Here is a 144,179-nt window from a genome sequence, read left to right as displayed (position 1 = left end):
CTTCTGAATCGCGTTGCCCGGCCACACGCAGCAACAGGCCGGTTCTCCGCTGCTCGCCTCTACACAGCAGTAAGGAGACCGGCCAAGTCACTCGTTTTGTCACAAGGGCTATCAACGCCAGTCACCTCGACGCAGGTCACTGTTGTGTTGCATGGCGCCTACGGAATTTCTGAACATCTTCCTCTGGATTGTTGCGTGACTTCCTTGCACTAGTCTGAAGGGGTACTGGCCAGTCATCAGTGGATACTCGCCCTCAGGCTAAACCTGTCGGTCTTTCGAAATGATCCATTCAGATCTGTGGGAACTGTCACGAGGCTTTTGAACTTGATTCCAGCCCCAATTACTTTCCCCAGCAAAAGAGATAAACTCCGCCTCCGTAGAGGCGGTGGAGACCCCTGTAAACCAAGTACGCTAGGAAAAAGCTACTACACTAGGTATACACAACGTCTGGAAATCCTTGAACGTGACATTGTGAATAACACGAATTTACGCACCTTTGCAACTACTTTGCATTAGTACGTTAAGCAGACGGATGCCACTTTAAAAAAAAAAAAAAAAAAAAAAAAAAAACCTTTTGTCACTGTTAGTAACCCGACATGTAACTGCTGCTTGTGTCCTGTTATCCATCTGTGATAGTCTTGCAGATGTGAGCACTGAAGCCTACAAATTACAAGAAGCTCTGTACTATGCACTGCGAGGTGATATAACATCTTTGTTAATATCACTCCATAAATTTATGACGAGACTGCTGCAGACACAGGAACAGCTGCCAGGTCTGAATTTCTCGCTATGCATGAGTAGCAGTAACTACCTTTGTACTGTCACTCAGAGAGGGGACACAGAGGCACGGACACCGCTCGACTGTGAGTGAAAGTGTAGTTACTACTCTCGTGTAAGGAATGATGGTACAGATGCGCCCAGTTATCAAAAGTGTGACATGTATTATAAATATGCATGTCTGCCTATTTAAGGCAATATGATGGTTACTATATTTAATACATCAAAATGGAAGCGTAAAATGACTTTTTGTTCAGTGCCAGAAAGGTCACCACAGACCGAAACTAGTCGAATATCTCAATAAAGTTCACAGAGCAGGGGTGGGGACATGCCTTCCATTAAACATATTACAGCCCCAAGACCATATAACAAAAATAGGTGATATGTTACACACCTCAGTCTTATGGGAGGCACAAGAAGCTACTAGCGCCTGAGCACACCTGACTCTTCCTAATTACAAGCTAACAAAAGCTTCCAGACGTCATTACCTCCACTTTGTTACAGTGCACCATTTACCGCTTCATCATATGCCTCCCACCCCTCCCTCCTCTTCGGAAAACACCTATATCATCCCTATTTATCAAGGAAAAACACGCCGATAGACATCATCAGGGTTTATGCCTACTACTGTCAAAAAATAAACCCAAATCTGATGATCTGTAGCTTAGCTAAATCCTATGACATGGTTCCTAGGAGCAAAGCTCTGGGTAGCTTTGAAAGATATACATATGGATGACCATCTTTAATACGTTTAAATGTAGAGAGATAATAAAGTACAGATTAAAAGATGGTCAAAATTACCAGATCCTATTAATGTCACGAAAGGGTTGAGACAAGGTTGCAGTATGTCACCCATCTTGTTCAATTTATATTTAGAAGCGGCTCTTCTTAGGTGGAAGAACAGCTGTGGTGGAATGGGAATTATTTTTAACTATGTATAGCTGTTTTCGTTAAGTTTTGCTGATGATCAATTTGTTCTAGCACAAGATGAGCTCGATTCTAAGTTCATGATACGGAATTTATCTCAGGAATATGATAAATGGGGACTGCAAGTGAGTCTGACAAAAACCGAATATCTAGTAGTGAATAGTGACACTAAATTTGAAGTTCACATCAGTGACGGAGCAGTTATGAAACGGGGTAGAAAAATTTAAATATCTAGCGGCATATATTGACAAAAATGGATTGGGTATGTCAGAAATAAAATTCAGAATACAAGAAAGCGCAACGATGATAGAATATATGAATTCTTTTTGCAGGGATAAGAACACTTATTATTGAAATAAGAAAAGAATGGTAGGCTAATGGTTGAATCCGGTCTATGCTATGAGTCAGAACTATGGAGTTTAAATGCTCAGCTGAAAAGAAGAATCATAGCTGTGGAAATGGATTATTTATGATGGAGTGCCAGAGTATAAAGAATCGAAAATAAAATATTACGAAGTGATAGCTCGAATGAAAACAGAATTGATATAAAACCTCTAAAGTGGTATGGACTTCTGTTGAGAATGCCAGATCATCGACGGGCAAAGAAATTTTTTGAAAGGAAATCACCTGGCAGACGTACACGAGGGAGAGCACGACGTTCTTGGAATTACCACTTCAACGGAGTAATGGACCATCGCGGGATACGCAAGGAGGAGACACTGAATAGAGAGGCTTGGCAGAAGATAACAGGAATATAACAAAATGCTGTTATTAATTTATGTCGGTATAATTAATCCTGTAATAATAATAACAAATCGGATGATAGCGTTCCTGTAAGGATTACCATTAATTGTGAGGACGTTGACAGGACAGGCCAAAAATGCCGCTGCCAGTGGCCAAAACGAGTATTCCCATTACTAAGACACTGAACTTCTGTTTGGAATAATGGTGATTTAAATGCCTGGATGGCTACCCAGATTTAGTTTTCCATGTCTTCCCTAAACATCGACATGGTTCCCTTGAAAGAGTACAGTCGACTTCCTTCTTTACTCCTTCCCAATCCAGGCAAGATTTCGTTTTCCATATTTCGTCTCGGCATCGACAGGATGTTAAATTCTAATCTTTCTTTCTCCGGCACATATCGGATATTCCTCTCGAATTCCTTCTTTTTATCAACCTAAACGTTCGAAAATAGTACTCTTGATCCCGCATTTGCTAGCCTCTGTTTAAGTTAATCGCCGCCCATCAAAATTACATCACTCTGACCAAGTGACTCCAGCAAGAGCAAAATTATCCTAAAACAAACAAGAGGCATGGTGTCATAATGAGAATCATATTTTCGACGGACGACGCCGTCACCCTTACTGAGACAAGGGAAGACCCGTAACAATCGCATCGTCACCCCATCCTTATGCGTGCAAACATGCGTCTTAGCTGATACTAACACTACACCCACCAAGGGAAGTGAGAACAAAGCTTGTGGAGGCTGAAGCGTCACAGCAGAGACGTTCCTCATGACAGGAAAGCATCTGTTTTTACAGAGGGCTGACGATTCGGTACGTATGCAACAACATGCTTATCAATACGTTCCAAAACTCAAAGCATAGAAACGGGATTTTTTCGGGACTCATAGCACGGGTTTTATTGGTGATAGGAAGGTAGGATCAGATGTTTTGGATATCCCTCGGAGTAGGTACTATTTATATACCCAACGGAAGTATCATCTTAGTGTCACTATTTTACCGTACAGGGTCGAAGTATATTACAAACTTCTTCCAGTGTAGCAAATGGAAAACATCAACTGTTTCTTTTTTGCATTTCATGTGGTCTATCGTGCGCATTTGGGGGCTTATGGAGGCACAATTAGTCCATACGTGAAAAAAGAACTTTTTATCATTTTTTGTACAAAAACCGAGCCTCGGCTTCGAAGACAGCTACGCACAGCAAATGGCAGACATTTATGTATTCCTAAGATCCCGATCTCGAACACGAAAATTTTCTTGATATCTCTATCCGGTCCCGAGATGCAGAGGTTCGAAGCTACCCAGCTATCCATAATTACCGAGAAACACTTGAAAACATGGTTTTGGGTACCGAAGCCTAGCTACGAATTCCAAGACAGCTACGCACAGCAAACAGCTAAAATTTTTACGATATGTTTCTAAGAGACCGATCTCCAACAACATTGAAAATTTTCTTCATATATCTGTCCATTTCCGAGATATAGAGGTTCAAATTAGCTACTTGTACACGTAAAATATGAATGCAAAAATCGGTATGAGTCGAAAACGTAGTTTATAAACGGAGTAACCCGGAGAAATCCGTATCCATAATCGTTAAGGGTTCTGGGAACCCCATGGTGTAATACTGAAGCACATGCTAAGTTTTTGAGCACATAAAATCCGTTTGAGGTGTAAAATTAGTTTTGTCTTATTTCAATTTCCCGTCAGTAAAGTATCAAAATTTTACTGTACCCACTAAGTTCTTTTCATGTAAGTGACATGCCCTGCAGTGGCTGGGGAAAGAAGGGAACCAATGGAAAAATGCTCTTGCCAGAGCCCAAAAAAGTCGAATATGCTCCTCTCTATTAAAAGACTCTGACTGAAAAGCGGGGTACCAGCTTCCTCATTTTACCTTCCTTAGCACCATTAAAACTTTTTGCAGAAACATTGTCATGCGAACATATTCACCCCTTTTATGCTAAGAGAGATGGCAGCGGGAAAGAGAGTTGACAGTGATTGTGATATAGGAAGACCAAAGGAGACAATCGCAGTCTGAGAGAAAGAGAGGGATACAGTAGCAGTGGTACACAGCTGGCAGTGATAGAACAGTGCTAGGAAAAGAATGAAGGAGACAGTGCCAGTGGGAGACGAATAAAGAGTGGAAGTGGATGAGAGCCAGTGATAATGAGAGAAAATGTTTATGATAATGACAACGAGAAACAGAGAGAGATAGTGACAGTGAGAAGTGACAGCAGCAGTGGGAAGGAATGAATGAGACAGTAAAAGTAAGGAAGAACAAGGAGGAAACAGTGAACGAAGGAGGCTGTGGCTGTGAGGCAAAGAGATGCAAAGGGATAATGACAATGAGTTGGGATGAATCACTGAGTGAGAATGGGCAAGTGAGAATGGGCAAGTGAGAGTGTGTGTGTACGAGAGGCTTACGGTTAAGGGAGCTGTGAGAGTCAGAGGTGAGTTGCTTGTTTAAAAGTGTGCCAAACTATTTGGGAAATTTTTTAAAGCTGGTGAGGAAGGTAGAGTGAGTCAGCTGGCACCCCTCTTACCAGTCAGTCTTTTAAATAAACAGCAACATGTTCGCATTTTTTGTGCTCCGATAGAAGAATTTCTCCGCTGTTCAAAACAGACATACTCCGTTGGCCACAAAAACTACGAAACCAGAAATGACAGTAAATAATAAAATTTTATTTATCTTGTGTAAACAGGAGAGTAAGAGTAATACAGGATTAAATTCGTAGCTGATTTGGGGAGATTATTAGAATACAGAGCTGCCTCTTCTGACAGCAGCTATCGCTCTCACTCTGATCAGCACTGAGTGGCGCTGAGCTCTGATGAGAGATACGGGTACGTTACTGCACTCTGTTTTGAAATGTTGGTTGACAAGTAATAGCGTGGCAGCCTCTCAGTGATCCCTGAAGAGATGTTTTCCTCAGGTAAGAGATATGGAGGTCGTGCTGGTCATGGCAACGGTCCAACACCTGCTGCACCAGTATCGGCCAGGGCAGCACGAAGAGAGCACATGGCATATAAGGTTCGACCAGAACAGAGAAACAAAAGATACTAAGAAATAAGGGTGAAGAAGACCGATGGGTAAATTATTACAAAGGACTGTGGTATGAAACTGAAATTGAACCAATGCCGAGAAGGATTTATATGAAATTCAGTCTGAAGAAACAACATCTCCTTTAACATCACTTAAGAACAGAAAAGCGACAGGGAGAGGTAGTACTAATGCTCAACTGCTAAAACATGGAGGTATAACGCCACATCTCTTGCTACATCTCTTGAACATTCTCAAAGACTGGAGGATTGTTTGAGTGATATCCGTTTTAGAAAAGGTGATAAAAGCGTATGAACTGACTGTAGGAATAAGTTTACTTGTCTCAGTATAGAAGATGTAAGATTTTAAACACAAGAATTAAAAAAAAGAAGTAGTATGTTTGAGAAAGAAAAGTATTTTAGGAAAGGACGCTCCACGACAAATGTAGTTTTTATTTTACAGCAAATACAAAAACGCCGAAAATATAATAAAGAAACACATATTGCTTTTGTTTATTTTAAAAATGCTTTTGACAGTGGTACAGACAGAAGCGTTTGAAGATAATGATGGATCGGTATCATCCAATATGTCTAACAAATGCTATAAAAAGTAAATATCAGGACGCTGCTATTACTCTAAATCTCAACGGAAAAATGATAATGAGATACCAAGTTACAAAGGTGTACAGCAAAGCTACTGCCTCTCCCCAACTTTGTTCAATATTTGCATCCGTAAAATAATGCATATAAGATAAACAGAATTTCAAAAACGTAAGAACCTAGACAGAGGAACTATTTTAAATCATTTGCTATATGCTGATGTTGCAGTGATCCTAGCAGATAAAGAAAATGACCTTCAGAAAGAAATTTACTTTCTGAAACAAATAAGTGCGAAATATGACATGGAGAACTCAACACAAACAGTTAAGACAATGGCCTTCATGGGTAAAGATAACATTAGAACCAAAATCATGATATATCAGAATACTCTAGAACAACTAAACTACTTGGGTTACCTAGGATGTAACCTGATATATCGCTGAAGGAAATCTATAGAATTTAAGCTTATCATATTCAGATGACTATGTGGAACAATTAACAGAAACAGCATAAATAAATCTAGGAAACATACATAAATAAAATTCCATATAACTGTTGCAGTCCACACACTGGTCAATGGAAAGGAGACCTCAGTGATTACCAAAAAGCAATAAAACCATATTCAGGCACAAGAAACTGAGAAGAATTACACTTGCAGAATACAATGCAGGCTGAGTAATTGCTACACTCCAGGATAGTATGTCCGACGGACATTAAAAATTCGTCCAAGTTCTACCTCAGCAGCTCCCAGAAGGGGAGCCATATGTATCAATGACAAATAGACAACCAGCTAAGGGCAAATGCTGAGGGAGTTGCAACAAACAAAATGGCTCTGAGCACTATGGGACGTAATATCTGAGGTCATCAGTCCTCTAGAACTTAGAACTACCTAAACCTAACTAACCTAAGGACATCACACATATCCATGCCCGAGGCATGATTCGAACCTGGGATCGTAGCAGTCGCGCGGTTCAGGTCTGAAGCGCCTAGAACCGCTCGTCCACTGGGGCCGGCTGCGACAAACACGGAAGCAATCGTAGCGAGGGAGAAGGACCAAGTGCCCAATTCTGCGAGCAAAGCATAATGACTGGGTGGAAGCTGAGAGATACCATCATACAAGTGACAAAGCAGAATTCCGTAAGAAAGCTACACCACACCACGCTGTTCTGGTGAATTGCAAGACGAGCGCAAACCGGCCTTCTGCCGCTGACGACAAAGCACTTTAAGCACTAAAACATTTTTGGAAAGTGACTACTGGAATTCATGACATATTCTATGCGTGAGAGGTTTTTTTTTTTTTTTTTTTTTTTTTTTTTTTTTTTTTTTTTTTTTTTTAACAACAGATTCACATCTGTCATGGCTTAAACTGTGTTAACCCTGTAAGTATTCATGTATATTTAGAACGTCTTTGGAAAATAATTTATAACATGTCCTGTACACTACACTTATCTTTTGTACCTTTGAACAGAATCCATGAAGATGGTCTGTGACGGAAACCGCTCGATATTTGGGTTTTAAATAAAGAAGCAGCTGATGGTCAAACATGCATTTTATACATTTAAGTGTTCAGATATCGAGCCAGTGTAAAGACCCTCTGAAACTTGAAGTCGAGGAAGTCCGAAGTCAATAGGAAAGATGACATCGAGGGAAAAACAGAACACATGAATTCATGGTCATCTCCACTGCCGCAGAGTGCATGGGAAGCGCCAACATAAATACACCATCCTTATTAACAAATGTCATTACTGACTGCTGAGTGCTGATTGCTTTCTGCTCAGTGCATGATCTCAGCCCTTGTATCAATTGAAGCTATCCTATGTGAGGAAAGGCTGTGGAAGTCAATCTCCGGTACGCCAAGCTGTTTTCTATGGAATTAGGAGTCCGGATGGAAGGACGCTGTTGCTGTCAGCTGCACTGCCACTTCCGAGGCAACGCTGACGGGGTGCAGAGGCGGCCATCACCCTGCAGGTCTGCTGGAGGCTTAATCTGCGTGATCTGGAAGCTGTCCGTCAACCACCTTTAGCGAGTGGGCTCTCCTGCTGCTCGTCCCGTTACTATGAAAGACACCGATGCTGCTGGTTCCTGTATCCTAAACAGGGGGCTGAGAGGCGACCACTGTGTGCCCGAGAGTACGTCAGGTGGACCTAGGGCGAGACTCGTGAGTGCTTATACTCGACTTCGGCGAGAACCCTTTGGAGACCGATAAGCAGAGCTGAAGGTCCCCGGATTCCGTGTCGACGGCCGCCCGTGACGTAGCAGCCGCTACCCCACACCTCGCTGTTCTGGTGAATTGCAAGACGAGCGCAAACCGGCCTTCTGCCGCTGACGAGGAGCTATTCCATAGGCCAGCTTGTAGCACAGCGCTTTCTATATCTCTGCAGAGTAAATATCTTGTTGACAAAGCTGTTTTCTTGGTGCTCTCGAGCGTAATTAGGACCTCACCAACGCATCTCGTCCGCCTCTCTCTTGACGCTGTAGGAGTCTGGGACTGGACCGCTACAGAATAAAATAATTAGAGGAGAACTCAAAATTTTAATATTATTGACAAAATCCTGGATTGTAGAAAATGTGAAACTAATAGCTGGAAATAATGGTGAGTGATAAGCTTCCCGTAAAGGCTAGAACTTATAAACTGCACGGAAGCAGAAATAGAGGAAGAGAGGGAATTTTGCCTAATACCTAATTAGAAGAAAAAGAAGAAGAACTCAGAAGCTGGTTACTTGTTTTCACATGGAAGAAGGCATCTCTCTACTATTTCATTGGCTCTTGCATAGCATAATTATATACAAGATTGGAAAGATCGACACGCAACTTCAATGCCTGAAACTCAAGTTTTCCCCCAACCTGAACAGGTAGCCTTCAACTGCTACGTGTGACCTATATACCGCTATACTTATATTACCTAGTCACTTACTGAAATAGCCCTCGAGAGCTAACCTGATTCATTTGCTCTTTTTTTTGTTTTTGGTCATCAGTCTACTGACTGGTTTGATGCGGCCCGCCACGAATTCCTTTCCTGTGCCAACCTCTTCATCTCAGAGTATCACTTGCAACCTACGTCCTCAATTATTTGCTTGACGTATTCCAATCTGTCTTCCTCTACAGTTTTTGCCCTCTACAGCTCCCTCTAGTACCATGGAAGTCATTTCCTCATGTCTTAGCAGATGTCCTATCATCCTGTCCCTTCTCCTTATCAGTGTTTCCCACATATTCCTTTCCTGTCCGATTCTGCGTAGAACCTCCTCATTCCTTATCAGTCCACCTAATTTTCAACATTCGTCTATAGCACCACATCTCAAATGCTTCGAATCTCATCTGTTCCGGTTTTCCCACAGTCCATGTTTCACTACCATACAATGCTGTACTCCAGACGTACATCCTCAGAAAGTTCTTCCTCAAATTAAGGCCGGTATTTGATATTAGTAGACTTCTCTTGGCCGGAAATGCCTTTTTTGCCATAGTGAGTCTGCTTTTGATGTCTTCCTTGCTCCGTCCGTCATTGGTTATTTTACTACCTAGGTAGCAGAATTCCTTAACTTCATTGACTTCGTGACCATCAATCCTGATGTTAAGTTTCTTGCTGTTCTCATTTCTACTACTTCTCATTACCTTCGTCTTTCTCCGATTTACTCTCAAACCACACTGTGTACTCATTAGACTGTTCATTCCGTTCAGTAGATCATTTAATTCTTCTTCACTTTCACTCAGGATAGCAATGTCATCAGCGAATTGTATCATTGATATCCTTTCACCTTGTATTTTAATTCCACTCCTGAACATTTCTTTAATTTCCATCATTGCTTCCTCGATGTACAGATTAAAGAGTAGGGGCGAAAAGCTACAGCCTTGTCTTACACTCTTCTTAATACGAGCACTTTGTTCTTGATCGTCCGCTCTTATAATTCCCTCTTGGTTGTTGTACATATTGTATATGAGCCGTCTCTCCCTATAGCTTACCCCTATTTTTTTTCAGTATCTCGAACAGCTTGCACGATTTTATATTGTCGAACGCTTTTTCCAGGTCGACAAATCCTATGAACGTGTCTTGATTTTTCTTTAGCCTTGCTTCCATTATTAGCCGTAACGTCAGAATTGCCTCTCTCGTGCCTTTACTTTTCCTAAAGCCAAACTGATCGTCACCTAGCGCATTCTCAATTTTCTTTTCCATTCTTCTGTATATTATTCTTGTAAGCAGCTTCGATGCATGAGCTGTCAAGCTGATTGTGCGATAATTCTCGCACTTGTCAGCTCTTGCCGTCTTCGGAATTGTGTGGATGATACTTTTCTGAAAGTCAGATGGTATGTCACCAGACTCATATATTCTACACACCAATGTGAATAGTCGTTTTGTTGGCACTTCTCCTAATGATTTTAGAAATTCTGATGGAATGTTATCTATCCCTTCTGCCTGATTTGACCGTAAGTCCTCCAAAGCTCTTTTAAATTCCGATTCTAATACTGGATCCCCTATCTCTTCTAAATCGACTACTGTTTCTTCTTCTGTCACATCAGAGAAATCTTCACCCTCATGGAGGCCTTCAATGTATTCTTTCCACCTATCTGCTCTCTCCTCTGCATTTAACAGTGGAATTCCCGTTGCACTCTTAATGTTACCACCGTTGCTTTTAATGTCACCAAAGGCTGTTTTGACTTTCCTGTATGCTGAGTCTGTCCTTCCGACGATCATATCTTTTCGATGTCTTCATATTTTTCCTGCAGCCATTTCGTCTTAGCTTCCCTGCACTTCCTATTTATTTCATTCCTCAGCGACTTGTATTTCTGTATTCCTGATTTTCCCGGAACATGTTTGTACTTCCTCCTTTCATCAATCAACTGAAGTATTTCTTCTGTTACCCATGGTTTCTTCGCAGCTACCTTCTTTGTACCTATGTTTTCCTTCACAACTTCTGTGATGGCCCTTTGTAGAGATGTCCATTCCTCTTCAACTGTGTTGCCTACTGCGCTATTCCTTATTGCTGTATCTATAGCGCTAGAGAACTTCAAACGTATCTCGTCATTCCTCAGAACTTCCGTATCCCACTTCTTAGCGTACTGATTCTTCCTGACTAATGTCTTGAACTTCAGCCTACTCTTCATCACTACTATATTGTGATCTGAGTCTATATCTGCTCCTGGGTACGCCTTACAATCCAGTATCTGATTTCGGAATCTCTGTCTGACCATGATGTAATCTAATTGAAATCTTCCCGTATCTCTCGGCCTTTTCCAAGTATACCTCCTCCTCTTGTGATTCTTGAACAGGGTATTCGCTACTACTAGCTGAAACTTGTTACAGAACTCAATTAGTCTTTCTCCTCTTTCATTCCTTGTCCCAAGCCCATATTCTCCTGTAACCTTTTCTTCTACTCCTTACCCTACAACTGCATTCCAGCCGCCCATGACTATTAGATTTTCGTCCCCCTTTACATACTGCATTACCCTTTCAATATCCTCATACACTTTCTCTATCTGTTCATCTTCAGCTTGCGACGTCTGCATGTATACCTGAACTATCGTTGTCGGTGTTGGTCTGCTGTCGATTCTGATTAGAACAACCCGGTCACTGAACTGTTCACAGTAACACACCCTCTACCTTCCTATTCATAACGAATCCTACACCTGTTATACCATTTTCTGCTGCTGTTGATTTTACCCGATACTCATCTGACCAGAAATCCTTGTCTTCCTTCCACTTCACTTCACTGACCCCTACTATATCTAGATTGAGCCTTTGCATTTCCCTTTTCAGATTTTCTAGTTTCCCTGCCACGTTCAAGCTTCTGACATTCCACGCCCCGACGTAATCCTTTCGTTGATTATTCAATCTTTTTCTCATTGTAACCTCCCCCTTGGCAGTCCCCTCCCGGAGATCCGAATGGGGGACTATTCCGGAATCTTTTGCCAATGGAGAGATCATCATGACACTTCTTCAACTACAGGTCACATGTGGATACACGTTACGTGTCTTTAATGCAGTGGTTTCCATTGCCTTCTGCATCCTCATGTCGTTGATCATTGCTGATTCTTCCGCCTTTAGGGGCAATTTCCCACCCCTGAACCTCTATCCGCTCCTCCGCCCTCTTTGACAAGGCCGTTGGCACAATGAGGCTGACTTCTTATGCCGGAAGTCTTCGACCGTCAATGCTGATTATTCATTAAAAATTAGGCAGTGCCTGGGATCGAACCCGGGACCGAAGACGTTTTAGATTATGAATCTAAGACGCTACCCCTTTTTTTCTGCTTTTTTTTACTTTTATTTCATTTTATTTTTATACAAATGTATAAAAGGAAGGCCGTTCCTCTTCGGCTACATAAACAGAATAATAGGAAGTCGTCCCTTACGACAAAGGATGCTCCATACTATAGCCCGCTGCGAATTTTTCGATGACTGTCTTCTCGTTGCTGTGTTGTTTCCGCTGTTTGTTCAAATCTCATAAAAAAATGGAACTAGGAAGAGGTGCTATGGTTATCATCTCATGTCATCGATAATCCAGCTGCGAGGCGGATTATGGAATGCGCTCCAAAGGAAATTAGAAAAATATTGCCTATATTTAGGGTTCTTGACGATCGCACAATGTCGTTCGTTGAGGTAATACCAAAAATCGGGTAGTGTCTTTTCGCCATTACCAAAGAGGTAGTGAACAGCGTGGCCGCTGATCCACGTCACAGAGTTCGTTTTTGCTCTTGGGAAATAAATCTTATCGGGGAAAAGAAGTGATCGGGTAGTTATCCTGTCAGGAGTCGTGCGTGTGAGAAAAGCCAATATCTGACGCACCAAATACCATACGTCCTTTGCCGACCCGCATTCGAAACGATGTTCATCTGTGTCAATCACTTGGCATGTGGCACACAAGGGGGAATCAGCGAGGTGGATGTGATGTAGGCGGGACTGGCACAACTGTTTCCCATTAACAGTTACGTACCATGCAGATTGCACCTCAGTATCAAGGGTGGTGGCATTCACTGCCTGCCACACAGCGCGCCACTTTGTATTGGGGTGTTTGCTTTCAATCACATTCGGCGTCATGTTCATTTGCATGGCAGCATATATCGCCCTCGTCATCATCAAGCGTGTGGGTAGTAGTGCAGTGCGGATGTAGCTTAATTCAAGGAAGAACTGGCTAATGTAGAAGAAAGGTGCTGGGATGTCCGATATCATCACAGGGGGTGCGACTGAGATTGGTCGTAAGGCCTCCAGTAAGAGACTTGTGAGGCACGTCGGACTTCGTCGCCACAGTTGCAGGTGACAGCTGACGAACAGGGCCTTTGCTCTGTTCTGGACATGACAAAGGCCTAAACCCCTCTGCTCCTCGGGAGGGTTAGGGACTCGTAACGAATCTTAAATAACATTCCCGTATTAACAAAGGATCCCAAAACCGCCAACATGCGGTGAGCCACGGTAGGTGGTATGGGGAGTATCTGTGCAAAATGGGGGATACGTGACGCCAAATAGACGTTAGCATATCGTGTCCGTTGCAGAAGGTCTAGATGCCTCAAATGGTGGTCACTTATTCCTGCTCTCATCTGATTCAATAAACGCCTGTAGTTAAGGGCTGTTGAACGTTTCATGTCAGATGTGAAATCAATGCCAAGACAGCGGATTGTGTCACTGATTCGTAGCGGTGCGACGTTCTCGCCGGGTAGGCCTCTGCCTATAGACAGAACGTGTGATTTGTGGTGATTGAGATGGCTCCCAGATGCCGCGCCGTAGGTCGCCACCCACGCCAGTGCTGCACGAACATCGTCATTATTGCGCAGAAGGAGTACCACATCATCTGCATAGGCAGTGCAGAAGAAAGTGTGTCCACCAAGGGACATCCCGGTCAGGCGTTGTCGGAGGCCGCAGAGGAGTGGTTCCAAGACGAGGGCGTACAATATCGCCGAAAGAGGGCAGCCTTGTCGCACCGATCGCTGGATCTGTATCGGCGGCGTAAGACGGCCATTATATAACACCTTGGACGTCGCGCCGTGTAGGAGACGCATCAGAACATTAACTATGACGTCCGGATACCCCATGTGTCGCAATACCTCCATCAAAAATGTGTGGTCGACTCTGTCAAAGGCCTGGCTAAAGTCGAGTGAGGCCCAAACTCCTGGCAGTTGGCGAGCTTTGGCTAGCGCGATCATATCTCTATATCGGCACAATGCAGTGCGAATATTATGGTCACCACCTAACGATGCCTGGTCCTGCGACACAACACATCGTACTGATCGCTTTAGGCGTGCCGCCAGAAGCCGGGTGAAAATCTTCAAGTCACTGTTGAGTAAGGTCAAGGGCCGATAGTCACTGATCCTGGATCCGCCTCGTGGTTTGTGTATGGGCACTATCAGTCCTTCTAGGAAAGCCCCAGGTATCTGCGTCGTGGGAGACATAAGATCGCGGAAAATATCAGTCCACGCTGGTGCCAGCAATTGTTGGTACGTCCGGTAAAATTCCAGAGGAAGGCCATCAGGTCCCGGGGACGTATGAGCAGCCCCAGCCTGTATTGGTTCAATGATTTCCTCTTCCGTTACATCAGCAGTCAAATCCGCCGCCGCTGCCGGAGAGATCGAGCCATAAGTGAGTTGAGGGACTTCGGCGATCACCTCTGGGGGATGTCAATGTTCCGAGTACAGCATAGTGTAGTGAGCATGAAGGGCGTTTCCTATGTCGCGCTGGGTATCAAGGCGTCGTCCGTCTTCCGTCGTGATAGCTTGGATCAGTGTCCTGCGTCGGCGCCGTCGTTCTGCAATGACGTGGTACATAGACGGTTCCTCCTGTGCCACTCTGTCTTGAGTGCGCGCTCTGACGATCGCACCCTCAAGGTGGCAACGTGTTAATCTGATGATCTGTGCCTTGGCACGGTTCACCGTCACCTGCCGTGCAGGTGAGTACTGCAGTGTTGCACATTCCCTTAAGATGCTTTAGTAAAAGTCCATGGTATGTCTCTTCCATGCTGCAACATCTCGGCCGTAGCCTATCAAGGTCTTCCGGAGGGCTGGTTTGGCGCAGAGTAACCACCACGACAGTGTAGACCGGTAGGTGCCACGCCGGCGGCTACAAGAGTCCCACGTGTTCTCTATAAGGCGGCGGCATTCCTGAGAAGCTAGGTGAACGACGTTCAACTTCCAAGGACCACGGCTGTGCCATATCTTCTGGCGGCCGAGGGTAATAGCGCAGATGTAGGCGTCGTGGTCAGAAAAAGCTGTGGGCCAAACTTCGGCAGCTCTTGTCCCCACAGCTATGGAGCGCGAGATATAAATCCGGTCGATGCGGCTGGAGGATTGGCTGGTGTAGTGAGTAAATCCGGGCCGATCGCCACAAACATGTTCCCACGAGTCCACCAATTGAAGATTATTTATAATTGTCGTAAGTTCTGCGCATGGAGAATGATGTGGTAACTGATCCTTAGGTGCTTGGCTACAGTTGAAGTCCCCTCCCATTATCAAGGCGTCCTGACGGCCCATAAAGAGGGGCGTGATTGTATGAGCGAAAAAGGTGGATCGTTCGCGACGCCGACCAGATCCTGACGGTGCATAGATGTTAATAAGTTTGACTCCTTGGATAGTAAGAGCCATGCCTCTGGCGTCAGGGAGATACTCGACGTCTTCTGCGGATATACCGTCGCGGAGGAGGATCGCCACACCACTGCCATTGGCAGACGCATGTGAGACCCAAGTCTGGTAGCCATAGGGTCCCTTGAAGTCGGCGACATACACCTCTTGAAGGAGCGCAATGTCGATGTCTGGTGCGTTGAGTAGATCCTGTAGCAGCGCTAGTTTATGTCGGGCACGTATGTTGTTGATGTTAATCGTCGCTAGACGGTATGTTTGGTCAGCCAGGTCGGCAACTGGGTTGTGTAGGAGGCCAGGTGTGGGCGGCAGGGGCGGCCTCACAGAGGCTGACGATACAGCCGTAGTCACTGTTGTTGGCTGATGCTGGGTGCAGCCGAGGGAGCATCTCTGCCTTCGGCATCCTCCTGGTGCTGTGGCTCATCCTCGATATCATCCGCCCAAGAATCAGATGCAGCAATTGGTAACTGTTGATTAGTGCTGTCAGTAGAGCGCTTGCGCGTATGTTCAGTAGCAGAAGTGATGTTGTCAGACCGAGGCTCAGAAATTGTATCCGCCGTAGCATCGTGATGGGAAGGTTGAGTTGCGGTGGTAGAGTCCTGAGCGTCGTCCGACGCCGGATATTCGTCTGGGTCGCACATCCGAAGCAGGCAATCATCGGACGGCGTATGGCGCCGTTTCTTGCGTTTTCGAGGGGACCGTTGTTTCCGGACATGTTGTTCTGTGTCAGAGTGCGGGCGACAATCATCTGATGCGGTCTCCATTGGTAGGAAGGCAGAGGTCGGGACAATTTTAGTTTCTACTTCCCTCTTCTCTTTAGGCTCGTCTTGGTGGCACAATTGATCACCGTCTTGAGGCAAGTCTGCCGAAGGCGTCGTAGAGGGGGATATTCCGTCCACCACACGGTCATCGACCACTGACTGCAATATGGTGCTTCGATCCTGGGCAGGAACAGCTGTTGCGGTTGCAGCCGCTGCATACGTGATGGGGAGTGAAGTAGGCGTCGCCGGGGATGGAACTTCACCGACCGGTGTCTGAGTCAGTCGGCGTTGAATGCATGCCGATCGGACATGTCCTTCCTGGCCACAGCCGGCGCAAGTACGGGGTTGTCCGTCGTACATGACAATGGCTCTGCAGCCGCCAATTACAAGATAGGATGGCACATGCTTCGTCAGTTCAATTTTAATTTGTCTCACTCCATTTAAGACGGGGTACGTCTCAAACGTTTGCCATTTTTCAGCCAAGTGGCTTAGCACGTTGCCGTACGGTTTGAAAGCTGTCATCACAACATCTGGCGGGACTTCGAATGGCAGCTCGAAGACCCTCAGAGTGCGAAGGCCTAATCCAGCGTGGTCGATCGTGACAGTTCCTATGTGACCATCAGAATGCTTAAATTTAAGTCCATGAGCGTGTCGGCACACAACATCAGTGCACGCCTTTTCATTGATCATTTTTATGTAGACGACACTTTGTGTTATAGAAAAGTGGATCCCAATGATGTCTTGAGGTGCAATATGCAGTTCTTCTCGGATGAAACGTTCAACGTCAAGTGCTCGAGGTCTTGCGTAGTCCGCTTGAAATGTGATCTTAATTGTGGACTTGCGATACGAGTGCGCCATGGCACTACCGAGACACGGACGCGTGACACTCGCCGCAGCGGGAGGTAAACAGTAAACACTGGCGCGCGCGGTGCGCCAACAGGGGGACGCAGGCACGACGACCTCGCGCCACCGCTGCTAACAGCGGACTGCCCCTAGACCATGGGCATTTGCTCTTACATCACTACAAAGTCAATGAAACTCTCAAACAGTCTGTTCACCGCTAGACAGAAGCTTACATTCTTGGCAACCTTAGAAACCAGGAAGAAAGAATTTGTTTTTGAAAAATGATCACGAACATAAACATCTTGAAATTAGATAGTTGTTTAGCGAAAACTTCAAACATGACACTGGTGGTAACTGTTCCCATTCGCTCTCCTTCGCCAATTTTGCGGCAATGGACAGTAAGAACAAAAGTCTTGTGTAAACGACAAAATCGAACAGACCAAGGTGAGAAATGCAACTGTTACGAAACAAAAAGTCGTCAAGGAAACTTTGAACAACGTTATCACGCCTGAAAGAAAAATCCAAAACGTAGTCAAAGTTGAAACATTCACAAGGAAACTGATAAACTGATCAGAGATACAAGACATCTGCAGCCGATGTACCTTGTTATCTTTCAGGTAATGACTATAATAAAAACCTGATTTTTTAAGAACGTATAAATCCCACAGAAATAGCTCCGGAAGAAAGAGATACTAAAAAATAAAACATGGCAAGAGGCAAAGATGTTGCACATAACGTAACAGAAACTATCTCAAGGGGTTCACAGAATGCCCCTGAGCAATGGAAGAACACACATTTTCATACATGCACTTACGAGTCCGTTCTCTTTGGTAAGCCCATAAAATATGCGAATTTTTACGATTTTTTGAGTAAAATAATGAAGACATTAACATAAATCTTATTGAACTCCATTATTGATCGATATTTAGACAAATTTCTCTGATTTTTAAAAATAAATTCCTACATCATTAAGCCCTCCATCCGAGCAGTTAAGATTCCTCTGTGCTAAATGTGGTGTGACCATAGCGCAAGTTGTGCAGTCAGCAGATCTTCTCTGAAATCAAAAGACAAATGATTTTCTTAATATATAAGATATTGCGCACAGAGTAATATCACAGTTCTTTGAAATTTGACTAAATAATAAAATAGCGGGCATTTGAAACCAATACGTACTTTTACTGTGCGTTTTTGGTGACTTTTTGCAATAATTGATGAATAAATTAAAATAAATATTAGCCTACTGCTCTTTGGTGGGATGCCCGAGGAGTAAATCAGACAAATTTCAGAAACATATATTTATTAGTACAACCGCAGTCCATTCTACCAGCTTGAAACACAACGTACACACATCAAAAAATGTTTTGCCTCACCTCAGTTCCAAGAGTTCCGGAACCTGTACAGAAAATTGGAATAGAGGCCAACATAAATATCATTTCCGCCCTTTTTATTGCTCATGAAAACCACACATTACATGTTGCACCCCCACACATCGAGACCTTCAGAGGTGGTGGTCCAGACTGCTGTACACATCGGTACCTATAATACCCAGTAGCACGTCCTCTTGCTTTGATGCATGTATTCGTTGTGGCATACTGTCCAGAACTAGATCACGGCACTGTTGGTCCAGATTGTCCCAATCCTCAACGGCGATTCGTCGTAGATCCCTCAGAGTAGTTGGTGGTTCACGTCGTCCATAAACAATCCTTTTCAATCTATCCAAGGCATGGTCGATAGGGTTCATGTCTGGAGAACATGTCACTCTAGTCGAACGATGTCGTTATCCTGAAGGAAGTTATTCACAAGATGTGCACGTTGGGGTCGGGAATTGTCGTCCATGGAGACGAATACCTCGCCAATATGCTGCCGACAATGTTGCACTATCGGTCGGAGGATGGCATTCACGTTTCGTGCAGGCGTTACGGCTCCTTCCATGACCACCAGCGGCGTACATCGACCCCACATAATGCCACCCCAAAACAGCTGGGAGACCTCCACCTAGATGCACTCACTGGACAGTGTGTCTGAGGCGTTCAGCCTGACCGTGTTGCCTCCAACACGTTTCCGACGATTGTCTAGTTGAAGGCATATGCGACACTCATCGGTGAAGAGAACGTAAGGGCAATCCTGAGAGGTCCATTTGGCATGTTGTTGGGCACATCTGTACCGCGTTGCATCTTGTCGTGGTTGCAAAGATGGACCTCGCCATGGACGTCGGGGGTAAAGTTGCGCATCATGCAGACTATTGCGCGCAATTTGAGTCGTAACACGACGTACTGTGGCTGCACGAAAATCATTATTCAATATGGTGGCGTTGCTGTCAGGGTTTCTCCGAGTCATAATCCGTAAGTAGCGGTCATCCACTGCAGTAGTAGCCCTTGGGTGACTTGAGCGGGTCATGTCATTGACAGTTCCTGTCTCTCTGCATCTCCCCCAAGTCCGAACAACATCGCTTTGGTTCACTCCGAGACACCTGGACACTTCCGTTGTTGAGAACCCTTTCTCTTGCAAGGTAACAATGCCGACCAGATAGAACGGCGGTATTGACCGTCTAGGCATTGCTGAACTACAGACAACACGAGCCGGCTACCTCCATCCTGGTGGAATGACTGGAACTGATCGGCTGTCGGACACCCTCCGTCTAATAGGCGGTGTTCATGCACGGTTGTGTACATCTTTGGGCAGATTTAGTGACATCTCTGAACAGTCAAAGGGACTGCGTCTGTGATACAGTATTCACGGTCAACTTCTATCTTCAGGAGCTCTGGGAACCAAGATGATGCAAAACTTTTTTGTTGTGTGTATTCCAAGCTGACGGAATAGATTGTGAACAATTATGAAGGATATCTTTCTGAAATTTGGCTGAATTACTTCTGTGACATGTACGCAAGGAGTAATGCAATCTCAGGCTGACGGAATGGATTGCCGGCTCACTAATAAATATATCCTTCTGAAATTTGACTGAGTCACTCCTTGTGCTTGTCCGCGAGGAATAATAGGCTATTTTTTATTTTAATTTTTCATTATTTATTGCAAAGAACGTGACGAAAGACACACGACAGAACTACATCTTTAATTCAAACTTCCGTCATTTTATTATTTTCTCAAATTTCTAAACACTGCGCTATTACTTTCTGCGCAGTATCCTATAAACGAAGAAAATTGTATGTGTTTTGATTTGAGGTATGATTTGCAGATTTCAGGACATGGGTACACCTCATTTTGGTCAGAGCAGCTATAACTCCTAGGATGGGGGCGCTTTCTGATGACCGAATTTATTTTAAAAAATCAGAAAATGCTGTCCAAGAATCGAGAAATCATGTGTAAAAGGATTTTCACTGATTTTTCATTACTTTTCCAAAAAAAATCGTAAAAACCTTTTTTGTTATTGGCTGACAGAGGGGAATGGATCGTTAAACTTGCTCCTGTAGTTCAACGCTGTTAGAGCAGGTGTGGCGTGCACCACAAGTCAAAGATACGTAAGAAAAGAGGAAGCAGTCCGTGTGAAACGTGGTGAACAGGGTCACGGAAAAACATAGTGTAAAGAAAACGAAAAAAAACTAAGCTACATCTCGTCTAAACTCCAAAGAAGCATGAGCAACAAGGGATCTGTTTAGCACTGAGTGTGCAGCATACAGACACTTCTGTGACACACAGATTCCATGTACTGACTACAAATGCATATGTAAAACTGAAACAGAAGAAAATGTTGCTGACACTGAAACTACAAGAGGAACGATGCAGACGCGCTATTACTACCAAAACGAAAGCGAAAATCACTAACCACTAACGTGCATGATTGTCATCGTGAATCTATATCAGTCGGGAGCTGAACTTTCTTCTAGGATATGCAGTCATGACAGAAACCATGCTCTTCGTGACTATCCCCGAAGCAGGACAGAGCAGCTGCCAGGGCAGCAGTGCTCAGGAATGATAGGCTCCTAAACTGAACCTATGCTTCGAGGCCAACCAGAGTTCATTTTGTTATAACTAGTCTGATAAAATAACATTTTACAGTAAGTTCTGAATGAAAGGCTATAAAACAGCAGTTATTTAATTTTCAGATGTTTTATTATACAATCTATGATTTAATGAACTCCGAAACTGTCACATTGGAACATTGGTCAGAGACTAACAGCAGCCATACTAGGTAATTACTGGCCCCTGCCGTTAACACCACGGGCGGCTGCATTTGGAGTTGTGCCGTAGACGGGAAGGGTGGACTGCTTATGAATGCGTCGCATTGTAATATTTTAGTGACGTGACTTTTTACAGTTGTCAGGAAGTTGAAGAACTGCATTTCAGCAATTATCTGTACGAAATGAAACTTCCTGGCGGATTAAAACAATGTGCCCTATAGGATCTCGAACTCGGGTACTTTGCCTTCCTCTGGACAGTGCTTTGTCAAATGTGCTACCCACGCACGACTCACGACCCTTCCCGACAGCTTTACTTCCGCCAGTACGTCATCCCCCACTTTCCAAACATCACATAAGCTCTTCCTCGGAACTTGCAAGACTGGCCCTCCGTAAGAAAGATTATTGCGGAGACATGGTTGAGCAACAGCCTGGGGGATGTTCCCAGAATGAGATTTTCGCTCTGCAGTGGAATGTGCCGCTGATATGAAATTTTCTGGCAAGTTTAAATCGTGTGCCAGACCTAGACTCGAACTTGGGGCATTTGCCTTCAGCTGGTAAGATCTCTACCCACTGGGCTACCCAAGACCCACCCATGACTCAAGTCGAGTCTCAGTCCGGCACACGGTTTGAATCTTCCTCGAAGTTTCATTTCAGCGTACACTCCAATGCGGAGTGAAAATTCATTCTAGCTGTACGAATTATTTGTTATTCTGTAGCTGTTTTGGTCCTGCAACCATAATGAGGCGCCATTTTCCAGCGGGGCGATGCTCGTCCACACGTGGTACGTGTCTCTATGAAATTGCGTGACGTTCAGGTACTACGAGGCCAGCAAGATCGCCAGATCTGACACCAATAGAACATTTACGGGACCCAGCTCGAACGTCAATCAGTCCCATCACCACCCACCAAGGAGTGAATACGCGGATTTATGGCACTCTTCCCAACTGAATCAGTTCATGCATCTAGGTCAGAGGGAATGCAACCTCCGTACTGATACGTCGGCTCATACCTCTTGGTTATCTTTCAGTTTGACTCGATTTTGTGATCACTGCAATAACGTCTCGTACCATCTGACCCCGTGAACTTTCATTTCGTTTCCCCCTCCCCTTCAGGTTGCTTCACTTAATTTGTCAGGTGGTGTACATTACGACAGCGCTCTCAATCTTAAGAAAACAATCTTTTACGTTTTATGAGTTCACGTCTGCATAAAGTAAGATTTGGAAAAGAATGGACTATCTTGAAATCTAACACATTTGAAGTTGCCATCCTTTTAATCTCTACGACTTTCGTAAACTGAAGTACTGGCCGCCGCTTAGGATTTGTCGTGACGGTGCTTGGGGTTTTAGAGGGGCATACTGATATAATTCATGTCGTCTGACATGACAATTTTTGTGGCGCGAATCTCTTTGTGTGGCATCTCACTAGCTCCAACCTTGATATTCTGGGTGTAAATAAGGACCTGATAGACACCACCGACTAGAAAGATAACGCTTCAATGAGGTATCGTCAATACAGTAAGCGGATACATCAAACAAGAATTGTTTCCTGCGTTGACAGGCTGACAGGGCGCGGTCGATATTAAAGGTTGACCCATAATGATTCGTCTGTGGCTGCGGGAGACATCCACGGAGGTGAAGTAGCAACAATGCCAAATAACAACGAGTATTTACAGGATAATAATAGCGACTGAGCTCAACAGATCATGACGATGTATAATGCATGGAGGCTCATACACGCTGAATTAAGTAATAGTTTTTATTGATCAGAAGATGGCTCGCCAATGGGCTGAAACTAATCAACAAATGTATTTTTACGGTCTTGACTTAGGTCTTTTACCCACACGTTTTAACAGAACAGATCGTCTGTCACCACAACTTCAAATAACAACGGAAGGTAATTTATATTTTTTTGAGTCATCAGTCTTCTGACTGCTTTGATGCGGCCCGTCACGAATTCCTGTACTGTGCCAACCTCTTCATCTCAGAGTAGTACTTGCAACCTACGTCCTCAACTATCTGCGGGACGTATTCTAATCTCTGTCTTCCTCTATAGCTTTTGCCCTCTACAGCTTCCTCTAGTACCATGTAAGTCATTCACTCATGTGTTAACAGATATTCAATCATCCTGTCCCTTCTCCTTGTCAGTGTTTTCCACATATCCTTTCCTTTCCGCTTCTGCGCAGAATCTCCTCATCCCTTACCTTATCGGTCCACCTAATTTTCAACATTCGTCTGTAGCACCACATCTCAAATGCTTCGATTCTCCTTCTGTTCCGGTTTTCCAACAGTACAATACTGTGCTCCAAACGTACATTCTTAGAAATTTCTTCCTCAAATCAAGGCCTATGTTTGATAATAGTAGACTTCTCTTCGCTAGGAATTCCATGTTTGCCAGTGCTAGTCTGGTTTTGATATCCTTCTTTCTCCGTCCGTCATTGATTATTTTTCTGCCTAGGTAGCAGAATTCCTTAACTTCATCTACTTCATGACCATCAATCCTGATGTTAAGTTTGGTGCTGTTCTCATTTCTTACACTTGTCGTTGCTTTCATCTTTCTTCGATTTACTCTCAGCCCATATTCTGCACTCATTAGATTGTTCGCTCCATTCAGCAGATGCTGTAATTCTTCTTCACTTTCCTTACAATCCCGCATGACTTATCGGAAGCTAATTCCAGTCGTGTAAACCTACGTTATATGTTTCCAGTAGTGTGTAAGGTAGGACATGAGGTAATGACTGAAATAGAGCAATGAGGGCCCGTCGCAAGTGGTGCTTGGATAGCTCAGTCGGTTGGGCAGTTCCTCGCCAAAGGAGAAAGTCCCACGTTTGACTCCCCGTCCGGCACACAGGTTTATCTGACAGGAAGTTTCAAGAACTGTTTCACTGGATGGCGCTTCAGTCAAGTTTACTGCTGTCAATATAAGAGAAAGTGGTTATCAATAATACAAGTGTAACAGGTTTTACGACAGGCGAAATCAAATCCACCGATCTATAGTAACCTACCCGCGCATCAGTCATCATCAGAATCTAAATCACCAGCAGAATTCAAAAAATCTAAAAGCAGACTCTTAAAACTGCACTCACCTTCAAGCAACAGCAGACGATACGCGTCGCCGGCCGCGGTGGTCTCGCGGTTCTAGGCGCGCAGTCCGGAACCGTGCGACTGCTGCGGTCGCAGGTTCGAATCCTGCCTCGGGCATGGATGTGTGTGATGTCCTTAGGTTAGTTAGGTTTAAGTAGTTCTAGGTTCTAGGGGACTTATGACCACAGCAGTTGAGTCCCATAGTCCTCAGAGCCAACGATACGCATCACTTGCGGCGCTGAAAACTGAACACACGTAATAGCACCACCTGTTATCTGTAATACGGTACAACACAGTAGCTTTGAAAATCAATCTGTGTTTTACAAACACTAAAGTAAAGATGTTACCAAAACTGCTAAGTGACTCGTGAATAATTTAAGACCCAGCCTGCTATCCTACTGCGAAATAGGTCTTCTGCAGACGAAAACATGATTTCAAAGATCTGAGAGCCCGGCGATGTACCTAGAAAAGCATACATACAGTGGCCAGAAGGTCTCAGCGTTGACAAATCGGGCAAGAACCTTGTGCAAGCTCAAGGAAAAGCGCACTTTGATCACACCCAGAGCACTTATCGGTGCTAGTTATTCAGCAGGCATCGATTATTAAGCTGCTTCAACACACAGCACCGAGAAGCACCTTGGTGAATTCGAAGCTCGTGAAGTTTGCAAACGAGGTAGTGGGAAGTCGCGTACTCACAGTTGTCACATATCCAAGATATACGACTTGCCTCCTTTCCTCCAAATGTCAGTGCCATGACTAGCAGCTGAAATACAAAAGCAGCGGAATCCACAATAAATCACGACTTCAGGGTCAAGAAAATGTGCATAGCTAACAGAGGAAAAAATATCTTGGTGAGCACCCCATGTATTCTTTTCACGCAGTATGGAACGATACGCAAATCTACGAGTAATTTGGGTAGCTGTCAGTAGCAAGAATGAAAAAGAAGGACAATCTGCAAAATACATTAACAGAATGAGTGGCGAAGTAAGCAACGTAAAAGAATTGGCAAAGCAGACCTACAAGGAACTTCTTTTTTTTGTAGTCATTGTCTTCTGGTTTTCCCACAGTCCATGATACACTAACAAACCATGCCGCGCTCCAAACGTACATTCTCAGAAATTCCTTTTTCGTGTTAAGGCCTATGTTTGCCGCAAAGCACACTTTTTTTGGCTAGATGTACCCTCTGAAATGTTGCTAGTCTATTTTCCGTGTCCTCCTTGTTTGCTACCAAGGTAGCAGCATTCCTTAAATTCTTCTGCTTCGTGATCACCAGTTTTGCTGTTAAGTTTCTCGCTACTCTCATTTCTGTTATCTCTCATTACATTCGTCGGTTCACTGTCAATCCATATTCTTCAGGCAGTAGACTGTTCAATCAATTCAGCAAATCCTGTAAGTCTTCTTTACCTTTACAGAGGATAGCAATGTCATCAGCGAATCTTATCATTGGTATCCATTCCCCCTCTTGTTTCTTGTACATGCTGTACGTTACCATCTTTTCCTATGGATTACTCCTATTCTTATTAGAATTTCAAACATCTTGCACGATTTTATAATACTGAAAGCTACTTCCCAGTCGACAAATCCCATGAATGTGCTTCTTTCTCGTCTTTCTTCCATTATTAAGTGCAACATCATGACAGCCTCCCTGATACGATTTCTTAAACAAAACCTGATCGTCATCTAATGGATACTCAGTTATCTTTTCCATTCCTTTGCACATTATTTTTGTCAGCAACTTTGATGCTTGAACTGTTAAGCTGGTTACAAGACAGTTGTGCACTTGTCGGCGCTTGCTGTCTTCGGAATTATGCGTATGATGTTTTTCTGAATGTCTGATGGTTCGTCGCCAGTCTCATGCTATCTACAAACCAACTTGAATAGTCGTTTGGTTGCCACTCCCCAATGATTTTAGAAATTCTAATGGTATGTTCTCTATCCTTTCTGCCTTACTTGATCTCAAGTCTTCCATAGCTACACTCCTGGAAATTGAAATAAGAACACCGTGAATTCATTGTCCCAGGAAGGGGAAACTTTATTGACACATTCCGGGGTCCGATACATCACATTATCACACTGACAGAACCACAGGCACATAGACACAGGCAACAGAGCATGCACAATGTCGGCACTAGTACAGTGTATATCCACATTTCGCAGCAATGCTGTCTGCTATTCTCCCATGGAGACGATCGTAGAGATGCTGGATGTAGTCCTGTGGAACGGCTTGCCATGCCATTTCCACCTGGCGCCTCAGTTGGACCAGCGTTCGTGCTGGACGTGCAGACCGCGTGAGACGACGCTTCATCCAGTCCCAAACATGCTCAATGGGGGACAGATTCGGAGATCTTGCTGGCCAGGGTAGTTGACTTACACCTTCTAGAGCACGTTGGGTGGCACGGGATACATGCGGACGTGCATTGTCCTGTTGGAACAGCAAGTTCCCTTGACGGTCTAGGAATGGTAGAACGATGGGTTCGATGACGGTTTCGATGTACCGTGCACTACTCAGTGTCCCCTCGACGATCACCAGAGGTGTACGGCCAGTGTAGGAGATCGCTCCCCACACCATAATGCCGGGTGTTGGCCCTGTGTGCCTCGGTCGTATGCAGTCCTGATTGTGGCGCTCACGTGCACGGCGCCAAACACGCATACGACCATCATTGGCACCAAGGCAGAAGCGACTCTCATCGCTGAAGACGACACGTCTCCATTCGTCCCCATTTGCTGGGAAGTGGCGGTGCGGTCCCCTACGGCACTGCGTAGGATCCTACGGTCTTGGCGTGCATCCGTGCGTCGCTGCGGTCCGGTCCCAGGTCGACGGGCACGTGCACCTTCCGCCGACCACTGGCGACAACATCGATGTATTGTGGAGACCTCACACCCCACGTGTTGAGCAATTCGGCGGTACGTCCACCCGGCCTCCCGCATGCCCACTATACGCCCTCGCTCAAAGTCCGTCAACTGCACATACGGTTCACGTCCACGCTGTCGCGGCATGCTACCAGTGTTAAAGACTGCGACGGAGCTCCGTATGCCACGGCAAACTGGCTGACACTGACGGCGGCGGTGCACAAATGCTGCGCAGCTAGCGCCATTCGACGGCCAACACCGCGGTTCCTGGTGTGTCCGCCGTGCCGTGCGTGTGATCATTGCTTGTACAGCCCTCTTGCAGTGTCCGAAGCAAGTATGGTGGATCTGACACACCAGTGTCAATGTGTTCTTTTTTCCATTTCCAGGAGTGTATTATAAATTCTGACTCTAATACGGGTTTCCCTACCTCTTCCATATCGACTAAAATGAACTTAAATTATATGTTACAGCCATTATGATCAGTTGGCGATTTCAGATTGTATACTTGAAGAAATATTTTAGAGTCAAGATGGCATTTATATATTTATTTTGAGCTCATAACCGGTCAAATCGTCATCTTCGGATCTCATATTTTTCAAAATTGTGCCATATATTTTGACAAAGTTGAAAATATTTAAGAACTACTTAAGTGTCAAGACATCATTTAAATATTTATTTTGAATTAATGACCGATTTCCACAACACTTTGCTGCCGTGAGATCCGAAGATGACAGCAAATTATTGTTGAGATCGGTCACCAATTCAAAATCATTGTGTAAATGCGATCTCGGTTCTGAAGTACTTCTTCAAATACTTCAACTAAAATTTCTTCTTTTGCCACGCCACCAGCCAATTCCCCCGTCACCTCTCCCTCTCAGAGGCCAGCAATGTACTCTTTGCGCCAATTCGCACTCTTCTCTGCGCTTACCGGTGGGACTCCCATGGCACTCCTAATGTTGCCACCCGACTTTTTCATTCCAACAGAAGTTGTTCTAACTTTTCGATACACTGAACCAGTCCATCCGACGAACATTCCTTTTTCGATTTCTTCACATTTTCCTTGTAGTCATTTCTCCTTGGCTTCCGTGAACCTCCTATTTATTTCAGTACTAAGTTATTTATACTGCTGTATTCCTGTCTTTCCCTGAACAGTATTATACTTCCTACTTTCGTCGATCTGTTGCCCAATGTTTATTCGCAGATGCCTTCCCTTACACCTATGTTTGTGTGGCACTCTTTTCAGAAACGTTCTCTCCTTATTAACTGAAATATAACGTGAAGAATAGAAAAAGTGACATGAGATTTCTCCATTCGCAAAAGATTCCAGATTAGTCCTTCGGTCTTCTACTCCTACACCTAAAACCGCATTCCAACCCTACTTAATTATTAAATTTCATCTCCCTTTACATACTGAATTACCAGTTGAATACCTTCACACTTCCTCCATCTCCTCACCTGGTGCTTATCACGTTGGCGTGTACACCTCAACTATTCTTGTCGGCGTTGGCTTGCTGTTGAATCTAATGAGAGCGGCGCTATCACTGAACTGTTCGCAGTAACTCACTCTTAGTCTTACGTTCTTATTCATAACGAATCCTACTTCTGTTACATCATTTTCTGTTGCTCCTGATATCACATTATAGTCGTCTGACCAGAAATTCTTCTATGTACTTCACTTCACTGATTCCACTATGTCAAGACTTAGCCTTTGTATTAACTTCTTCAGATTTTCTAGCCTCCCTACCGCGTTCAAACTTTTGACATTCCACTCCCAGACTCGTAGAATGTTGTCCTTTCGTTGGTTATTGAATCTCTTTCTCATGGTCACTTCCCCTTTGGCAGTGCCTCCCCGAAGATCCGAATGGGGGAATAGTTCGGAATCTTTTGCCAATGGAGATCATCATGACAGTTTTTCATTACGGGCTACATGTCGTTTTGATATTCCGTACGTGTCTTTAACGTAGTGGTTTCCATTGCCTTCTGCATCCTCAAGCCGATGGTCATTGTTGACTCTTACGTCTTTCGATGCAGTTTCCCACACCATGGTGAACAACAGAATGCCGTGAATCTCTGTTCGCTCTTCCGTCCTCTCTGACAACGCTGTTGGCAGAATGAGAGCGACTTCTTATATCGAAAGTCTTCGGCCACTGCGGGGCTTGTTATCAGAAGAAGATGCTGACTAGCGAAGCAAAACGTGAGTGGGAGTACCAAATAACTATGGCGTCATTACATCACGCCCAGTCACATCCATTGAATCAATTGTCATTTAAGAATATGAATTCTTTTCAAAGATGAGCAGATGTTCTATTTCATGGAAGGTGTAAAAAGATAGATCATTAGAGGTGAAAATCCCCCCATGCACCATGGACCTTGCCGTTGTTGGGGAGGCTTGCGTGCCTCAGCGATACATATAGCCGTACCGTAGATGCAACCACAACGTAGGGGTATCAAATGAGAGACCAGACAAACGTGTGGTTCCTGAAGAGGCACAGCAGCCTTTTCAGTAGTTGCAGGGACAACAGTCTGGATGATTGACTGATCTGGCCTTGTAACACTAACCAAAACGGCCTTGCTGTGCTGGTTCTCCGAACGTCCGAAAGCAAGTGGAAACTACAGCCGCAATTTTTTTCGGAGGGCATGCAGCCTTACTGTATGGTTAAATGATGATGGCGTCCTCTTGGGTAAAATAGTCCGGAGGTAAAATAGTTCCCCATTCGGATCTCCGGGCGGGGATTACTCAGGAGGACGTTGTTATCTGGAGAAAGAAAACTGACGTCCTACGGGTCGGAGCGTGGAATGTCAGATCCCTTAATCGGGCAGGTAGATCATAAAATTTAAAAAGGGAAATGGATAGGTTAAAGTTAGATATAGTGGGAATTAGTAAAGTTCAGTGGCAGGAGGAAAAAGACTTCTGGTCAGGTGACTACAGGGTTATCAACGCAAAATCAAATAGTGGTAATGCAGGAGTAGGTTTAATAATGAATAAAAAATTGGAGTGCAGGTAAGCTACTACAAACAGCATAGTAAACGCATTATTATGGCCAAGATAAATACGAAGCCCACGCCTACCACAATAGTACAAGTTTATATGCCGACTGGCACCGCAGATGACGAACAGATTGATGAAATGTATGATGAGATAAAAGAAATTATTCAGATAGTGAAGGAAGACGAAAATTTAATAGTCATGGGTGACTGGAATTCCGTAGTAGGAAAAGGAAGAGAAGGAAACGTAGTAGGTGAATATGGAATGGGGGTAAGGAATGAAAAATGAAGCCGCCTGGTAGAATTTTGCACAGAGCACAACTTAATCATAGCTAACACTTGGTTCAAGAATCATACAAGAAGGTTGTATACATGGAAGAAGCTTGGAGATACTGACAGGTTTCAGATATATTATACAATGGTAAGACAGAGATTTAGGACCAGGATTTAAATTGAAAGTCATTTCCAGGGGCAGATGTGGATTCAGACCACAATCAATTGGTTACGAACTGTAGATTAAAACTGAAGAAACTGCAAAAAGATGGGAATTTAAGGAGATGGGACCTGGACAAACTGACTAAACCAGAGGTTGTAAAGAGTTTCAGAGAGAGCATAAGGAAACAATTGACAGGAATGGGGGCAAGAAATACAGTGGGAGAAGAATGAGTAGCTTTGAGGGATGAAGTAGTGAAGGCAGCAGAGGATCAAGTAGGTAAAAAACGAGGGCTAGTAGAAATCCTTAGATGACAGAAGAAATATTGAATTTAATTGATGAAAGGAGGAAATATAAAAATGCATTAAATGAAGCAGGCAAAAAGTAATAATAACGTCTCGAAAATGAGATCGAAAGGAAGTGCAAAATGGCTAAGCAGGGATGGCTAGAGGACAAATGTAAGGATGTAGAGGCTTATATCACTAGGGGTAAGATAGATACTGCCTACAGGAAAATTAAAGAGATCTTTGGAGCAAACAGAACCACTTGTATTAATATCAAGAGCTCAGATGGAAACCAAGTCTAAGCTAAGAAGGGAAACCACAAAGGTGGAAGGAGTACATAGAGGATCCATACAAGGGCGATGTACTTGAGGACAATATTATGGAAATGGAAGAGGATGTAGATGAAGACGAAATGGGAGATAAGATACTGCGTGAAGAGTTTGAGAGATCACTGAAAGAGCTAAGTCGAAACAAGGTCCCGGGAGTAGACAACATTGCATTAGAACTACTGACAGCCTTGTAGAGCCAGCCCTGACGAAACTCTACCATCTGGTGAGCAAGATGTATGAGACTGGCAAAATACCAATAGACTTCAAGAAGAATATAATAATTCCAATCCCAAAGAAAGCAGGTGTTGATAGATCTATCAGTTTAACAAGTCAAGGCTGCAAAATAGTAACGCGGACTCTTTACAGACGAATGGAAAAACTGGTAGAAGCCGACCTCGGGAAGATCAATTTGAATTCCGTAGAAATATCGGAACACGTGAGGCAACACTGACCCTACGACTTATCTTAAAAGATAGGTCAAGAAAAGGCAAACCTACGTTTCTAGCATTTGTAGACTTAGAGAAAGCTTTTGACAATGTTGACTGGAATACTCTCTTTCAAATTCTAATGGTGGCAGGGGTAAAACACAGGGAGCGAAAGGCTATTTACAATTTGTACAGAAACCAGATGGCAGTTATAAGAGTCAAGGGGCATGAAAGGGAAGCAGTGGTTGAGAAGGGAGTGAGACAGGGTTGCAGCCTATCCCCGATGTTATTCAACCCGTATATTGAGCAAGCAGTAAAGGAAACAAAAGAAAAATTCCGATTAGATATTAAAATCTATGGAGATGAAATATAAACTTTGAGAATTGCCGATGACATTGTAATTCTGTCAAAGACAGCAAAGGACTTGAAAGAGCAGTTGAACGGAATGGACAGTGTCTTGAAAGGAGGATATAAGATGAACAACAACAAAAGCAAAAAGAGGATAATGGAATGCAGTCGAATTAATGCTAAGGGAATTAGATTAGGAAATGAGCGCTTAAAGTAGTGAATGAGTTTTGCTATTTGCGGAGCAAAACAACTGATGACGGTCGGAGTAGAGAGAATATAAAATGTAGACTGGCAATGACAAGGAAAGCGTTTCTGAAGAAGAGAAATTTGTTAACATCGAGTATAGATTTAAGTGTCAGGAAGTCGTTTCTGAAAGTATTTGTATGGAGTGTAGCCATGTATGGAAGCGAAAAATGGACGATAAATAGTTTGGAAAAGAAGATAATAGAAGCTTTCGAAATGTGGTGCTACAGAAGAATGCTGAAGATTAGATGGATAGATCACATAACTAATGAGGAGGTATTGAATAGAATTGAGGTGAAGAGGAATTTGTAGCACAACTTGTCTAGAACAAGGGATCGGTTGGTAGGACATGTTCTGAGGTATCAAGGGATCACCACTTTAGTATTGGAGGGCAGCGTGGAGGATAAAAAATCGTAGAGGGAGACCAAGTGATGAATACACTACGCAGTTACAGAAGGATGTAGGTTGCAGTAGGTGCTGGGAGACGAAGAAGCTTGCAGATGAAAGAATAGCATGGAGAGCTGCATCAAACCAGACTCCAGACTGAAGACCACAACAACAACAACCATCTTAGTACTCGGCATTACCTGTGTATGTATTTATTCAATCTTCTGTTACTGCATCTCCTCCATCCCCCTCTCTATGTCCATCTCCTCCCTTCTCTCTTAGTCTGCTTCCTCCAATCCCCACTCTGTCATTCCAATCTCCCCCTCTCTCTGTCCATATTCTCTTCACCCTCTCCCTGTCCATCTCCTGCTCCTCCTCACTTTGTCCACCTTCTGCTGCGTCCCTCTCTCTGTCCCTCTTCTTCTGCCCATTCTCTCTGTCGATCTCCTGCTCCTCGTCTCTTTGACCATCTTCTGCCGCCCCCCTCTCTCTGTCCTTCTTCTTCTGCCCATTCTCCCTGTCCATCTCCTCATCTTCCCTTTCTCTGTCCATTTCTCCCTCACCCTCTCTGTCCATCGTGTCCTCCGACTAGCCATGTCTGTTTTATCTTTCCTCTTCTCTGTCTATCCACCTCCTCTTCCCCTTCTCAATCCACCTAATCAACTCCACACCAATACGAAATTGCTGTTTGTAACCTAATAGTATTTTTTCCATGTATTAAGAATATGTGTGCGAAGTTTGACTGAAGTCAAACCTGAGTTTTAAAGGGAGATTTTTACCCAAGTTTTCTTCCGTGTACGCACTTGCACATATGTTTCAGATGTATTTTAAGTATTTCACTCATATTTGTAGACATATTTCACCCACATCTCAAGCGCCCTGCAGTTTCGTTCCACGCAGCACAATGTTTATCACATAATATTTCTTGAACTACGCATCGTACAATGACATAATTTTGCAGGTACATCCAGTGGTATGTTTGGATACTGTGTTCGTAATAGAGCCAGTAGTAAACGAATAATAAATTAAAACGTCGTGTATGACACGGTTGTTTTCCAAGCATCTCAGTGTTTATGACATTATATCTCCTCAACTATGTGCCGTATAATCACACATTTTTGCAGATGCACTGAATGCTACATGTGAAAACCGTCATACATTCTTGATGTTACATTCAATGCTATATTTGTATAACGTCTGTAAAGTGTGTTGTGAATAAAGTTAGTAGTAAAGAAGTGATAAATTAAACCTTCACGCTTGATGTGGTAGTTTTGCTTTTTGAACAGCAAAAACGTAGTAAACTTTTTTCCTTCCGTGATTTTGTGCGTGTGTGGGGGGAGGGGGAAGCTGACAACAAGAAAAAGTCTCTTAAAGTTTTGAAATTTAGTGTGAAGTTTGTTGTAAGTCACCGAGTAGTCTCATTCTCAATTACTCGATGAATATAGTCTGCCTATTTGCTCGTCAAGACCTGCAATACTTTTTTGCTTCCAGCCCCCATCCCTATGAGAGGAAAGATGTCCTAACCACCAGAGTAGTTCTTTCCGAACTGTAAGTTATTCGTATGTGTACCAAGTTTGTTTGAAATCGATCCTGGAGATGTGACCTGGATAAACTGACTAAACCAGAGGTTGTACAGAGATTCAAGGAGAGCATAAGGGAACAATTGACAGGAATGGGGGAAAGAAATACAGTAGAAGAAGAACGGGTAGCCTTGAGGGATGAAGTAGTGGTGGCATCAGAGGATCAAATAGGTAAAAAGACGAGGGCTGGTAGAAATCTTTGGGTAACAAAAGAAATATTGAATTAATTGATGAAAGGAGAAAATATAAAATGCAGTAAATGCAGCAGACAAAAAGTCAGACAAATGTCTCAAAAATGAGATCTATAGGAAGTGCAAAATGGCTAAGCAGGGATGGCTAGAGGACAAATGTAAAGATGTAGAGGCTTATCTCACTAGGGGTAAGATAGATACTGCCTACAGGAAAATTAAAGAGATCTTTGGAGAAAACAGAACCACTTGTATGAATACCAAGAACTCAGATGGAAACCAAGTTCTAAGCAAAGAAAGGAAAGCAGAAAGGTGGAAGGAGTATATAGAGGCTCTATAGAAGGGCGATGTACTTGAGGAAAATATTATGGAAATGGAAGAGGATGTAGATGAAGATGAAATGGGAGACATGATAGTGAAGAGTTTGACAGAGCGCTGAAAGACCTGAGCAGAAACAAGGCCCCGGGAGTAGACAACATTGCATTAGAACTACTGACAGCCTTGGGAGAGCCAGTTCTGACAAAACTCTACCATCTGGTGAGCAAGATGTATGAGACAGACAAAATGTCCCCAGACTTCAAGAAGAATATAATAATTCCAATCCCAAAGAAAGCAGGTGTTGACAGATGTGAAAATTACCGAACTATCAGTTTAATAAGTCACGGCTGCAAAATATTAACGTGAATTCCTTACAGATTTACAGATGAATGGAAAAACTTGTAGAAGCTGACCTTGGGGAAAATCAGTTTGAATTCCGTAGAAGTGTTGGGACACGTGAGGCAATACTGACCCTACAACTTATCTTAGAAGAAAGATTAAGGAAAGGCAAACATACGTTTCTAGCATTTGTAGACTTAGAGAAAACTTTTGACAATGTTCACAGGAATACTCTCTTTCAAATTCTGAAGGCGGCAGGGGTTAAATACAGGGACCGAAAGGCTATTTACAATTTGTATAGAAACCAGATGGCAGTTATAAGAGTCGAGGGACATGAAAGGGAAGCAGTGGTTGGGAAGGGAGTGAGACAAGGTTGTAGCCTCTCCCCGATGTTATTCAATCTGTATATTGAGCAAGCACTGAAGAAAACAAAAGAAAAATTCGGAGTAGGTGTTAAAATTCATGGAGAAGAAATAAAAACTTTGAGGTTCGCCGATGACGTTGTAATTCTGTCAGCAAAGGACTTGTAAGTGCAGTTGAACGTAATGGGAAGTGTTTTGAAAGGATGATATGAGATGATAAATCAACTAAAGTAAAACGAGGATAATGGAATTTAGTCGAATAAGTCGGGTGTTCCTGAAGCAATTAGATTAGGAAATGAGACACTTAAAGTAGTAAGGGAGTTTTGCTATTTGGGGAGCAAAATAACTGATGATGGTCGAAGTAGGGAGGATACAAAATGTAGACTGCCAATGGTAAGGAAAACGTTTCTAAAGAAGAGAAATTTCTTAACATCGAGCCATAATGGAAGTGTAACATGGACGAAAAATAGTTTAGATAAGAAGAGAATAAAAGATTTCGAAATGTAGTGCTACAGAAGAATGCTGAAGATTAGATGGGTAGATCACATAACTAATCAGGAGGTATTGAATAGAATTAGGGAGAAGAGAAATTTGTGGCACACCTTGACTAGAAGAAGGGATCGGTTGGTAGGACATGTTCTGAGGCATCAAGGGATCACCAATTTGGTATTGGAGGGCTGCGTGGAGGGTAAAAATCGTAGAGTGAGACCAAGAGATGACTACACTAAGCAGATTCAGAAGGATGTAGGTTGCAGTAGGTATTGGGAGATGAAGAAGCTTGCACAGGATAGAGTAGCATGGAGAGTTGCATCAAACCGGTCTCAGGACTGAAGACCGAAACAATAACACCAGAGTTTAAAAAAGGTAGCAGATAGTGGATTGGATCAAGTAGATGTATTTGTATAGGAGGAAAATAAACTAGAATGCTGACGCATAGCGACGACAAGTGCCAACATAACTGCAGCAGACTCTACACTCGCACCTGTTATACAGACTAAGCAGACGCCACAACTTGCAGATTACTGTTAGTTCAATAAGTTTTTCACTGTCAAATACTGACCCAACGAAAACACTAATTCTGTGATTGCTAAATGAAAGTTAGGCAAAGTCAGCTGAAATAGTTTAAAAATATGTGGGACAAAATATTAAAAAAAAAAACAATTTCACATATTCTGAAAAAGGTTCGAAGACAATCCCAAGATTTTCGAAATTTCAGTAGACTTAACATTGTCACCTCACATCGCATGTCTATGGGTTCCCTAGCTACTCTGCTCAGACGTGTCCAGCAAGCAAGTTTCATTATAGAGACGATTTAAGAAGTAAGATAAACAAGTTATAGAAATATTGTGAGTAATGTCAACTTTGAGTCCACTGCAAACTTAAAAGTCTGGAGATTATCTTTAATTTATTCTTTTATATTGATTGTGAATCTCGTTAAGAAATCTTGAATAGTGTCTAATGTACACGGACTGGACAAAAATATACAGAAATAGAAGCACAAAGATAAATTCAGAGTCGTCAGATTGCGCTGGTGTATTTGACTACGAAAACAACCTGTTCAGTAAGTTTCAAGTATCTGTAGTGGTCAGGAGAGTGTTCTGTGTGGTTCCAAGTGCATTATGTGGGAGCTCAGTGAATTTGAAAGTGAGCAAATTGTTCATGGTCGTATAATAAGTGCTTTCGTAACCACGGTAGCCGAGTGGTCATACGTTTGAACAAATACCTTATCGAGGACTTATACCACGCACAGAGAAAGGGGGAAACCACTGTCCGCTAAGTCACAAATGGTTCAAATAGCTCTGAGCACTATGGGACTTAACTTCTAAGGTCATCAGTTCACTAGAACTTAGAACTAATTAAACTTCACTAACCTAAGGACATCACACATATCCATACCCGAGGCAGGATTCGAACCTGCGACCGTAGCGGTCGCACGGTTCCAGACTGTAGCTCCTAGAACCGCTCGGCCACTCGGGCGGCCGCTACGTCCCACCGCGGTCGGAAATGTAAGTTGAGTGCTTGTGATGGACGGCTATTGAAGAATATTGTAACAAAAAATAAGAGGACGAGAGATGAAAAATGAGCTGCAGAACTATATGTCGCACTCGTGAAGCCAATCAGCATCAACACGAAGCCATCTCCATAAGTAGGGATTTGCAAAGCGAACTGGTATTCCAAAACCGCCCATCAGTGACGTAAACGCCCCTTACAGGAAAGCGTGGCGCCGAAGTCATAAAACCTAGACTACTGAGCAGTGGGAAAGAGCCATTCGGTCGAGTGACTGTAATTTCACAGTGTTTCCAATTTCTTGACGAGTTCACGACCCAAGAGTGAAACAGTGATAATTCGGGCAGCCATGTCGTGGTATTTCATGAGCCCCATGGTTACTCAGCAACTTCGTGTTAGTGGCAACGGTTATGTGACTATTTGGGCTGACCAGATCCGTCCGATGACACAGTGTCTGTTCCCCAGTGGAGAAGCTGTGCTACAAGGCGGCAGAGCCCCTGTTCACACACCTCATATCGTCCAGGACTGGTTTTCTGAGCACAAGGATGATTCTTACATCTCCATTGGCCGCCACTGTCACCATGTTTCTGTATTACTGGGTCTTTGTGGTCTGCTTTGGAGAGGAGGGTGTGTGATCGCGATCCACATCACCGTTACCTGAACTTGACACTATTTTGCATGAAAAATGGTACGAGATTCCCGTGGACATCATGAAGACCTTATCAATTCCGAGAGGACTGGAAGCTGTATTGAATGTCAACGGGTTTCCTATACTATATTAAGCAGGGTAATGTGCTGCATTTCTGATATTTCCGTATTTTTGTCCACCTCCTGTATAATTGGAAATGTAACAATCAGTACGGTACTGTGTGGTTGCTGTTGCAAACCCATACTTGTTGACGAGAAACGCTACGTTTACTCTCGTCACTCAATCAATTTTGCATCTCTGTATGTTACTATCCCCAGTACTTACAGCTAAGAAACTGAAAATACGGCGGTTAAGTACTATTTGTGGTATCTCAGTGTTACACCTGCTAATATAAATAAGATTTTGTTAGGAAAGAGCAGTCAAGAACACGTCTTGCAAGACAAGATGAGACGATTAGTTGAAAAGATATAGTACGTAATGAATGGCATAAGAAACTGAAGGGGTTGAGGGGACGGAAAACCGAAGGTAACAAATAAAATTCGTCCATATTAATGAAATTTTGCAAGTACGTGATAAGTAAATGGAACCGGCGCCACTGCTGGACTCGTTATCAGGAACTACGAGCTGTCGCCGGCCTTGACCGCGTGGGCGTCGGGACGCGGCGAGTCGCCTCCGCGCCCTTCACGCCGTCTGCTCCTGCGCGCTCCAGCTGTAGCCAAGACCAACGTTTTGGTCAACGTGAGCACGACGCCTCCATATTAGCGCACCTACTCATTCGCTATCTCCTCAAAAGTATCCGGACACCCCTATGTAACGTGGAATTGTCCACTGGATGTCACGGGAGGAGAATCCATCAACATGGAATTGTTGTCATTACAGAGACAGTGACAGCAGAATACATCTGTAATGAGACCGCAGCGACTTCGAACATGTGCTAGCTCTGGATTTCATCTGAATAACAAATACTTAAGCACTAAAGCTGCCCATGTGGGCGGTGACTGTTCGTGACAGGGATGATACTACAGTGAAGAGCCAAATAAACTGGTACACCTGCCTAATATCGAGTAGGACCTTGCGAGGACGCAGAAGTGCCGCAACACGACGTAACATAGACTCGACTAATGTCTCGAAGTAGTGCTGGAGAGAGAATTGACACAATGAAACCTGCAAGGCTGTCCATAAATCCGAAAGATTACGAGGCGCTGGAGATCTCTTCTGAGTAGCACGTTACAAGGCATCCCAGATATGTTCAATAATGTTCGTGCCTGGGGAGTTTGGTGGCTAGCGGAAGTGTTTGAACTCAGAACTTTGTTTCTGGATCCACTATGTAGCAGTTCTGGACGTAAGGGGTGTCGCATTGTCCTACTGGAATTGCCGAAGCCCGTCGGAATGCACAGTGTACATGAATGGATGCAGGTGATCAGACAGTATGCTTACGTACGTGTCACTTGTCAGAGTCGTATCTAGATGTAATAGGGCCCCATATCACTCCAGCTGCGCACTCTCCACACCATTACAGAGCGTCCACCAGCTTGAACTGTCCCCTGTTAACATGCAGGGTCCATGGGTTCATGAGATTGTCTCCATACCCGTACACGTCCATCCGCTCAATACAATCTGAAACGAGTTTCGTCCGACCAGGCAACAGTCCAATGTCGGTGTTAACGCGCCGGGGTGAGGAGTATAACTGTGTCGTGCAGTCATCAAGGGTACACGAGTGGTCCTTCGGCTCCGAAAGCCCATATCGATTATGTTTTTCGTTGAATGGTTCACATGCTGTCACTTGTTGATGGTTTAACATTGAAATCTGCAGCAGTTTTCGGGAGGGTTGCACTGCTGTCACATTGAACGATTCTCTTCTGTCGCCGTTGTCCACATCCCTGCAGGTTCCTTTTTTGGAAGCAGCGATGTTGGAGATCTGATGTTTTACCGGGTTCCTGATATTCACCGTAAACTAGTGAAATGATCGTACGGGAAAATCCCCACTTCATCGCTACCTCGGAGTTGCTGTGTCCCATCACTCGTGCGCTGACTCTAACACCACGATCAAACTCACTTAAATCTTGTTAACCTCCCATTGTAGAAACAGTAACCGTTCTAAAAACCACGCCAGATACTTATTGTCTTATGTAAGCGTTGCCGACCGTAGCGCCGTATTCTGCCTGTTTACATATCTCTGTATTTGAATCCGCATAGCTACACGAGTTTCTTAGGCGCTTCACTGTAGAATACACGGTACGGGTCACGCGCAGACGTCCTGTGGTGAGGCCCACGAGAAAAAACAGGCCGTCACAGCACGTGACACTGCAGGTCTTACGAGTGCCAACAGCCGTCTCCGTAGAAGTGAGGGGGGGAGGGGGGGGGGGGGGAAGCGAAGGGAATAACTATTTCAGACGACTTTACTAATTCTTGTTTTAGTGCCGACTAGTGTGGCGTCACAAATTCCTTTGCAGGACCTGTACACACTGTTAAGTAAAACATTATGACCACCCGCTTAATAGTTTGTTTGTCCGTCTTTGGAACGAAACGCGTCACTCATTCTGCGTAGCAGGTATCTGACAGCTTTTTGGTAGGTTTGTGAAGGCATGTGGCATTAGATGTCTACCCACAGGTCATGTAATTCACGTAAATAACATGCCGCCGTTTTGCGTACGTGGTGATGGTGCCCGATAGCGAAGGATTTACATCAAGTGAATTTGCTCGCCGAGACATCAACGTGAGTTGACTATAGCGCTCCTCAAACCACTGTAACACGGTTCTGGCTCCGAGACACGGCGAATTATGCTGTTGAAAGATGTCATCGTCTGGGAAGACATCAACCATGAAGGGATACAGGCGGTTCGCAGCTGTCAGCGTGTCTTTGATTACTACACAGGTCCCACGGAAGCGCAGGAGAATGTCTCCCATAGAATAATACTTCTCCCAACAACCTGTGTCCGTGGCGCGCTGCACGTTTCGAGCCGCCGTTCATATCGATGACGGCGTTTGTGGAGAGGGCAATAATGTGATTCATCCGAAGAGCCGACACGGTTCCATTGATCAATGGTCGAATCCCGAGGGCCCCATGCCCACTGCAATCGTAATTGGCAATGTCGTTAGATCAACATGTGATCACGTGTGGATGGACTGCGGCGGAGCTCTATGTTCAACAACGTACGACGAACAGTGTGTTCCCAAACACTTCTGCCTGCATCAGCACTGTGCTCTTTTGGCAGAGATACCACAAACAGCGATCTAACCCACTTTACAGAGAAGACAGGCTTCCGAAGCCCACTTCTGTGAAGAATCGCGGACATCCAACCATTTAGCATCTATTGGTAATTTCACTGCCCTTCTACCTCTTTCTGTAGATGCTCACAACACACAACAGTAGCACGTACACATTCGACCGTCTTCGCCGTTTTCGAAATACCCGTTCACAGGTTTTGCGTAATAATAATCCGTCCTGTGTCAAAGTAGCTTACCTGAGTGGATTTCCCGTTTTGCAACTATGGTGATCCCTCCTCCGTGTCTGCTCCACGTACATACTTTTGTTACCGCGTCACGTGCTCGCAAAGCCACGAGCAGGCATTCAAGCCCGCGGTGGTCGCTGGTCATAATGTTCGGGCTGACCAGTGTACCTCGTTGGCCCCGGGGTGCGAGCTCTTGACGTCACCGTGAACCCTCTCGCCACGCCGCTCTGCACTGAAGCTTTTAGGCACACGGCACACGACGCAAGCCTGTTTAACTTACTCGCAGATATGAATGTAACCGCGATTTTCGCCATATTTCAGTGTATTATTATTATTATTATTATTATTATGAAACCTTTTATTAGTTAAGAATTTTTTTTCTACTGTCGGTGAAATGCTAGGACCTTAACCTCTTCAACCTTCTCGGTGGGCACAGCTTTTTTTCTGAGGGAAGAGGCTCAAACAGGCTTAGACCACACAGATATGTAGTGCGGAGAAATCTCCTACATCGCCATTTTAAACTCTTTAACTTTATTAAAAGGTTCTCTTTTTCAGTTCTGGAAAGTTATGTGAAAAGATCTTTCATTTTTTTCAGTTTCTTTGTCCACTCTCGACCCTCTTACTACCTTAGCACTGTTTTTCTGGTTGATAGCCTTCATTCTGATGAAAGTGGCTGTTCTCACGATACTTCTGATTTATAATGTCGTTTAACCTAACTCTAGTTTTACGGTCAGCGAAATTGCCGTGGGTTTGTTTAAATTTTCTTTACATGTTTAAAGCGATTTTCATAAAAATTTCAGTTGGCTTCATTGGCTCTTGTTACTGTTTGAAGCCAGTTGTTTCCTGAAACATTTTCGTGACCAGTTACTTTACCTTATATATGGTGTAGTGATTTATTCGGCAACAACAGCGTGGAAAGAGGGAAATTAATTTTTGTGATGGTTTCCGCTTCCGAAAAACACAACAACTGTTGGGTAGTTCCCTAGGTGTTCATAACGCCTTTTTTGTTTTCTTTTCTTAAATATACATTTCCAAGGCAGAGCAGGCCTACGTACAATTTTTGTTATACACTGGTGTCCAAAATTAAAGCAACAAACCATTATTTACTCGTCCTGTGCCTAATTCCCGATATATACAAAACTTTCAACAGATGTCAGTACTATCGTGTTCTACACGGAACACGGCATTCTCGACAACGGACAACCAGGCCAACGATGACGTCAGGGTATCTGTCAAACGAGATAGTGTTTGCCCGGTAGGACCACGTCGACAATCGCTGTGTACACAGTCACAGACACTGTAGAATGGTAGAGAGAAGACGTCTACCAGGCTCTTTGAGGTAAAGGGTCATGGAGTGAATGGAAGCAGGACAGACACAAACTGATGTATCTCGATGGCTTAATGTGAATCGTTCTGTTAGTTTTTCGGATGTGGCGACAGTTTATATAGATCGAAACTGTACCCCGAAGACAGGGGCGGGACCGACATCGTGTAACATCAGAAAGAGGGAACCGTTACTTGGTACGACAGTACCGCCTTAGTACTGCACGGAAGCTGGCATCTGACCTCGCAACATCCACTGTACCTCTACTAGCGAGGCAAACGGTGTACAGAAGGCTTCGACAGAGTGGCCTTTTTTCTCGGAGACCTGCTGTATGTGTGTCTCTGTCGCGTCTTCACAGAAGGGAACGTCCAGGGTGGAGCCGTCAACATGCCACCTGCACGGTCGAACAGTGGGCCAATGTTCTTTTCGCAGATGAGTCCAGATTTGGTCTGGATGGTGATTCTCAACGGATCAGCAAGGGGCTGGAACATGCAACACGATTTCGGGACCCAACCATTGTGGAAAGAGACTGATATCGAGATGATCGCTAATGGTGTGGGCGGGATTATGTTGACCACTCCAACACGTTTTCATGAAATTGTCCGGTTAAATAGGCAAGGTTTAACTGCTTTTAGGTACCGTGACGAGATCTTGGGGCCTCATGTGTGGCTGTTGCGAGGTGCTGTGGGCTCAGACTCCGTATTGCCGGATGATAATAATCGACCTCGTAGAGCACACGAGGTTGATGTTTTCTTGGAAGATATTGCACGCATGGCGTGGCCTACTCGCACTCTCGATTCGGATCCCATAGAGCACGTCTGGGATGCACTGACACTGGATACGTTACGGCAGCATCCACCAACCACTCTTCAGGACTCGCGAGCACCGCTGCAGGAAGAATGGCCGTTATTGTCTTAACCGAGATTGATGATATTATTCACAGCAGGCCCCGTCGTTTGTCAGACCTGCATTGCTGTCCAAACAGTTATCGGAATGTGCGTGTAAATCCGTTAAGTTGGAGAAGAACATTTTGGTATACCGTTATGCGTGTGGCAGTTGTTTATGTTCTGTATTCCTTGTATTTGTTCTACTTTACTGTCACCTGATTATACTGTTTTATAGAAAAATAAACGAAACCTTGCAAAATATCGGTTTATTGCTTTAATTTTGGACACCAGTGTGTTTTACCAACAAAACTACTTCTGAACACCTACAATAGTCGTTACGTAATAACCTTTTATTTGCACATAGTCTTTCAATTATATCAGACTTTGTCTCAAGAAATTACAATATGCGGTGAAATAAGTTAAATATCTATTAATTGATCAAAACCACTACATTTCAATATTTTCTCGTCTCACTTTAAACCTGTCCGAATACTGCCGATCCAGAAGGAGAGATGATACTTCAGAAAAATGAATGTGACAATCCTTAGTTTTCTCACGGAATAAACCTTTACTTTCAGAGGCGTACATTGCATATTATCATTTACTTACGAAAATTACTCTGGTAAGCAACGAAAAAAATTTTTTTATCGGTAATCATCACTCATCTGACGTATAGAATTCGAGGTGTTTACGTTTGACGCTATAAGCAACAAATCCCGTAATCGTCTCTAACTGCTCAACATTTTCCTTCAACATCACATTTTACCCCTCATATTTGGTGAAATTCTCTAAAATCTCTGCCAGCTCTGAATCAATCTCTTCAATTTCCTTGCTGTCGCATTCACTTTCCTGCAGACAAGTGTCTTACTTCTCAAAAGATGATGGGCTTACAGTAGTATCTCGAGTTACCGCTAGTCTAGTAGCACTTAAAGTATCAAACTATTTCTTGTATGTACTACCTGATAGGATTTCAGTCGCTTTGGGGCTCAAAATCAGTGACTTCAGTGTTTGGGAGACGGTGGTGGGCAAAGGATGGTCATGGAAGCTCCTAAGTCCTCTGGCCGAGGAAAAGTAGCTCTCAAGAATATCTTGAATCCATCTTGAAATCAAGACGTACTTGTCTGCTATAGTTGGTATAGTTGGAGATAGTGCAGCAGACCATTATTTTTCAGTTAAAAATTTACTCTAAATAGTCCCTCAGTACACTGATAATTATGATGTAACTCTGTGTTCAATCGCTAGTCACTAATGTAAATTCACTCTGCTGTAAACAACGTTGTTTTCGTTCGTAAACGCAATTACAGCACGTTATGGCATCGACTGGCTACTGAGTGCTCGTTGGGTTCACTCTGACGTCAGTGACGCGGCTTGCTACTGCGATCTATTCTAGTATCTGTCGTCGGTTATGTGATCGTGTAGTGGAAATTCGAAGGAACAGTCATAGCCAAGCCAATATCAGGTGTACGAAGAGAGACTGTAGAGCACTGTGGAGATGACTTAGAAAACGGCTTGAAATCAGCGGAAGGAATCACTCGTGAGTTCGAAAGTGCTGCAAGCAGTCTAGCAGTCACAATGTCTTTGCATAAGGAGTTAAAAATAATGTGGTACCGTGGTCGAGCAGCTCCTCATATGCCACACATTTCTGTAGTCAGTGCTATGTGACACTTGATGTGTAAAGAGTCACGCCACAGGACATTGGACGAGGTGACACAATTAATTAGGAGTGATTAAACACCCTGTGGCAGTCCATTAGAAGGTTTTGGGTTTGGCGGATGCCTGTAAAACGTTACCTCCCATCATGTGTGGTGTCAGCAGTGAAGTACAGAGTATGGCGGTGTTTTCATGGTTAGAGTGTGGTCCGGTTATTGAGTTTATAAAAATACTCCCAAATTCGAAATCATTCTGTTATGCACACAGTAGGGGAACAGTTTGAGACAATGATTGTTTGTACAAGCATGACAGTTCCTCCTTTCACAATGGGGCAACTATGAGACTAGTTTGTTCACAATAATATTACTGAAATGGACTGGCCTATCCAGACTACCGACCTGCCCAAGGAACACTTTTGAGATGAGTTACACCGTCGGATTCGCTCCTGGCCCCAGCTTCCAGTATCACAACCTTCTTTGGTTTTGAATCCTGAGGAAAAATGAGCTATCTTTCTTCCACAAACATTCAAGCATAATACTGAAAGTGTCCGCAGTAGACTTCAAACAACAGCACAGGGGAAGAGTGGACACATTCCATTCTAATATCCACTAATAGGTGTCCACATACTTTTGATCAGATAGCGTACATTCGTATCAATGTCCTTTCCTGCTTTCCTCAATCTGTTCATGTTTGCATCTCTACTGTGAGGATAAAGTGAAAAATTTGCTGTCTGCATTTTCAGGTCAGAAAAGCACATATCAATGACTGGGTCCTATGACTTTACTGAGTCGATTGCATCTTTGAAGTGAGATTCCGGGAAGCCTGCAATTTCTCCACCTGCCGTGGCGTGACCTCTTCATGTCTTCATTGACTCCAAAGCTTTTCCGGCTAAAACTTTCTTTGCAAGAGGGGACGGATCTAAGTGTGTCTATAATATGGTGAACATGGTGGCTTTATCACATTTCGTCACTTAAATCCTCTTATTCCCATAACCAAATAATTTTTCTGGTCAGGTATATTGTTCTGATGAAAGACGACGACTTCTTATCGAGAACTATTACTTTTGTGGCATACTGCTCCACCGAATTAGTGCAAGAGACTTACGTAGCATTCACCAGTTGTTCCTATACCCTCTGTAAAGTAATCAAAAAGAAATATCAGTTTTCCAACGTAAGCCAAGGTTTGAGCCCCGACGATTAACGTTACGACTCGGTCGCATGCCTTTGACTGATGTTACGGAAGAAGTTTACCAAAGTTTTGGAACTCACTACATCACAGAATTAAAACGCGGTAAGAGATGAGTGGAAAATAATTAATCGTATGGATCTGAAATTTCATGCACTAGAAGGAATCAAAAGCTTTGGCGTAAATGAAGGCGACTGAATGAATGTTTGCATTAACTGTTGAATTATTCTCTTAGCCAGGTACCAGAAAACGTGGTCTTCCATTGCCTTTATCGACCTATCGATGTCATATGTGCTACTGCGTCCTATAGATCCCTTTGATAATATTTTCTTTTTTAGCATGGTGCAGCAGAATCAGCAACTGTAAAATGTAGTTATATTATATTTCAGCCTCCAGTTGCATAAGCAAAGAAACTTTACCTAGGTTTCAACTGTAATAATGCAGCTTCCCCAGAAATGTCACAATATAAAATTAAATTAAAACATGCCAGATATTGGCCTTGTCAAACTTAAAATGTTAGTATTACAGTACATAGTCATAAGACTGCGTCACTTCTTCTAATGTTTTGCCGATACGTCACATCGAGTTACGACTCAGCTCCAGCGGCCTACCTGTTTGGCCTCTTTGTGTGACATATCAGCGAAACATTAGTAGAAGTGACGCAGTTTTATGGCTTTGTATTGTAGTACTAACATTTTAAGTTTGACAAAGCCAATACCTGGGATGTTTTTACTTAATTTCATATTGTGACGTTTCTGGAGAAGGCTACATTATTACAGCCGAAACCTAGGTAAAGTTTCTATGCTTATGCAACTGGAGGCTGAAATTTAATATAATTACCTTTGATAACAGTTTGTGTAGTGCGTTATTATCTCAATATCAAAAGTTGTTCGTTATCATTTATGGCAAATATAGGGTAATGGAAATGGATACCTAAAAGTCATTTATCACTGTATTCAAGTTACTGAAAGACGATAGAGAGCATTCACTACAGACATTTGCTGTTAACCATTTCCTCAGTCCCTAACATTTACCACTAGGGTTCACTCCTAGGAGATGGTTGACTTCAGCCTTCTGTTGGACACTTTCATTTCTTCAGAAGCGTAAGGAATGACAGAATTATAAATGCTGACAGTAGAAAAGTACTTTCTATGGACAACGTGCAAGGCAAGTTGTAAGGAAAAAAGATTGAAAGAAACCCTAAAGATCCAAAAAGATTTACACTCAAGCTGAAAACATTTAAAACAAAAGGAAAAAGACTGGAAGGTCAAGGTAAACTTAAGGCCCATAATAGCCAATACTTTAAATATCATAGAAGTGAAAAAGAAGAAGAAGAAGAAGAAGAAGAAGAAAGGAAGAGGAAGTGGAGGCTCAAATGTCTGAGCAGTATGGGGCTTAACTTCTGAGGTCATCAGTCTCCTAGACTTAGAACTACTTAAAACTAACTAACCGAAGGACATCACACACATCCATGCCCGAGGCAGGATTCGAACCTGCGGCAGTCGCGGTCTCGCGGTTCCAGACTGAAGCGCCTAGAACCGCCTGGCCACACCGGCCGGCGGAAATGAAGGATATTATGTACGTCAAATGATTTATTTTTTCAACAGGAAAGAAAACCGTTGTACACAATAGAAAATAGCAGAAGGGCACACGAGAAAAAATCTTTCCGAAATCAAATGGTTGATATATCTATCAAAACTAAGAAAGAATGAGTTTTGAAATCAAACACGACTATACTTATAGCAAAAAAATTCACTTTATTGATAAATGTACAACAACATACTTAGCAATATACTGACTACTCTTACACTACTGTCGCTTGCCATTACTCAAAGCAAAAAAACCTATGTACACGTTGTTTATGAAATGATGATATCTGACAAGTGCGATACGCTGCTCCACTACATAGTTCGATTCTGTCGTGCAACACAAATGGAACACGGTGTGGTGTTGACTAGGGTGGCAGCAGCTGCTCCATTGGGAACTTGCTGAAGATCTTGTTGGAGAACTTCTTGAACAGCTCACTGATGGTCTCCTCGAGCACGGGCTTTATCTCTGTCGCCACGTTGCGCCAATTTTCATTCAGGAACTGATTCATGGCGTCACCTGTGAACCACACAAACAAGTCAAATCACAATAAAAGCAAAGAGATACTTCTGATGCTCCAGATGCTAACAAGGTAACTAACAATGGTTCTATTTTGCCTTAAACCAATTCTCAAGAGATTCTCTCCCAATAGTGACCCCTCCTACCCAATAACTTAGCTTCTTTCAGTCATAGCAAAGTCTCGCTTCTCCGGTCTTAAGGTCACTTTATATTTTGGGGCACAAAATTTTAATTTAGAATTAGAATTGCTCAGGTATTTTGTACGATATATGAGAAAGACGATGAACACGTCAGTTTAAATGTTACAGCGACGAGAAAAACTTAACTACGAAAGTAAATTTCGCGTGGTCTCTTACTATCAACTTAGTCCATACATAGAAAGAACTACTACAGTATCGTACAGTAAGTAACAGAAATATGCAATCAGACCAACAGAAATGAGGCTTTTATTCAAAGGCAGTCATTACGGTGAAGTAACTGTGATTTATGATGGTGCTCTGGCCATTACAAAAGGCTGAACATGGTTCTTAATACGGTGTTTGATCACCGGGACGGCAATGCACAGGCTATAGCCTGCTCCCATGCTGGCCACAGGGTTGGTAAAGGGTTCTTGGGGTAAGGCGCTCCATACCTCCACCAGCGCTGTTGACAGCTGCTGGATGATCATTGGTGCAGATGGAAGTTTTGCAATACGTCTTCGAAACGCATCCAAGACGTGCACGCTGGGATTTAAGACGGAGGAACGGTAGGCTACTCAGTTCACCGAATGTCCTCTCATTCCATGATCAACTAAAACATTGACTTATAGATTTTATAAATCTTTCTTGGCTGACCGCATATGTGTCAGAGGAATGAAATGAAACTTTGGTATGGCCTGTTTTTTCAAAAAAGGCGATAAATCACAATGCGCAAAACCAAATTAACGAGAAATGAATCTGCTAAATTCCTGTTACAAACAGTATGCTAAAATTATAAGCAAAATAATAATAATAATAATAATAATAATGGGAGCACTATGTCAGAGGCATAATATGGTTTTTGAAAAGTAGATCATGTTCTGATTGTCTTTCCACATTGGCAAAAGTAACTGAGACAAGAAAAAAAATAATTTAGATTTCCGACTTATTATGTTTTATTGCTTATGAAAAGGCATTAGACAAGGTAAGCTGAAAATGCCCTGGGAATCAATCATTATACAATAATAATAAAATAAGTAATGGAATAGAACCTGCCGATTTCAGTGGCACAGTTAGACAAAGCTGGCCATGTGCCCTAACCTTTTCAATGTTTGTATTGACGATATCACTCATTAATTATATTAACTGGAAAATTAATAGGTGATTATTTTAATTTCATGACAACGCTCTTTGCTGTTGAAATGCTTATAATAAGTGACTCTAAAGAAAAGTTTGAAATTGCAGTACGTAAGATCACTCAAACTGCCGATAAATGCGGAATGTGAATATCGACTCATAAAACAATACTAAGGGTATTTCAAGGATTGGAAATCATAAGATTCAAAATTGTTATAGATGAACAAATAATTGAACAATTAAGAGCTTGAATACTTCACATTGTTTTGACACTTAACAGATAGTTATGTTACGTTAACCGGGGACCTCAAAACGACGGAGAGGCTCCGTCCCCGCCTCGGCCGCAGTGGTCCACAACCCCACGACGACTACCGCAGTCCACCCAGGATTATTGTGCGGTTCGGCCTCCGGTAGCCCCGCAGGGAACGTCTCACACCAGACGAGTGTAACCCCTATGTTTGTGTGGTAGAGTAATGGTGGTGTTAGCGTACGAGGAGAACTTGTTTGCTTAGCAATCGCTGACATAGTGTAGGTGAGGCGGAATAAGGGGAACCAGCCAGCATTTGCCGAGGCAGATGGAAAACCGCCTAAAAACCATCCAGAGACTGGCTGGCTCACCGGACCTCGACACAAATCCGCCGGGTGGATTCGTGCCGGGGACCGGCGCTCCTTCCCGCCCGGAATAACAGATAGTAGTTGACTTTTTATCAATAATAATCCCTTTAACGATAGTAACAGAGTTCTTCCTTACAATGTTTTGTCGCTCTAAATCTATAATTAACTATGTCTACTGCTTTCGGTTAGTGCTTATGAAGTCACCGTCGTGAATGAATCTTGTCTTATTGGCAGACCCAAATCAACCTCCGTCACTCTTAGGTCAATCAAATCGTTTTGATGAGACTCACTAGCCTCCATTTGGACCGCGACACAGGTCTAACTTGCCTCTGTTCATGCAGTGGCAGTTTGAGCCCTCAGGTATACATCTGTGCCCAAAAAATTTGCCGGCGATTGAATCAGACGTAATACGTTGCCTGGCGTTTTCACTCAATCCTCTAATGGTTTCAGTCTGGTTCCTCTAATATGTGGAGGTTAAAGTAATAAAAAAGAAGGAAGATTGCAACCTCAATACTGGCAACGAGTTTCTTTTTAAATAGACAACTATCACTAGCCAAATCGTCCAATAAGGCAAAAACTTCTTCCATTATCTATTAACTCTAACATCTAACACACAGCTGCTCCCGCAAAGTACGACACGCTTATAGACGAATAATTTGGGTCGTGTATGACTGCCAAGGTCGCCAAATTCACTCTGTAGAGCCCCATCTTCAGTTCCCCCATTCCGCAAGTCGAGACAGGCCACGAAAATTGAACATCTTCCCAGTATTTATAGCATGGTTAAAGTTTTTCTCAATAACATTCTTATTGGAGCTACACCCTCTTGTGATAATTACTCTATTTTACTTTTGCATTTTCTTTGTAGCGATCTGGGAAGGCCGGCCGGGGTGGCCGAGCGGTTCTAGGCGCTACAGTCTGGAACCGCGCGACTGCTACGGTCACAGGTTCGAATCTTGCCTCGGGCAGCGACTCGCCACTCAAGCAGTACGTATTGTAAGGTTTTTGTATGTTTTCTGACATTGAAAATATTTCACCTTTACTGTATAGGGACAAAGATGTATGAGCGCGCTGCACGAGTAGTCGATAAGACCCTTGACTCCGTGTTTAATTTAACTAGTATCGTCTGTGGTCGAAATTCGAGCAGTCGTGTTTATAAAGAAATGAAATTCTTTTTTTAAATATAAGTAATCTCTATCAGGAAATAATAAGAAAGGACGATAAGGAAATAACAGAGAATGAAATATACAAATGTGGAAAGTGATTGCTGTATTCTATTATTTAACGGTATGAAACCTCAGTATTGAAAATATTTTATATAATTATTCTTTCATCATTCGCTAAATGAATAGGGGATCATGGAGGAATTTTATAAGAGGGGCTATGCACCAAACTGAACGCTGAAAGGCATAATCAGTCTTAAATGATGATGATGATCGTTCGCTAAATGTCCTTGACACGCTATGTTCAAAAATATAAACTTTCAAATCATCGGGAGATCTAACATTATTTGTTGCAACATGTAACTAACCCCGTGTGTTAGTTGGTTGTCTCCTAACATTTTCGAATTTTTCTCCTTGTCACTTATTAATGGAAATACACTGAAGAGCCAAAGAAACTGGTAGACCTGCCTAATAGCGTGTGGAGCCCCCGCGAGTCCGCAGAAGTGCTGCAACACGACGTGGCGTGGCATGGCATGGCTAGGACTCGACTAATGTGTGAAGTAGCGCTAGAGGGCGCTGGCACCATGAATCCTGCAGAGCTGTCCACAAGTCCGTAAGCTTACGAGGGGTAGAGAACTCTTCTGGACTGCACGTTGCAGGGCATTCCAGATATGCTCATTAATGATCCTGTTTGGGGAGGTTGGTGGCCAGCGGAAGTGTTTAAACTCAGAAGAGTGTTCCTGGAGCTACTCTGTAGCAATTCTGGACGTGCGGGATGTCGCATTGTCCATATCACTCCAACTGCACATGACCTTCACCATTGCAGAGCTTCCACCAGCTTGAAAAGGCCCCTGCTGGTATGCAGGGTCCATGGATTCATGAGGTTATCTCCATACCCGTACCCCTCCATTTGACGTCCTAATTTTAAACGAGACTCGTCCGACCAGTAAACATGTTTCCATTCATCAACAGTCCAATGTTGGTGTTGACGGGCCCAGGCGAGACGTAAAGATTTATATCGTGCAGTCAACAAGGGTATACGAGTGGGCCTTCGGCTCCGAAAGCCCATATCGATGATGTCTCGTTGAATGGTTCACACGCGTTGATGGCCCAGAATTTAAATCTGCAGCAATTTGCGGATGGGTTGCACTTCCGTCACGTTTAACGATTCTCTTCAGTCGTCGTTGGTCCCGTTCTTGCAGGATTTTTTTTCCGGCCGCAGCGATGTTGGAGATCTGATGTTTTACCGGATTTCTGATATTCACGGTACACTCGTGAAATGGTCGTACGGAAAAATCCCCACTTCATCGCTACCTCGGAGATGCTGTGTCCCATCGCTCGTGCGCCGACTCTAACACCGCATCCAAACTAACTTAAATCTTGATATCCTGCCATTGTAGGAGCAGTAATCGATGTAAAAACTACGCCAGACACTTGTGTTATAGAGGCTTTGCTGACCGCAGAACCTCATTCTGCCTGTTCACATATCTCTGTATTTGAATACGCTGAATATTTGTCTCTCCGGTGTAAAAAATCCAGTAACAATTGGAAATTGTGTTCTTTGACACTGAAAAGGTAAAGTAGTACCTAAATAAGTCATATGTACACCTAGAAGCAAAACTCGCTTATTTAAACTTGGCAGTCAAAAGCATTATTATATAAAAATTTGACACGCATTCTGTTTCCATTAACTAATCCTTATTATGTTCCTAATTATAAGAACAATGTAGTTAATTTTAAATTGTAATTTGCGTGGTGGTAAATTGCTTACAAACAGGGAAATAAACGCTACTGTATTGTAATTAATTTCATACTGATCATCACAACTTATTTTATTTTCGATGTTCACGCATTGGGGATTTTAATGCGTGATAGAGAAGGCGTTATCAGAGTTAAGAACATTAAAGCATCTACTTCCTGTTACCAGCCTTAACTACTACATACACGTATGTTTTTTTTTATTTATTTCTGCTCATGCCTGGCAAAGTACATTTGAAATTATCTATGTTTCATTGTAATACTAATATTAAAAATCAGTACTTCAGTTTCCTTGTTCACGTATTAATATTATGATCTGCGGAGCCCTTGGTCGCCAGTCATTTCGGAAGAGCTAGGGCGTTCTTATTAAAGGTAGGGGGAGGGGGTGGGAGCAGATGAGTTTTAGACAAGGAGATTGTTATTCTGGGAAAAATTATATGGAATACTTTATCATGAAGACGAAAACTTGTTTGTAAAAATGTTTTCTTGACTATGTGGATGGAGAAGATTTTTGGAGGAATATTTCAAGGCACCTAGGTCAGAAATGTTAATTGAAGAAAATCTTTGTCCCTTATATAACTAATAGTATTCATAATTAGTGTTAATTTGATCTATGTTTTCATTATAGGTATAACAAATAACTCAATTGTCTTAAATGGTTCAAATGGCTCTGAGCACTATGGGACTCAACTGCTGTGATCATCAGACCCCTAGAACTTAGAACTACTTAAACCTAACTAACCTAAGGACATCACACACATCCATGCCCGAGGCAGGATTCGAACCTGCGACCGTAGCAGTTGCACGGTTCCGGACTACGCGCCTAGAACCGCGAGACCACCGCGGCCGGCAACTGTCTTAAATGCCGCAGTTTTTGTAATGAGAGAATTTCGCAATTTTTAGAGTATTCTTATATTTTACAATCTTTTTTGACAATAATCAGACTTCTATTTTTCAAGAACTCTTTCCTTTATGTCAAACCACCCTCCGTAATTCTTACAAAGGAAACTCCCCAGCGCATCGTCTTCAAATGGCTCGTTGAAATGGCTCTGAGCACTATGGGACTCAACTTCTGAGGTCATTAGTCCCCTAGAACTTAGAACTAGTTAAACCTAACTAACCTAATGACGTCGCACACATCCATGCCCGAGGCAGGATTCGAACCTGCGACCGTAGCGGTCTCGCGGTTCCAGACTGCAGCGCCTAGAACCGCACGGCCACTTCGGCCGGCCATCGTCTTCAGATTTAGTGGTAAAATGTCCCGTGGATAGCCCGCCAAAAACTGACACAAATCGAGCATGAAAGCAGGATGAAAGTTTACTGAACTGTGATAAAAGAAGAAAGATAGAAACAGTGAACGGTCCAAGCTCAACATGTGCAACATCGAGCGACTCACAAGAACCATGGCATCGTGATTGTATGATCCGTGTTCAAATCTTTCTCGTGTTCAATTTTTTCTCCACAAAAATTATGAGCTGTCCCTCCGGTCGTCAGCATAGATGGTCTCCTCCTGTAATTTTGGCAATTGTCGTGCTATACATTGGTTACAGAATATCACTCATATAGTAAGAATATATTACGGTAGCAAGTAAATGTGGCGAAGAGTGAAAGTAGGCGAAATGCCTCATAGAGCTCTCACAGAAATGAAAACAACAAATAAACGAGAGTGATCCACGTTTTAGTGTAGGAATTCAAGAATCAAAACTTCCAAAACGGAACATAAGAGGCATAACATGTAGCAGTTGTGTAGAACAAACAGGAGATACATAGGTTCAGAGCCCTTCGTTACACGTCGCTGTCGCAAACAGGCATTACACCAAGATACAGGCACAATTCTGAATACAGCGAACAGACATGTCAATGACCGGACAGATGGTTAATAATTTTTTGGAAGAAAGAAATGGGTTGTGCATGAGCGAGATTTGAATTCTTTTTCTTTTTTTTCATTGTTGATCGTTGTGTTTGGTCGTTGCGGACACCACATGACATCCATTCAGGTTTGTTGTTGATCCTTTCATTCAGATTTTTATTACAAAGGCCAACCAGCTCTCTGACCGAACAGGCTAAGCTACCGTGCCGGCAACTCGGACCTTTCCCATTGCACTCCATGACCACGACGCCACGTCAGTTCACTATTTCTCGATGAGCACATCACAATATTTGAGCGTGTACTTTTTATGTTTTGTTTCCTTTTTCCACAGTTTAATACACCTTATTCCTGTTTTCATGCTTGGTCTGTGTTCTGTTTTTTCGGCCTTCTTATCACTGAATCTAACGCTTGCGGAGGGGGGCGATAGGGAGTTTCCCTTGTTAGTAAAGTTTTAATATTTTGTCGTGTACATTGTACCTTACGCCATACGTAGCTACAGATTGTTTCTGAACAAAAAAAAAAGAGAAGTTTCTTAGTCAGATTATTTTTCGTTAAACAACAGACACAAAATAGCAAGCTGAACATGAGGTAAGTTACTTTTCTTTCAGGGCAGATCTCACTTTGCATTCTTCTGAGCAAACAGTACGTAGTCAGGGCTACCAGCTGTTGCGCTAAGTAAGCAGATTCGTTTACAGTGAACAGTAATCTTAAAACAGTTGTTTTATCCCTAGTTGAGCACTATTTTATTTCGTGGGTCTGACAAATCAGACATTGCACTTCGTATTATGCAGCTTTAATAACCTATTTTAGTATTCAGTTCCAGTTAAACAGTTTTCACTACGTACACAATTAGTTTCTTAGGGGTTTAATTAGATTCATTTGCATTATTTGAAACTCAGCATTTCATTGGGATTTATGTTTTGCTTCACGACACTGTGCACAAGCACAAAACATTATCAACCAACAGTCGGTATTGCTCAGCAGTGGAATACTACACTACTGGCCATTAAAATTGCTACATCACGAAGGTGACGTGCTACAGACGCGAAATTTAACCGACAGGAAGAAGATGTTGTGATATGCAAATGACTAGATTTTCAGAGCATTCATACAAGGGTGGCACCGGTGGCGACACCTACAACATGCTGACATGAGGAAAGTTTCCAACTGATTTCTCATACACAAACAGCAGTTAACCGGCGTTGCCTGGTGAAAAGTCGTTGTGATAGCTCGTGTAAGGAGGAGAAATGCGTACCATCACGTTTGCGACTTTGATAAAAGTTACAATTGTAGCCTATCGCGATTGCGGTTTATCGTATCGCGACATTGCTGCTCGCGTTGGTCGAGAGCCAATGCCTGTTAGCAGAATATGGAATCTGTGGGTTGAGGAGGGTAATACGGACCGCCGTGCTGCATTCCAACGGCCTCGTATCACTAGCAGTAGAGATGACATGCATCTTATCCGCATGGCTGTAATGGATCGTGCAGCAACGTCTCGATCTCTGAGTCAACACATGCGGACGTTTGCAAGACAACAACCATCTGCACGAACAGTTCGACGATGTTTGCAGCAGCATGGACTATCAGATCGGAGACCATGACTTCGGTTACCTCTGACGCTGCATCACAGACAGGAGCGCCTGCGATGGTGTACTCAGCGACGAACCTGTGTGCACGAATGGCAAAACGTCATTTTTTCGGATGAATCCAGGTTCCGTTTACAGCAAAATGATAGTCGCATCGTGTTTCCCGACATCGCGGTGAACGCACATTGGAAGCGTGTATTCGTCATCGCCATATTGGCGTATCACCCAGCATGATGGTATGGGGTGCCATTGGTTACACGTCTCTGTTACCTCTTGTTCGCATTGACGGCACTTTGAACAGTGCACGTTACATTTCAGATGTGTTACGACCCATGGCTCTATCCATCATTCGATCCCTGCGAAAGCCTACATATCAGCAGGATAATGCACGAGCGCATGTAGTAGGTCCCGTACGGGCCTTTCTGGATACAGAAAATGTTCGACTGCTGCCCTGGCCAGCACATTCTCCACATCTCTCACCAACTGAAAACGTCTGGTCAATGGTGGCCGAGCAACTGGTTGGTCACAATACGCCTGGGTTCGATTCCCGGCTGGGTCGGAGATTTTCTCCGCTCAGGGAGTGGGTGTTGTGTTGTCCTTATTTCATCCCCATCGACACGCAAGTTGCCGAAGTGGTGTCAACTCTAAAGACTTGCACCTGACGGGAGGCCCTAGCCACACGGCATTTCCATTTCCATTTTGAGTCAACAAGACTGTACGCGCCGCAAGTCGCTTGTGAGGCAATGCAGCGCACTTTCAGGGACTCATTACAAATTACCCGCTGCTGTAACGAAATTTTGAGAGATTACAGTCTTCTTAAATGACGGAAAAAGATTTCAGTGGAGCTCATCCAAATGGAAATAAGCGGTTGGCTCTTTTTCGGAAAAATAACTGGCAGTCAGTAACGAGGAATGAGGCACAGTGTTCGTCGCTAAGTCGTATTTCGTGAGTAAAAATCTTTACAGTTGTGAGAAATGTTCAATTATCCTGCGTTCGCTGCTTTTGCAGGAGCTCCGGAATTCGTTCCGGGAGATAGCGGACGGATGCAAATCATCTGATGAGTGGGGGGAGTGGCAGAGAGCGGTTGTTTGTTTATCGCTGCCGGTGCTGGCGGCGGTTTACATGTCGTCTACCCTGCAGGCAGTGACGCCGTGAGGGTTACCCGCTACATGGCATAATTCCCCGGTCCGGTTTCTTAGTACTTCGTGTATTCGTGTCTACAACAGCATTCGCAAGCCCCTATGGCAGCAGTAATCGTGGCTCACCGTCTTTCAGTATTCGGGAATTTAAGTTTGTTAAAGTTCTTTGGCAAATCTGTACTTGTGCACCCTCTCTTTATGAATCATATACTGATGTCCAAAAGTTAAATATAATGGCCAAAATACAAAAAGGGGGAAGAGAAAAAATATTGTAACTATCTAGCAATATTTCGCCGCAAACAGCAATAAAACTGTCTCTCTACGAAAGAACTGCAATTAGCTTCCAATAAGCATATGATTCAAAGCTAACAAATGTAAGATCATTCAATCTGTAATTTCTCATTGGTGCTTCCTCTTGTTTCGAACAGTGCGATTAGAACATAAAGCAGGGAAATACTATGACGCCCGTAGTCTCAGAAGTGATGGTTCTGAGACAAGTGCAGGACGCCTAAGAGTGATCACGAAAGGACCGATATCTGGCTTTCAATGCACCTCTAAGTCAAATCTACCGATGTCTGCAAGGTAACTGCCTACATATGTTGTCACAGGAGTGGCATTTTCTCGACAAATCCCATATCGAAGGATCAGGGTAACTGGTTTGTCTCAGGGTAGGGTATGTAACATTCTCTGGCAGCACTCATCCAAAGTTAAAGTTAAAGGAACATTTCGATGTATAATGCTCACTGTAACAAACAATTTATATGTATTTCTGTTAATTGAATTACAAAAGGACACTTAATTTCGTGAGGAAAAGTATAATTACGAATTTTGCTATTATAAATGATTATTCAAAGAGTGTGAAATACTATCTCTGGCGGAGGATGTGAAAACCGCCACAGAAGAAACGATATGTAATGCGAAATGACAAAGACTGTAGAAGAATTAGTTAAGATATATATAGGCAATATATTGTAATAGAATCGCTTGTCTTCTGCAAGGACAGAATGGGAGAGGAACCCGTGACGTTACATTAGACTCTTACGTAGTCTTCATTTGCCATAAGTCGATGATCGACGCCATTTGTAGCTGAAATTGTGAAAGGTTTGTAAAGATTTCAATTGTTTCTGTCAAAATATATTTATCTAGTAAAATCTGTTTGTAACAATTACTGCAAAGTTCGCACCGGACATTAACCATTTTATTTAAGAAATTTCAACATTTTATTGGATATCGTACAGGGTTATAAACACAAAATCAAATAGGGGTAATGCAGGAGTAGGTTTAATAATGAATAGGAAAATAGGAATGCGGGTAAGCTACTACAAACAGCATAGTGAACGCATTATTGTGGCCAAGATAGATACGAAGCCTACACCTACTACAGTAGTACAAGTTTATATGCCAACTAGCTCTGCAGATGATGAAAAAATTGAAGAAAAGTACGATGAAATAAAAGAAATTGTTCAGATAGTGAAGGGAGACGAAAATTTAATAGTAATGGGTGACTGGAATTCGAGTGTAGGAAAAGGGAGAGAAGGAAACATAGTAGGTGAATATGGATTGGGGCTAAGAAATGAAAGAGGAAGCCGCCTAGTAGAATTTTGCACGGAGCACAACTTAATCATAGCTAACACTTGGTTTAAGAATCATGAAAGAAGATTGTATACGTGGAAGAACCCTGGAGATACTAAAAGGTATCAAATAGATTATATAATGGTAAGACAGAGATTTAGGAACCAGGTTTTAAGTTGTAAGACATTTCCAGGGGCAGATGTGGACTCGGACCACAATCTATTGGTTATGACCTGTAGATTAAAACTGAAGAAACTGCAAAAATGTGGGAAACTAAGGAGATGGGACCTGGATAAACTGAAAGAACCAGAGGTTGTACAGAGTTTCAGGGAGAGCATAAGGGGACAATTGACAGGAATAGGGGAAAGAAATACAGTAGAAGAAGAATGGGTAGCTCTGAGGGATGAAGTAGTGATGGCAGCAGAGGATAAAGTAGGTAAAAAGACGAGGGCTGCTAGAAATCCTTGGGTAACAGAAGAAATATTGAATTTAATTGATGAAAGGAGAAAATATAAAAATGCAGTAAATGAAGCAGGCAAAAAGGAATACAGACGTCTCAAAAATGAGATCGACAGGAAGTGCAAAATGGCTAAACAGGGATGGCTAGAGGACAAATGTAAGGATGTAGAAGCTTATCTCACTAGGGGTAAGATAGATACTGCCTACAGGAAAATTAAAGAGACCTTTGGAGAGAAGAGAATCACGTGTATGAATATCAAGAGCTCAGATGGCAACCCAGTTCTAAGCAAAGAAGGGAAGGCAGAAAGGTGGAAGGTGTATATAGAAGGTTTATACAAGGGTGATGTACTTGAGGACAATATTATGGAAATGGAAGAGGATGTAGATGAAGACGAAATGGGAGATACGATACTGCGTGAAGAGTTTGACAGAGCACTGAAAGACCTGAGTCGAAACAAGGCCCCCGGAGTAGACAACATTCCATTAGAACTACTGATGGCCTTGGGAGAGCCAGTCATGACAAAACTCTACCAGCTGGTGAGCAAGATGTATGAGACAGGCGAAATACCCTCAGACTTCAAGAAGAATATAATAATTCCAATCCCAAAGAAAGCAGGTGTTGACAGATGTGAAAATTACCGAACTATCAGTTTAATAAGTCACAGCTGCAAAATACTAACGCGAATTCTTTACAGACGAATGGAAAAATTGGTAGATGCGGACCTCGGGGAGGATCAGTTTGGATTCCGTCGAAATGTTGGAACACGTGAGGCAATACTGACCTTACGACTTATCTTAGAAGAAAGATTAAGAAAAGGCAAACCTACGTTTCTAGCATTTGTAGACTTAGAGAAAGCTTTTGACAATGTTGACTGGAATACTCTTTTTCAAATTCTAAAGGTGGCAGGGGTAAAATACAGGGAGCGAAAGGCTATTTACAATTTGTACAGAAACCAGATGGCAGTCATAAAAGTCGAGGGGCATGAAAGGGAAGCAGTGGTTGGGAAAGGAGTGAGACAGGGTTGTAGCCTCTCCCCGATGTTATTCAATCTGTATATTGAGCAAGCAGTAAAGGAAACAAAAGAAAAATTTGGAGTAGGTATTAAAATTCATGGAGACGAAGTAAAAACTTTGAGGTTCGCCGATGACATTGTAATTCTGTCAGAGACGGCAAAGGACTTGGAAGAGCAGTTGAACGGAATTGACAGTGTCTTGAAAGGAGGATATAAGAGGAACATCAACAAAAGCAAAACGAGGATAATGGAATGTAGTCAAATTAAATCGTGTGATGCTGAGGGAATTAGGTTAGGAAATGAGACACTTAAAGTAGTAAAGGAGTTTTGCTATTTAGGAAGTAAAATAACTGATGATGTTCGAAGTAGAGAGGATATAAAATGTAGACTGGCAATGGCAAGGAAAGCGTTTCTGAAGAAGAGAAATTTGTTAACATCGAATATAGATTTATGTATCAGGAAGTCGTTTCTGAAAGTATTTGTTTGGAGTGTAGCCATGTATGGAAGTGAAACATGGACGATTACTAGTTTGGACAAGAAGAGAATAGAAGCTTTCGAAATGTGGTGCTACAGAAGAATACTGAAGATAAGGTGGATAGATCACGTAACTAATGAGGAGGTATTGAATAGGATTGGGGAGAAGAGAAGTTTGTGGCACAACTTGACTAGAAGAAGGGATCGGTTGGTAGGACATGTTTTGAGGCATCAAAGGATCACAAATTTAGCGTTGGAGGGCAGCGTGGAGGGTAAAAATCGTAGAGGGAGACCGAGAGATGAGTACACTAAGCAGATTCAAAAGGATGTAGATTGCAGTAGGTACTGGGAGATGAAGCAGCTTGCACAGGATAGAGTAGCATGGAGAGCTGCATCAAACCAGTCTCAGGACTGAAGACAACAACAACAACATTGGATATCGCTGGCGGTGCGGAGCTGTGCGGCGAGCAAGCAGTCTGCAGCAGCGGCAGATTTAAATATACGATCGCAATAACGACCACATCCTAAAAAGGGTACAGGTAGAGGTGAACGAAAATAATAATCTGTTTCTTTTCACAGCATTCCAGGAGCAGAATAAAAGTAGACAATAGATTTTATCTTGTGCATTCACAGGTGGATACAAGCCGCCGCTTTTGTAAATTTTCATTAAAAAAAAAGTGATAAATTCTGAACATATCGTAAAGTGCATCTAAAAGTGGATAATTTTTCAGGATAGCTTAGCAATATAAAAATATAAAAACATTTTCATATAGTACAGACAGTGTTATGCTTCAAAGCTAGTCGGGGTATATCCAGTTAAACAAAAATCCACTGCAACGTGAAAATGTTTGCTAACTTCGATGGACAATAATATTTTCATTCTTGCACAAATAGCTATAGTACTTGAATAAAAGTAAAACTTGAATCATTACTTTGAAACATTCAAATAAATTCATTTTTATTAATCTGCAACAGAATATTTCATAGGTAAAATAATAATCACAGATGAAAAATTTATTGCGACCTTTCATTTCTCATGTCCAATCATGTATATGTTAAGTTCAATCTCAACATTTTCCCAGTCAAATTAAACGCAAAAATCAAAGAAAGTCTCAAACCAGACAGTCAACTCCCGAATAAATAAAACAGACAGAATCGCATTAAAGGTACTGTTTATGCTGTTCATAGAAGCACAGAGACAGTTCTGCTGATATGAAGCTGGTGCCTTATACTATAGCATTAAACGAATGGAGAAATGAGCTCTTCACAAATGATTCCCGTCTCACTATTCAGAATGGATCTCATGGCTCATTCATGTGGAGGAAAATTGCAACAGTCGAAGGATAACATGGAAACAGGCCAGTTTAGTGATGGTTGTGCGACCTTGCGTTGCGAAACATCAGGGTCGACGAGCGCACGCAGCGTCAAAGCATTGGATATCGGGGGAATGCTGTTGGCGCTCATGGATTCGGCGAAAAATCGCTCCTGTTCTGTGTGTGAATTTCCAAAGGTTCAACTTGACAGTCTGCATCGAGCTTTTCTAGGAGAATGTATCGACCAACGAGGTCTCTGGATATGAATTTTGTAGAACATTCGTTGCGCAACACAACCACACTTTCTCGAAACCCTGTAATTGTCTCTGATTGTGACGCTGAATTTTTAAATTGGTCTCAGAGGAGCCTTCAACCTTCCACCATAATGCCTCAAATACTGGAAGTCGACCCATGAGAAAAAAACTCCAGAGCTCAGGAGCTCTTGTGACATGTAACCTGGATTAATAATGTACATTGGCACTAAATTTCACACCATTCTGCCCCAACGCCACTGTGGACGTGCCACACGATGAGAATGTCGTCAGTTCACTCTTATGGACATTTCAATCCTTCTTTTGACGGCTCTGCAATGGACGTCAGAGCGCTACAGCCCCCTCGCCCTCTCCTCATGTAAATCAGATGGTTTTCTTATGGATGGCCGAGGAAGACATTTCAGACACACCGGAAACGCGTCAGGCGGTGACATAAATGGCATCAATGGAACCAGCCCTTTCCGCGGGGCTTTGCTTCCCACACATTTCGCGGTCGAAAACGACAATTCGCGGAGCACTGAGCAGCAGGATACCGTTCTTGATAATATATGACCTTATTGACATGCCGGACATTTCAACCATTCTCTAAGGACACTGTGGGACTGCATCTCCTTTGAACGTGATAGTATCTCTTTGGATTGCAGCGCGAAGGCAATTTTTGCCCTCGTGTACAGGTTGGAACCGATAGGGACCGTTCAAAACCAGTTGACGAAATTTGAACGAGATCCTAAGAAGAAAAGAGTGCTTGTGGTGCTATTGAAGTTCTGCGATCTCTTACCTGTGTGTACCGTGAGTTTTCAGATTCATCGAATTTATCAGTGCAAAAACAGAGTTCTACTGGCGTGACAGTACTAGAAATATCAAAATATCGAACAGCTGGATTCGCAAGTTACTGAAACCATCTGTTTCCGTCCCCTAATTGACTCATACGATGGTTACTACACGGTTACGATCACAGACGTTTTCTAGACTGTTCTGGCAATAGTGCCGCTTGTATAGCTGATGTTTAGACTATATGAGCCATAAACGGCCAAGGTGATGGTGATAAGTTTAGTTACACCTGAAGTTTATTCCATCGAGAGATCGTTGTATGGTGAACTGTTTAAATTACGGAGCTCAGCGAAGGAAACGATAGGGCGAGGAGGCGCGGTGGTTTAGAGAAAGGACTAGTTTTCGGGCTGTGTGGTATTCAGGCAGCCTCCCAGACATGCACATTTAAGTTTTCCTCGGTTTCTCCAAATCATTTGTGGAGAATTTTGATATGGTTCCTTTGAAAAAGGCACCTTTGAATTCCTCGCCCATCGCTGACTGCGAGGTCATCTATGGTACCTCGTAGACGATGGGACTTTACCTATCCTTTTTGTTCCTTACAGGAAATAAATTAAGCTTCTCGCTCCTGAAGTTGTAATCTTCCGCCAGAAATCATTAGCAGGACATGTCGTAACAAGGGAGACACTCTCACCCGCATAACTAAGTACAGGCATGACTCAGTCATAGTGTATTTCCTCCTACTTCTCGCTTGTCATTCTTTACGTAATTTGCTACGCTCCCTTTTTGTTTGTAGCTAACACGAGCATTAAGCAAATGACTCACACCCAGGAACTTTTTTTTCCCTATAGGTTTCATACGCGGCAACGTTACTATGTAGGAGGCCAAGTCACCAGAAAAAGAGAGCCTTCGGTGAGACTCTTCACAAACAAATTGAGTAACAGACGACTCGCGACAATTTAAGTGCTAGTTACAATCTTGAAAGTGTATTTGTCATCGTTAAAAACTGTAATATTAATGCAATCCTTTCTTTGCACGCTTAATGTTCACTAGTGTGCTGTTTAACAAAACAAACTTTGTTTGCGACTCCCATCTGCAATAATTTTAGCTGTGTGTGCACGCGGCAGTAATGCTTTAACTTACAAAATTTCACATAACAACTAAAGTACGGACTATTGTCATCTACTTCATGTTCAGTTAATGTTAAAATAATAAAATTACTAACTTCAGACTCAATTTCTTGAATGCTTCAGTGAGTGGAATTTTTATCTTTTAATAGTTCACACAGGATCTGTATAGGAAGCGTAAAATGATTTTATTATTCAAACAGCACACTAAAGCTTAACAACGTATGTTCTAATAATGATATGTCTGCTATACGTTAAGAATTTTTATGTCATAAGAAATGACCTGAACACATGACTGTTACGTTACTATTTGACTACCAGAGGTTGTATCGGGAGTAGAGAGGCAGCCAGGGAGGGAGAGAGAGCAAGAGAGAGAGAGAGAGAGAGAGAGAGAGAGAGAGAGAGAGAGAGAGAGAGTCTGCTGAGAGGTTGTCGAATGGTAGGTTATGGCGAACGTGATGAATAGAGCATGAATTTTATTTGAGATGCTCCCTCGTGTGACCTAGGATGTAGGATGACGTTTGAGACGATTTCATAAAGTGACGTCACATCCGTACCAGATAGGGTTGATAGAAGAGATAGAGAAGATCCAACGGACAGCAGCGTGCTTCGTTACAGGATCATTTAGTAATCACGAAAGCGTTACGGAGATGATAGATGAACTCCAGTGGAAGACTCTGCAGAAGAGGCCATCAGTAGCTCGGTACGGGCTTTTGTTGACGTTTCGAGAACATACCTTCACCGAAGAGTCAAGCAGTATATTGCTCCCTCCTACGTATATCTCGCGAAGAGACCATGAGGACAAAATCAGAGAGATTAGAGCCCACACAGAAGCATATCGACAATCCTTTCCACGAACAATACGAGACTGGAATAGAAGGGAGAACCGATAGAGGCACTCAGGGTACCCTCCGCCACACACCGTCAGGTAGCTTGCGCAGTATGGATGTAGATGTAGTAGATTTAGATATTTGCTGGAAGCGCTAGTCGTGTAATTATTGCTGTGTAAAGATTCCATTTTGTTCAACAATATCTACGTTTTGTATCCAAGGCAAATTATCGGCCATGTGTTCAGAATTGTGATTATTCTTCACCCTCACCCATTCTAGTTGAAAAAATCTTGTAAGAAAAGTAAAGAGTAAGTTTCGTAACTTGTGTAACGCTTGTCTGAATCAGTTTTCATTTCCCATAATAACGCCAAAGGAAGAACACAGTCTTCAAGTTAATGTGATCAATTTCTGTGATGTTAAAGAATCGTAATACCTTTTTAATGTAAAACAAGCTTTCCGTTAGTTGGCAAATATTTCACTAAGTTTACCCTCACTGTCTGAATGCGAACGTACGAATACTGTACTGTCACGTCTTGCACTATGTCGTGGACAGCTAGTTGCATTTTTGGAAATGTAACAAAATTCTCATTTGGCAAAGCAGTTTAAGGTAAATAAGGCAATTTGCCGCGCAGTGATTTATTTCAGGAATTTGTCGTTTAGCAATTAATATTATGCTTTTAAGCAGACGGAGTAGAGCTTATTTGCCTTTTAAACACGTGAGAAATAATCGTTAGGTCTAAACGAACATTATGAAATGAAATTAGGGAAGCATGTTCATTTGTAAAATTTTGATGTAATCCAGTACACGCATTTTTCAACAGGGCATAGTTAGCCATTTTGTTGTGACTGATGGGGAAGCCATTATGTGTACTGCTAAGAGCTATTCCTTATATTTCATTTCATTCACAAATAGTCTGATTCAGCTTAGAGTAATTGGTACCACACAAATCAAAAGTAATTAGCACAGTCAATGTCTGCAGCCAAATGGAGGGTAGCAAAGGCTATGATATACCAGTGGGCAACGCTGTAATAGGAATTATAACACTTGCTTTCACATAGTTAACAGTATACTGAGACACTGTATACTTGCAGAGCCACAAAATTAAAGTTCATACTACCGCTAAAGTGCGCAAACCATAGAGTAATGGAAACATTCATAGAGGAATTTTCTTCATGTGGCGCACCACAGCCGTACATTTCTTAAACGCAATTTTGAAGTTTTCCACCTTGGCTGTTCTTCACAAGTAGTCATCATTATACCAAACACAACTGGCCAGTTTCTGCCTTACAGGCCATTTTCAACAACGATGTATTGTACAGTTATTATCCTGTTAATAAACGGGAATAGCGCCGATCTGAAAGCGGCCACAAAAAGTGCAGACGTCGGAATTAAAACTAGAAAGCTTGCTTTGTGCAGTAATAGTCTTGTTTATAACTAATATCACGTTATAGCGCACCACATGCGCTCGCTTTCGCTGTCGAGCACCGACTGTCACTTCAGAGCAGGAGTGAAACGCGGGAAACAGTGTACAGAAGTGACAGTACGCGTTCAACAACGAAGCGAGCGCATGTAATGTCCTATGAAATGAAATGTCGTGTGACGAGGGACTCCCGTCGGGTACACCGTCCTATAATGGGCTATTAGTTATAAACATGACTATTACTGCACACAGTAAGCTTTCTAGTTTTAATTCCGACGTTTTTACGTTATGTTCTGGCTTTCAGACCGGCTCCATCGCCGTTTATTAACAGGATAATAATTGTACAACGCTCCTCTGTCAATCCCTGATTTGTCCCATCCTTTGCTATGCAAATGTTGCACGGATATCCGCCCCTCCAGAGTTCTGTAAGTCCTAAGTCCTCGAACACCATGCATTCCGCTCCGCTCTCTGTGTCCGTTCACTCTTCCCCACAATGATCCTTCGCCAACTTATCAAATTCCCGCCTCTTCTCACTCACCCTGAACATCACCGACCAATTTAAACTATCCGAAAACTGGACTCAAACAATCATATCGTTTGCCCTTTACTTTGCGATCCTCACATGCTGCCGAGCCTTTACCAACACATTTCACTAACCCTACACCTATGCACCTCCACCTACACTCCCAAAGAAACTTCAGACGTCTCCCTCTCTCGGATCATGAACTCTGCCCCGTTATTTATGTGGAACGTATATAGTAAAGACAGATTAGAGGCCACAGGAGGGGAAGTGTTCATTGCAGTTGACAGAAGTACTGTCTGTATTGAGGTCGAAGTCGAGTGTGGCAGTGAAGTCATCTGGGCGCTTGTAACAGGTGTAGGTGAAATCAAGATAGTTGTTCGACTTTTTCACCGGCCACCCGATTCTGCTGTGACAGTTCTATAGTCATTCACAGAATGTCTATGATCAATGGCGCGTATATACCCAGAACATGCAATGCCAGCTGGAGGCGACTTTAACCTGCCGAATATAGACTGATATGTCTATGGATTCATTGCGGAGGGGGGGGGGGGGGAGGGGGTACAGACAGTCATGAGAAACCAGGCCTTATCGACAATGTCTTGATAGAAAAGGGAATTAGCGATCATAATGTCATAATAGCAACTATGATTACGGAAGTTGATAAATCAGCCAAGAACGCTAGGAGAGCGTTTCTGCTAGATGGAGCAGATAATCAGTTATTAACATCTCACTTAGACAGTGAATTGGCATCACTTAGTTCCAGTTGTCCGCCCCCGGTAGCTGAATGGTCCTCTGGGGCCGGGTTCGATTTCCGGCTGGGTCGGGGAATTATTTTCTCCCAGGGACTGGGTGTTGTGCTGTCATCATCATCCTCCTCTTGGACTGCAGGTCGCCGAAGTGGCGTCAAATTGAAAGACCGGCACCCGGCGAACGGCCTGCCCGACGGGGACCCCAGCCATACGACTAGACAAACTTAGTTCTAGTAAGATGGATGTAGAGGAATTACTGGCAGAGTTCAAGGAGGCTGTAAATCATGGTCTGGAGAGTTAAGTGCCTAGTAAGTGGATAAAGGAGGGGATAGTCCCACCAAAGGAAACGCATAAATGACTACAAGCGAAGATTAGTAGAGATTCGTGCGTCTGTGAAAAGATCTATGCGTGATGCATTCAACAACTGCCACCGTCACACCTTAGCAAAAAATCTGGCAGGGAACCCGAGAAAATTCTGGTCCTACGTAAAACCGCTAAGTAGGTCTAAAGCTTCCATACAGTGACGAGCCTAGTTTGATGGCTGAAGATAGCACAGAGAAAGCCCAAGTTTTAAATTTCTCGTTCAAGAAATCGCCCACACAGGAGAATCGTACAAACATACAGTCATTTGACCATCGGACAGACTGTCGTAAGGACGACATAGTAATAAGCAAACCTTGCGCAGAGAAACAACTGAAAGATTTGAAAACAAATAGATCACAAGACCCGGATGGAATACCAGTATGATTTTACGAACAATACTCCTCTACAGCATTGACTCCTTACCCAGCTTGCATTTATCATGAATCTCTCGCCCAGCACAAAGTCCCAAGCGACTGGCAAAAAGCGCAGGTGACTCCAGTACATAAGAAGGGTAAAATAACGGACAAGCAAAATTACAGACCAATATCGCTTACTTCGGTTTGTTGCAGAATCCTTGAACATATTCGCAGTCCGAACATAAACTTTCTTGATACTGAGAACCTCATGTGCACGAATCAGCATGGTTTCAGATAGCATCGTCCGTGCAAAACTCAGATTGTCCCTTTCTCACATGTTGTGCTGAGGACTATTAATGAAGAGCAACAGGGATATTCAATATTTCTAGATTTCCAGAAAGCACTTGACACGGTGCCCCATCGCAGGCTGTTAACGAAGGTACGAGCATTTGGAATAAGTTCACAGATATGTGAGTGGCTGGAAAACTTCTTAAATAATAGAATCCAGTACGTTATCCTCGACGGCGAGTGTTCGTAAGAGACAAGGGTATCGTCTGGAGTGCTCCAGGGAACTGTGATAGGACCACTATTGTTCTCTACCCACATAAATGGTTTGGTGGACTAGGTGGGCAGCAATCTGCGGTTGTTTGCTGACGATGCCGTGGTGTAGGTAAGATGTCGAAGTTGAGTGACTATAGGGAGATACGAGGCGACTAAGACAAAATTTCCAGTAGGCAGCTAGCCCTAAATGTCAAAAAAATTTAAGTTAATGCAGTTTAGTAGAAAGATCAAACCTGTAATGTTCGGATACAGTATTAAGAGTCCTGCTGGACACAGTCAAGTCGTTTACATATCTGGGCGTAACGCTGAAAAGCGATATGACGTGGAACGAGCATATGAGAAGTGGTAGGGAAGGCGAGTGTCGACTTCGGTTTATTGGGAGAATTTTAGGGGAGAGTGGACCACCTGTAAACGAGACCGCATGTAGGACGCTGGTGCGGTCTGTTCTTGAATACTGCTCGAGTGTTTGGAATCCGTACCAGGTCGGATCGACGGAAGACATCGAAACTATTCAGAGCAGGCAGCTAGATTTGTCACCAGTAGGTTCGAACAACGTGTGAGTGTTACAGAGATGCTACGGGAATTCAAATGGGAATCCCTGCAGGGGAGACGACGTTGTTTTCAAAAACGCTATTGGGAAAATTTAGAGAGCCGACATTTGAAGCTTACTGCCGAAAGATTCTATCGCCGCCGGTATACACTGCACATAATGACCACGAAGATAAGATACTAGAAATTAGGGGTCATACGGAGACACGTAGTCATTTTTGCCAGGAAAGGAGAAGTATTGGTACATGGTACCCTCCGCCACGCAGCGTACGGTGGATTGTAAAGTATGTATGTAGATCTAGATCTTGCCAGATATAAATCCGCCCCACCCATTCCTACCATTCCAGCTCACCGAGGCTTCCTCTCATTTCTCTTCTCACATTTTCTTACCCTCCTTTTTCCCCAGCTGCCTTTCTTTCCCCGCGCCTCCTTATCCCAACAACTATTAGAGTCTAACTCGCCCCTGTCCTCACTAACTCGCCCCTGTCCTCACTAACTCGCCCCTGTCCTCACTAACTCGCCCCTGTCCTCACTAACTCGCCCCTGTCCTCACTAACTCGCCCCTGTCCTCACTAACTCGCCCCTGTCCTCACTAACTCGCCCCTGTCCTCACTAACTCGCCCCTGTCCTCACTAACTCGCCCCTGTCCTCACTAACTCGCCCCTGTCCTCACTAACTCGCCCCTGTCCTCACTAACTCGCCCCTGTCCTCACTAACTCGCCCCTGTCCTCACTAACTCGCCCCTGTCCTCACTAACTCGCCCCTGTCCTCACTAACTCGCCCCTGTCCTCACTAACTCGCCCCTGTACTCACTAACTCGCCCCTGTCCTCACTAACTCGCCCCTGTCCTCACTAACTCGCCCCTGTCCTCACTAACTCGCCCCTGTCCTCACTAACTCGCCCCTGTCCTCACTAACTCGCCCCTGTCCTCACTAACTCGCCCCTGTCCTCACTAACTCGCCCCTGTCCTCACTAACTCGCCCCTGTCCTCACTAACTCGCCCCTGTCCTCACTAACTCGCCCCTGTCCTCACTAACTCGCCCCTGTCCTCACTAACTCGCCCCTGTCCTCACTAACTCGCCCCTGTCCTCACTAACTCGCCCCTGTCCTCACTAACTCGCCCCTGTCCTCACTAACTCGCCCCTGTACTCACTAACTCGCCCCTGTCCTCACTAACTCGCCCCTGTCCTCACTAACTCGCCCCTGTCCTCACTAACTCGCCCCTGTCCTCACTAACTCGCCCCTGTCCTCACTAACTCGCCCCTGTCCTCACTAACTCGCCCCTGTCCTCACTAACTCGCCCCTGTCCTCACTAACTCGCCCCTGTCCTCACTAACTCGCCCCTGTCCTCACTAACTCGCCCCTGTCCTCACTAACTCGCCCCTGTCCTCACTAACTCGCCCCTGTCCTCACTAACTCGCCCCTGTCCTCACTAACTCGCCCCTGTCCTCACTAACTCGCCCCTGTCCTCACTAACTCGCCCCTGTCCTCACTAACTCGCCCCTGTCCTCACTAACTCGCCCCTGTCCTCACTAACTCGCCCCTGTCCTCACTAACTCGCCCCTGTCCTCACTAACTCGCCCCTGTCCTCACTAACTCGCCCCTGTCCTCACTAACTCGCCCCTGTACTCACTAACTCGCCCCTGTACTCACTAACTCGCCCCTGTACTCACTAACTCGCCCCTGTACTCACTAACTCGCCCCTGTACTCACTAACTCGCCCCTGTACTCACTAACTCGCCCCTGTACTCACTAACTCGCCCCTGTACTCACTAACTCGCCCCTGTACTCACTAACTCGCCCCTGTACTCACTAACTCGCCCCTGTACTCACTAACTCGCCCCTGTACTCACTAACTCGCCCCTGTACTCACTAACTCGCCCCTGTACTCACTAACTCGCCCCTGTACTCACTAACTCGCCCCTGTACTCACTAACTCGCCCCTGTACTCACTAACTCCCCCCTGTACTCACTAACTCGCCCCTGTACTCACTAACTCGCCCCTGTACTCACTAACTCGCCCCTGTACTCACTAACTCGCCCCTGTACTCACTAACTCGCCCCTGTACTCACTAACTAGCCCCTGTACTCACTAACTAGCCCCTGTACTCCATCTGTTCTTCTGTACCAACAACCACTCCTACCCCATCGCTACCATGCACCAGTCATCTGTACCACCACATTTTTACCTTCATCACTGGCCAACATGTCACCCTTCAACAACAGCCACCCTGTCGCAGGACAGGTCTTACCGGTTCTTAGTGAAAGAAAGGCGCTTCTTTAAATATCAGTGTTTCAGCATCAGGTTATAAATATTTTTAAATGTGCGCTGATTGTGTTTCGTTTTACCTTTCATTTTTAAGTATTTTTAAGTATCAGAGGTCATTTGTCTGGAATGTCTAAAAACTTCGATTTTGTTTTTCCCCTCAAAACAGTTTTAAGTTCAATGTAAATGCCTCCCTGCTTGTTTCTCGTTCCTTTTTCAACTAATTAAATTTTTTCTGTCAATTGGAGGGTTGCCTTTACCGCTAACTGCAGCCCCTCCCCTCCCCCACCTCCTCACCGCCTGTATAGGACGTGGGGGGATGAAATAAAAGTAAAGAAAAAATGTACAACATATATACGCCTACTGCGCTTAAAAGAGGCCTGTAGGCAAGTAGTGCAAGATATAATAAATTAGCAACTTCTGAAAACACATGCGAGATCCGTAACGTCAAAATGTCGTTTAGTTCGTAAGAGGTTTTGTCACGCATAATTTACGAGTTTCAACATACAACATTCAATTTTAGCTTAATTGAAAACATAAAATTTGCACTAAATAAATTTAGCGCGGTAAACAAGAATGAAATGTGTAATTGCTTTAATTGGACTGGCAACCGTTATCAAACATAGCACATTTACATATGAAATTTACGAAGCCGAGTTTAACTCGTCCCTGCCTCTATTATACATAACGGCACTGCAGTTTTGAGAAGGAAGTACTCTATTGTAGCATTGAACAGGAACACAGTATACATACCCTTATTAAAGTGCTTCAGAAACGGCAGTACCAAATTGTGTTAAGTTCCTCGGTATTTTGATTGACTATCAGAACAGGGTTACTTCATTAAAACTTGTTACTTAAACAGAACATTTTTTTTTGTATTCGAATTTTGAAAGTTATTGCTTTGACATTGTGTGCTTTATTATGAAGCAAGGTGTTTTTCCCGTTAGTACCGTACCGTTCAGTTACGTTTTAAAATTAACTTCACATCGTAAGTGCTTGTTCTGTTGAATGGTGCGTGATTTCGAACAGCTAATATTCCGCAACTATAATTCTGCATCTCAGAGATACATATTTAAACAACGAACTCCTAGGCCGTTGCAAGGTAGTTGTGCTGTGTGGACTCACCCAGCTCCTTGTCGCCGCCGAACAGGTTGTTGAGCTTGACCTTTGCGTGGCCGATGCTGAAGGTGGTGCTGAAGGTCTTGACGTGCAGGTAGGTGGCGCCGTCGCGCTGCACCCTCTCCCCTTGCATCGTGCAGGTCGCGTCCACGTCAGCTGCAACGGGGGAAAGTCACTCAGAATGTCGCCGAGTAATAATGCACCCTGTGTGCAGTGCTTCGTAGTGCTATAAAATACATAAACTTTGCCGCTCCCATATTTGTACAGTTAACAAGTTTTTTCGATCGGAAACCCCTTTCTCGCACCTTCCTCGTGTCTTCCCTGTGATGGAGATAAGCCTAAATCTGCATTCTCAGTGCAGTTCACTAGCGCGCGGTGTGCTCGGCAGTGCTGCTTGTTCACACTGTCTGACAACATACACTGCCGGACAAAAAAAGTGAAGCACTCCGAAGATATGGGCGGACGTCAGTAAAACTCCGTACACGTACACACCATTGGGGCTACTTAATTGGTTAGAGTTGCAGTTCTCTGTGACAAGTGTAACGTTTGCCCGAGTGCGTTAATGTCGAATGGTATGGTCTGTAAGCGTCAGATGTTGAGTGATCACTGAAGAACACGGAGGTGCCACGTACTCGTTTGAGACAATATTATCAGCACCTTACAGAGTTAGGAAGTGACCTTACTGTGCCTGTCTTTTTTGTCCAGCAGGTCGAATCGTGTAATATGCATATGTTGACTTTCATGGGTACCTGCGGACAGCGCATTCGTAATCAAAATTCCGGTACAGACAGGTTCGGCCGGGTTTTGTAACTCCTTGACAACTGCGCCTGCCACCCGAGAACCAGCTTCCTGAAACATTCTCTGTAGTTCTGCACCATTTGTCGGAGACTAGCAGCAGTTGGACTAAGGAACTGCCGATCCATACCTAGGCTGCCGCTAGCATCACAGCACTAACGGCTCCATTTGGAGTGCTGCCGTGACTAGAAAGCGTGGTCGCCTGCCTGATGAATGCAGTCTCACTGTGTTGAGCAAAGAATCGCGCTTCTGCATTGCCACGGATGACCATCATTGGCGAGAATTTCGGGCCCCTAGGGAGAGGTTCTTTTCATCTAGTCGTTTGGAGAGGCACAGGTGTTGCTCCTGACGTCGTGGGCTGGGAAGCCATCATGTGTAACTTTAGGCCATCGCCAATAGTGGCTGAGGGAACTCTGAAGGTACGACGGCACATCGCTCATCCTGCGTCCTCGTGTGTTACCTCTTATGCCACAAACGTGGTGCTATTTTTCAACGGGACAATGTTAGTTCATGCAAGGCACGTGTGTATATGAATTGTCTGTGTGATTCTGAGGTATTCCCAAACTTGTCCCCGATATAACATATGTGAGACCAGCGCGGACGTCAATTCTGTCGCACTGACAGTATCCCGGATATCAAAGTCGGGATACAATAGCTGTGCGCCAGTCTGCCTCAGGAGAGCATAAAACCGAATCAGTACATACATCCACGCTAGAGTGAGTGACTTGTCATACTGACATAAGGACTTACACTGCCAAGTTTGTAAATTCTACTCATTTTTGTAATCATTGAAATAACACATACCCTCCCAACCTGTGAAGTTTCAATCCGTCTCTTCCTCCTCTTCTGGGTGTTTCAGGCAGAAGAGGAGGAAGAAACGAAGATGCAATGCCTGGAACACCGATAAATGGAGGAAGAAAAGAAATGAAGTTCGTTTCTGTATTTAGGTGGTCAGCGCCAATGGCTCCCCTGTGGAGTACGTGGCTTCGATTCCCGGAATAGGCAACCATTTTCCTTGGTGAGAAGACTGCGGAGTGCACACAGCATCGCGATGCCAATTGAGGAGCTACTTGATTGAGAAGTAGCAGCTCGAGATCCGGGAAGTCGGAAAAACGACAGGGAGAGTGGTGTGGTGACCACCTGCCTCTTCATTCCGCTTCCTCAAGACGCCGCACGGCAGCGGATGGCACAGCGACCGGGCGACACCTCTTGGACTTTCAAGGCCTGGACGAGGAGCTCGTAGTTTACCTCTAAGAGTCATTTCAGTTTATAGAGTGTGACCATTGTCACTTTACAGTTTTAAAGGTAACTGCCAGTATGTACGAAGTAATTCAAACACTCAAATGCTATCGTAAGAAAATATTGAAGATTTGTTTGCCGTTGGAAGTGTTTACAACGCACTTGTGTGATTCAGTGCACCGTCGAAGGATTTCTCCTACCTGAAACTAGGATTCATTCAGACTATCTGCTTGTCATCCCCCAGGCTGCTACTAGCTTGTTGCCACTAACACCAGCTGCTGACCACTTAGTGCAGATAATGCCTCTTTGATATCCCAACGAGAGAGCGATAACTAAATGTTGCTTTTTTTGAGACAACTGAGAAGATCGTCTCAACGAATGAATAGCAGTCAGTTCTACACGATCAATTTCGCTTCAAGGTGTCAGTCAAAAACAACTGTAGAACGCTTCCCCCTAATCCCGGTCTCCTCGACGCCGTGGTCCACGAAGAAGATCGGCAAGGAAAAACGTGGAATGGAATCTCGATCACTGGTGTCGGGTTCCCTACACCGAAAATTACAGGATTTTCCTGACGTCTGATGATCGTCATAGAAGGATGTGTAGGCATTCAGGTATCATTGCGCGTCTCCGGAATGCAGCCCCATGATGTGGGTTTGTTACGTGATATCGGGCAGTTTGAGGTCTGTGTAGCATCCAGAAAGGATCCTCCATCTTATCGTCAGGGCCTTTGGAAACCTCCTAACACGACGAGTGACCTCATAGGGGGCACTGTCTGAAGAGTGGACAGGCTTGGACAACATCGTCTCAACCATCTTCTGGACAGCCTGTGAAAGGGGATCTAATCATGATACTATCCACGCAGTATAGTAACCCAGCACCAGGTTTTGATTTCACAGATGCCGAAGACGTGCATTTTCGAATAGATTGACTTTATTTTGGTTTTTGTTTTTGTTTCAAAATAAAGTTATTTCATTCGTCGTTTTGTTCCTAATTTGACGTAATGAACGAATGTTTCATCGCCTGTGACGATGTTTGACAAAACATTGTACGATCAGCCTCGAGCGTGCAAGGAATTTCGCGCAGATGGGCCTTTACGCTCTTTATGGTCTTCCATTAGGCGGCGATTAAACCAGCGGACACACACCGCTGCGTACCCCAACTGGTGGACTAATGTGTCACCACTACCAACAGAGACTTCCACTTGCGCAGCGAAGTGTTTGTGATCCGTTGATCACCTTTAATGACAGTGTCCGTACTTTTCTTCTTGAATCTAAGCCAACATACGCCCACAGATAAGCAGGTAGTGCAACACTATTCTTTACCAATTATTATTGATTTTTCCGTCTTATTCTTACTACAGTTAAAGAGCACTTTTCACCTGACGCGTTCCGCTTTTATTATAAAGCATCTTCTGTTGTCATTCTGGAAATGTGGTACCGTATAAGTAAAAGTCTACACTTCGATATTTACAGTATTTCTTTATAAAATTTCCACGCAAGTTACTTACGGCCTTTCTGCCTCTTGTTACATGTTTTGGAATCTACACTCTTTCTTTCATTGTTAGCGGAATTTGAAATTTTTTAAAAAAAGAAAAAATGTGGTTAGACGTTCAATTTCTGCAATTTTCGGCCATTTATAACAAATAGTGAAAAATCACTTTCAGTAAAATTAAGACGGAAAAAGCAATAATACTAGAATAAAACAGCTGCTGCGGCAGATACCCGTGCAAACAAACATTGTATTTCAGAAGCTGATATAAAATACTAGCCGAGGTTTCGACCCTTTCTCAGCAGTCTTCTATCGGGTTTTTGCACTAAATGTTATTCAATTTGATACCCTCCCCGAAAATTTTCGCACTTGTGTCTATAATATACAGAACTGTACCACTAACATTCCAACTAAATCACGTTTCCCTACAGTTCCAGTGGTGGGTTATCAATCATCTATCATTTCATTTCTTCAAGGGAAATTTTATCACGTTGCGATTTCCTTGACTTGGAAGATTCTCTTTTGCGACTGAATAAAAAACGCTCAAAGATTAGTCAGACTCCTCGCATAGGAGTAAAACGTGACTGGAACGAATATCCACAAAGAGATAATGCGAAGTTATTTTCTACATCTACATCCACAACTACACTTCGCAAGGCACCTTATGATGTGCGGCAGGAGATATTTTGCGTGCTACTGACACGTCTCCCTTTTCCTGTTCCAGCTGCGAATGGTCGAAGGGAAAAAACGGTCGCTCGTAAGCCTTCGTGTGAGCTCGAATATTTCCAGTTTGGCTTCATGGTTCTCCCGCGTTGGAGAGGTAACATACTGGCTGACTCCTCCTTGAACATACGCTCTCGGAACTTTATAATAACAGTAAAACACACCGAGACCCAGAACGCCTCTCATGCACCGTTTGCCACTAGAGTTGACTGTATCTCCATGACGTTTTCGCTCCTGCTAAATAAAGCTGCGCCAAAAACACGGTGCTCTTCCCTGTCTCCTCTATCAATCCTATTTGGTACGGATATCAGACGAGTAAGATTCAGACACTGATCGAACTTCCTTAATTGATGAAGTAAAATTCCTGAGGATTCTGTCAATGAATTCTGGGTATCACTCATCACTCTAAGACCCCTACCATACTGGACTACTACAAGAGACAGAAGGTTGCGTGTTTCGTCACAGGATTGTTTAGGCGGCGCAAGAACGTTGCGGAGATGCTCAACAAACTCCATTGGCAGACGCTACAACAGAGGCGTTGTGCACCACGGAAAGGTTTACTATTGGTATCCCGAGAGAATCCGCTCCGGGAAGATTAGGACAACGTCTTACTTCCTCCCACACACATCTCTTGAGATAACCACAACGAGAAAATTCGAGAAATTTGAGCTAATGACGAAGTATACCGACAATCAATCTTCCTACGCGCCATTCGCGAATGGAACAGGTGAGGAGGGGTGAGACAGTGGTACCAGCAGTACCCGATGCCACACACTGTCATATGGCTTGCGGAGTATTGATATAGAGGTAGATGAATCTTATCCTGGCATATACCTGACCTACTATCAGTTTTATGTGGTCGCTCCACTTTAAATCGCTTACTCTTAGATATTGTATGGATGTCACATTGGAGTAATTGTTCTCCAGTCGTGTAATCATACTTTAGTGCGTCTGTGTGTCTGTGCGTCTGTGTGTGTGCAGTACGCTACATTTGTTTACACTGAGAGTCAACTGCCACTCCTTCCACCAAACGTCGATTCTCTGCAGGTCTTCCTGCATTTCGCTACAATTTTCTAGCGTTGAGACTTGTCGGTATATAACATCATCCACTAAAAGCCTCATGCGACTTCCTACCTTATCCGCTAGGTCGTTTACTTTTATATCGTTTAAAAGTAGAACTATAGCGCTCCCATGGAGTATCTCTTATTTTTAAGCCTGTAGATTTCCCTCCGTTGACAACAAAATACTGTATTCTCTTTGCTATAGAATCAATTCAGTCACACAGATGTTCTGATATTCCGTACGTTAGGATTTTGTTCATTAGCCGGCAGTGCGAAACAGAATTGAACCGCTTCCGGAAGTCAAAAACACGGCATCAACGACGACGCTGGCATCTACTGCTTTCTGAGTCTCGCATACGAACAATGTTTCACACAATCGTTCTTTTTGGCGCCCACGTTGATTCCTACAGGAGACGCTTCTTGAAAACGGCAATGAGCTGAGGTTTTTTCCAATAATTAGGAACGCTTTGCTCCTCCAGCGACCTGCGGTACACTGCTGCTAAAAGAGAAGAATGTTCCTTCCCATACACTATGTAGAATACTTTGCCTTTTTTCTGTGTTGAGCTGTTTCTGTTGTTTTTCTAACTCGTGGTCATTCTTCGTGATTTGACGCCGGTGCGACCATGTAAAGCGGAAACCACAGCGCTGTCTTCCTCAGTGAAACCGTTTTGGAAAAAGGTGTTCAGTATTTCGGCCCTCTGTCTGCCATCTTTCGTTTCGATGAAAGTATGGTCACACAATGTGTGAATAAGTTGGTTTGATCCGTTTACTGATTTAACATAACTTCAGAACTTCTTAGAACTTCTTGTCAAGTCATTAGACGGAATTTTACTTTCGAATTCGCTCCCTTTACGCAAATATTGACTTCGTTCAGTTTTTGTTTGTCGCTGACATTTGCTGCGTTTAAATCTGCAGTGAATCTCTAATTTCGTAGCAGCATTGTAACACGGCTGTCGAACCACTCTTGGTCTAGCCATTCGCTTACAGCTTTGCTAGGTAAATACTTGTCTATAGCACAACACTCTCGAATTTTGTCCATTGGTGCTTAATATTCTCAGCGCTGGAGATGAAATTTACATATTCACCACTCAGGTAATCTGAAATCTATTTTTCTTTGCAGTTGGTAAGTAGAGATCTCTTCCTACCTTTCTTTACATTCTTGTTTACAACCCTGTTAAGAGATGTTGTAATGGCTTTTTGATCTTAAATGTCTTGTTCTATAATAACGGAGTCAAAGAGTTTGGCCTATTAATGACTACGAGTCGCGAGTCAGTTCTCTACTTTGCTTCTCAGGATAATTTTCGAATTTTTAGAATAAATCATTTAGAACAGTTGCACGTGATTACCTCTCCCTCTCACTCATCTTAGTCTCTTGACTCTCTTAATCTATAGCTAGTAAATTTGAAACGTACGCCTGATTAGTTTTCGTTATTACTCTGTTTTAGGTTTAAACATACATTGGAAAATTTCTAGTTTGTTCTTCTAAATTTCATTAATTTCTGTTACCTTTAGATCAAACATCGTTTATAAACCAAATAGTAATTAATGCCGATGAAAAAACGAAATTCTCTACATTCAGAAGGCCTTTAATGTCAAATAAACGTCAGAAAAAGTGACGGTTGAGCATTGTTTTATCCTCTGTTGGGATAGCGTGATTTCGTTTAACACATGCTAACAAATCAATAACTTGCTACTGCAGCAGAACGTCTCTTAAGCTTCACAATCCTGCAATCCGCATTCCATAATACGTAGCAGAATAACGAAGAGGAGAGTTGCATAACAAGAGATATTGGTAAAATAAACAGATTATATTTTCATAGTACAAGAGCTACAACGTTCAGAATATTTCTTTGTTAACTACCGCTCAGTTTGAGTCGACAGGACAGTATGCACTGCAAGACGTTTGTGAGATAACGGGACATTATTGCATTAACTCGTTACAGTCTTCCATCTGCTTTGACGAAATTATCAGAAATTATAGTTTTCTTAAATGACAGGGAAAAGATTAAGTGGAGATCATACAAATGTAAATAAGCGGTTGGCAGTCGGTAAAGATGAACGAGACAAATTTCGCCACTAAATTATATTTCGTGATTGCAATGCTTTACACTTGTTAGCGGTGTTCATGTATACATCTTCGCTGCTTTTGTACGAGCTCTAAATTTCATTCCAGAAGACAGCGGACAAACACATATCCCATGGTGAGTTAGGAGTGAGCCAGGGAGCACGTTTTTGTTCATTGCTGCTGGCCCTGGCGGATGTTCAAGTGACGTCTACCTCTCAGGCAGCGATGTCATCAGAGTTGCCTGCCACATGGCGCAACGTCCCCGTAGTTGCAAAAAGTGTTACAGAACTACGTTCCATTTATCTATACGTATGCGTTATTGCTCAGGCTGCTGAGGATGCTTAGAAACATAAATGACGTGAAAGACGCATGAATAAAATTTAATATAAATGTACCCAGTCCTTAAGAAGTGTAAAAACAAGCAAAGAAAATTACGCTAATGGCCATTAAAATTGCTACACCAAGGAGATGGCATGCTACAGACGCGAAATTTAACAGACAGGAAGAAGATGCTGCAATATGCAAATGATTAGCTTTTCAGAGCATTCACACAAGGTTGGCGCCGTTGACGACACGTGCAACGTGCTGACATGAGGAAAGTTTCCAACCGATTTCTCATACAAACGGCAGTTGACCGGCGTTGCCTGGTGAAACGTTGTGACGCCTCGTGTAAGGTGGTAAGGTGGAGAAATGCGTATCACGTTTCCGACTTTGATAAAGGTCGATTTGTAGCCTATCGCGATTGCAGTTTATCGTATCGCGATATTGCTACTCGCGTTGGTTGAGAGCCAATGATTGTTAGCAGAATATGGCATCAGTGGGTTCAGGAGGGTAATACGGAACCCCGTTCTGGATCCCATCGGCCTCGTATCACTAGCTGTCGAGATAACAGGCAGCGTATCCGCATGGCAGTAACGGATCGTGCAGCCACGTCTCGATCCCTGAGTCAACAGGTGGGGACGTTTACAAGTCAACAACCATCTGCACGAACAGTTCGACGACGTTTGCAGCAGCATGGCCCATCAGCTCGGAGACCATGGCTGCGGTTACCCTTGACGCTGTGTCACAGACAGGAGCGCCTGCGATGGTATACCCAACGACGAACCGGGGTGCACGAATGGCAAAACATTTTTCTTGATGAATCCAGGTTCTGTTTATAGCATCACGATGGTCGCATCCATGTTTGGCGACATCGCGGTGCACGCACATTGGAAGCGTGTATTTGTCATCGCCATATTGGCTCATCACCCGGCGTGACGGTATGGGGTGCCATGAATAGTGGACGTTAGATTTCATATGTGTAACGACCCGTGGCTCTACCCTTCATTCGATCCCTGCGAGACCCTACATTTCAGCAGGATAATGCACGACCGCATGTTGCAGGTCCTGTACGGGCCTTTCTGGATACAGAAAATGTTCGACTGCTGCCCTGGCCACCACATTCTCCAGATCTCTCACCAATTGAAAACGTCTGGTCAATGTTGGGCGAGCAACTGGCTCATCACAATACGCCAGTCACTACTCTTGATGAACAGTGGTATCGTGTTGAAGCTGCATGGGCAGTTGTACCTGTACACGCCATCCTAGCTCTGTTTGACTCAATGCCCAGGTGTATCAAGGCCGTTATTGCGGTAAGAGGTGGTTGTTGTTGGTGCTGATTTCTCAGGATCTTTGCATCCAACTTGCGTGAAAATGTAATCACATGTCAGTTCTAGTATAATATATTAGTCCAATGAATACCCATTTATCTTCTGCATTTCTTCTTGGTGTAGCAATTTTAATGGCCAGTAGAGTGTAATTGAGTTCAGCGATGGAAGCAAGGAAGGAAACAGACCACGGTTTAATGTCTTCATAGGAAGGTCATTTAAGACGGAGTAAAAGATGTGATGTACAGGGATAGCCAACTTAGTAGGATGGTTCTTTTCAATTATGCCCTTCTGACATCGTCTGAGCTGATTGGGGAAGCAATAAAAAAACTGTATCTGGATGGTCGCACGGTGATCTAAACTCTGCTCTTTCTGAATACAAGGTAAAGTGCTTAAATCATTGAGCCACTTCACACGATCCTGTCCTTAGAATTTCTCTCGTTACTCTTACGTCTTTTCCTATAAACAAGCTACACACCATTGATTACATTTTGCCTTTCTAAAGACGAATATTTTGGACTTGTCTTCTGCACAATCATTTGTTGTTTGCAAATACTGTAGATTGTGCACGTTATTCCCACACACACCAGGAATCGGAAGTTATGTGATTTTTGAGTTCTTCGTCACAAAGTATACTATGAATACTTACAGAGTACATATAGTGACGATCTTTGGTTATTTGGGCCGTAAGAGAGTGGCTCCTTACAGATATGTGAACTGACTTCATTTCTCCGATAAACAATAATCGGAAACGGAGGATACTCTGAATCCGAAACATTTATTGTCGTAGTAAAGCGCCAAATTTAAATGTTGGCTCGTCAGCTTGGCGAAGCTCTATTCGCGAGATTCAGTTCGCCGATGCAAGCGCAGAAAGTCCAGGTTGTTACATTGCAACATATTTCAGCAGAAATTTTAATGCATCCCTTCTTGTCAGACCAAGTTAGTCAAATATATAGATCTTACACTCACAGAGGTAAACATAAAATTTTAAAAAGTAAGAGAATGTTTGCTGATGAGATGACCAGTATGTACGTAATGAATTAATTCATAGGAATGTCCTCAGTAACCAAAAAATAAATAAAAATTGGCCATGCCGCTTCATATACAGTAGTCTGCGGACTTAACGTTAAATGAAATTGCGTGAGTGGAGAAGCTACGCAGTGCTTAAATGCCAAGGAAAGGTCGTGGCAGGAAGCTGGACGCTTCATTAGTAGGCAAGACAAACTAGCTTGAGGAAGAACAGATACTGTGTTACTTAACATCAGAGTATACTAGTTCTGAAAGTCACTGGACTGACATGTTACTAGGAGAGATGGGTAGAATAATAAAAACGTTTCTGAAATCTTCGATCACTTACGAGGAAAAATGAAACTTAAAGTCAACGATTAGGTCACTGCAGACAAAGTACAAGCTCAAGTTTGGAAGGAAACATAAGCATATCGGTCGTGCTCTTTCGAAGGAATCAACACAGCATTTACCTTAAACAATTTAGGAAAATCATGGAAAACTTAAATGTGCATGGCCGTACTGGGATTCGAGCCACTGCCCTCTCGAATGCGAGTCCAGTGTGCTTCATTGCTCGGTACTTTCACGTACTAGCTCTACACCTCCGTCCTGGCTTCAACTTGAAGTGCCAACTTCATGATCCCAGATAGTTCAATGCCAGGCTTGTGTCTCTTGGAGCTTTAGTTTCCACTTGCATAGCCTACGCACGCGAACAAGATTCTTCAATCTGACCATGTGCTCACATCCAGGCAAGTAGAAATTAGTTATTATATCGATCATCAGGTCTCTATCACAGAGACTGGAGGTTGAAGGAATAACAAACTTAGACTTCCGCGGCGAGCTTCAGTTTAATTTAAATCCCTCTAGATGTCCTGCCACATCATATTATAAAATAAGTGATTCTATGGCGTTTTGAAGGCCGCTGCAACACGGCTGGTACTTTAACCGTTTAAGGCATTACCAGACTGTGGGGGCAATGCACCCAGTAGGCTTTTAATGAAGTTGAATGAACTGTCCCTGCAGCTTTTCCAAGAGGCAGAAAGTGCAACTGTCGGAGGGGTGAGTGTACTTACTGAAGTTTCCCTCGCAGTGCCCCTTGCCGGTGATGGGCATCAGCAGGATGCGGCCGTCGATCTTGTAGTCGCTGGTCATCTCGAGCCTCGGCAGGCGCAGCTTGAACCTCGCCCGGTCCTTGTTCAGGTCCACCCTGCAACGACAAGGTGCTGACGGTCAGGCTCCGTCCGCCAGCGGTAAAGAAGTGTACCTCTACATCTACATTTATACTCCGCAAGCCTCCCAATGGTGTGTGGCGGAGGGCACTTTACGTGCCACTGTCATTACCTCCCTTTCCATGTTCCAGTCGCGTATGGTTCGCGATAAGAACGACTGCCAGAAAGCCTCCGTGTGCGCTCGAATCTCTCTAATTTTACATTCGTGATCTTCTCTGAAGGTATAAGTAGGGGGAAGCAATATATTCGATACCTCATCCAGAAACGCACCCTCTCGAAACCTGGACAGCAGGCTACACAGCGATGCAGAGCGCCTCTCTTGCAATCTGCCACTTGAGTTTGTTAAACATCTCCGTGACGCTATCACGCTTACCAAATAACCCTATGACGAAACACGCCGCTCTTCTTTGGATCTTCTCTACCTACTCTGTGAACGCGACCTGGTACGGATCCCACACTGATGAGTAATACTCAAGTATAGGTCGAATAAGTGATTTGTAAGCTACCTGCTTTGTTGATGGACTACATTTTCTAAGGACTCTCCTAACGAATCTCAACCTGGCACCCGCCTTACAAACAATTTTATATGATTATTCCACTTCAAATCGTTCCGTACCCATACTCACAGATATTTTACAGAAGTAACTGCTACCAGTGTTTGTTCCGCTATCATATAATCATACAATAAAGGATCCTCCTTTCTATGTATAAGCAATATATTACATTTCTCTATGTTAAGTGTCAGTTGCCACTTCCTGCACCAAGTTCCTATCCGGTGCAGATCTTCCTGCATTTCGCTGCAATTCTCTAATGCTGCATCTTCTCTGTTTACTACAGCATCATCCGCGAAAAGCCGCTCGGAACTTCCGACACTACCTACTACGTCATTTATATATATTGTGAAAAGCAATGGTCCCATAAACAACCCCTGTGGCACGCCAGAGGTTACTTTAACGTCTGCAGACGTGTCTCCATTGAGAACAACATGCTGTTTGCTACAAACTCTTCAATCCAGCCACACAGCTGGTTTGACATTCCATAGGCTCTTACTTTGTTTACCAGGCGACAGTGCGTAACTGTATCGAACGCCTTCCGGAAGTCAAGGAAAATGGCATCTACCTGGAAGCCTGTATCTAATATTTTCTAGGTCTCATGAACAGATAAAGCGAGTTGGGTCTCACACAGTCGCTGTTTCCGGAATCCATGTTGATTCCTACAGAGTAGATTCTGGGTTTCCAGAAATGACTTGATACGCGAGCAAAAAACATGTTCTAAATTCTATAACAGATCGACGTCAGAGATATAGGTCTGTAGTTTTTCACATCTGCTCGACGACCCTTTTTGAAGACTGGGACTAACTGTGCTCTTTTACAATGATTTGGAACCTTCCGTTCCTCTAGAGACTTGCGGTACACGGCTGTTAGAAGGGGGGCAAGTTCTTTGGCGTAGTCCATGTAGAATCCAATTGGTATCCCGTCAGGTCCAGTGGACTATCCTCTGTTGAGTGATTTCAGTTGCTTTTCTGTTCCTTAGGCACTTATTTCGATGTCAGCCATTTTTTCGTTCGTACGAGAATTTAGAGAAGGAACTGCAGTGCGGTCTTCCTCTGTGACACAGCTTTGGAAAAAGGTGTTTAGTATTTCAGCTTTACGCATGTCATCCTCTGTTTTTCATTGCCATTATCATCCCAGAGTGTACAGCGAAAGAGTGTTTCCTACGCTACAGCCGTCTGTGTAGAGCCTGCTAACGTCACCTTTTATATGTGTATGTAGAGAACTGCAAGACGAGGTATTAACTCTCAGTTTCTGGCTAATGTATACCCGCCAATTAATTACTTTATTTCCGGATTACAATTTCACACTTTTCTGAAGCTGCTACGGCCCTGGTAATGTTTGGTGTTTTGATCAAAGTAAAAAGACCCTTAACTCTCTTAAATAAGTGAAGAAGAACTGGGACTACTGGACACACATAGAAATGATCTAGGAGGTTAATATTCACATTAAATCTACAGCTGTGCTACGTAATCCTCTTTGATGTATGTGTGACGGAGGGTACTTCAGATCCCACTGTCGCCCCTTCCATTCGAGAACGTTACGTTGCATGAACGACTGACGGTAAGCGTTCGTGTAACTACTTCATGCAAATAAAAATGGAGATCCTTCCCCAGGTTACGTAATGCATTTTGTTGTAAAATTAAATTATAAAAAAAAAACGAGCACAACTCCACCCTCGACAAGATTCGTAAGCTTCAATCGGAATCTCACCGTAAGGTGGGATGTGTGTAAAATTGGTCAAAAACGCTGATCGGTAGCATGATGAAAATATTGTCTCCAATTCTCAGAATTTCATTCTGCTAGAATGATGTAGAAGCCACCCTGTTTCCACCAACGTGCAGTACCACGCCCCTCTTTTCTACACGACTCTGTTCTTGTTTGCGATGTTTTATTATTCCCTGCCATCAGAGAAGACATACGTAAAGTATAGAAGGCTGTCAGCCTATTTACGAGGTGATTAATTACGACTTATTGAAGAGATGCGCCTCAGGTGGAACACAAAGCCCGAAAGAAACCTTTAAAAAATCATTTAGAAGAGAAGCCCACAAACAAAATTTTGCTCATCTACTGGTTCTAAAATTTCCTCATATGATCTTTGATGTTCAGTGATAGTAGGATATAAGAATGAGGACCACTATGAGACTAGTTCAAACGTTCAAATATGTGTGAAATCTCATGGGACTTAACTGCTAAGGTCATCAGGCCCTAAGCTTACACGCTACTTAACCTAAATTATCCTAAGGACAAACACACACACCCATGCCCGAGGGAGGACTCGAACCTCTGCCGACAGCAGTCGCACAGTCCATGACTGCAGCGCCCCGAGACCGCTCGGCTAATCCCGAGCGGCTATGAGACTAGTATTTGATAAAGATTTCCCCCACTGAAAAGCTATTGAAGAAGTTTGATGACGTGCGTATTTGCTAGTTCTGACGGTCGATGAAATATATTGCCAAAATGGCACGACAGAAGAAAAGAGCTACATAAGTCCAAAAAGACCATATGTGTGGTTATGACCGACATTAAGGAACTTTTTTCACTTGAATAAAACCACCGCTGTATCTGTGTAGGTACTTTATTTCAAAATCACGACCGGTTTCGTAACGTTAGTTACATCATCAAATCAAGTCAATTACAACACGATGCCACGCCGCGCGTCGGATCCACTAGAACATGGTTCCGACTACTGGCCTCCTATATACATTAATTTATCATGGGGTGCGACATGATTTGTAGATTGGAATAAAATTCTAGAAATTGGGCGAAAGGTTTAATATCAAACGCACTCCTGCATCACATTACAATTGACTTCACCTGATCTCACAAAGGCTAGGAAATCGGTCGTGTTATCGAAATAAACAGATGCAGCGGTAATTGTATTCAAAATGAAGCTTTTAGCTGTGGATTCCGGTTGAATAATCTTTTGTGTACTTGTTTCTGGCACGATACTAACAATAATCTTTTTCCTCTATTTCTCGCAACATTCGTTTTTCAATGTGTAAGGAACATTTTCTATTGAACCATTGCAGAGGTGAAATTTCCTTCTGACTTTCTGCATAATGTAATACAAATTCTGTGGTACAAAATTTTTCAAAGTCCATTACTGTCAAATTTATTTAAATTTTTTTTAGAAATAATAATTGCTTAGTATCATACATATAAATTTAAAAAAATGTTGCGAGTGTTCCAAGACTGATTTTTTAAACTGGAACATAGATTTGTTTATCTATTACTAAGACTACTTACAAGTGAAGTAAACTTTGAGAAAATGTTCCTTATCTGATAGTACGTGTTCTTGAATCCAGTAACGTCCTGTTCAAATTATTTCACAAAATAAATCGAAAAAATCCGGATTATTGCCAATACCATAATGAAAACATGTACAAAATTTGGTTCATTTACTTCTCAAAAAGGAAAAGTTACACTAGCTTATACGTACCAGAGTATTTTCTTATACTCAAGAAGTTATGGGTATTACACATACTTGGAAAACCTTATAGCTTACCATGCTTTGTTCATGATGAACTGGCTACAGCTCTAAAATCAAAGCCTGTATGAGAGCTGTTCGGAAGCTAAGGTCCGGTTGGGTGCGAAATGGAAACAGTGAAAATCCGATGAAGCTTTGCAGAGATGTGTTGGGCGGTGTCTCTAGTCGATCGCGTCACGCCACACTTTCCCGCTCTCCTGAGAGCACTGTGGGCACGTAAAGCTGCCTAGATAAGTAGTGCCTCCCGCCAATTTTGAGGGCCTGATGAGAAATTTCTCCTGATGTCATGTAGTCCACGCCACGCATCGTAACTGTCATGTGTTTCCTTCTTCATGATAGTTTTATGCCGCTCTCTCCAGAGGCAATGAAGATGCTCCTGGGGCGTTTTCGATAGGAAGCGTTTGATAAACCATTATACAGCCGGTAATTGGCTCCTCCTGAGTTTCATCTCTGCTCACATGATTTGCCAGCTATGAAGAAAATATTTTGCCACAGACAACGAGCTGTTGCAAATACAACATTTTTAATTTTCATAGTGGTTTCCATTTCGCGACCTATCGGATCTTACTTTCCGAATAGCCCTCCCTGTAGTTATTTCTTTACATCAGCATTTCGTCATACTACCACACAGTCGTCTACATATTACAAGGTTTCTTAAAAACTAATACACTACAAGATATTCTATTCATACTTTACTACAGTTTTGTTTAAATAAATGTCACTTTACCGCCAAAGTAAAGCTAATAGTCTATACACACTCTTAACGCTCATGGGAAACAAACAGTCGACAGCAGTACGTAGCTGATGGCCATGTTTCACAAAAAGGATCAGTAGATCTTTTTGGTGATTGCCCTAAAGCCAGCAGAAAAGTACATAATTTAAATCTCCATTAATGTAGAATAACATTCACATCAAGGAATCTCAGTTAAACAAATTCGACGTAAATGACTAAGAAAAGTACCGCAGCTGAATCTCATTCTTATTGGCGAATTTTTTTTGTTTTCTGTTTCCTTTACGTTTTCGAGGAATATCTGCCTGTACACTCCCAATTTTAGATTGCTACCACCCACTTTCCCGCTCGTGAAGGTCTAATTTTTTAACAAAACTTTTAATTTCTATTAGTCTATAGCTTTTGTGACAGGATCATTGGCTCTTTTTCTAAGCTGATCATATTTTCATTGAACATTTTTCTCATGTGGGGCTCTTACAACAAATTCTGCCTGCTAGACAATTATCTTGTTTTCTTCCACTTCTTAACTGATACGCAGAAGTACATAAGGTGCTGTATCATGTTGCATAATTAAAGCATACTCTATCTAAACTTGTTCTGTGAGAGTGTTCCAGAATAAATATCTGTTCTGCGAATGGAATTTTTTTTTACTGAGAAGACAGACACGTCTCTTTGAGGAACAAAAATTGTGGGTGGTGCACAGTGTTTCGGCAGAAAATAACACAACCTACATTGTTTGTCTGCTGGGATTTTGCACCATAAGTATAAAATTCAAAGAAGTTTTGGTACTCCTCATGAATGACATTTCGCATTTGTAGTATCGTATCGGCTACTGCCCTGTTCATGTGGCATGTAGATACTGTTAGGCTAAATATCAGCGTCGAGATCAGCTAGTGGTTAGTCGCACTTGGTGGAGCCATTCAAATGACTTATGGGAATGCAGTCAGGTAACGTCATCGACAACCGTCAAACGGTAATATTTCGTTTTGGTTTTGCTTTGTTGTGTGGTGGCGATTGTTCCTTTTGGTGTATGTTGTCTTTCGGCAAACACTGTCTTGTTTCAGGTTTGACGTAGCCTTCTCCACCGATGGTTTAAGTTGCCAACCACATCGATCTCTCGTTTCATTTGTTACCTTGAAAAAGATGGGGTGTTCATCTGCCGAAATATCGGCATCTGACAGACGTTCATTGTGGGATATAATTTAAAATAGGCCCACATAAAGATAAAAAGCACATTTGACGATGCGCATCGCACTTAGAACACAATGGAGTCACAAGTATAACATGAAAGTATGCCACAGTATTAAAATCAGCACCAAACCGACAGAACTTCAAAAACACTGCACTAGGAGTAGCACACACAACAAAGATTGAAACTGTGAGAAAGGAAATGGGAGGCAACTTCTCAGGGAGAGGAGGCCTGAGAGGAGGGAAGAGAAAAGGAGGGGTTCCCTAGAGAGGTTGGGGGCACAGGAGGGAAGAAAAACCGCTTAGGGGAAGCCCTGGAGAGGGGTGATGGGTGGAGGTGGAGTTAGAGATGGTGGGATGGGGGGGGGGGGGGGGGGGTAGATGGGTAGATATCAGTGTGAAGCTCATCATCTGGGAGGGGTAGGTGACGGATGAAGAAGATAGGAGATATGAGACACCGGGCACCGGGGGTGGGGTTAGAGATCAAGTCTGCAGACGATGTACAGGGTTCGGATGTATTTGGGAAAAGGAAGTGGATGAGGTCATACAGGGTCCTCCTTTTATTGTTATTTTAAACCTTTACATAAGGTATGCTGGCAGCAGCCTATCCACACCACTCTTCGGCCACAGAAAAAACATACAAGAAACATTAAGGGATAAAAACAGATGTACATGGAGGATAAAAACAGAAGACAAACAATTGAAAAAGAAATGAAGTCGTTCACAGAAGGCACTCGTGGCACAGGGAAGCTCAGCTCAGAGCACAAACGTAGACAGATGGTTCATCATGTGAACGTGGGAGCACTGACGAAGAAACACCATTGCACTAAGACAGAGAGAAACACTAACACAATGATGGTGATCTTCAGCCCACTACAAACACACTGTTGCACGAAAAAAAGGGGGGCCTGCCACAGGGAAATACAGGTGGGTAGCGGGGAGGGGGGAAGGATGCCAGCTGGAGAGGAGGGAGAGGGGAGAGGGCATGGGGGGTGGAAGCCTGCGGAGGATGGAGGAGAGGGAGAGAGGAGGGAGGAAGTGAGGAGGAAGAGAAAGGAAAAAGGGTGCCCTGGAGGAAAAATACAGGGGGAGGAAGGGGAGGATTAAATCTGGTAGGAGGGGTAGATGGAGAGGACAAGGGCATCATCCGGGAGGGGAAGTTGGCGGAAGCCACCTTGGGCAAGGGTATGGAGTGTCGTAAGATGGAGAGTGGGTGGGATGCAGGTGTACAAGTGCAGTAATGGACAGCGGTGGGAAAGGATGGGAGAGACAAGTGGGTGAGGGGGATCAAGTTTACGGGAGGTGTAAAGGATCCATATCCATTCAAGGAAGAGGAGTAGGTGTGGGAAAGGAATTAAGTCACAGAGGATCTGAATGGGGGATGGGAGGCGGATGCTATAGTTGAGGCGGAGTTTTGGCATTCCAGGATTTGAAGGAACTTGAAGGTAGGAGGGGCAGAGATCCAGGCAGGATGTGCATTACAGTGGATGGGACAGATGAGGGATTTATAGGTGTGGAGGATTGTGGAGGGGTCCAGACCCCATGTGCGGCCAAATGGAGCTTCAGGACGTGGAGTCAGGAGCATGCCTTGGATTGGATTGTCTGAAGATGGGGGGTGTAGGAGAGGCGACAGTCAAGGGTGACGCCAAGGTACTTTAGGGCGGGGGTGACGTTGATACGACAGCTGTAGACAGTGAGATAAAAATCTAGGAGACAGATGGAAGGGGTGGTTTTGCCAACAATGATCGCCTGGGTTTTGGAAGGATTGATCTTGAGCAGCCACTGGTTACACCAAGTGGTGAACCACAGGAAGCTCAAGTTTCACAGGTAATAAATCGTTTACCAATCATGACAGTGATGAAAACACGAATGCATAGCTGTCTTATAGAACACTAGGACACGTTTTATTAAATGACAAATCGAAAAGAAATAATTTTCTAGTTCAATTAAATTACACCGAAGGATAAAAAATAGTACACGTGGAAATACGACGTCGATTTCGATATGATTACAGCATATGCCACCTGAGGGATAGTAGATGTACTGGTAATGGCTTCAACATCGTCTCCCAACTGATAGCGTAGTAGCATAGGTACCAAAGCGCCATCTCTGTCAATACTTCAAAAGGGAATGCTCACAGCCAGTAGGTTCAGTGTGCTACAAACGTGTGAAGCAAGCAGGCATCCGCGCTATGGTGATGCATTCGTGCTTGCTGAGCCAACTGAGCGGACCTGAAAAGAGACAAATTGTGGCCTTCCTAGTGGCGAGACGGTCCTTTAGGAGAATTGCCACACAAGTTGGAGGGCTGCGTGAGTTTTGCAACGACGCTGGTATCAGTGGTCACGTGATCATTCTCATACCTGTAGACGACCTCTGCAGACACACCCCAGTACCGCCTTAATGGGAGGCCAGCAGTGGCAGATCATGTAGCTGCGGCAGCATAGATACGAGGGCTTGTGAGCCCAGACGTGCCAACATGAACTGTTAGCAGTGGGACTATTGGCGACACACCTCTAGCCCGCCTGCCACTCACGTCACAGCATCGACGTGCACGGGTCAACTGGTGCCATTACAGGATCACTTGGAAGACGGCCTTCAGTGATAAAGCAGATTCTGCCCGTACGCCAGTGATGGTCTTTTGCGAGTACGACGTAGACCTGGAGAGCACTGTCTAGCAGAGTGCATTTGTCCGAGACACACTGCCCCCGTCCCAGGCCCTTTGGCCTGGGGTGCGATAATCTACAAGTCTCGTTCATGGAGGCGACAGCGCCCAGCGCTCGGTGCTTGCAGGAAGTTGTTAGACCCGCTAGGTTTGCCGTTCTTGTAACGGGAAGATTTATGTTATTTCAATAGGACAGTGCTTGCCCCCACACAGTCCGAGAAACTCAATGTGCTCTGCAAGATATGCAGCAACTTCCCTGGCTAGCAGATTTGCTTCCAGTCGAGCACATGTGGGTTATGATGGGTGGGGAAATGACTCCTCAGCCGACAATTCTTGTAGAACTACGTGAAAAGATCGAGCAGGCGTGGTATGACGTATCCCACGACAGTATTCGCCATCTGCACAGTCGACTGGATGCCACTCAGCGTCTTCACTGCCACCTGTCCAGGCTACACCACGTATTAATACGAGTGTTGCAGCACGGGTTGACACCTACTACCCGAGAGTCGCTTGCGCTATTTATCTGCAAATGTAATAATTTCATGTACTCCATATTCACTGTTACAGCAACAAATCTTGAGTGAATTGGAAGCCTCTAATAGTGCGTAATATTCGGTCCGAGCACGCGGCTCACAGCCCGAACCACACGCCACTGTTAAGTACTAATGAAGGACTGGGTCCCTTGCTTCGATTGCACGTAATTCATTAAGGTCAATCCAACCCATTTATCTCAAATAACATAAATGAAGTTACATTTAAATCTGTCTGACATTAAACAGGAATAAAAATACAATTTCAGTATCAGCTGATTTAGTGCGTGAAGCGCGAGTTAAGCCAATAACCAGATAAAGTAAACAATTCACCGTAATTCAAAAGAAAGAAAAACAAAATTGAATCAATACACCCCACTGACAAATATACAAAATGTCTTACAATACTACTCAAAAAAATACACTGAAGTGGGGAACAGTCATTCATCCGACAGAACACTTCAAAATGAGTTGAATAACACATCTGCGTGCCCCAGAAAACTGCAAGACATTAAATATACTTCATTTGACGAATAATAAATACTCATTAACATTACGCCACTCCTGTTTGAATGGCAGTTTCCCAAAGAAACATGCGCTTATTCTGAAAGAACAATTTTTTATATGTTTAAATTACAGCATTAAGGAATTGCAAAAGATCTTTCCCATTTCTAGGCGGAGGCTGGGCCAGAAACATAGAATGCCACAAAAACACAGTTGCTGTGAAATCTTACAGGACACCCGGAAGCAGTTACAGGCAAGGTGGTCGGCACCCACAAATAACACAGGCTAAGAGTCAGGCTGGGAGCACATCCTACGAGAACTTGTTCACCACTATACTCACCACAAACTGTAGACATTCCGGCCGAACATCCGCTTGCGGTGGCTGCCAGAAGGACGCCGTGCTTCTCACACAGGCACCTCAATTTGTACAAACATCTAGGCCAACACCAACTCCGGACTCCCCTCTCATTGCGAGGCTTGGTACAATCTATATGAAATGCCTTCCAGACAACCAGTAACCGCCACAGGAGTTTCACGATTAGCTGACAGCCCCAGGGCAACAGACTTAACACATATGCTTACGCCCGAACCACAACTCCGCCAGTCTCACCGGCCGCCCCAAACCGACTGCCTCTCGCCGTCCCGCGTGCCTCAGCCGAAAACGCAAAGATGCTCATGCCCGCGGACGCGTCAAAGATAACAAGCCGATCGCTGATCGACCAGCGATGTAGCTTCCTTTTTTTTACCGGCAATGTACAAACAACTTGTTAACACATTAGGTGTTTCTCATAGCTGATCATCGCTGCAGATCGTTCTGACACGAAAAAAGAGGGAACGAAGATTAGGGTCAGGTCGACATGGAGTTTGCAAGTAGTAGGTACTCACTTGACGCTCTTGAGATTGAAGGAGGCGGGCCCGCGCACGCGGATGCCGCTGTAGGTGGAGCGCACGCTCACGGGCCCGCGGCCCTGGTTGATCACCAGCTGCTCGATCTGCAGCGGCTCGCACGCAGGGATGTTCAGCTCCGGGATGCCTGCAACACGTGACGTCACACTCTCACCTGCAGTCCCTTCACTGCACGTCGGCGTTGGCAAAGGGGAAGAGGAGGAGGAGGAGAAGGAGATTAGGTCAATAGAGCACAAGCTCAGAGCAGAGAAGGATGGGGAAGGAAATCGGCTGTTCCCTTTCAAAGGAACCATCCCGGCATTTGCCTGAAGCAATTTAGAGAAATCATGGAAAACCTAAATTAGGATGGCCAAATGCAGCTTTCAACCGTCGTCCTTCCGAATGCGAGTCCAGTGTGCTAACCACTGCGCCACCTCGCTCGGTGCGATGTCAAAGAAGCAAGTCATACTGACCCAGGCACCCAGTATTGCTCGTGGCTTTATAATATCCGAAACGTTGCTACCTCACAGTATTACATTACTCAAGACGCTTCAGTTAATAATAATCTCAGGATCTTTTTATAAAAAAAAGGAGAAACTGAATTTTTAATTGTTTTTACTGGAATACACTCTTTGGAATTTTGAATCTTAGAGGAACAACTATGTAAAGGGACAAGGCTCAGTAGAATTTGTAAGGGATCCGTGGTCCCACGAACATAGATGCTAGTATCCGACGCCCAGGTCGATAGCAGACGGGAATCGATTGTCGATCGCTGCAGGAGGCAGTGAGACTAGTGTCGAGTAAAGAGTAGTACTGAAGAATGTTCAAATGGTTCAAATGGCTCTGAGCACTATGGGACTCAACTGCTGTGGTCATCAGTCCCCTAGAACGTAGAACTACTTAAACCTAACTAACCTAAGGACATCACACACATCCATGCCCGAGGCAGGAGTCGAACCTGCGACCGTATCAGTCGCACGGTTCCGGGCTGCGCGCCTAGAACCGCGAGACCACCGCGGCCGGCACTGCAGAACGTCGAGTGAGTAGTGGTACTGGGGAGACGGGCAAGAATGTTGGTGAAGTGAGCTGTAAACGGTGAAATTCACCGGGGTATGACAAATGAGCGCGTCCCCCTGATCGTCGTTGGGTGGACCCTCATCGATACCGATTCGCGAGTGGTATGAAAACAAAAGTGACAAGTGCCGAATTACGTGATTCGCGTCAACCGCGTCGGCCAGCAGCAACCATGGATTGCTGTGAGGATTGTTGTGCATGTTAACCATCATCATTGCGTGTGGCATAGTACTTAATATATATATATATATATATATATATATATATATATATATATATATATATATATATATATCAGTTTGTACATCGCAACCTTTATGGTCTTTAATAATAGATAAACTTTCAATCATTAACTATTCCGTCTCGGAAGAGCCGCACTCGGTTGAAATACCCTCGAAACCACAGCAGGAAAACCGATAGCCTTTATCCATTAAGCACACGGTCATATAATTATAATAATTAACTGTTTGGCGGCTTCGGTAAATTACACAAAATCCAATAAAGGACATAACGGGGGTGTTTCAAATTCCTTCGATAACGCCTATTCAGTTTATACTGTAGTCTCCTTTTGAAGGCTTTTATTTATTTGCCAAGATCGCTATGTTAACAAATTAGTGGACTGTTTCGGGAATATAAATTGTCATCTTCCCAGGTTATAGGCTTCAAGCACTATGAAAACACAGTATGGTAAATACAAAAAGTGAATGACAAAAAATTACGTAACCATAAAACAAGGCAATGGTAGCTACCTCACACAATGATTTAAACCACTGCCACAAGAAGAACGTACCATGTGCTGTAAGACAATAAATGCCATAAAATGTTGTTCATACCGACGGTTGCAATCCAAAGTCAAAATACAATAATGAATGCATCTAATATGTAAAATTAAATAAAACATATCATAAGAAACTTGAGACATTACGGTAACATGCCAGATGTTTAACCGTAATGTCGGTACAACTTAGAATTTGTAGGGTATGGACAGAACAGATACATGCTGCAGATTATCGTTACATGGTTTAAGGCCATGTTGGCTATTACAGAGTTATTGACGACTATACCTAGAACACAAGAGAAACGCTAAGTGCTGAGAGGTACTACCAGATGACAGTCTGCTCTTTATGACGTCAATTAGAAATAATGTAATAGGTCCCACGTTTGGGTAACGTTAGAATTAACAAAAGGTAATTTAACATCAAAAGTACTGTGCAACAAGTAATCATAACGGCAAAATTACAAAACTTCTGGGTAAAGGGCCAAAACGTACTGCAAAGAGATACAGCCAACGACATTCGAATAATTCATTGTTAAAAAGTTGCGTAGTGATTATTTAGTACAGTACATTCAATGTAGACGAACTACGTCACACAAGATATACAACAGAGTTTCCTCAAAAAGAAAGCTACGCAGTCATCATTTACAGAGAATCCAAATAAGGTTTGACATTATTGATAAATTTCACTGCAAGCGAACGATGACAAAAGTTAACTATTTTACAAAAGGAAACTGTAAAACAAGCCACCATGCAATATAGGATAGCAATATAAAATAAATTTCATACATGAAAGGCTTTTAAAAAACATGCATCAGTGTCAAAATAAATATAAAATATATATTTATTTATGAAACTTACATCTTTACATCAATGTGCTATCACTGTATGAGTAAAACTGTAATTGGTCTACAACCATTAGACAATTCCTGAAAACATATAGTATTACTAGCTATATGAGAGAAGTTACACTTCTGCAGCGATACTTTATTTTCACGTACTGCATAATTTGGCATTATAAGCAAAACATTTTTTTATTCGATATTCATGGCGTTATCTGTCACGTACTCTTGGGTTTTTCAGTTACATATTTAGCACTTATCACTCATATATTACAGGTATTGTGTTACTGCTATCCTCATAAAACCTGCGACATATGCACAGCGAGAATATTTTATTAATACTACGGTACATCCTGTGGCTTGCTAACGATTTGATGAATTCGGAGTGATGCTCTGTAGGTCGAGGTCTACATCCTAAAACAAATCCCAAAAGAATACAAACGATAAAGATGAAAATCCATGAAAAATGGTGAGCATTGATTTCATACTTAAATAAGCAACCGTACGTCGTTACCATACCTGAAACAGTGTAGACTTAAACTAAGTAACTAAAGTGCACAACACACTGTATATGCAGCCTATGGTATCATCAGCTCGGTTCACAATCTATTGGTTAGCGAGAATCGCCCATATATGTTGTGATAATGATGGTAGTGGAACTATGGTTTTAATAACCTTGACTCAGTGTATTGTTACAATGTAGCTCAAGGTCTAGGTCAAAACACTCATGCTGCAACGTTTGTCAACGGTGAGACAACAATATGTGGCATTTAACTGATTTGTTCATGTCACACGAATTCTAACTTGTACATACATTATGGTTGCACATCGGGCATGTTACTGTAATGCCTCGACTTTCGTATAGTATGTTACACTCATTTTTAATTATCAGACGCATTCATTTTTGTGTTTTAACTTTGGACATCTATCAATGAATCCAGTGAAACGGGAAAAAACAAAAAAGGACATTGTAGAAATGCCTCTGTGAAACTTTTATGAAGCAGGTGGAAGCAACGGATTCGGTGGTTGCAGTATCCCATACTACCAATGCAGTTAGTTATGATCTACCAATATAACATCATCGAGTGAGTTTACTTTTACAATGATCCTTATCGCAGTATGTGATTGCCTACGAAAAACACAAGGAGAGAGGTAAAGAACACATTGTCTCCTTCCAATTTTGAAACGGTGTTGAGATCCCTTAACGGTTTTTGTAATACGGTAGTTTTCAGTGGGTGCTAGTTTAATCTGAAACCTAAGTGGTAAGATCAGCTATGGTGACTGATCACTGAAGGAACTTATTATTATTATTCCCAGTGGGGGCAGTGCGTCCTCCAGTATTACAGTGCCCCGATTCACAAGGCTGGAAGTATCTGTAAACGGTTCCGTGACTTGATGCAATAAAAATCTTCTTCCACAGTTGTCGATTTTCAAGAGTTGGCAACACTGCGCCGACGCGGACTCTTCGAGTATTTGCTGCACTAAATAATTATAAAAGGCGTTGTTATTAAGCTATTTTTAAACGTCTACATGTATTATAAATATAATATAAGTGTTGTTGAATTAGTGGAAGTTTTAGTGAAGTATAAAATAAGATTAAACGGTGTAAGAAGCGTATTTTTCTTTTCGCGCCTGTAGCACGAATTCTAGGCCTAATTTCACACGCGCGAATTGTAAGTAAGCAGCGAATTAAACTTATAGGTAAACGTTTCCAGTTGGCATAAATATATTATAAGTGTTGTTACATTAGTGGAAGTGTTGTTGAAGTGTTAAATAAGATTAAACGGGGTAAGAAGTTTATTTTCCTTCTCGCGCCTATAGCACAGACTTTAGGCTTAATTTCAAGCGCGCGTATCGTAAGTAGACAGTGACTTAAACTTATATGTAATCACCTGTGTTTTTTATTCATTACGTTTTCAACTTATTTATATCTGCCTGAATAGTTTCTAGGGTGCTTTATTTACGTATTAGCCAGTACTTAAATCAGTTTATACGATTTCTGTTTTTGCCATGAGTGAGAAGTGTGTGACATGCCGTAGGATCGTTAGTTCCGGGGTATGGTGTGATGGATGTTGTAGTTTCTTTCATTGGGGCGAATGTAGCGGCGTGGGAAATGGGGACATAAATGAGGCTCACCAGTGGTATTGTAGAATCTGCAATAGAGAGAGGAAAATACTGGAACAGGAAGGAAAAATTGCAGCTCTTCAAGCTGACCTAGAAAAGGCAAGGGAGGATCTGGACAGGTTAAAGAGGGAGAAGGGTGAACAGAGGTGGGAAGTGGCAACAGGTAATAGGGGGAACAGGCAAACGAGAGCATCAGACAGCTTTGTGATAAATCTTGAAAATAGATTTGACCTGTTGCCTCAGTCAGAATCGGATGAGCCTCATGTAGCTGAAGCTGTAGAAAGGGCACAACAAGCTTTCAAGGGCTTGAAAAAGGTAGGGAAATTTGTGAAGAGAAAGGAAGTTCTGTTGTTAGGTAGTTCCCATGGTAGAGGTGTTGGCCAACTACTGCTGGAAAATCTAGGTCCAGAGTACCAGGTCACAAACTTTTTCAAGCCTAGTGCAGATCTGGGTCAGATATCAGAGGATATAGGTTCTCTATGCAAGGATTTCACGAAGGAGGATGCCGTGGTTATAGTGGGTGGTCCGGGAAACAGCATTGACAGAGACTCTGAATATTCCATACAGAGTGACCTGGTGAAGATAGCATCAGCAACGAAGCAAACGAGTGTGGGATTTGTGTCTGTGTTGGGACGCCGTGATCGGCCTCATTTGAACTCTTCTATAGGGAGGGTGAACTTGGAGTTGGAGTGGCTGCTTAGGACGGACATAGGGTCCCATATTGGTTTGATTCCTGTGAATGCTATTGATAGGAGGGACTACACTAGGCATGGCCTTCACCTCAATAGGAAAGGGAAGGAAAAACTGTCTGCCTTGATTGCAGAAAACTTAAGGGGGGACACTGTCACAAGTGGTAAAATACTAGTGGTCACAGGTGTCAGAGGGATGCCTTTTTTAGGATAGGAAAGGGGGATAGAAAATGAGTTTTAAGAGAGATTGGCAGACACACTCAGTTTGAGAAAATAGACGAACAGGAATCAGATTTTAGCATACAGCCTCCATTTAAACAATGTTTAACAGAAAGTAATCAGAAACTGCCAGTTCTTCTTCACCAAAGCAGTTATAATCGCATTAGTATGCAGTATTAGTTATCTTTATTACACCAGAATATTCCGGGACTCAGAAATAAAGTTGATGAACTACTCATTTGTATCGATGAAATGAATTCATCTAACGAAATTAACATAATCTGCCTCTCTGAACATCAAGTGAACACTGGTATAGATATGTTAGACATTTCAGGATTTAAGCTAGCTTCCTACTTCTGCAGAGTAGATATGGAGGGAGGAGGAGTTGCCACATTTATTAAAAACTGCCATAAATTCAAGAACATTGACATTAATAAATTCTGTTGAGAGCAGCATCTAGAAGCATGTGCAACAGAAGTAGAGTTCCATAACAGATTCTATATAATAGTAACTATTTACCGAGTACCTGCAGGAAATTATAATCTATTCATAAATCATCTAGAAGCTCTTATGGGTTATTTAACAGTAAGAAACAAAGAAATTTTGATTGCTGGTGACTTTAATACAGATTTTCTAATTCAGTCTTCCAGTAAACATTTACTGCAGTTAGTAACGTTGTCTTTCAGTCTAACTCACACTCTAAACTTTACAACTAGGATCACTAAATCCTCAAGGACAGCCATTGATAACATTTTTATAGACAAATCAAAGGAACAAAATCATATCATAAAGCCTGTAATAAATGGACTATCAGATCATGACATGCAGCTCCTTGTTTTAGATGTAAATTCTAAGCAGATTATCAAGACTGCTAAATCTGAGTACAGGAGAGTATTCAATCAACCAAAAATTGAGTGTTTTAGAAAACTGCTCAAAGATATGAACTGGAAAGATGTTTATAGTGCTCATGACATGAATGAAAAATATAACACATTCATGAACAATGTCAGACCCATGTTTGAAAACTGTTTTCCTCTAAAAGTTACTCAAATTAAACAGAAGTCTATAATAAAACCATGGATCACCCAAAGAATAAAGATTTCCTGTAAGACAAAAAGGAAAATGTATCTGTCGACCAAGAATAGCTCCAATGCTGATGATTTAGCTAAATACAAGGAATACTGTAAAATACTAAAAAAAAGTAATTCAAGCATCTAAACAAATACACTACGAGAAGAAGATAGTAATGTCAGGGAACAAAATAAAAACAATATGGGATATAGTGAAAGAGGAGACTGGTAGAAGCAGAAAGGAACAGGAGCAAATAGCACTAAGGGTAGATGACACATTAGTAACCGATGGGCATAGTGTGGCAAATCTATTAAACAAGTACTTTATATCAGTTACTGATAGAATGCGATTGTCAGCATCAGTAAATAATGCCCTTGAATATCTGAAGCTAGCCTTTACAAATAGCTTCAGGTACATGCATATGTCACTCACATCACCAAAAGAAATAACTTCCATAATAAAATCATTAAAAACAAAGCTTTCTAGTGGTTATAATGAAATATCAACAAAGTTAATGTAGGCATGTTCTTGTGAGTTTAGTACAATTCTAAGTTACTTGTGTAACCAGTCAATTATAACTGGGACATTTCCTGACTGGCTGAAATATGCAGACGTTAAGCCTCTATTCAAGAAAGGGGATAAAGAGATGCCATCAAACTACAGACCGATTTCACTTTTGTCAGCATTCTCAAAAAAATTAGAAAAAGTAATCTACAGGCAGCTTCTCAACCATCTGACCACAAATAACATATTATCAAGAAGACAGTTTGGATTTCTGAAGGGTTCTGATATCGAAAAGGCTATTTACACCTACAGTGAAAAAATACTTAATTCATTAAATAACAAGTTACAAGCAGCAGGTACTTTCTGTGATTTGTCAAAGGCATTCGATTGTGTAAACCACAACATCCTTTTAAATAAATTAGAATTCTATGGTGTCACGGGCAGTGCTGCAAAATAGTTCAAGTCATACCTCGCTAACAGGAAACAAAAGGTGTCAGTGCAAGGGACTAGTGATTTAAGTCATCAGTCAACATCAGAATGGGAAGAAATTACATGTGGTGTTACATGATCCATCTTAGGGCCATTGCTTTTTCTTGTGTACATTAATTATCTCTCATAAGTTACACTGCCAGAAGCACAGTTCGTTTTGTTTGCAGATGACACAAGTATTGCAATAAATAGTATGTCGAATGTAGCTCTAGAAAGATCTGCTAATGATATTTTCATAGATATTAATAAATGGTTTAAAGCCAACTCACTGACATTAAACTTCGAAAAGACTCACTACATGCAATTCAGAACCTGTAAGAGCTTTCCACCCAGCATATGCATAAAGTACGAAGAAGAGCAGATAAAAGAAGTTGACAGTCTTAAATTCCTGGGATTACAACTTGACAATAAATTCAGTTGGGAGGAGCACACCACAGAACTGCAGAAACGCCTTAACGAATGTGTTTTTGCAATTCGATTGTTATCAGACATTGGCGACATAAAAGTGAAAAAGCTTGCATACTTTGCCTACTTTCATTCCATAATGTCATATGGTATAATATTTTGGGGTAACTCTTCAAGTCAAACAAAAGTTTTCAGAGACCAAAAGCGTGTAATACGTATTATTTGTGGAGTAAACTCACAGACGTATTGTAGAAACCTCTTCAAAGAACTGGGTATACTAACTACTGCCTCTCAGTATATTTACTCCTTAATGAAATTTGTCCTAAATAATATATCTCTTTTTCCAACAAACAGCTCAGTTCATACATACAATACCAGGAACAAAAATGATCTGCACAAGGACTTAAAAGCACTTACTTTAGTTCAAAAAGGGGTCCACTACCCAGGAACACTCAACTTTAATAATTTGCCAGCAAACATAAAAAATTTAGTTACAAATAGAGATCAGTTTAAAAGGAGCCTGAAAGACTTACTAGTGGCCAACTCCTTCTACTCCATTGACGAATTTTTTAATAGAAACATATGATGTGTTGTATATATTTATACTATTAGTATTGTTATTTCAGCTTTAAAAAAAATAGGTGACGTGTTCCACATCCACGAGGATCTCCTCAACACAGATCTATGGAACGAAAAACTAATCTAATCTAATCATTGCTATCGGACCATTCTGTAATATTTTGGGAAAACAATTAAACCGAAATTTCTGTGTGATATCTTAACCATGATGATTGTTTCGACCTTAGCAATTTTTTAAAATGTCGAGGAGTATCAGTCATTAGTAGAAGTCCCATTTCACTTGTTACTATTCTTTCTTGTTTTTAATAAATTCTACACATTTTAATAAGATAATACATTCCCGATAATCGTAGCTTGGGAAGAAAACTTTTACTCGTACTTAAACGTTGGCGAATAATTTCTAAAGAGGTGAAATTGGTTGGTCTCTAACACGTACGACGTCTTTCACTGGAGCTATTACTCGAACTAAGCAGTTTAGAGGATTTAAAAGGAAGCTGTCCGTAAATGTGCTACACTAAAATTAAATGGTAAATGTTGTGTAGGAAAATCAGGTGACAGCGTCATATCCACGTCTGATACAATGTTATCTTACTACAGTCCACCCTGGTAGCTGAGTGGTCAGCGCGACGGAATGTCATATCTAACGGCCCGGATTCGATTCCCGGCTAGGTCGGAGACTTTCTCCGCTCAGGAACTGGTTGTTGTGTTGTCCTTATCATCATCATTTCAGCCCATCATCCCCATCGGCACGCAAGTCGTCGAAGTGGCGTCAACTCGAAAGACTTGCACCACGCGAACGGTCTACCCGACAAGTAGCCCTAGCCACACCGCATTTCCATCTTACTACAGAAGAACATAAGATGTCGGTATTGTTATGGCAACAAAGAAAAGAATGATTTTAATGCTAAATATAGGTTGTGCATGTTCGTAGAGAGCGATGTTTCATTGGTGGACAGGAAAATCTTCTGCAGCCAAGATCAGTTGGCATTTTATTTTGTTTAACAATGACCGGCTTAACAGAATCTTGCTGTAGTCATCGCATCTTCAGATAATTCTTTTTAACAGGCATACATGCCACCATTACAATGAGAACACTTTCCGCTCACAGGAAACGACATCACGTTCGCTTGTCAAACACATAACTGTACGAATGCGTAAAACAAAGAGGAAAATGTTGATAGGCTACATAGGCTGAGAAAAAACTATTATATCCACTTTGTGAAAATATGTGTACAGAATTGTAAGGGTAACGTAGGGCAACCAGATTGTAATATTCTGTTTTCATTACTAAGCATCACAATGATTTCTGTTCACTGTTATTCATGGCTCAAATGGTTCAAATGGCTCTGAGCACTATGGGACTTAATATATATGGTTATCAGTCCCCTAGAACTTAGAACTACTTAAACCTAACTAATCTAAGGACATCACACAACACCCAGTCATCACGAGGCAGAGAAAATCCCTGACCCCGCCGGGAATCGCACCCGGGAACTCGGGCGCGAGAAGCGAGAACGCTACCGCGTGACCACGAGCTTCGGACTGTTATTCATCCGAACCGCTTACTAGATCGATTACTTTTCATACAAAATGTCCCATAAGGAAGGAAAGGTAGTGTTTAACGTCCCATAGAGTCACAGGAGACAGAGCGTCAGATTAAGGAGGAAGAGGAGTAGGGAAGTAGGGAAAGAAAATTAGTGAAGACAGGTAGTTCAGTATCTTATCCATGATAGACATACATTACACGTGTTGACAGTATTTTGTGAAAATTGATAGAACCCGTTTAGCAGTTTTTAATGGAAACTGGGAATGTTATCCAGCCCCCTTATATGTCATTCCCGTGAAGCGTGCATTAGTACATACAAGCAGTCATTCTACACATAGCCTGTCTGTGAATGGGACGAAAGGAAACAGTACGCCGCAAGAAGTACTCCCTAGCACTTTCCAATCGTTTGCAGAATATAGTTTCAGGTGTGAAAGTACTTTACCCTGACGTTTGACTGAAGTGATTTAAGAAAACCACGGAAACCCTCAGCCAAGTTAGTCGGACGGAAATACTAACTCGGTTCCGCCTTTACCAAAAAGAATGCTCTCTCTGTAAATGAATCCCGTAAAAGTGTAACGGAAATTTATCAGACAGCTGACGTGCGTTGCTGGCCGCATAGTCTTCCCTCTAGATGAGCGCCGCTTTCGTATTCTACTAACTGTCGCTTGGTATAGAAAGCGAAGTAACTACGGGCCCTATATAGAAAAGTGATGATTGTGTAACGACTTAAATGGATCATTCGCAACGTGTTGACAATCAGACAGCACTCACGCATGCACACGTGTGACCGAAACAGGAGTGCAGTTTAAGCTGTGGTCGGAAGTTCGACGTTACGAAATACCGTCGCGAGCAGTCTGCGTTGTCGTAAGCGCCATTGTCCGCTGCGGGCCCTGACTGCCGACGAAGCAGACGCGTCCGTGGTCAGCGCATTGCGGCACCTCCGCCCCGGTTCCCAAAGCTGCCGAGCCCGTATCCCGCGCATACTGGACTGAACAGCCGAGGCTCGGATGCGGGTGCATTCACCTACGCTATGCTCGAGGCATTCTTCGCCTTCTTCGTTCTGACGTAAGCTGTCCAATGGCACAGTACGTTCATCTTTTAATGACATTGATTTCGCAACATAAATAATACATTAATATATCACGGAGTAGACGACATTCCACGGAAACTGTTGACATCCTTGTAAGGGCCAGCCATGGGAAAGCTATTTCATCTGGTGGCAAGATGTATGGGACAGGCGAAATACCCTCAGATTTCAAGAAGCATATAACAGTTCCAGAACAAAGCGTGGGCTTATAGGTGTGAATATTACCGAACTATCAATTTAGTAAGTGATGTTTTGCTAATTATTAACATTAATTCTTTAGACAAGCATGGGAAAACTGGTAGAAGCCGACATCGGAAGAGATAAGTGTGCAAATACACTTCTCCGGTTTGCCGCCGAATCGTATTGTGTAACTCGCACAATATTTCATCGATGTAACTGCTCGACATCAGTATATGTCGAGAAAGCATGAAAAGTCACATCAGATAAATACGGATTCCGGAGAAATGTACGAACACGTGAGGCAATACTGACTCTCCGACTTCTCCAAGAAGATAGGTTAAGGAAAGGCACAACCTACCTTTATAGCATTTGTAGACTTCGAGAAAGCTTTCGACACTGTTGACTGGAGGTTCGAGTCCTCCCTCGGGCATGGATGTGTGTGTCTGTCCTTAGAATAATTTAGGTTAAGTAGTGTGTAAGCTTAGGGACTGATGACCTTAGCAGTTAAGTCCCATAGGATTTCACACACATTTGAACTTTTGAACATTTGACTGGAAAATTCTGAGGGTAGCAGCGTAAAACACAGGAAACTGAAGGCTATTTACAATGTGTTCAGAAACAAGATGGCCGTTATAAGAGTCGAAGGGCGTGAAAGGGAAGCAGTGGTTAAGAACGCATTGGGACATGGTTCTAGCTTATCCCCGATGTTATTGAATCTGTACATTTGTAAACTATATTTTGATATTTGCTTGCCATGGATGTGCACCTCAGAGAGAGAGCAAGTTACGTTACTGTTTACTGTTAAACAATCTTTGATCTTGTCATGGCACAGTCTTCGTCTTTGAGCAGTTTGATACATTCTTTGTTGAAGTGTGGTAGGTGATGGACGTATTTAGTAATGCTGCGTGGACTTGTGATTGTATCTGTTAGACGAAGAAAGGACAGCAAGAATGAGTAAGATGTGTACTTTGAAAGGTCAAAGGAATATGGATTTTGAATAATGTTGTTATTTTTGAAGACTTCAGCACTACGCACAACTTTTTTTGGAATGATTATCGTAAACTAGTTAAGGTGCGCAGAGCTGAGAAAAAGTCCACCCACTTCCCTGAGTCATTGCCTAACATATTAATTTATTAAGCTGTTTGATTTTTTAAAAATTCTCTGTTAACTTTCAACCCTTTTTTTAAATCATTGTTTGCTATATTAAGCATGGTATTGTTCAGACCCATGTTATGTGTGAAAGTCACGTGATGTTTCACTCTGTCTTTTGAATATATATTTCTTTCTAAAATCTTTGTCTTGGAATATCATTTCATAGGAATAGCCACTCTCCACGTCCATTTCAGTTTGACTGCAACAATGTTGTCAAGGCGCGAGGTAAGTGGAAACTTTGATAAGGGCAGATAACTGTTTTACTTCCGTTGCGCATTTAATACAAAGTCAAGCTGCTTTCAGATCAGTTACAGTTCAGTTCATATTAGGTTCTGTAAAGTTGGGCTTAATTACTTATTGGAACTAATACACGAGAGCAACTTACACATTGAGCAAGCAGTGAATAAAACCCAAGAAAAGTTTGTGTTTGAAAATTAATGTCCAGAAAGAAGAAATAAAAACTTTGCGGTCTGCCGACGACATCGTAATTCTGTCAGATATAGCAAAGCACGTACCAGAGCAGCTGAACGGAATGGACAGTGTCTTGAAAGGAGGATATAAGACGAACATATACAAAAACAAAACAGGGATTATGTAATCTAGTCGAATTAAATCAAGTGATACTGAGGGAATTAGATTAGAAAATGAAACAAAGTTGTAGATGAGTTTTGCTGTCTGAGCAACAAAATAAATGATGATGGCTGAAGTAGAGAGGATATAAAATGTAAACTGGCAATGCCAAGGAAAGCGTTTCTGAAGAAGGGAAATTTGTTAACATGAAACAAAGGTTTGTCAGGAGGTCGTTTCTGCAAGTAATAGTGTGGATGTAGTCATGTATGGAAATGAAATATGGACGATGAACAGTTTAGACAAGAAGAGAATAGAAATATGACGCTACAGAAGAATGCTGAAGATTAGATGGGCAGATCACATAACTAATGAGGAGGTACTAAACAGAACTGGGAAGAAAAGAAATTTGTGGCACAACCTGACTAGAAGAAGCGACCGGTTGATAGGACACATTCTGAGACATCAAGGAATCACCAATCACTGGAGGCAAGTGTGGGGCATAAAAAACAGAGAGAGAGACCAAGAGATAAATCCAGTAAGCAGTTTCAGGAGGACGTAGGTTGCAGTAGCTATTCGGCGATGAAGATGCTTGCACAGGATAGAGTAGCATGAAGAGTTGCATCAAATAGTCTTCATCTGAAGACTACAACAACGACAAAAACAATAACATGAGTTAGTAGAGGTTTTCAAAAAATTTCTTGAAGAAGCACTAATCTAGGGTGCTCCCCTTGCTTTAAATGTTGATATTTTTATTGTTACTGTCTGTGTTTTATTATCGCCATCATTTCGTAGTCCGCTGGGTTACGTTTGACTTCCTGCATTTCACAACGAACTTCGTCCCCTTTTGTATCCTGAGTTACCGTCGTTCTGCATGCGTGGTCCGCTCATGCTTTTCTGTCCAACGAGCACATCGTCTTATTGTTGGTTCTTCATAACAGTTCAAGTTCTTTGTGAAGTAATCTGCGAGGAAGATATTTTAAAATTTGATGCTTAATGTCTGGAAGTCTTCTTTTGTGCTTATATATCAGTTACGATTTTGCTTTTTGTGTCGATGTGTGCTGTCTCAGAGATGGAGCTGACCATAAAACAGTGCTCGTCCTCTGAACACCACAAAAATAGTCTAAGCTGCGGTTGGGAAAGCATGTGTGTGTTTTGGGTGGTGAGTTTTTGAAAGTCTTGTCGGGATTTTTCGTAGCTTTTGGCGAATGCTCAGATGGTTTCATTGAATACACTATGATCATCTTCCTTCCATATCGTTGAGAAATCCGAGCTTGCGCTCCATCCTTAATTATTTGAGCGTCAGTGCAACGTTGCACTGCAATATTCCTTTCTTTCTGTGATTTTCGTTTCTAGTGTTGGCTATAATGTTTTCTCTTTGGTAAATACCATTGTTTTCATTGGATCCCGTAACTTCAGTAACGATTTTTCGCTCTTTTTATTTATCCGTTCAGGAAGTTTCTATAATTCAATGAACGTATCATCAAGTTCTGTTTTACTCACCTGGTGTCCCAATTTCTGTGGTCCTATAGCCTAATCACAGTCTACAAATGATGACATTTGCAATCATTTCCAAATATCTGGATCATTCTAGTTTCTGAGTTTCTTAAATACCTTTGTGATGTTTTGCTATAATTCCTGTAAATATCGCCCGTCATAACGCTGTTCGAACCTATAAACCATCTAATATGAAACAGACGTTACAGGCATAAAAATAACTGTCTGAAATTTCTTCAAGAATTACCATCGGTGGCGACGTTGAAGTGTTCTTGCAGAGGACAATATAATTATGTAGCCCACTACCGCGTTGCTAGGACATTGTTTGGGATGTTATGTCTCACATTCATCATCTGCTGCATCGTTCTTTAATAATAGCATGAAATTTGTCGAGTTAATTGATTAAATTAGTAATATCGCACTTACTCTTCTTTCTTTAGTTAATAAGCGAGTGACGATAGTGCAGACAACAGAAATAATTTATGCTATTTGCTGTTATTTCAAATTCTGTCACTTTTACGTCTCCTCGTCCAGTAAGACCGATAGAGTTTGATAAAAACGTTCTGAACGAATTAAGTATGAATATTGATGTCGACCATCTGATTAAGTGCCCTTATGCCAACATAAAGAAGGAGAGCACACAAGATTCCGTACATCCGTAAGAACACATGTGGTGGTGGTTTTTGGGATGTTTAAGGGGGACTAAACCGCTAAGGTCATCAGTCCCCAACACATGTCATGCGTCTTGTACGATGAAGAAGGCATCATGTACTACGAATATTTTACCAATAGTTTAACCGAATCTACGTATCTAACATGTTCTATCAACGAGTGAGCCTAGTACAGCCGTAACTGTTCAGAAGGAACCGAGGTATCTGTATTAAGCGCCACTGAAACACTGCAATTCTTAATGCACGCACGCCAAGAGTATGATAAAAAAAAGTTTCACAGGAGCTTAGGTGATAGGTGGTCCATATCTTTCGCCTTCCTTAACCCCTCTAATACTGAAGATACTTTATAAAGTTTACGACTCCTTTCAAGGAGGAAGGTACATCATCGTTTAAAGTCATCGTCGAAGTGATAAGAGATGGAACACCAGTTCGATTTGTGGAAAGATCGGGAAGGAAGTCGGTTGTGTTCTTTCAAAGGTCTCTTACCCTCAAGCGCTTCCGGAGAGTCGTGGAAAAGCTATATCTGGAATGACAGACGAAGATTTGAACAACTGTTCTGCCGAAGAGGATTCCAGTGTGTCACCTCTGCATCATTTCCCTCGCTAAGTCCAAATTAAATCAGCAGAACTGGGAACTACACCAGTACTGACGGTCATAAATTACTGGTAATTTTCTGTATATTATTCGTCTCAAAAAGAAGTACTGAAGCCAAGTAAAATACGCTAAGCTCTTTCATTCTCAGCCAAGTGTTGCATTATAAAATCATGTCCCTAATTCGTTAAATGAATTCCCTGGCTTCTTCTTTCAGGTAATGACTAAAGCGGGTAAATACCAATCACTTTCTTTATGCAAAACATTTATTAAAATTCAGGCAGCAGAAATGAGATTTCTGAAATCTGAAGGAATGTAGGAAATTAGGCTGATCTAGGATTTGTAAGTCCTGACATCATCGGGTGAAGAACACTCAGCGACATGCAATATTTTTTAATTAATAGTCTTGATTGCAATAAAAAAAATTACATTTTGCTGATTACCAGTTTCCTCAGATCGTGCGTATTACCGATTCCTCTGTAAGGATAATTTGATGTATACTCAGTATCGATGGTGCTATGGCCAGCACTTTAGTTAGGTACTGATTCCTTAGCAAGAATGATATGAAGGTCGTTGTTAGTCAACCAAAACGGTAATCAACAAAATGCAACTTCCTTGTTTGTTTGCGTTAAAGGGTACCAACATTTGTAAAAGATCTGGCATTGAGTAGATCTGTAATGGATTACAGGTCTATAGATCAGAAAATGAAATCCACGAAAATGAAGCAAAAATGACAACAGTACTAATGTTCGACGAAATGATTTGAAAGTTAGAAAGCTACATAGATTGATGCACAGACGGCGGATGCTGTAACACACCTCATCTTATGGTAGCCACAGGGCTGCAACTAGCTAGTCGTGGTGAAGTAAAGGAACAGTTAATGTCAAAGAAATGCAGCTGGTTCGTAATATTAACGAGCTGCCCAGTAATTAGGATGCCCCCTGTCCGCGCTCCCGGCTCGGCGAAGGGAAAGCCCACTAAGGAAATTGATAGTGTGGGTCCTGATGTGATAAGATTTCATTTTGGGATGCTCATAAGTAGCTTCATTGGTGGGAGGAATACCGTTGAAGTCTGAAGACGCAGAGGTATTGCAATCGTAGGTGTCAAATGTCAGAGCTGCAGTTGTGTCAACATCATAGTGTAGAGCAGATTCATTAAAAGAACTTCTTGTAATAGAGACATTCGCACCTCATACTGGTCATCGAAGGCTGAATCCCTTAAAGCAAGACAGTGACGCACTGAGGAAAGGAACTGCTGCTCCTCTTCTCCCACCATGAACTCCAGTAATTCTGCACAGGTATGGGTAATAACACCATCCACTATCAATAGATCTCACGGATAACTTCACTGAGGATACAGCACGTTGGTGTTAAGCATATTTATTAGCTCACGGTGACCAAATTCCATTAACTGTTTTGTGTTTGTGGAAGAGACTTCACCACTTTGGTAACTTCTTTACTTATGTATTTCTATGCTTTCATACTTGTTTTATCTGCAAATTTTGGATCCTTTTGCATAAAAAATTTCATGTGATTAAACTTGACTTTGTCCTGCAGCCGTTCCAATATCCCATGAATAAAATATCGGCTCAGTTCTTGACCACGCGTAAGTTATAGACAAAGAAGCAGCTATCCTAAATTATTTATTTGTCGTACAGAGAAATTAAGTTTATCTCGAAAGGTATCATCTACTCTCTATTGTAGTTAGTTATGCTTGCAGAGTGCAGAAGGATATGAAAGCTGCACGCCGAGCCCTCACCTGTTTTAAGGTATGGTTTGAGAGCGTCGACCGAATTCCTCACGCAGTCGTTGAGTCGAGGATCGTTGCGATGACACACTTTCAGGAACGCAGCTGGAACACAAAAGGTAATAACTCGCCTTTGGCGCCTATAAAGTATGCATATGCGTGCAATTGGCGGGGTACTAGAAGTGTCGAGCAAGTCTTCGACTTTATTCTGTCTACACATAAACATACTAGTACACTACGCTTTCATATTTCTTGGCTGGCACATAGAGACCCAAAATTAAATTGAAAAGATTTCTAATGCGCTAGTTCTGACCAGGGTTTTCGGGAGATGTCCCTTGGCTCTGCAGCAAGTGCTAGAACTGGTAATCTCGCCCCAAATATATGTATATATATATATCAGTTCACGACATCCAGTCTTACAAATCTACTGTCTCTGGTGGACACACGTCCAGATCATCCGCTCTCAACTCCGCCATTTCTCTCGCCACATCCACCACTGCTGGCGGCTCACCTCCAACTGCGCAACGCTAAGCGCTGTTAACATCCAACTGCCCAACACTACAACAGAGAATATTCCAACAATGCCACCCAGCCACAGACTGCACACAGCACAGCCAGTGATTTTCATACAGAGCGCTACGTGGCGTTACCAACATAAAAATCTAAACAGCCTACTTACAACCCCCCTACCAACTTTCCTGGTACTTGACTGGAAAAGTCTCTGAATCCTAACCGGTCTTTACTAGAACAGTCCGCTGTACCTTTAGGTATAGAAAATAGTAAGTACTAAAAAAGTAAAACGGTAAGTACACCATATGCAATCAGCTATTACATAGAAATACACGCCCGCGTGCGCTCGCGCATGGAGAGAGAGAGAGAGAGAGAGAGAGAGAGAGAGAGAGAGAGAGAGAGGGAGGAAGGGAGACTGGGAAGGGGGGGGCGGGGTGGCGGCTGAGATGGAGAAAACGAATGAAGTCTTGCGCCCTATGTTACACGCTGCACTTTCGAGCATTACTCTTCTCGTTTGTGCCATCCATCAGCGCACAAAAGACCACTGTCAGCCCCAGATGTATATCGACTGAGTGGCGGCGGAAATGTCAGCATATGCAATACGAACCTGCAAAAATGGGGCCTTCCGGTGAAGTCAGTTTTTGCAAGGTAGGTGCTGTGCAGACTAACAACCGTCTACTACAGTGTCTCCAGCCACACGCACCCAGATGAGGCCGACACCGAATGCAGCTGAAGTGACCAATTTCTGGTCAACCAACCTATAAACTGGTGTCAACGATAGATTTCCTTTTGTTGATTATCTACTTTGTATCTCTTACAAGATAGTAACTAAATTAGCAATTAAAAATAACTTTGTACGTTCCCAACAAAACTGTCGTCTATACATCACAGTTTCATCCTTCTTGCAGACTGAGGTTAAGAAACGGTATGTTGACAGCTACCTCGCTAGCTGATCCACCGAACGTTCTGTCCATTGGCACTGAAAATTTCACTGTTGTCTGCATAAAACATCCCATACATATCCATAATTTTTACTTGCGATTACTATGGATACAAGCGTCTATTTTCATCTATAATAAACAATGTTTCTGTTACGCACAATGCTTGTTAATTATGTTCTCACTTGCAGACTCGGACGTTGCGTTTCAGAGTGTGCACAAACAGCCGAAGCTAACTGACTGCCCAGTGCCTTACTCAGAGCCGTACTATTGCTCTTTAGTCTTCATGCCCCACAGCCGAAAACACACACAATAGATCAGCGAGTAGATGACAAACGCGGTTACCGCACCGCTTCTCAAAAAAATTTTCTCTATATCTCGTTTTCATATAGGTAAAAAAACAACATCACTATGTTTTCAGCTACACAGTTTCAGCTACTTTTTTAAACATTTAAATTTCTGCGAACTTAAACATTGAACGAAAACGTTGAATGCAACCGTTGAACGTTTTGAAGAAGGTAATATTAAACTGAGATATAAAGGAATGAAGAGACTTAAAACTTATGATAATGAATTTCACGATATCGAATTTTTTCTTTATTTAGTTACCGCCATTTTTCTCGTGATCTCGTGTTTTCTTATTGCGTGCACCGAGATACACGTATTTCTTTGTTTAAAATATCTAAAATTTCGGCAAGTTGTATATAGAAATACCGAATGGAGTAAAATCCATGCACCGAGGTGACTGTTTTTTGTTTAAAAAATCTAGCATTTCGATTTTTGCGATTTATTGTATACAAACATACCGATTTTTTTAAAGTGGGACGGTAACCACAGTTGTTATCCACTTCAGTGAAACCTGCGTAACAATGCTAACATCCTCGTATATACCCTCATATAGAAGCGATCTAACGTGAAGATGCTGAATGGCATGGGCACAGCACCGTTGTGGTACTGCTAAGAACAGTGTTTCGACATGGACGCAATTCTGAGATGAGTCACAAGAAAGTTATCCCACGAACGCCCGCAAGGGCTCAGCAGATATGAGGTGTGGTAAGTTTTGTAATTAACCAACATGGCGAAAGTTGCAACTGTATTATTCTAACCATTATCATCATACATATTACTTATCAACGGTGTTTCTTTGTCTGTGCGCGATATCTCTCGCAAGGCTCAATAAAAATTGAGATTGAGACATTATTTTCAAGATTTCGTTCACCAATAATGACAAAAATTACACAAAGAGTATGAAGTTATTGTCTTCATTAAAAACATTATAAAAACAATGTAGAACGTGCCATCTAGTGACGATTTGTTTAGCCATGCACGACAGCTGTTACACTTTAGATTGTGTTCTGGGTCATACACGTCGATATAAAGAATTTAGAAGGAACCAGCTATTGAGAATTTAATTTTACTGTTATGCACAGTAGCAGTTGGAGTTGTATACTTTCTTTAAACAAGTGTTATATACTGCCCAAGAAACAAAATTACATCAATGTTCACGTAAGCACGATTTACTTTTATAAGTTAATTGATTTAAAATTCGTCATTACTTAACAGTATTACAACGTTGCGTTACAATTCTTCTAATTTCACTACCATTAATCGGCATATTTACAAATAAGTATTTACTGCCCGAAATATTTTTCTTATTAATTTTTCTTAAGAAATGAGTAATGACAAAAAAATAAAATTGTTAAAGGGTTCCTAGCTTTCTTCTGTATGTCAGGTTTCCACGATGCCGAGCAGGTGACCTCCATCCAAAGGGCATTCCACAGTACTGGGACGTGCAACGGACCACAGAAGAAGAAAAGCCCCACAAAGTGACGAACAAAGAGAACATCGATTTCGCCACGCGGGATTAGCCGAGCGGTCTCAGGCGCTGCAGTCATGGACTGTGTGGCTGATCCCGGCGGAGGTTCGAGTCCTCCCTCGGGCATGGGTGTGTGTGTTTGTCATTAAGATAATTTAGGTTAAGTAGTGTGTAAGCTTAGGGACTGATGACCTTAGCAATTCCATAAGATTTCACACACATTTTGAACAACATCGATTTCAGAAAAGTATAGAAGCCCAGTGGAATCACAGTCGAGAGAAGGTTCAACTCTTTTTATCTCCAGAATAGTGGTGCACGGAGACAACTACATGAACATCCAAAATCTTATCTTTTCTATCATTTCTCTAAAGACAATGAAGTTCAAGCACCAAGGGTTGATAATATGGACCAAGTGTGCGTACATTGCTCTGCAAGGTTGTCTTCACAGGTGTTCAGTGACAATACAGCTCCCATGTGTTGCCACAATGTAAAGATTAACTTTGGGTTCATTAAAATTTGGAAGAGATTTAAACCTCACAGATCAGAATAATGACTATACTAAGAACTACTTAGAAAATATCGACAGCTTAACATCCTCTTTAATTTGCTTCGTTTCAGTTTAACTCGCTTGATATTTCTGGCAGTGGTCGATATTTTTTTTTAAATACTTGGTCAGGTGTATCATACGGTAGGAAGTTTGCAGCATCCTACAGGACTTGCACCAACTTACTCTGGCCTCTTCATGATAGATTTTGATACTACACTACAACAGCATATAGAGAATACATCCAGTAGAACTTGCTCCCGGGAAATAATGGATACATTTGCAAATAATGATTGATACGTTTATGCACAGTACCTCTGTTGTGATCATCACACAAAGCACGACAGAAATCTATAACGCAGAAGACAGCTTACGAAAGGCTAAACGAAAAACAGAAGGCGGTTGCTGAAGAAGTCTTACATTCACTAAAAAATAAGATTCCCAGTTGTTAATTCATAGACGGACCGGTAGGCTCAGGTAAAACATTTGCTTACAAAACTTTGTGTCATATCTTATGAGATGAAAACAAGGTTGTTTTTAAAAGTTGTATGGGCAGGCATTGCTGCCAATCTCCTACTTAATTGCGCACTTCAGAACGACGTCCATACTAAGTGTTCCCATCTTGAACACATCGGGCTCGGAGATTCGCTCTGGCACCAAGATTTCACAAGTTCTCGGTGACTCTGAGCACATCATTTGGGACGTGATTTCGTTTCCAAAGACGAGCTAAGCGTTGTCGATCAACTTTGAAGGGGCATAGTGAATAATAATTTCGCTTATGAAGGCCAAATATTTCTGGTTGGTGGAGATTTGTGTCTAGTACTACCCGTCGTTAGACATGCCAATAGAACAGCAATGTCGAAAATACAGTTAAAAGATCACCCTTATGGTTTTAATGTTAATTCATAAGTAAACTCAAATTATGAGGCCAAATTATGATCCCTGTTTCACAGAATGGTTACTTAAACTGGGTAACTGTGATTTAGAAAATGTGATTACTTTAATGAAGCGATCAAAATTCCTAGACATTGTTACTGTAATTACGATAGTCGTATTTCCATCCATTTCAAAGCCACAGAAATCAGTAACAAATGTTACGCAGTTCTATTCAACGGTTATTCTGTATCCAAAAAATGATGATTGTACCAGAATTAATTAATGCCATTTTCAGTTTGTTACTTGGAGACGCAAAAGTTTACCTCAGTTCTGATTCTGTCCAAATTAATAAAATAATCAACGTTCAACTGTACCAGCATAGGATTCTTGAACTCCTTAAATCGCTCCAGTCTATTACCTCATTAATTTCTTTAAAAAATGCTGTTATTATTTTAATTAGAAATATTAACGCTAATGAGGGTTTAATTATTTTTATTGATGCAATGTTAGTGGTAACTCACTTAGGCGAATGCATCGTCACTGTTTACATCATTGGCTCCGACGAAAGTGAGCTCATATCGCGCATTAACCTCACACCTTCTGATCCAAACATGCCTTTCCAAGTGATAAGAAAACAACTCCCAACAAAAGTAGCCTTCACTATGACCATTAATAAATCACAAGGTCAAGCGATCAAAGGTTAGGATTGTGTTGTCTATGGGATTTTTCACACATTCGGTAATATTGATATTTGTGCTAAAGACACATACAGCCGAAAAATAAACGATGATCACATTGTACCTGAGTCGTGTTATGAACAGCTTTCTGCGTGCATATTCCTGACGTCCTTATATGAATAAAGGTAAATTATAATATGTAGTTTTGTAAGGCGCTAATGGATAATGACTGTGCCTCAGATGCTTTTACTTTGTAATTGATGTACTTTATAGTGTTTGTAGTATGTACGGGAAATGTATGCGCAAATGTGGACTTTGCATGGGTATGTGACAAGCAGTTATAGTAAAGTTGTGTTTTAGTAGTAATGAGTGGTTATACCGTGGGACTGTGTATGCGCTGCTTGGACAACGCTATCTGGTGGCCGGTTGTGAACCGCTAAAATCACAGCGAGCAGTGCTAGTTTTATCTAGGGACTTCAGTTTTATATTTTATGGAAAGAACGACATGAGAGCAGACTTTTATTATTTTTTATTGGTTGTGACAATGATTTTATACGATGGTCTGCCTCATATGCCATTAATTCCGTATGGTTTTATAAATGTTAATCCACTTTTCAGGTATGTGGGTCTGTAATAATTGCAATGTATAAACTTAACTAATGAAAGCTCTCTCGCAAACCTGTTATGTTATACCTTCACAGATCTGATGATGGCACCTTCAGAGTGCTGAAACCGGTCATCTAATAAACTATTGAAGTGATCGTGGCTTGTCAATTATTTTAATTACACACATATCTTACGTAAGCCACAAAAATATACATTTATTACATAAATCGATATTATCGTTTTTGTTACTTTTACTGCCGAAGACAGCCTCCTCTTAATGTCTCTGGCTGTACTTCCTACTGAGCTTATGTAATATGTAACCTTTTTTGGTTATCTTCTGATGCTTCATAACAATCCATGTAACGAACAAAGATCATGGAAACAATCAGAAAAATTGTGGCAAGCAAGATATCATAGGATCTATTTTTTTATCTCCTCCTCCATTGAAGATGTAGCGGGAACGAAATGCGATAGTATTTATTGCTATAATTTACGGGATAGGTACATGTCTTACCAGGAAAGTTTTCTATGTTGTTCAGGGAAATTTGTCTGATGCTTTTATGTGGAAGCGCGATATCTAACGTCTCACTGCCGTATAATTGAATGTTTGCATATTAGACGTGTCTCTGGAATCGTAACAGCTACATATTGATATCAAAAATAAACCTGTCAACTTATAACTTTCGTATAGTTTAAGAAGTTCAAGGAGTTCAAATAAAATTACATAAATAACGTTATATCCCAGTTCCAGAAGTGTTGCCCAATGTCTTCTCTGTTACTGAAATGTTTCGTAACAGAGATTCAAATCGACACTTTCATGCACCTGGTCTGTAGAACGTCGCAGCTGCTGATTTTTTAGGCCAGTGTCCTTGGATATTTAGAAAATGTGAGACATTTCGTGTAGTGTCGCTGCACTGTCTGACGTGATTACGATGTAGATCATTTTCAACAGCTGTGTACAAGAAATCTGAAACAAAAGTGAAAGTGAAACTTCCTGGCAGATTAAAACTGTGTGCCCGACCGAGACTCGAACTCGGGACCTTTGCCTTTCGCGGGCAAGTGCTCTACCATCTGAGCTACCGAAGCACGACTCACGCCCGGTACTCACAGCTTTACTTCTGCCAGTATCCATCTCCTACCTTCCAAACTTTACAGAAGCTCTCCTGCGAACCTTGCAGAACTAGCACTCCTGAAAGAAAGGATATTGCGGAGACATGGCTTAGCCACAGCCTGGGGGATGTTTCCAGAATGAGATTTTCACTCTGCAGCGGAGTGTGCGCTGATATGAAACTTCCTGGCAGATTAAAACTGTGTGCCCGACCGAGACTCGAACTCGGGACCTTTGCCTTTCGCGGGCAAGTGCTCTACCATCTGAGCTACCGAAGCACGACTCACGCCCGGTACTCACAGCTTTACTTCTGCCAGTATCCATCTCCTACCTTCCAAACTTTACAGAAGCTCTCAAGGTTCGCAGGAGAGCTTCTGTAAAGTTTGGAAGGTAGGAGATGGATACTGGCAGAAGTAAAGCTGTGAGTACCGGGCGTGAGTCGTGCTTCGGTAGCTCAGATGGTAGAGCACTTGCCCGCGAAAGGCAAAGGTCCCGAGTTCGAGTCTCGGTCGGGCACACAGTTTTAATCTGCCAGGAAGTTTCATATCAGCGCACACTCCGCTGCAGAGTGAAAATCTCATTCTGGAAAAGTGAAAGTGCTTTGCCTGGCGGTTTTTGCATTGCACATACAGTGTGGGTCTTGTAACTTCTTTCTGCATTCATCAGAGTATAACAGTCTGTTAATTGATGTATTATGGAATCAAAATCCATATCCCTTAGTGGTAATACGTAACATTTGTAACACAAGAGCTGCAAACTACTCCATAACGAATAACTAGAGACCGTAAGTTCCTAACCTTCAATCATTTAACAGACGCCACTGTATGAACTGCTTTGATTTGTAGATAGAGCTCATATTATGGCGCTATATATGAGAGTAAAATCCCATTTTTCCACCTCATTTGTTTTCCTGCTTGTTGAAAAGAAAGTTCGGTCACATTTACGACAGAGCAACATACAACTGCCGTTTTTATATCACAGAACGTTGGGATGAACTATAGGCACAAAGAAAACTCTACCAGTAGATAATACTAATGGGATATATTGCATTTCGTGCCACAATTGTCCTATGAAAATTGGATAAACAGACAGAAAGTTTTGCACGAGCTTTAAAGAACACTTTAATCTAGCTACCTCAAAGGCAGCTTTAAGTAATCATCTGCGTGAGGAGGGACACACCATTATAAATTTGCAAAATAATTAAAAAATTCTTCATCGGGACAGAAAGGGGCATAAACTCAACATTCTCGAAGAGATCTAGACATTAAAATGCAGAAAGTGTCCTGACAACATGAAGGCCGCAGTGATCACCTAGACGAACTAATAAGCCGATAAGGAAATCGGGCGCATACGCGTTAGAACGTATGCCGCGGAAGGTGGAAACAGTATCGTAAACAGTGGCAGAGAAAGTTGGGTACCATCTTTACAAGTAATTTTACACGTGAAAGGCAGAAGAGCCTGAAGTGCAATTGTTATTTTATCTATTAAAAACAAGGGGGTAACCATGCTTATTGAGCCAACTAGAGTTGCGCCGTCACAAGATTTTAGCAAACTTCTACTGCATAAATAGAATAATCTACTACAGCTGTCTATTCACTAACCCAAACAATTTTTACAAGCAGTTATTTGACAGTCGTCCCTGGAATCGCCTTTGTTTAATCCGCTGTTCGGTGTTTGAGCTCTATAATCGTTAAGTATTGTGAGACGATGTTAAGCCTTAGGTATGTCTACACAGGATATTACGTTTTCCTTTCTCCAGTTCGTTTATTTAGATGACGCTCTATTTTGTATGCAGCATTTTATCTAAACTTAACTTATCGCACAATCAAATAAGCTCTGCTTTGCGATTTATTTTACTTTGCCGCTGTGAATGTGGCTTTCACCACCTACACGTATCATCTATTTTATCTTTGACATCCGGTTGGTTTACGACTTTATTCTTATTCTAATTTCCTGTATCTGGATGATGTTCTTTGCATTCTGCTCTGTTTTAAATTGGGCAACGGACCTCTTGACCGTCAAACAGTTTTAACACAGTTGGACAAACAGTGATGGCTCATCTACTGCTTATCGTTTGGAATAAATTATGAATGTCGGTACATAATCTTTCCTATATAGTTTCTTGTATAGTAAAACTAAATTTTAACTGAAACAGGATCATTATTCTTTTTTACTCTTATTTGCAGACAGCTGTAACCCTAAAGATGTGGCACTAACGCCGCGAAACTAGATGGATCATAATTGCATATAGCCCACTTACCCCTCACCAATGTTGTTAAAGAGTATTGTTCGTCTGTATGGCACCCTCACCAGATGGGTCTGATTCAAGAGATTGAGAAGGTCCAAAGAAGAGCGGCAAGATTCGTGACTGGTACATTTAGCCATCGCGAGAGCGTTACAAATCTCATAGAAAGTTTGAAGTGGGACACACTTGCAGATAGACGGTGCGCTAAACAAAAGGAGCTGCTCACTAAATTCCGAAATCCAATCTTCACCGAGGATGTAGAGCGTATATTATTACCACCAACTTTCAAATCGCGTAATGATCATCATTCGAAGAGAAGGGAAATAAGAATTCGTACTGTGGCGTTCAGACAGTCGTTTTTCCCTAGCGTGATCCGCGAGTGGAACAGAGGGCGGGAAATATGATTTTGGCGCGAATTGTGCCATTCGCCACACACCGCTTTGTGGCTAACGGAGAATATATCTAGATATGTAGACGGTTATATGATATTAGACGAACTGCTTCCTAAAGGCAGTTACAATGATTATTACATATTTCCCCAACCTTCTTAACCAACGAACTGGAAACATCAACTTTGTTTATTGAAATAGGCCTATGCGCTTTTTCTAGCCCAGCGTATGATGTCTACTGATACAACCACTACACAAGTCTAACATTATTGACTGAGTTTTTTAACATAGTGTGCGAAAATACTAAGATTATACGACCACTAATCTTTGTTGATAGCAGCTGCAGCGTGCCGTGTCGTGCCTGAGCAGACGACGACTTACGTATGGTGGGCGGCAGGTGATGGGCGGCGGCGAGAGCGGTAAACGTGACCGCCAGGGCGGCAGCGAGGCGGCCGCGCTGCAGCAGCTGGTGTCGCGGTCGCGGTCGGGGCTGCGCCATGGCGTGTGGGCGGCGCCGCCCCTCTGCCGGCCCTCTTATCGCCCCCGCCGCTGCTGGCTCAGGACCGACACACATACCAGCCGCAGCCGCAGCCGCGGCGCACACACACACTGGCCCCGCCGTGCCGCAGCTTCGCGTTGCTTCACTTCGCCAGGCTGTCGCTGGCAAACGTAATTCTGCAATGTCCGTGGCCCGTTCTGAGGGTTCAGTGCCTCAACCGGTAAAAACGGAACTCTTATAGGATCACTTTGTTGGCCTTCTGTTTGTCTGTCTGTTTGTCTGTCCGAAGTTTAAGCCTCTTCTTCTGAAGAATGGGTGGAGGTATCACGAAATTTGTCACATACTAAGGTCTACAGCCCCTTGGAGGTGCGAAAAATTTTAGCTTTTGAGGCAGTGCAATCAAAAGTTACGGCCGTTTATGGTGCATAAATATATTTATTTGTTAAATAAATTTGTCATTGAAACTACAGGCTTTCTCTTTTTCAAACCAGCAGCTCAGTTCATGAAATCAGTACTACATATAAGACCAATTTTCACAAAGATTTAAAGTAACTTATTTTAGTCCAAAAAGGTGTCCATTATTCAGAAATACAGATTTTCTGTAACATGCCAGCAGCCATAAAAAGTTTAATTACCAATAAAGTTCAATTTAAGAGGAGCTTAAAGGATTTATTGGTGGCCAGCTCCTTCTACTCCTTTGATGAACTACTTTAAAGAAACACCCGTTGTGTGTGTAACAAATAAGATAAAACAATGCTATTATTAGTACAATGTGACTCCTGTACAAATTCAGTGTAGTAATGTGATCATTGTAAGTCAGTGTTGTAAAATGATTCTTGTATTCAGTATTTGTCACCTCATAAATGAAAATATATTTAATTTTTTTTTTACTCATTCCACTGTGAATCTGTGGAAGGTGCATTATCATACTCGTATGTTTTTTTCATTTTAAATATTTATTGCGTATTCTTGTTCTTCTGACATCTCCCACATTCTGGAGGATCTCCTTACTATGGGTCTGTTGGAACCAAAAGTACATCTAAGATAATTTAATATTTCGGCACTCGCAAACTCACTCATCAAAACATAGAGTACTTTCTGTTAACCTAAAATGCTGAAATTTCACAAGAAACAAGTTTTCACTGTACAAGTAAAGGAAAAAATCCAAAAATTATTAATTTGTAATTATATCACAGCTTTTTTTTCTTTTTACCGTTTGTTGTCCGTCTGTTAAGACCCCTGTTTCTTAAGATCGGATAGAGATATCAAGTTCAAATTTATGTCAAATACTTAGGTTTACCTTCCCTTGGAGGTATACATAATTGAAGCTTCTACGTGAAAGCAGTCAGATATGGGCATATGAATCACATACTTTGACACTCGCAAGGTCCTGGTGATATAGCGGTTTCGCCTACTACAAAAGCCGGCATGGTAGCTCACCGTTTTCGGTCAGAGATCTGTCTATTCTCTGTACTAAAAACACTGAGTGAAGTTTTGATCGCTGGAATGAGAGAGACGTCATGCGAGATGCGCATGGAGCTGTTGGTAGATGACGAAGAAACGAATTCATCAGAAGGAACAATAAAAAGAAAAAGAAAGTTGTTAAATGCATGCCTGAGAACCGAGAGGTTGAGGGATCGAATCTCGGTCGGACCACGGATTTTTCAGTTTTCGTTTTAACCTAAGCTTCACCTCTCAGTCTGGATCCGCGCGACTGCTACGGTCGCAGGTTCGAATACTGCTTCGGGCATGGATGTGTGTGATGTCCCTAGGTTACTTAGGTTTAAGTAGCTCTAACTTCTACGGGACTGGTGACCTCAGATATTAAGTCCCACATTGCTCAGAGCCGTTTGAACCATTTTTTCACCTCTCAATGATGTGAGAAGTCACTAGTAACAACACATGGTTAGGATCCCCCATTAAATTGCAGGTCCCCCTTCTCCAGTTGGATAACTGGGATAAGTTAGGGGCAGGCAAGTCACCGAAAGGGCGTCCAGTCGAAAGAGCTGCACCAAACATTGAACCACATTAAAATATTATTATCACATTATTATTATTATTATTATTATCTGCATACACATTTAACTTCGTTTTGAGCTCTGAAAGCGCGAGCCCTGCTCTCACTTGTCCGGTTTTTAGTATAGAATCATGAAACAGAGATGCACCCATTATCACACTCATAACAACCTACAGTTCTTAATGGCAATGTGTGCAGTACATCCATTAAGAAGTAATTTGTACTCATACACGGCAAGTTGCGTAGCTCTTGTTATTTTTCTTCTTTCCTTACCAACAGCGATTTTTAAACACCCGAGCAACAAATTCATAGTAACTTTCTGGCTGGTTAAGCATGTGCACCTGACAAGGATTCGAATCCAGAACTTTTAACTTTGAAAAACGCTTCACCGGCTGATCTATCTAGGCGCGACTTACGACTCGCGCCCACAACTTTACTTCCGCTGGGACCTCACTTCACACTACGCTACAGAGTTAAAATCCATACTGAAAACAAATGCGTATTTTTATGAAAAAAACCTACCCTGCCCAGACATAAATGTTTCTACATAGTTTCTTAGACTATAAATACTCATGTCTGTGGAACAGAATTTTAGTATCTCCATCCCCTAATTTTCAAATTTTCGTGTTAAATATGCCAAATGGAATTACATATACTTGTTGGTATTTCGCTTCGTAATTTCTTTGTTTTACTCGTTGTTTTTCTCCGCAAAGTTTAGATTATCGTGCTCGATACTCAAATTTCATTACTTTAGCATAAAAGGTTTTTGATGTCAACTTACATGAACCCTTGCAATTATAATTATGAAAGACCTGTCCATTTTGTTAGCCATTTTAATATCAACATATGGTAGTGGATACCATGTAGACTACATACTCGTATTCTTCTTCATGTTAGAGCAACTTTCAATTGCCTTTTGTCGTTACACTTCCTACCCAAGTTTATCGCTAAAACATCTGTGGAAAAAACTCGCCTGTTATCGATATTCATCAATACTAATATTGTAAAAGAAATTGGCTGTAACCCAAGTTATTGTAGAGGTAAATTATATTATGTCAAGGTTACAGTACTTGTAAACTTAAGAAACAGCGAAAGCAATTATTTTATCGTTTATAACCACAATGTGGTTTTGGGGTATTGCATCTAAATCAGTTTAAAAGTAAATTTGAGTTCAGTGTGTCTCCTGGAACACACTTTCTTAGAAAATATGGTTGCGAGATACAGGTAAATTGCAACTATAGTGTTTACTACCACTTCAAGTAAACTGTTTTTACACGAGTGACTATCTAGTGCCGTGAATTTCAAGCTTTTTGAATGTACACCACGAGACAAAGAACGGAAGGTAAAAGGATAGCTGTCACCGCATAACTTATGAAAAGAAAATTATGCTTTTAGAATGAGATTTTGACTCTGCAGCGGAATGTGCGCTGATATGAAATTTGCTGGCAGATTTAAACTGTGTGCTGGACCGAGACCTGAACTCGGAACCTTTGCCTTTCGCGGACAAGTGCTCTACCATCAGGAGAGCTTCTGTAAAGTTTGGAAGGTAGGAGACGTACTGGCAGAAGTAAAACTGTGGGACGGGGCGTGAGTCGTGCTTGGGTAGCTCAGATGGTAGAGCACTTGCCCCCGAAAGGCAAAGGTCCAGAGTTCGAGTCTCGGTCCAGCACACAGTTTTGATTTGCCAGGAAGTTTCAACTTATGCTTTTGTTTGACAATTCCACTTGCAACATAACACATTTTAGCTATGAAATTATTTGTCTGCGAGCGTACAGGGAATCCCAAGATCTTTCGTTCTTCCATTTAGTTAATTTGTGTCCGAAATTTCTTATTCAGTTTAAAACATCTACCCTACATCGACATGATCAACACGTTTCACGGCATGTATTTTACAAATATAATCATCTTAATGGGCAAAACGCCTAGATTTCAGGTAGATTCATAGTGAAATTTTGATGGTATATGGACCAAATGCATTGTTGCGTCCACCCGCATTGAAATTGTATCAACAATTTGACCGAAGCCGCATAAACGAGGGAAAAGCCGATCGCGAAGGAAGACCATCGACATCACCCACAGACAACAATGTCCAGGCAATCGAGAAAATGAGTTCCAGAAACTGCAGATTTTCCGACGCTAGGTGCGTTCACATAGCGGTTCTCAAATGGCTCCTTGACCAAGGAGTGGATTTCCATCTTCGAGAGACAACGTGTAATGCCGCATACGATAAAAGTTAGCTCGCAAAGGTAATGTGTAACTTATTTTTTGAAGTCACCCCCGTGTTTAATACCTGTTTCAAAACTTGCGGACAGAAATAACAAGCTAATACCTTCTCAGTTATTATCCGAAAGATATTTGCACCAAATATAAACGTAACTAATCACTTCTATACTCAAAGATTTTGCATATAGCTACACGTTCCGAGACCATGATAGTTACATTTGAAAGAAAACAGCCCTCGGTCACTATTTTTAACGAATTAACCGGGTTTCAACACTGCTAGGAGTGTCTTGCTCAGAATTTAAATAAATAGACCATTAATCATCTTGGTATTGAAGCTCTTTTTTCCGTGTTTGCTTTAACAATACATATGTTTTTGGATAGGGTCCGCCTTTAGCAAAACACAGTTTTGTTTTTTAACCCAAACATGTTTCACTGCAGTTGCAGCATCCTCAGTGGGCTTTTATTTTCCATCTGTTAAAGATAAAGAACGTTCTTTGTTGTTTTGTATACATGTAGCTATTAGTTTTAAAAAAATGTAATTATAGATATTTGAAAGAACACATAAATTATGAAAATCCATACCTTTTTACCACATGGTGTGGTTTTTCTGACGTCTTGTGTTTAAATAAATTGTTTATCTACTTTAAGGTATAAGTGGTTGCAGATGACAAACTGTGGAACGAACGGTCACTGTAGAAACACACGACGTCAGAAAAACCACACCATGTGGTTAAACGGTATGGATTTTCATAATTTATGTGTTCTTTCAAATATCTATAATTACATTTTTTTAAACTAATTGCTACATGAATACAAAACAACAAAGAACGTTCTTTATCTTTAACAGATGGAAAATAAAAGCCCACTGAGGATGCTGCAACTGCAGTGAAACATGTTTGGGTTATAAAACAAAACTGTGTTTTGCTAAAGGCGGACCCTATCCAAAAACATATGTATAAATAGACCATTCTTTGGTTTAAATTCTGAGGAAGACACTCCTAGCAGTGTTGTAAATCAATAGACCATTCTTTGATTTAAATTCTAGCAGTGTTGAAACCCGGTTAATTCGTTAAAGGTAGTAACTGAGGGCTGTTTTCCTACAACTGCTACTTCATACTCGTTGACATCAACATACACTCCCCGCGGTCTGAGGCGCCTTGTCACGGTCCGCGCGGCTCCCCACGTCGGAGGTTCGAGTCCTCCCTCGGGCATGGGTGTGTGTGTGTCGTCCTTAGCGTAAGATAGTTTAAGTTGGATTAAGTAGTGGGTAAGCCTAGGGGCAAATGACCTCAGCTGTTTCGTTCTTTAGAAACTTACCACAAATTTCCAAATTTTCAACATACATCCTCTGCATCTGAGTTGTATCAGAGCACGTCGGATGGTACTTCACACTAGCATTAGTCGCTTATGTAGCTTAGTATTACTTACTGGGAAGATGCAGGAATCTAATCACAGAACAGCTATCAGTTTACGTATTCCTGAATCACTTTAAGGAAGGAAAGTTTTCTTCTAAAAGGCGGTGTCAGTAGGCTAACTCGTCACTCTCCAAAACTACTGATCTGACCCTATCTCCGCACTATCGGTGGAGCATTAAACTTCAGTCTTAATTCTGTAATTCCCTTTCTATTCTAATCGCAATATAACTATAGTAAATACATTATCTTGATACCTATGTCCACATACTAGATTCTCTTCAGGGTATTTAAGATTTACGAAACATTTACTTATTTCGATTTTACGCGCTTGATTATTTAGCGACTTAAAATAGTGCAGTTAGTGCAGTGATCACTCAAATTACACTTAAATACGAAATCCATTTATTTTTGGTAGGATTACTTCTCTGGGATGAAAAATTTACCACGTCCGGTACCTGTCCGGCCAATAACACAAACATTAATAAGTCAGCTCATATATTACAAAAATAGCTACAGCGCGTCCAAATTTCAGATTAACAATAATTTAAAAACTTTTATACAGTGTTGTTGTTGTTGTTGTCTTCAGTCCTGAGACTGGTTTGATGCAGCTCTCCATGCTACTCTATCCTGTGCAAGCTTCTTCATCTCCCAGTACCTACTGCAACCTACATCCTTCTGAATCTGCTTAATGTATTCATCTCATGGTCTCCCTCTACGATTTTTACCCCCCACACTGCCCTCAAATGCTAAATTTGTGATCCCTTGATGCCTCAGAACATGTCCTACCAACCGGTCCCTTCTTCTTGTCAAGTTGTGCCACAAACTCCTCTTCTCCCCTATTCTATTCAATACCTCCTCATTAGTTATGTGATCTACCCATCTAATTTTCAGCATTCTTTTGTAGCACCACATTTCGAAAGCTTCTATTCTCTTCTTGTCCAAACTATTTATCGTCCATGTTTCACTTCCATACATGGCTACACTCCATACAAATACTTTCAGAAACTACTTCCTCACACTTAAATCTATACCCGAGGTTATCAAATTTCTCTTCTTCAGAAACGTTTTCCTTGCCATTGCCAGTCTACATTTTATATCCTCTCTACTTCGACCATCATCAGTTATTTTGCTCCCAAAATAGCAAAACTCCTTTACTACTTTAAGTGTCTCATTTCCTAATCTAATTGCCTCAATATCACCCGACTTAATTTGACTACATTCCATTATCCTCGTTTTGCTTTTGTTGATGTTCATCTTATATCCTCCTTTCAAGACACTGCCCATTCCATTCAACAGCTCTTCCAAGTCCTTTGCTGTCTCTGACAGAATTACAATGTCATCCGCAAACCTCAAAGTTTTTATTTCTTCTCCATGGACTTTAATACCTACTCCGAATTTTTCTTTTGTTTCCTTTACTGCTTGCTCAATATACAGATTGAATAACATCGGGGACAGGCTACAACCCTGTCTCACTCCCTTCCCAACCGCTGCTTCCCTTTCGTGCCCCTCGACACTTATAACTGCCATCTGGTTTCTATACAAATTGTAAATAGCTTTTCGCTCCCTGTATTTTACCCCTGCCACCTTTAGAATTTAAAAGGGAGCATTCCAGTCAACATTGTCAAAAATGCCAGAAATGTAGGTTTGCCTTTCCTTAATCTATTTTCTAAGTCTTAGTGTCAGTATAGCCTCACGTATTCCAACATTTCCAACATTTCTGCGGATCCAAACTGATCTTCCCCGAGGTCGGCTTCTACCAGTTTTTCCATTCGTCTGTAACGAATTTGCGTTAGTATTTTGCAGCTGTGACTTATTAAACTGATAGTTCGGTAATTTTCACATATGTCAACACTGCTTTTTTGAGAATGGAATTATTATATTCTTCTTAAAGTCTGAGGGTATTTCGCTTGTCTCATACATCTTGCTTACCAGATGGTAGAGTTTTGTCAGGACTGGCTCTCCCAAGGCCGTCAGTAGTTCTAATGGAATGTTGTCTGCTCCTGGGGCCTTGTCAAACTCTTCACGCAGTATCGTATCTCCCAATTCATCTTCGTCTACATCTTCTTCCATTTCGATAATATTGTCCTCAAGTACATCGCCCTTGTATAGAACCTCTATATACTCCTTCCACCTCTCTGCTTTCCCTTCTTTGCTTAGAACTGGGTTTCCATCTGAGCTCTTGATATTCATACAAGTGGCTCTCTTTTCTGCAAAGGTCTCTTTAATTTTCCTGTAGGCAGTATCTATCTTACCCATAGTGAGATAAGCCTCTACATCCGTACATTTGTCCTCTAGCCATTCCTGCTTAGCCATTTTGCACTTCCTGTAGATCTCATTTTTGAGGCGTGTGTATTCCTTTTTGCCTGCTTCATTTACTGCATTTTTATATTTTCTGCTTTCATCAATTAAATTCAATATTTCTTCTGTTATCCGAGGATTTCTAATAGCCCTCGTCTTTTTACCTGCTTGATCCTCTGCTGCCTTCACTACTTCATCCCTCACAGCTACCCATTCTTCTTCTACTGTATTTCTTTCCCCCATTCGTGTCAGTTGTTCCCTTAGGCTCTCCCTGAAACTCTGTACAACCTCTGATTTAGTCAGTTTATCCAGGTCCCATCTCCTTAAATTCCCACCTTTTTGCAGTTTCTTCAGTTTTAATCTACAGGCCATAACCAATAGATTGTGGTCAGAGTCCACATATGCACCTGGAAATGTCTTACAATTTAAAACCTGGTTCCTAAATCTCTGTCTTACCATTATGTAATCTATCAGAAACATTTTAGTATCTCCAGGCTTCTTCCATGTATACAGCCTTCTTTTATGATTCTTGAACCAAGTGTTAGCTATGATTAAGTTGTGTTCTGTGTAAACATCTACCAGGCGGCTTCCTCTTTCATTTCGTACCCCCAATCCATATTCACCTACTATGTATCCTTCTCTCCCTTTTCCTACTACCGAATTCCAGTCACCCATGACTATTAAATTTTCGTCACCCTTCACTATCTCAATAATTTCTTTTATTTTATCATACATTTCTTCAAGTTCTTCGTCATCTGCAGAGTTAGTTGGCATAGAAACTTGTACTACTGTAGTAGTTGTGGGCTTCGTATCTATCTTGGCCACAATAATACGTTCACTATGCTGTTTGTAGTAGCTTACCCTCATTCCTATTTTCCTATTCATTATTAAACCTACTCCTGCATTACCCCTATTTGATTTTGTGTTAATAACCCTGTAGTAACCTGACCAGAAGTCTTGTTCCTCCTGCCACCGAACTTCACTAATTCCCAGTATATCTAACTTTACCCTATCCATTTCCCTTTTTAAATTTTCTAACCTACCTGCCCGATTAAGAGATCTGACATTCCACGCTCCGATCCGTGGAACGCCAGTTTTCTTTCTCCTGATAACGATGTCCTCTTGAGTAGTCCCCGCCCGGAGATCCGAATGGGGGACTATTTTACCTCCGGAATATTTTACCCAAGAGGACGTCATCATCATTTAGTCATACAGTAAAGCTGCATGCCCTCGGGAAAAATTACGGCCGTAGTTTCCCCTTGCTTTCATCCGTTCGCAGTACCAACACAGCAAGGCCGTTTTGGTTAGTGTTGCAAGGCCAGATCAGTCAATCTTCCAGAGTGTTGCCCCTGCAACTACTGAAAAGGCTGCTGCCCCTCTTCAGGAACCACATGTTTGTCTGGCCTCTCAACAGATACCCCTCCGTTGTGGTTGGACCTACGGTACGGCCATCTGTATCGCTGAGGCACGCAAGCCTCCCCACCAACGGCAAGGTCCATGGTTCATGGGGGTAGTATACAGTAACGGTACAATATCTATAATCAAGATAGACTACGAATTATTAACGATTACATAAAGAGTTTTATAAAATAAGGAAAGTAGTATCGGACTTCCCCTAGAGGCTTGCGCTACGTTCAAATAAACGCTTCGTATTTGTAGTCTATTAGCATACATTTTGTAGCGATAAGTCGAGTAGTATTCAGTTTGAAGAAGTTAAAAACAGTTTCTGTATGGTTAAGTCTTAGGACACATAGAACATATCTTTTCAATCTCCTACTGAACTACTAGCACACGCGGAGAACACCTTATTTTCAGGTATAAAGATGGTCGCTGAATCGCATCCTGATAAAATTATGGAGCCATGAGACACTTGCAATTTCAGGTTAGAGTACACTCTATTAACTTTGTTTTTTAAATAAAGATTTCTAAGACTTTCGCTGCAGGTTTACATCATTTGAAATAATTTGCCTACCTGTTTATTCGATGTTTCGAAGCACAGTATCTAACCACTTACTGCAAGAACCTTCTGACTTTCAATACATTCGTCCCCTCTTACTTATAGGTGAGAGCAGAAATGGCCAAATTTTGTTTTTAGAAGCCTGACTCGTAAGAACAGTCAGTCATATATAGAGAGTTCAGTGCTGTAAAAAAATATTTTAATGAAACCACAACTATGCAGTACCAAGACTTTACCGATTGTCTGGAGAAATGTCGTGGCAAAAAAGCTGGGATATGACAAGGATCAGTAAGGAACTTGGCCGTGTTATGTTCAAGGGAACCATCCCGGCCTTCACCTCAATAGATTTAGGCATACCTCAGGAAACCTAACGGGTTACTGGTCAGGGGCCTAAACCCAACCTATTCCCAAAGCTAGGGAAGTATCCTAACAACACCACTACGTCGCTCGCTTTGAGAACAGCATAGCAATGTGGACAGCACTGGATGCGTTTCTTCGAAGCACTGATCCGCAGTCGGATCTTGAGGTCGACTGCGCGCAACAGTTTTTGTTCTTCTTTCTTGGTGGCATCTCTTGAAGCCAGCTAACGAGCAGCTACATCAGGGGTAATAGATTATGCTCCTGGTTGTACTGTGAGGGCAAGAGTAAGTGTGAGCAATTAAGTGGAAGCTTGTCGATCTGTATCGTCGCAATATAGGATTTTCCCTAATGTGCTCTAAATTCTATTTATAACTGTCTCAAATAACATAAAGGCGGTAGCGGTTTTTCTCATACCTCTAAAGCATTGCTGCCAAGGATTAAACCCACTGTATTTTATGTAATCGTGTAGAAGCAATAGTGTCAATTGTAAACCTGTACAGTATGGAGCTCCATTGCTGTGTCGACAGAATAGCAACGTTGTGGTTGTATCAGAAAAGGAGACAGGATGGACATGAAGCCCAAAAACGACAGCTGATGTCCTGTAAAGGCTGCGAGAGGACGAAGTTGTATGCTTTCGTCATCAGCGGCGTTGGGAACAGAAGTGGTGTCAGCAGCAAGACGAGCAGCAGCTACAGCGTGGTCAGCGGACGCTCTCATCGACCTTCGTCGACGAAATCAGCTGGCTGAAAGCGACGATTTCCTGTTAGTACGAAAAATGGTTTGTGACTAAGTAGCAGAAGGTTGCAGTACGAAGTAGTAGCTAACTCGTTCCTGGGGAGCCAAGTACGCAGCCCTGCATAAACCTCAAAGGAAACTTTCGAAAGCAATAAGGAAGAAAATACCAACGCCGGAGACTTCCAAAAACAATGAAAGTATTAAAAAGTTGTCCTGTTCATGTCTGAGAAATCTGCCGGTGCGAAAGCATCCGAGTCAAAAAATATTGCTGTTATACTCAACAATAGCAGTATCTTAGAATGATCAGAAAGCTAAACAATCAGAGTTTTGAATGAAAGCGAAAGGAAACGAAGTCAAACACTAGCTTCTTGGCTGCATCTTCATTAGCTTACCAGCTCAAATGACAGGTACATAAGTAAATAAACAAATCACACAGGCCAGGCAGTGCTGCACGTTCTTCAGCAGGCTGAAATACTCGAAGGAACACCAGATCATTTCTAAGGATACCATCGAATTGAATAGTGATGTGCAGACACCAAACAGAACGCAGGAAATCAAGCAGTATATACACTCCTGGAAATTGAAATAAGAACACCGTGAATTCATTGTCCCAGGAAGGGGAAACTTTATTGACACATTCCTGGGGTCAGATACATCACATGATCACACTGACAGAACCACAGGCACATAGACACACGCAACAGAGCATGCACAATGTCGGCACTAGTACAGTGTATATCCACCTTTCGCAGAAATGCAGGCTGCTATTCTCCCATGGAGACGATCGTAGAGATGCTGGATGTAGTGCTGTGGAACTGCTTGCCATGCCATTTCCACCTGGCGCCTTAGTTGGACCAGCGTTCGTGCTGGACGTGCAGACCGCGTGAGACGACGCTTCATCCAGTCACAAACATGCTCAATGGGGGACAGATCCGGAGATCTTGCTGGCCAGGGTAGTTGACTTACACCTTATAGAGAACGTTGGGTGGCACGGGATACATGCGGACGTGCATTGTCCTGTTGGAACAACAAGTTCCCTTGCCGGTCTAGGAATGGTAGAACGATGGGTTCGATGACGGTTTGAATGTACCGTGCACTCTTCCGTGTCCCCTCGACGATCACCAGAGGTGTACGGCCAGTGTAGGAGATCACTACCCACACCATGACGCCGAGTGTTGGCCCTGTGTGCCTCGATCGTATGCAGTCCTGATTGTGGTGCTCACCTGCACGGCGCCAAACACGCATACGACCATCATTGGCACCAAGGCAGAAGCGACTCTCATCGCTGAAGACGACACGTCTCCATTCGTCCCTCCATTCACGCCTGTCGCGACACCACTGGAGGCGGGCTGCACGATGTTGGGGCGTGAGCGGAAGACGGCCTAACGGTGTGCAGGACCGTAGCCCAGCTTCATGGAGACGGTTGCGAATGGTCCTCGCCGATACCCCAGGAGCAACAGTGTCCCTAATTTGCTGGGAAGTGGCGGTGCGGTCCCCTACGGCACTGCGTAGGATCCTACGATCTTGGCGTGCATCCGTGCGTCGCTGCGGTCCGGTCCCAGGTCGACGGGCACGTGCACCTTCCGCCGACCACTGGCAACAACATCGATGTACTGTGGAGACCTCATGCCCCACGTGTTGAGCAATTCGGTGGTACGTCCACCCGGCCTCCCGCATGCCCACTATACGCCCTCGCTCAAAGTCCGTCAACTGCACATACGGTTCACGTCCACGCTGTCGCGGCATGCTACCAGTGTTAAAGACTGCGATGGAGCTCCGTATGCCACGGCAAACTGGTTGACACTGACACTGGCGGTGCACAAATGCTGCGCAGCTAGCGCAATTCGACGGCCAACACCGCGGTTCCTGTTGTGTCCGCTGTGCCGTGCGTGTGATCATTGCTTGTACAGCCCTCTCGCAGTGTCCGGAGTAAGTATGGTGGGTCTGACACACCGGTGTCAATGTGTTCTTTTTTCCATTTCCAGGAGTGTATTTACGCCAACGTTTTCAGTTGTTGTGACAGCTTTGTACGCAATACGCTCGGATTTGAATTTGATTTGCAACACAAATCTTGTCTGTAAATGACATTTACGAGCCGCGATCGTTATCACTGATCAATATAAATGTGCGTATTAATCGCTATTGACATTTTATTTCTTAAAAATATTCACCTTAATGTGTTTCGGCCACAGCCATCATCAGAATGCCAGATAAACAGAATAAATGAGAAATAACATTTATGATAAGAGTACAACAATAAATTCTGTGGAGCAGAATGACGTGTATGCAGTTTATAAGTATCCTATAATCAGTTTATAATTCACAAACGTTGCTAAATTTTAAAAGTTTTTTTAATAGTGTGGTTAACAACCGCTGTTGCAATAAAATTAACTCTATTAGATTACATATCATTCATTAAAATTACTGAAAGCTTAAATAATTTAGTCGTTAATTTCCTTGTATATATCATTAAATAATCCAGCTTAACCAAAGAGATTTCCACATTGTAGAAAACAGTGACCTGCTGTCAGAAGCAGTGATACGAACTAATTTACCTATTCTATCTTATATTGTTTTACTGAATAAATGAGTGAATAACTGTACTCAGACGTTTGTGAGCGTGTAGTATGTCATCCTCAGCCCACAGGCGTCACCGGATACGGAAATGGAACGGCATGTGGTCAGCACACCGCTCTCCCGGCCGTATCTCAGTTTCCGAGGCCGGAGCCGCTACTTCTCAATCAAGTAGCTCCTCAGTTTGACTCACAAGGGCTGAGTGCATCCCGCTTGCCAACAGCGCTTGGCAGACCAGATGGTCTCCCATCCAAGTGCTAGCCCAGCCCGACAGCGCTTAACTTTATTGATTTGACGGGAACCGGTGTTACCACTGCGGCAAGCCTGTTGGCCTCTACCCACATTAATGTTCACTAATACAGTGTAGGTGTCCTGTTACTTTTGATCAGTTTGTGTATGTTTCCGTTATTTTGTTATCAATAATGCCGTATCAATTATGCACTGACAATTGTACTCGATGGTTTCCTTCCGCTAAAACTCGCAGATATTTTCTGGAGCACTACGTGTATTGAAAACGCCATCACGCGTGAAATTCGCTTCATCAGTAAACGGAAAGTTTTCCATGTATGCTTTCCGTATCTGTCGACCAATTTTCACACGCATTTGATGGAACACATGCTTTTTAAATACACTGCGCACGACACTAATATTAAGTCGTTTTCTTAAGAGTCCAACAAACGAAAACGGCAACTTTCGAATCATTTTTGATATGTTTGTGGATCTACCTCGCTTAGCACATACTCTTCTTTTTGCAGATTATCTGAGTTGCTGCTCGTTTGTATTTCGTGGTAAGATGGATCCGGCGTTATTGAAACTCGACAGTGAAAATGATTTTTGCCTATGTGAGGGTCCTATATGGGATCCTCTGTCTGTACAGATCACCCTGTACTTCGGCTTTGCTGTCGGGCAGACAATACATGAGGCGTATATGCGTGTACTTCACGCTAGAAAATTCCTGCATAATGAACCTGTTTCGCGTTTCCAAGAAAACAGTTGTTATGCTCACCACACGACATCGTTACAGAAAGGCGCACGCGAAGCTCACGTACAAGTACGCCCATACGGTCGGCTTCATTAACCACATAGCGGCGCCTATCAGACCCAAACTAAGTACGGTATTTCGAACACTACTAACCAATGCTGCTTGCTTCATGACTGAAACTTTACATGAATTTTGCGACCGACGTGCTTCGCTTAGACGAAGTAACTGCATGAAGTCTACAAATGTGGTCGTTTTATGTATGAATTAGTTATTTTCACGTGCTTCCAATTTATCGTTGATGAGCTTCAAAAAGGAGCGACAGGTCCCACAATATTAGTTCGAGTGAAAAATGGTAGGGAAATTTGCGTGCCCTGTCAGCATTCTGTGTACGTCGTCCGAATTTCCATGGACACTGAAATGTCACCCTGTATGTGCATCCTTTCAATTGAAGATGGTTTTTGATGCCAAATTACGGACTGTTAACAAGACTTTAGAAGAGAAACAAGTTCTGTGGCGATTTACATCACCAGAACGTCGACTGAACAGAAAGCAACAACACGTTTGTCTGCATCCCATACACAGGCAGACAGACATACAAATGAAGTTAATTTTATAGAGAATGTGTGCGTATGAGAGAAGTTTTTGCATGGACTAAATTAAAATCACTTCGATTTTCTGTAATAGGTAGCTCTTAAATGAAATAATACTGCATAGCTATTAAAGAGCACAAATGAAACAAGTATATGGTTTAAAAAGGTGAATTTCCGTATAAAAATTAATACAATTAAGAAACTGCAATTCTTTACACTAGCATTACAGGCGCCAGTAAAGATTAGATGTTGACAACTGCACCAACAGATGCCGCTACTGTAACATGTATTTCTTAATCTGTGCTTCTACCACGTATTTAAGTAGGAGTGTAAGCTGTGGTTGTGCCCAAAGTAACAATAACGAACTGAAACAGTTGTTGTTGTTGTTATTGTGGAATTCAGTCCAGAGACTGGTTTGATGCAGTTCTCCATGCTACCCTGTCCTGTGCAAGCTTCTTCATCTCGAAGTGGAATTCAGTCCAGAGACTGGTTTGATGCAGTTCTCCCTGCTACCCTATCCTGTGCAAGCTTCTTCATCTCGAAGTACCTACTGCAACCTTCATACTTCTGAATCTGCTTGGTGTATTCATCTCTTGGTCCCCCCCCCCCCCTTTCTACGATTTTTATCCTCCACGCTCACTTCCAATACTGGATTGGTGATCCCTTGATGCCTCAGAACTTGTCCTACCAACCTATCCCTTCTTCTAGTCAAGTTGAACCACAAATTCTTCTCCCCAATTCGATTCAATACCTCCTCATTAGTTATGTGATCTATCCATCTAATCTTCAGCATTCTTCTACAGCACCACATTTCGAAAGCTTCTATTCTCTTCTTGTCTAAACTATTTATCGTCCATGTTTCACTTCCATACATGGCTACACTCCATACAAATACTTTCAGAAAAGACTTCCTGACACTTAAATCTATACTCGATGTTAACAGATTTCTCTTCTTCAGAAACGCATTCCTTGCCATTGCCAGTCTATATTTTGTGTCCTCTCTACTTCTACCACCATCAGTTATTTTGCTCCACAAATAGCACAACTCATCGACTACTTTAAGTGTTCATCTTATTCCCTCGGCGTCACCTGATTTTATCCAACTGCTTTCCATTATCCTCGTTTTTCTTTTGTTGAAGTTCATCTTATAACCCCCTTCCAAGACATTGTCCTTTCGGTTCAACTGCTCTTCCAGCTCCTACAACTTGTAAATAGCCTTTCGCTCCCTGTGTTTTACCCCTACCACCTTCAGAATTTTAAAGAGAGTATTCCAGCCAACTTTGCCAAAAGCTTTCTCCAAGTCTACAAATGCTAGAAACGGAGGTTTGCCTTTCCTTGATCTATCTTCTAAGATAAGTCGTAGGGTCAGTATTGTTTCGCGTGTTCCAACATTTCTACGAAATCAATACTGATCTTCTCCGAGGTCGGCTTCTACCAGTTTTCCCAATCGTCTGTAAAGAATAAGTGTCAGTATTTTGCAGGCGTGACCTATTAAACTGATAGTTCAGTAATTTTCGCACCTGTCAACACCTGCTTTCCTTAGGATCGGAATTATTATATTCTTGTTGAAGTCTTATTTCGCCTGTCTCATACATCTTGCTCGCCAGAAGTTAGAGTTTTGTCAGGGGCTATCAGTAGTTCTGATGGAATGTTGTGTACTCAAATGGCTCTGAGCACTATGGGACTTAACTTCTGAGGTCATCAGTCCCCTAGAACTTAGAACTACTTAAACCTAACTGAGTACATCACAAACATCCATGCACGAAGCAGGATTCGAACCTGCGACCGTAGCGGTACCGCGATTCCAAACTGAAGAGCCTATAACTACTTGGGCACGCCGGCCGGCGAGGGAACTGATACCGTGATTCCTGCAGGGCTATCCATACATCCGTAAGAGCGCGAGGGGGTAGAGATCTCTTCTAAAAAGTACTTTGCAAGGCAACCCAGATATGTTCAACAATGTTCATGTCAGGGGAGCTTGGCGGCCAGAGGAAGTGTTTAAACGCAGAAGAGTCTTCCTGGATCCATTCTGTAGCAATTCTGGACGTGTGGGGTGTCGCATTGTCCTGCTGGAATTGCCCACGTCCGTCTGAATGAACAATCGACATGAATGAATCACACAAGATGCTTACTTACGTGTCACCTGTCAGAGTCATATCTTGACGCATCAAGGGTCCCATATCACTCTAACTGCACACGTCCCACACTGCACAGAGCCTCCAGCAGCTTGAACAATATCCTGCTGCCATGCATGGGGCCATGGATTCATGAGTTGTCTCCATACCCGTACACGTCCACCGGCTCAATAAAATTTGAAACGTGACACAATCTGAAATGAGTCTCGTCCGACCAGACAACATGTTTCCAATCATCAACAGTCCAATGTCGGTATTGACGGACCCAGACTAGGCGTAAAGCTTTGTATCGTGCAGCCATCAAGAGTAAACGAGTGAGCCTTCGGCTCCGGATGTCCATATCGATGATGTTTCGTTGAATGGTTCGCACGCTGACATTTGTTAATGGCCCAGCATTGAAATCTGCAGCAATTTTCATAAGGGTTGCACTTCTGTAACGTTGAGCGATTCTCTGCAGTCGACGTTGGTCCCGTTCTTGCAGGATATTTTTCCGGCCGCAGGTATGTCGGAAATTCGATGTTTTACGGGATTCCTGAAATTCCCGACAAGCTCGTGAAATGATTGTAAGCGAAGTCCCCACTTCATCGCTACCTCGGAGCAGCTGTGTCCCTTCGATTGTGCGCCAACTATAACATCACGTTCAGGCTCACTTAATGCTTGATAACCTGCCATTGTTGCAGCAGTAACCGATCTAACAACTGCGCAAGACACTTACAGCCTTATATAGCCATTGCCGACCAAAGCGCCGTATTCTGCCTGTTTACTTATCTAAGTATTTGAGTACACATATCTATGCCAGTTTCTTTGGCGCTTGTAACTATTTGAGTACACTGTTGTTACTTTGTAATTAATTACATCTTACACTACTATTTTAATGAAGTTACAGAAGACCATATTTTATTTTAACCCATTAAATTTTAAGATTTATAGAGTTTTCAAAACTTTTTTTAAACAATTTAATGGATTCCTACTTGTGTCATAGGTTTTTCCAAATCCTGTGACAAGTAATCAATTGTGTATCAGTTTCCGGTGATTGTACCAAACATAAATTGAGCATCCACAAATATACTTTGCATAATTAACGCTATCAGGAGAAAGAAAACTGGCGTTCTACCGATCGGAGCGTGGAATGTCAGATCTCTTAATCGGGCAGGTAGGTTAGAAAATTTAAAAAGGGAAATGGATAGGGTAAAGTTAGATATAATGGGAATTAGTGAAGTTCGGTGGCAGGAGGAACAAGACTTCTGGTCAGGTTACTACAGGGTTATTAACACAAAATCAAATAGGGGTAATGCAGGAGTAGGTTTAATAATGAATAGGTAAATAGGAATGAGGGTAAGCTACTACAAACAGCATAGTGAACGCATTATTGTGGCCAAGATAGATACGAAGCCCACAACTACTACAGTAGTACAAGTTTCTATGCCAACTAACTCTGCAGATGACGAAGAACTTGAAGAAATGTATGATAAAATAAAAGAAATTTTTGAGATAGTGAAGGGTGACGAAAATTTAATAGTCATGGGTGACTGGAATTCGGTAGTAGGAAAAGGGAGAGAAGGATACACAGTAGGTGAATATGGATTGGGGGTACGAAATGAAAGAGGAAGCCGCCTGGTAGATGTTTACACAGAACACAACTTAATCATAGCTAATACTTGGTTCAAGAATCATAAAAGAAGGCTGTATACATGGAAGAAGCTTGGAGGTACTAAAATCTTTCAGATAGATTACATAGTGGTAAGACAGAGATTTAGGAACCAGGTTTTAAATTGTAAGACATTTCCAGGTGCATATGTGGACTCTGACCACAATCTATTGGTTATGGCCTGTAGATTAAAACTGAAGAAACTGCAAAAAGGTGGGAATTTAAGGAGATGGGACCTGGATAAACTGACTAAACCAGAGGTTGTACAGAGTTTCAGGGAGAGCATAAGGGAGCAATTGACAGGAATGCTGGAAAGAAATGCAGTAGAAGAAGAATGGGTAGCTTTGAGGGATGAAGTAGTGAAGGCAGCAGAGGATCAAGTAGGTAAAAAACGATGGCTAGTAGAAATCCCTGGGTAACAGAAGAAACATTGAATTTAATTGATGAAAAGAGAAAATATAAAAATGAAGTAAATGAAGCAGGCAAAAAGGAATACAGACGTCTCAAAAATGAGATCTACAGGAAGTGCAAAATGGCTAAGCAGGCATGGCCAGAGGACAAATGTAAAGATGTAGAGGCTTATCTCAGTAGGGGTAAGATAGATACTGCCTACAGGAAAATTAAAGAGTCCTTTGGACATAAGAGAACCACTTGTATGAACATCAAGAGCTCAGATGGAAACCCAGTACAAAGCAAACAAGGGCAAGCAGAAAGGTGGAAGGAGTATATAGAGGGTCTATGCAAGGACGATGTACTTGAGGACAATATTATGGAAATGGAAGAGGATGTAGATGAAGATGAATTGGGAGATACGATACTGCGTGCAGAGTTTGACAGAGCACTGAAAGACCTGAGTCGAAACAAGGCCCCCGGAGTAGACAACATTCCATTGGAACTACTGATGGCCTTGGGAGAGCCAGTCCTGACAAAACTCTACCATCTGGCGAGCAAGATGTATGAGACAAGCGAAATACCCTCAGACTTCAAGAAGAATATAATAATTCCAATCCCAAAGAAAGCAAGTGTTGACATATGTGAAAATTACCGAACTATCAGTTTAATAAGTCATAGCTGCAAAATACTAACGCGAATTCTTTACAGACAAATGGAAAATTAGTAGAAGCCGACCTCGGGGAAGATCAGTTTGGATTCCGTCGAAATGTTGGAACACGTGAGGCAATGCTGACCCTACGACTTATCTTAGAAGCTAGATTAAGGAAGGGCAAAACTACGTTTCTAGCATTTGTAGACTTAGAGAAAGCTTTTGACAAAGTTGACTGGAATACTCTCTTTCAAATTCTGAAGGCGGCAGGGGTAAAATACAGGGACCGAAAAGCTATTTACAATTTGTACAGAAACCAGATGGCAGATATGAGTCGAGTGACATGAAAGGGAGTCAGTGGTTGGGAAGAGAGTGAGACAGGGTTGTAGTCTCTCCCCGATGTTATTCAATCTGTATATTGAGCAAGCAGTGAAGGA

At 42.5% G+C, this 144,179-nt stretch overlaps 1 protein-coding gene across 1 annotated transcript; it reads right to left on the bottom strand.

The window, feature by feature from the left end:
- Positions 1-48,421: 48,421 nt before the first annotated feature.
- On the bottom strand, positions 48,422-123,766 carry LOC126335778 (circadian clock-controlled protein daywake-like). The gene is made up of 6 exons (XM_049999240.1): positions 123,649-123,766; positions 113,571-113,663; positions 95,751-95,898; positions 85,055-85,188; positions 73,966-74,115; positions 48,422-48,783 (listed from the first exon to the last, which is right to left on the bottom strand). Exons 1-6 carry the CDS (start codon positions 123,764-123,766, stop codon positions 48,632-48,634), a joined length of 795 nt encoding a protein of 264 aa, XP_049855197.1. The 3' UTR covers positions 48,422-48,631.
- Positions 123,767-144,179: the final 20,413 nt, after the last annotated feature.

Source organism: Schistocerca gregaria, chromosome 2 (genome assembly GCF_023897955.1).
Source record: "Schistocerca gregaria isolate iqSchGreg1 chromosome 2, iqSchGreg1.2, whole genome shotgun sequence".
In the NCBI taxonomy this organism is placed as follows: Eukaryota; Metazoa; Arthropoda; class Insecta; order Orthoptera; family Acrididae; genus Schistocerca; species Schistocerca gregaria.
The sequence above is the reverse complement of the archived record's forward strand: the minus strand, read 5'-3'. Positions and strand labels throughout refer to the sequence as shown.

Excerpts from the sequence above, each read along its gene's own strand:
- LOC126335778 (XM_049999240.1), bottom strand. The coding sequence starts at position 123,766 with ATGGCGCAGCCCCGACCGCGACCGCGACACCAGCTGCTGCAGCGCGGC. Across the intron at positions 95,899-113,570 it reads CAAACCATACCTTAAAACAG|GCATCCCGGAGCTGAACATC; the intron begins GTGAGGGCTCGG and ends CACGTGTTGCAG. Across the intron at positions 85,189-95,750 it reads TTCAATCTCAAGAGCGTCAA|GGTGGACCTGAACAAGGACC; the intron begins GTGAGTACCTAC and ends TTGTCGTTGCAG.